Source organism: Podarcis filfolensis (assembly GCF_964270895.1).
Source record: "Podarcis filfolensis genome assembly, chromosome: 1".
Taxonomy (NCBI): domain Eukaryota; kingdom Metazoa; phylum Chordata; class Lepidosauria; order Squamata; family Lacertidae; genus Podarcis; species Podarcis filfolensis.
In genome coordinates, this window is record NC_139604.1 from 77,777,666 (window position 1) to 77,903,651 (window position 125,986).

Below are 125,986 nucleotides of genomic sequence, written 5' to 3' on the forward strand. Positions count from 1 at the left end.
AAAACACAGGTAAATTGTACACATTATGCGGGGTAAGGGTTTGGCTGCAGCCTTCTTTTACTGCAGCATGTATTTCTGCCCTAAAGCAAAACAATCAAGACTGACTGAAATACATAGGAAGTCTGATAAAATCCCCTAGGAACTAAACAGGTGAAAGTTTTGACACAATGGTTTTCAACTAGTGGTATACTGCAGCCTGATCGAAGATGGGTCACAACTACCACCATAAAAATACATGGCAAAATGTAAAGGAATGTGTCCTTTACATGTTTGGGCTAAAGGTGGGTCCCAGGTCTGAAAACATTGCAGACTACTGTTTTGACAACAGGCACTTGATTGATTTCAACATGACATTCGTTGGTTTATTGATTAAAAACAGCTTTGTTTTCATATTGCTTTTATGCCTGGCATTGCTGATCTCGAGTCACACAGTTTCATTTCTTTTTGGCTCAGGAAAATTGGTCTTTTGAACCACATGAAAGCACATTGAAAACTCCTCTGAAACAGGCAGCGACCTCCAACTGGCTTTTGGCAGAGAAGCCGCCTCCTGCTTCTGGCCATCTGACAACGCCACCCAAGCCTAATGAAATCTCTCCTGGAGACCCATGGACACCGACGGCTAACCTGAAAATGCTAATCAGCGCAGCTAGTCCTGAGATTAGAAATCGAGAACAGGAAAAAAGATTGTCAGACAGCAGAAATGAAATCCCTGAGGTAAAACATTTGTCTTCTTATCGCTATAAATATTATGGAGTGCTGTACTCAAAGCTTAAGTATGCACTTGAAAAGTAGCTCAGCTTTGGTTTGTTTCAGTATTTTGTGCTAGACCTCAAATCTGGAGTGTTAGTTATTTTTAGAGATTATAGTCTGTGCATAGCAGAAGCTTCAGGGCAACTCTATTATTTTGAGGCTCACCAGCTGTCACCAAGAAGGCACTTGGCATTGCGCATTGGCCAGAAATGCTGTTACTAAATCTGTCGAATCTTAATATTTTTCGTGTAAGGCGTTACCAATTGGTGTTTCTGCATTGTTTTCTTTCCGCAGGACCATTTGTCAGGAGACGAATATGAAAAATCTCAACCCAGCCGTAAAGAGAAAAGTCTAGGGTTGCTTTGTCACAAATTTTTAGCTCGCTATCCTAGTTATCCCGACATCTCTAAGAACAATGAAATTTGCCTTGATGAAGTAGCAGAAGAGCTTAGTAAGTTTGGGACTAAGATCCGGTGTTTATTACTGGAAAAAGCAAAACTCACTTCACGCTGTTCAAAATGATAAGCGATTGATTAGAGTCTTGGTAATTCTTATAAACAACTTTATAATGTGGTTCAGTATCCTTAATAATAGCTGTCAACATTTCCCTTTTTTAAGGGAAATTCCCTTATTCCGAATAGGATTCCTCGCAAGAAAAGGGAAAAGTTGACAGCTATGATCCTTATACTCTCACTGTAGCTGATACTAATAGGTTATTACATTAATAACTACAGTTTTTATTTATTTACTAAATTTATATACTGTCCTTCATCCAAAGATCAAAGGGCAGGTTTTATACTGTATTTTGACAAGACACATAACATGATACCCTCCCCACCCACCCCAAATACCCCCATCACATTTTAAAAGCCACAGATTGTTTAAGCAGCCCAAGGCCTGGGAGAAGGAAAATGTTTTTGCCTGGCACCTAAAGATATATAACGAAGGTGCCAGGCGAGCCTCCCTGGGGAAAGCATTCCACAACTGGGGAGCCACTGCAGAAAAGGCCCATTCTTGTGTTGCTTCCCTCTGGACCTCTCATGGAGAGGGCATATGGAGAAGGGCCTCAGATGATGAGTGCAAGGTCTGGGTTGGTTCATATTGAGAAAGGCGGCCCTTGAGGTATTGCGGTCCTGAGCCATTCAAGGCTTTATAGGTCAAACCAACAATTGGGCCTGGAAAGTTACAGATCAAAACCAACACTTTGAATTGGGCCTGGAAAGTAATTGGCAGTCAGTCCAGGGCTGGTGTTACATGCTCAAACCATCTTGCCCCAGTGGGCAACCTGGCCATTGAATTCTGCACCTACTGAAGTTTCCAAAGAGTCTTCAGAGGCAGCCCCATATATTGCAGTAATCTAACATAGAGGTTACAAGGGCATAGAAAACAGAAATTAGGCTATCCCTGCCCAGATATGGAGGCAGCTGGGCTGCCAGCTGAAGGTCATCATACAGGTCCTTACAGCAACCTTACAGCTCCTTACAGCAACCAGGAATTTGGAACGGGGCATGTTATAGCGAGGCAGACTATGTGGAAAGAGCACAGTCTTCAATTTTCCAGTCCTCCGGTTTTCACGGGGAAGGAAGATATAATCATGAGGGTCTACCCACCTTCCAGAATGTGACAGGATTAAAAAGCAGGTGGAAAATAAATTTTTAAAAATTGCCCTTCTTACAGATGTTGAACGCAGGCGCATCTATGACATAATGAATGTACTGGAAAGTCTTCACATGGTGAGCCGACTTGCCAAAAACAGGTATTCTTGGCATGGGTGTCATAATCTTAAGAAAACACTACAGATTTTGAAAAAAGTGGCTGAGGAGAACAACTATAGTCAGCAAGTTGAGCTGATTAAAAGAAGACAATATGAAGAAGAGCCTGAAGGGGATGACCAGAAGGTTCAGTTGATGGCAAAGCATGTTAGGCCAAATGACCATACAGACATCTGCTTTGTGGAACTTCCTGGGATGGAGTTTCGAGCAGGTACATCTTTGCTTTCTAATTTTGGCATGCCAGTATCTTCTACGATTTGAATTTGGTTGGTTCCAAATGCTTGCATCTGGGGCAATGTTTAATTAATTAGTTGGATTAATTTGTTTTTAACTCTCCTTATGATTGGCTTGTATAGTACCCTGACTGGGCAGCAAATCATTTTTTCTTTAGAAAGACAGCATATAAATCCTTTAAATAAACAAATGGAATCTGCATGGAAACATTTATTGGGGGGAGTGGGTGAACCCAAAGCCTAGGCGAGTTAGGAACAATGATTTCAAAGCTATCATGACTTGGATTATATTCTGCCATGGTTATCTCTCCGTACAGCTTCAGTAAACAGTCGTAAAGACAAGTCTTTACGGGTGATGAGTCAGAAATTTGTGATGCTGTTTCTTGTTTCAACCCCCCAAGTTGTGAATCTTGAAGTCGCTGCTAAAATTTTGATTGGTGAAGACCATGTTGAGTATTTGGATAAAAGCAAGTTTAAAAGTAAGTGGCAGAAATGGCTATTTACATATCTTCTCTATACTGTGCTTGGCCTAAGTGTCTTAATTTTTACGTATTTAAACACTTTTTCCTGTAGCCCATCAATACAAGACTAAAAATATGAAAAAATTAAGATAGCATACTGAGAATGTAGGTGTTTTGCAGCTTAGTCTGCCCTTAGTACAAATGTTCCCAGGTGGGTTTAGACATTAGCTCTTAATGGCCAGGTTTGGCCCAGTGGTGGCCCATGAAACTGATTTATTAGAATAAACTCAAATAATGTGTCCCCATGTTCCCTCCTCACTCCTCCCCTTTCCTCATCTTTGAAGATATCATGATTTCTTAAATTACAGTTTCCTATGATGTCCATACTGGGAGGCTGTGGTTTAAGAACCAGGGTATCTAACAAGCCAGGCACACAAAAGTAGGACTGAATGCACAAGCACACAACTTTTGGTTCAGTAAACTGGTTGATTGGACCGAGATAGTGACTCCTGAACCCGACCAGTATATGATGTTGGCTGCCTCATAATTTGTGGACAGGCTGTCATTTCTTAACTGGCTAGGCAAGTCATGAATGAGCCCAGCCTCCTCTACCTGCTCCTATCCTCCTGCACAGCCAGGAAAAATTTGGGAGCCTTCACTTCCACTCGGTTAACTGCAGTTTATTGTGTTATACAAACTGATAAGCTGTGCGTTATATCAACTATGGTTAGTTTGAAACAGAAATGTGTAACATTGGCAAATGGTCAGGGATACAGAGTTGTTCAACACTGGAGGGCCACAGGTTCCCCATCTCTTGTTTGAAACAAGCCAATGGCCTGCAGCGGTTTAACCATAGCTACAGTTCTGTGTTCAGATGAGACAGCAAACTGCAGCTAAGTTAAAGCTTGTGGATGTGGGAAAGATTACTCTTTTCTCATCCAGCCTCCATCTAACAAAGCAAGGTGTCTGTTGAGAATGTCCTTCAGTGGGGACACAGTTCTTTGGGCACCTACCAAATGTAATTTTCCACAGTTTCCTAAACCCCACCCTTTTGTCATCCACACAAGTTCATTTAAAAATATTGAGCATATGGCTTGACGAAGGGACCAAAAATTAACCAACCTATTTGTGTACTCCTGTCTTGTAGATCCTTGGAACATAAATGACCCTGTTGCTTTTGTTTTGTAAGTTTAAAGCACCATTTGGATGAATAGGAGAAGGCGGCTGATGTTTTCATAGTACTGAACCTCTGCTTAATGGTGATGTAGTAGTACTGCATTTTCATTAGTCTTTTTAACTTATTTCAGCTAAAATTCGAAGGCTGTATGATATTGCAAATGTTCTCAGTAGCCTTGAGCTCATCAGGAAGGTTCACATTACAGAAGAGAAGGGTCGCAAACCAGCATTTAAATGGACAGGACCAGATGTTTTTTCAGAGATTCTGGGTAGGTGGACTCTTACTTCTGTACTCTAGAATTGCAGGCAATTCCCTGTTTCCTTAGGGGTTTTGTTCCAGGTCAAAGCATGCATTGGCAGAATGTGCGTAAGTGTGCCCTGTTATGCTACTATTCCTCCCTCTTCCGGGGTCCAAAAGGACCTGCATGTTGGTGGTTACATGTCAGTGGTTGCATGTCAATTGGACTCACCTAAAATGGCCGCCGCCTGTAATTGTAATGGTGAAGCTTTCTTATCCACTGCTCCTTGCTGCTACCAACCAAAGAAGGCTTTTTGTGAAAGGCATTTTTCACTTATATGTAGATGTGATCGTTTCCCAAAAGTTCTGTCAAAACAAAGGCTTAATAACAATTTTGTGTGCGATTGATTTATAGCTGCACAGCCTGTATCTACACCCACTGCGACTGCTTCATCTCATCCTGCGGAAAGGAAGTCTTCCAAAGAGCATTGTTCCAAGAACCTATTCCCTACGAGAAGCAAGCAAGGCTTCATACGGCACCCATCTTTAATGAAATTGGCAAAGGGTGCACAAAGCAATCAGAGGAAAATTAGATCTGCTCCAAGCAGCCCCGTCAAGAAAAATGCAAGTACGTAGTTGAAATGTAAACTCTATTCAGTGTCATTCCGGAGATGCTATTGAAATGTTGAATGGTTCTGCTTAATGCCTTAGTGCAGAAAAACAAACAAACCCCAGTATATCTTGCAATCTCTGCTCCTGAGCAGCCTTACTAAGTTTGGCTAGACTTATACAAAGTGGAAGCTATGTGCTATACTCAGGTTGGAAAGACTAATGGGTAATGGTGTTAGGTGCAGTCACAGGTTCCATTTTGAAGCTTTGAAGTGTAGTAGGCTCTATCCATGGCATTTCCAGCTGATGGCTTTGAGTAGCAAGGCGCTGAAAAACCTTGAGTCCTTGGAGGTGCTGTGTCGGATCAAAATGCTCTTAATATGACAGCTTCATGTAATCCTATGTCCCACTGTGGCAATGGCTGTGTTGGTGGCCTAATCCAGGCCACAAGACTAACCGTATACAACACCTTAGGAGCAGTACCATAAGGTGTTGTCCTTCTAGTGATGGACTCTGGAAGGCCATGAATTGGTCATCCTCAAGCTATGCAAACAGTACGGTTTTAGTGAAATCTCTTTATTTATCTCTTCTCCCAAAGGTCAAATTCCACCAAGCTTTCCAAGCAAGATGGCTCAACTTGCAACAATATGCAAACAGCAGCTGGATGAACAGTCAAGGTATGTTCGTAAAAGAAGAGATGCGTACAAAGCCTGCCTATTGAAGGCAAAATTTCCCAGCTAGGTGAATCCTCCAGCAGCATATCACACTTACTAACACAACTCCTCAACAAAAGGACTAAAATTAACATATTTGGTGTAAGAAGAGCATGACTTAATGTTTGGCAGTGCTTTCTTTTCTAAATAAGCGGAGCCAATTCTACTGTATTGCTTTGGCGGAGCCATTTTGGATGCAAGGGTTTTAATGCTGTGGATTTCTTTTCTTAGGGATTTCAAGAAGAGAAAAATGAAATTGGAACATTCTACTTTGCCATCCCCTCTAGGTCTGCCACCCAAAACTCGTTTGAAGCCTAAACCATTCTTGTTACCTTCTCAGGCTGAGATCCTACCTCTGATCCACAACTCGGTACCTCCAGCAATGCTACCTCTCCATCCCAATGTGCCCTATGCATTATATCTGCACCCTTCCCAAACACAGCTAGTGACAGCATACAATCCAAGTTTCACGGTGCGGCCTGTCCACTGTGCTAATGTGGCTGGAAGTAAGTCTCCCACGGAGCCCAGTTCCCAAGTAGCCCCCGGTAAAATATTTATTGAAGACAGTGGCAGCAATGGAGAAGGAAGTGCTTCCTGTGCTAAAGGCCAGGACCTCTGGCTGGCGAAGGAACAAGAAGGTACAAAGGATGACGTGGTGCCTGAGAGACATTTTAAGAGACGTAGAATGGAGGGCAGTCCAATGAAAAAATGTGCAAGTGAAGAAGCGGCGCTGCATGATGTGCTACTGGTAAGCTGTATTAAAGTGAACACTCTTTCCAAATACTAAATGGGAGACTGAGGCATGAAATGCATGGGATAGGGCTCTCTAATTGGTCGCTGTGAAAAATCAATTCAATAGTTAAGGGTTCCTGTGAGTCATGTTCATGCACAGGGCCTACCTTTAGCAGTGGCAGTGGCAGATTTTTCAAATCTCAGCTGTGCCACAGGTAGCCACACTATCAGTAGAGCTCCCCTTCTGACTGCCTGACCTCCACTCTCTTTCTACATAAAGCCTTAGGAGCAGAGAAAGAAAACAGCTTAAGAAATATAGTAGTATTATTTTTTTAAAACAACAACAGCTGAAAAAGTTCTTGCCAACTCCCAAAGTGCCAAATTCATTTCCTCCTCCCCATTCATCCGTATTGCAAGCCTAATGTAGGGTTGCCATACATCCGGACATACCTGGAATACTGCAGTCAGAAGCAGTGTCCAGACATATTGGCAACCCATGTTGCCAGTGTTGTTTTTGGTGATTTCCCTTCAAAATAGCTCAAAAACTCCTTTTTTGCACTTTTGCCAAAAAAAGCTTAACCTTGGCAAAGCTAAGGAAAACCTAACAACTTTGGCCCAACAACTTTTGTGTCCGGATTTTCACTTTTTGAAATATGGCAACCCTAACCTTATGGAGGAGGCCATCTGCTCAGGCTCCCTTTTAACTTCCAGGTAGCTTTGCTTTTGTGGTATTGGAGCATCCAGTAACTCCCCATATAGAAGGACAGCAGTTACCCAGCCTCAGAAGAAGCTGTCTTGTGTTTTTGGATGAGTTACAGCTCTGGGCAGGGCTTCTTTTCAGCAGGAACTCACCAGAACTCAGTTCCAGAACCTCTCAGGTGGGTGCCGTTGCCATTCTAAGAGAACAAGGGAGACGTTTGTGGTGAGCACCTCTTTCTAGAAAAAGAGCACTGGCTCTGGGCCTGCCTCCTTCCAACTGGCAGGTATATTCAGAACTGCTGCCACACACACTAACATGATGTAGCATCTTCTGCTGGGTGGGGGCGCGTGGAAAGGTAATTCATACTTCTTTCACCCTTTACAGATAATGGGCTAAAGTATGCTTTGGGAATTTGTGCCCTAGATGCTGCAGAACAGTGGGACACATATTACAGAGTTAACCAAGTTTTGGAGCAAGCCTATTATTTTCTACCTGACAAATCAGTAATTGCAGATTATCGGTTGTTGCAAAAACTGCCCTCCTTAGCGGCTGGCTTGCTAAATGCAGAGCTCATGTGACCCATATATTGAGCTGCTCTTTTTTAATAAGAAGTTGATCCAAAGGTGTGTGTCCAGAAGTCTTCAGTCATTGAGATGGAACATTAGTGAGCACAAAGCGATATACAAGTAAATCACATTCCTCAGTTGAATGAATGCAGAAGGCATTAAGAGTGGAGGAAATCCTTTTTTAAAATTGGGGCATCTGCCCACAGAACCAGCTGCTGCATTAGGATTGTTTCCTATTTTCCTAGCCCTGATCAAATGTTCTGGAAACAATATCAAATGTATTTACTGTGTGCATTTTGATGATAAAGCAAAGTACTGTACTAGAGTATGCTTGTACTTCTCTCTTTTCCTTTTGCACTTTAGTCAGGTTCATCAGCTATTCCCTATTCCTTTTCCCACTCCTCCTTGAGTCTCTTGGACCAAGCTAGTCCTGCCTTTTCTGCTATTGATTAAATTTCATAACTTATTTTTACTTTCCCTCTGTCTTGTTACTTTTACTGATTTTAAGCTTGGGATTCTTCTGTATTATTGGTGCTTGGTGGCAGTAGCGAGGTTTTTTATACTAATTTTGTGGGTGGGGTGTTGGTGAGGGAGCAGGGGGTTGCTGTGGGCAGGATTGGCAAGTAATGTGAGGGGGTAGAAGACTCCTTAGTAACAAATAAGTGACAACATGACTAAAGAAAGATGAAATAGACCTCTGTTAGGAAGGGTTACATAAGGATGACACCATTTGGAGAGGTACATTTCACCAGCTTTGCTAAGGTAAAGAATATCTTGAATCTGACTAGTGTCTCGTGTGTGTAGAGATCTGGGAATTTCAATAGCCCCAACCAGTTGCTTTTTATAGTTATGTTTTCAAGGCACCGTGTTTCCCCATTTATTTATTTTTTACTCTGTACTGTATTCCTGTTTTTCTGAGTGATGACAGCCAGTTGCTTGTTTCAAAGAATCTGGTTTGATACAGATACTAAATTCTGGGAACTGGATATCTCTCGGTTGTGCTTTGAGCTGCTTTTCCAGGAGTGCAATACAGGGTGGGGAAAGTCCAGCCTCAACTTGGGAGAAGGGAAAAATAGGAATTGTGTTGGAGGATGGAGTTGACATGCAGAATGCGGGAGAAGAAGGAGAACAAGAAGGGAGAAGGCACCTTTAATATTACCCATTCAGAGATATGCTTTCTCTCTCTGTGTGTGTGTGTGTGTGTGTCTGTGTCTGTGTCTGTGTCTCTGCCTGACTGCCTATTCTGGATGGGGTTTCACTCACTCTGAAAGAATAAATTTGGGGCTGCTCCCCAATCCAACTTTGTCACTGGAAGCTTAGGTAGCCTCATTTGGGGAGGGGTACCTATTACCATGTACAGCCAATATGCCAATGACAGTGATTCTTGGACAGGAATAGTCTTGCCATAGTGAACCACGCCTTAGTAGCCTCAAGACTCAGTTATTGCAATGTGGTTTATGTAGGGCTGCACTTGGGCCTAGTCTGGAGGCTTCACCTGTTACAGAACACTCTGACTGTAGTGCCGTTGGGGAGAGACTATCACCAGCACATAACTCCAGTAGCACTGGCTGCCTGCATGCTCCGAGGCCAGGCTCCAGATTCTTGTTTTAACTTGCAAGGCCCTTAACAACTTGGCTCTCAAGGACCACCTGATTCATTATATCCCTGCCCAATCACTGAGGTCTGAAGGGGAGTCACTTGTTAGTGGTCTCCCATGGCTTGTATCCACCAGGAGCCGCACATTCAGCATTGTGGGCCCAATTGTATGGGACTCCCTTCCAGTTGAGGTCAAACAGTGCCTGCCCTTTGGTTGAACTTCCTTCACCTACTGAAATTTTTGTTTATTCCAAAAGGCATTTTAACTGAATTCTGATATTATACTTTTAACTGGTTTGTTGTTGCTGTACTGAGTTACTTGTAAACTGCTTAGAGACTATTGTAATTAAGTAGTATATAAATTGTTGAAATAAATAAATAATATCCATATGGGTATGTGTATCCCCCTCTAAATTAGCCTTTGGTTATTTTGCATTTCCCCCACCCCCCACCCCAGGGAGTATCTGCTGAGAGCAGAAAATCCCGATGTCCCATAGCTTCGCATCTTGACCAGGAAACCTTAACTTCATCAGCTGTGAAACAAAGTAAATCTGAAAAAACAGATCAACACTTGGAGGGTCAACCTAAGCAGCAGAGGCAAGGGGAATTTTTGGAACCCGACAGCGTCACCACAATGCAGGAGATGCCCGCAACATTTGCAATCGCTACACACAAGGTATACTTCCCCTTAAGCACATTTGCCCTATATCTTTGCTCTTCTGAAAGGAGCACTGAATGTCTTAAAGTAGGCATTTTATGCTCCATCTTTACAAAAAAAGAAAGAAAATTAGATCACATTCAGGACCAATGTAGTATCTTCAGCTTCAGCCCATGGACATTTTCCCCTCTTTCCTTTTATATTTTAATTAAGGACTGCTGCTGGAATTTACTTTATTGCATTTCAGACAGACCCTTGCTATTTGGACAAAGCACATGTTTTGTGCAATCCATGGGCAGAATTGTAGAATGCAATAATGGACATGTCATACTGCCCAGCAACACTGATAATATATCAGTAAGTTGCCCATATTAAAATTATCCTTTATAAGACTCCAGGATGAAAAGTAATGGTCTTTTAAAATATTTTATCATTTAAATTTTTTTTAAGAGATCAGAATGAAAAAGAATCATGCATTCTGCATGCTTGTAGAGCACAAACACATAGCTGCATTTTTCTTAAAAGTTGAATGTTGTATTTATCTCCACCCACCCCAAATATGTTTAATTTTCATCATTATTCAGGGATGCCTTTTGCTTCATATACATAAGGTCTTCATTTTTAATGTGGCGTGGAAAAAGAGGAAGAAGGAAAACATAGAAGTGTGGCATGAATTGAGCGTGAGGTGGTCCAAAACTGCATCGGTGTGGTGGTTGTTTACGATCTTTTCCCTGCTACAAAGTTATTATTATCCATTGCAATATTGAACAAGTGTAATATCAAACTTGGGTTCCAAAAATTGGGTTACAACTCTCATCTTAGCCAGCAAATGGTCCAGGATGATGGGAATTGTAGTCCAACCTCATCATTTGGAGATCCAATGTTGAAGAACCCCCCACCCACCCATGGGTAACAGTTGCTTTGCGGAGAGGGGTGGTTTTCCATCTTAGAAATGGCATGGCTAAGTTCTCTTAATGTTTTCCTTCAGTCCCAGTGGCTTCTTTAATTGTTAAGACATCAAGAGATCCAGTCATTGTTCTGCCATGTCATATCTATTTTGGCCCTTTCTTGTTTAGGAACAGTGCAGTACCTGGGCTAAATCTATGAAATTTGTGTTGATTATTGTTGTGAATATAAACAGTACATTTCCCCTTGTTCTTTAGACTTGGTTTCCTTCAGGATACCTTATACCTCTTCCTCACTGTACCAAGCTTGGTAATGAGACCATTTTTTCTAACAAGGAGAAAGCTGAGATGTGTGCAGCAGAACAGAAGTCTTATAGTTCTCCTATTGCTGGTGTGTATTCATTAACTCTGCCTCTAAAATATTCCAGACTTGTTTATATCTGATTACTCCTGTCAGCTATTGATGAAGGACTTTAGGTGGGAAATTTAACTACAATTTAACTACAGCTATTGCATGCCTGAGGCCTGTGCCCTCCTCATTCAGCTTTTGCAATGGTGGCTTGTCCCACATGGTTCCACTTTCTGTGATCTGAAGAAGATGGATTTAATCAGTTCAATACAGTATGTATTAACGGTTCTGAACTCATTTACAGAGGGCTTACAAAACCACAAATAAAAGCTAACATTTTTGTTATCCATTTAACAATTCATTAAATAAATGTTCTTATTGTCTCCTGTAATTCTCATTTCCTTCAAGCACTTCTTTTTGATTGTTTGTTTCATAAAATAGATAGGCCACTGGATTGTTTTTGTTTAAAAAAAAACACCTCAAAGCGGTGAGGTGAATAAAACGGTGAGGTCAAAGTGAATAAAACAATAAAATCATCAGTAACAATCCATAAAAAACAATGCAGTAAAATCAACAATAAACAATAAAATCAACAATAAAGGAAAAAACCAATTAAAACAAACATCCACATTCTACACATGTTCCATGTTCTGATCTTGAGGGGTGGTTGTTTTTTCAGTTATTGAATGTATTTAAATCAATGTTCTAGATGAGTCATTTTGTTGTTGCAGGACCTTTTCAAAGTTTCTTATAATGTGATAGTTTGTGCATTAATATTCTATGCCAAGGCTTAATTGCATTCATCTGAAGCCTGCTGTGACCAAGCTTCTGGTGTTTGGCTGGACTTGGTGTTCATGCCTGCCAAACATTGGCCTGTGCTCCTTGACGCAGAAGTATTGTCATTTGTGACAGTTTTTTCTTTCTTTCTCCTTCTCATAGGTGGTATTCCAGTGACGTCTGAATTTACTGCCGTTAATTTCCCTGCTTTTCATATAGCACCTGTGAACCTAAAGCTACCCGCATCTTCTGTAGCTACTGTCTCCGTGGTGAATGGCACTGCTGTGACTTCAGACCAGGCTGACTCGATCCAAGCCCCAAGCGCTTCAGTTATGAACTTTACACTACAACACTTGGGACTGATTCCAGCCAATCTACAAATGTCTGCAAATCAAGTACTTAGGTCTGGCCCAGTTTGTCAAGGAGCAGAACATGCTAGTTTGGTTTCAGAAAGTGTAGGCTTCAAACAGGAGAAAGCAATACAGAATGTTTTACCACCGTACGGTCATGAGTTAAATGGTAAATCAGTTTCAGCAGCTTCTTTACAGCAGGTAAGAGAGCTTTTAAATAATAGTCTGTTTCAAATAAGACTGATGGGTTATTAACACATATTCTTGCCAGAGTGTACAGTCGCTCATAAGCAATGGGGCATTTTACATGATTTGGTAACGGGAGCAAGCCAGCAGGAAACCACACCCAGCAATTTGGAGTTAACTTTATTAGCAACAATAGGATCTGAAAGACATGAACAGCTTTGGATACAGATGTCGGAAAAGTGGGTTTTCAGTAGCAATAAAATTTTCAGTATAATATGATGTTTTATCTTTGCATACCAGTGCTTGTAGAGATTTACTTGGTTAAAACTGTTAAAATGCAGACTCTGCTAAAAGAGCAGTACCATTGTATGAAAGGGCTAGAAAATTACAGAAGGGATGCCTAATATAACATTGTGAAATTGGCTGTTATATTGGCAACCCTCTCCGTATGTACAAATATTTACCAGTGGACCAAAAGCATTAATAGAGTATGCTGACACAGGATAATTAGTAAGACTTACCAACAGTGTCCTTTTCACCTGCTTCGTGTTTCCTTCTCTGTTGTTCCTGTTTCTTCTGCTTAGTTACAGTATTAGAAAGCCTCAAACAGGGTTCCAAAATACATTTTAGTTGTTTCAGTCTCATCACTTGCAAATAATTTAGTTTTCTCTTCCATTCAGGCCACTGTTCCTGTTACGTCCAGCATTCTGGATAATTGCCATGACTTCCAAGCATCATGCGAGTCAGCTGTAGTTCCTGAGTTTTGTTCATCCTTTCATGAATCAGATAGAATATCTCAAGCAACACTGGCAATTCCACAAAGAGAACATGGTGTTTCAACAGAAGATAAATTTTGAGTTGGTATAAAATATTGTTGAACTCTTCCCCCAAACAGATATGATTGAAACACTTATTTCTGGTATTATAAATGTGTACTCTGGAAATAATACTTGATCATAATGATGACTTCTTCATGCTTGAATATATATACATATATAAATATATATATATATAAGGACACACACCATTGTCTGTAAAAACACCACTTAAAGAAGCAATTTTTACAATTCCATTAAATGTCTGACTTCATAGTTGTGTGGAATAAGAAAGCTCTTGTTCGTTATTTGTATAGAAGCATACTAAATATGTACTGGCACATTGCAAGTACCAAGCATGTAATATATTGTATTTTTAAAAAAACTATTAGGGAGGCTCTTGTTACTTAAGTTTACATAACATTTTAATTTTGTGTGTTCTTTAATACTGTTGCAAAGTTTTAAAATCTTAATCACGTATGTGTAAATTTTAAGGTTTATTTAAGGGATTAATCAATTTCTTCAAATTAAATTTTGTGTCAGTTTTCTAACTTTTATACTTGTGGGTTGTTTCTTGGCATTGAAACAAAATGAACATGCACAGAAAGAGTGTGCAGAAAAACGTGCCATATGTATATCAGGAAAAGTATGGATAAGGATAAAATGCTGCATAATGCCTTAAAATGGACTGGAGTGCGTGAGGATTAGACCACAGGGTCCATTTCTCCAAGCTCTCCAACTGAGGTGGCCTCCCAACAGGTGCTGTCAATGGAGTCACAAAAGTGTCGCCAACCAATCCTTTCACCTGCTAAACATGGTTGTATTCATGCTTATAGGGGTCAGCAGAAAACCCCAAAATGATGTTCGGAGGATAGGACTGAGCCAGGCTAGGACCCACTGGATCTCAAACTGCCCTCAGTTTTCGTATGATGGCATTGTGTCCAATTACTGCCCTAGCCTGGAGTTGTCACAGTGATGAAGCCCGATCGTTCGTCCCCTACTTTCTGTCATGGCTGTAGATGCAGCAAAGTGTGTGTGTGTGTGTAAAAGCTTAAGATTGTGCCCCTAAATCTGACTAAAACCTTGCCAAGGTTCAAAATCATGCAACCTGGTATGTGGATGCCATTTGGAAATGCTGCCACCTGTCTGTTTGGGTTGTAGCCAGAACAACTTGGTTTTTACTAGCTTCTCGAGCACATAGCTCATGCCCTTTCCCCTCATCTGTTGAATGTTGTCTTAATATATAAATTGAGTAATAGATTGCATCTAATAAAAGCAAATGGAATCTATGGCACAGATGCAAGAAACTGAAATCTCTTCACCCCAACAGCTGAGATTTTTCTGTATAGAAAGATGTCATGTTTGAAATCACTTTGACCTAAGTACTTTTTACTATAATTTTATGCATACTATTAATAGTGTGAGCATATTACACCCCAATCCTAAAGTTAGTTATCTAGAAAAAGAAGCTGTATTGCTATTTGTAAATAAGTTTGTTTAGGGGCATTGCATCAGAGTTGATATAAAGCACTACAAAAATATGAATGGAAGTACTACAACGGGCCTTGTATCAAATCACATTTATTATCATTTTTCAGTATTTATACCATTAAACCAGAAAAAAACAAGCTAGATTTTGAAAAGAATAATTAATATCTGAACAAAATAGTGAGTCAAGGTGACAAAGGCCTGAGACAAAATCATAATCTTCCTGTACTTTATCACCCTGTACACTCAGTGTTCAATAAAATATTGGCTTATCAGTTTATTTTTTTGCAGTTTCTGCCGCTGATAGTTGAAAAACCTCACCATTCTTTCAGAATGAAAGAATGATCTCAGGCTAAAAGCAATCTCAAGCCTACTCTGATTTATACTTAGTTCTAAGGTCCTGGGACCTTAAGGGTAGGTAAGAAATTGAATTAATGATGACGATGAGGCAATAATTATGCCAACCAAATTAGCCATCTAACCTTATTGCCTTCCACCCTACAGATCATTAGTCTGTCAGATATTTTGTCTAGAGAGTCTCCACTGTTTTATTCATTTGAAAACTGCATTTTTATCTTGCCCTCTACTCACTTCTTAACTCATGCAGGTTCTCTTTTGATACATTTTTATATGAAGGAATGACTTAGAAGAATGAACTACTGTACACCAATTTATGTTTTGTATAGGAAAAAAATACAGTACTCTTCTGTTTGCTATTGAGCCACTGCAAGATCAAGGGTTCCTGGCTCTGCTTCTGAAATAATAACAGCTTCTCTAAAACTTGCTCTTTTGTTTCTTCTTTTTAATTTCTCTGGTTCAAGTTTACAACATGACAACCTTTCTGTTATTTCTTTCCTATTTGTATCTCTTAATACTATCAGTGATCTGCTTATCAGACTTGCTGTGCTTTTCCGCCAGCCAGTATGACCTGATTACCTCATTCACTTGCCTGCCTTGGGAAGTTCTCTTTGATCTTGGGTCTGACTTCATGTTCTTGATGTGCAGCTTTCAAACATTTGAAAGGTGTTTGTAGACTCTGCACATATTCCGTCAGTCCAAATAACTGCATCTTGCACTTCTAGTGATTGAAATAAAAATTGAAGCAGCTGCTGTGATTCATTTGATGAAAAACAAACCTGCATTTACACTTAGATTGAAATAAATAGAATCTATGGACAAAAAGAGACACTTGTGGTTCCTTTGAAGACTAAAAAAATTATTATAGCTTCCATACACGTGCTAGAGTGGCAAAATTGTAAACAAGCTTACAAGCTTAGCCCCTAGCAATTTTGCTATATCTAAAGCAAGTATATACTGACCCTGAGGTCAGTAAAAGAATCCTCCATTGGTAATTGGACTAAATCTAAATCTGCATTTTCGGAGAAACATCACCACATTTCTTCATAATGTTTTCTCCAAAGGGGCACTTTGGTCCCCTGACTCTGAATTCTAATTGACCAAATGTCCCTTGTGACCTCCCTGCCTCTTTGTGGCAGGAAACCTACAATGATATCCCTCATATCCACTCCATACATGCATTAACTAGCAATTAATGTTCCTTTCTCTCCAGCACTATCATTAATCTACCTCTGAACTAGAGCTAAAACTCTTGAGGAAATGTCTTTCCTATTACTAAGTAGTTCAGATTCCCAAATAGTTTAGCCTTACAGGTTTAACACTCACTTGGCCACTCTACATCTCTCTTCAAGCCTTCTCCAACCCCTGGATGCCTGCAGGAGCAAAACGTCTTCATTCTGGCTCAATCCCTTTATGTCTGCCTCCTCTACTACAGTATCTTCTTGTCTCTCGGCCATGATTGTTATTTTCTTTGAATTAGTCTGGACTCTTGTAAGCACAAGCCACTGTTATACTTTATTCTTCTTGTAATGTTGAACTAGAGTTAAAGGATTGTGAAGGTTTCATTCCACTTCTAAGCTTCTTCACAGTCCTCTCCTGGTTTCCTTACTTTTGCAATGCCTAACTGCCCACCAACATCTTTCAGGGTTCCAGGTCTCTGAAACTGTTTCCTTCCCTTTTTCTCTCTTGAAGTTTCAAGCCTTCACGTTTCTGACTTCACAACCATCTGACTAATTGATCTATTGTTAAACATGACCTATATACAGTTGTTGTTTTTACTAACCCACCCCCCTTTTACCCAAACAGGAGGAAAGGAAAATCTGGGTTAATTTTCTATTTCCCCTTAATTTCCAGATGCCTAGAATGAAACTTTGACCCTCCCTGTGCAAAATGTTGTAAGCAAACCATCACCTCTTAGATTTCTTACTCTTCTGTGAACAACTTCCTCTGAACTTTGGACTCTCCTAAGCAGGAGGTGCCCTTGAAGCAAAAAAGAAACCATTGAAACCAAGTAAAAACCCAGAACAAAATGTCTGAAAGCCCTGTTTCTTCACAAAAAGTGAACAGAGCATTCTGTAAGGCTTTGTCAGAAGAGCTGCGGCTTGACAAAGTAGCAATGAGTGCCAGCTCCATGGTTGATCCCTGACCAACTTGCTCGACTGTTACTGGCTTTAGGTTGTAGCAACGCAATTCTCATATTATTTTCTTTACGCAACTTAGTATTCATGTAAGGTATTTCCCTAATGACCATTCATCGTGGCTGTGGACACCGTCATATTGCTGCCTATATTGTTGAGCAGTGTTTCTGCCTTTAATTTTATTTTTAAAGATTCAATCATAATTGACCTCTCACCTAGCACATGCCCTGTGTGACACATTGATTTATTAAATTTCTTTATATCTAGGCAGCTGCACTTGGAAAGGGCATCTGGGTGTAATCGGAGGGCCCTGCATTGTTCTGCAACTTGCTCATAATTGGTGCTCAATCCAAGGCTTTGTCACAAGTTATTTTAAGCCACCTGATAGCAGTAGCATTGCTCACGTACTCTTTCTCCTGTGCCCCTTCACACGCACACACACACACACACACACTTCTTTCCCTTACCCTTTCCTAGCCAAAGCTTGTAACTACTTGGAAGTATTTAAAGACTTCCAGATCCTAGCTTAAGCTCTTCAAAAAGACACAGAAGACAAAGGGATACAACTCATCCTGGTAAGTTATGATGATAAAGTGTCAAAAGGCTCCAATTATGTTTAATGAGGAGCACATTGAGCATTTTCCTTTTCATTGAGAGAATGTTTTTCCTATATCTCATTTAATTTACAAGCCAAGGTAGTGCTCTGTATTTTAAGTTTGCGGGGGCATGATGCTTTATGTGAAGCCGACATGTTGATTATTAACATCTTTTTTTGGCTACTTCCAAACGTGTTGTGGTTCTCTGAATTTTTCTTCCAATAAATGAAAATCTATTTAGTACAGCACAACTAAAAATGTAATGCTGGCAAAAATTATGTTAAGAAGTGGCGGTTGGCATCTTGATATCCAAAAATTATGAATTATAGATTTTTAAAATACTCTTAGAAAGATGAACATTATGTGCTGTGCAGTGTCAGACCTCTGATACTGAATGAAACGTTTGCTGCTCCTGATACTAGCACTAGTAGTAATTTGGAAACAATTATAATTTACTAGTAGTAGTAGTAATTTGGAAACAATTATAATTTACGACAGCCAGATCTTCAGTTTTCATTATTAGATGGTGTTGTTTTAAACTGGAATCAGGCCTTAAGTTTCCTGATAGAGAACTGTGGGTGCACTAGGCATCTAATTATCTTAACCATCTTATGTCACAAGAAATAGTAATTCGGTTATTTTGCTCTAGCCGAAATCGTTTAAGAGTGAAGTTATATTTCTGTGTTTTTCTTCATAAAGAAATAAAGAAAATAGAAGTTTTTTGAAGACTATTTGTTCTTTAAAAGACTCTATGACAGTAGTGTTCCTAAGTCAATATTCCTTAAACTTGAAATCTTCAGTATCCAGTATCATCAAATGCATTCAACATTTATGTGAGAGAACAGGTTTAGTGTAATGCTCTTAGAAATGGCAGTATTGATAGTCCACAGCAGTTCTTCTATAGGTTTCCCAGTATTATGTTTTCTTTATAACTCATATCAGCTCAGATTATTTTGGGGTGGTTTTTTATGCTTTAAGTGAGAAAGAATCAAAGCAACTCCTTTTGGTAATATATCAACACAAAATCTGCTCCATATTCTTTTTGACATTTAGAGGGTCATTTTTATGAAGGAAGGATAGAACTTGATAAATCTTTCGCTATTCGAAATCCTTTGACTCAGTTGTGGTTTTGTCTAGCACCACTGAGAGAAACTCAGCACAACTTTTATTTTGGGGGTGAGGTTGCTATAGTAAGAAAACAACTCTCCTGGCAAGGACTGGGTCAAGAACAACTTGACAAATGTTGATGTGATGTTCTAATGTCAAGTTAGCATTTGATCATCCAAGAAAATATGACTCAGAGACATCAAGAAAGCGCCATGAGCAAAGCAGATACCCACCTACTAGATTCTGCGGTACATCTGAAACATGAGTTAATGAAGAGGACATTGTGCTTACTTTTTTGCCACCTGCCAAGCAGCTGTGATCATATCACCTCTCCATGCTCACAGAATATGGCCAAAGTACCAGTATTCATTTCCCCTTTTCTCTCTGAGCTTAATGACAGTCACCTAAGATAAAGTATCTAGACCAGGAGTAGTCAACCTTTTTATACCTACCACCCACTAATGCATCTTTCTTGATGGTAAAATTTCCTTACCTCAAACCAGTGCTTGATGGAAGGAGGATTCAGCTTGCGCGGTAGAACCCCCTACCACCCACCTAGCATCCTGAAACGCCCCCTAGTGGGCAGCAGGGACCAGGTTGACAACCCCTGAGCCAGACCCCTTTTCTCTCTTCCAGCCATTACCAAACCTAAGAGGTGATTGGTACTGTAAAAGCATGCAGCATGATGTGTGGTTCTGGATTAATTTCATTTTGACCTCTTAAATACAAAGGTTAGCATAACTAAATACATTGCCAGGTCCAGGTTTCAAGGAGCCTCTCTATACAAGATACTTTTACCAATCTCCTACTGAGCAAAGTTCCTCTGCTCAGGACCTTAACAGAGACACCTGCTAGATTGCTTTTACTATGTGAAATTCGTGCCTGGGCCCTACAACCAAGGTGAGGCAAATGATATTTCTATTAGGCCTTGCTTGCACCATACAATTAAAGCAGCATCACATCAGCTTAAACATTCAGACTTTCGGCATCTCCCAAAGAATCCTGGGAACTACAGTTAGTAAGAGCTGAGAGTTATTAGGAGGCATGTATTTCCCTCACAGAGCTACAATTTCCAGAGTTCTCCGGAAACAGGGATTGATCGTTAAGCCGCACTGAGAATTGCAGCTCTGTGAGGGGAATCGAGGTCTCCAAATGACTCTCAGCACACTTAACAAACTGCAGCTCTCATAGTTCTTTGTGGGAAGTCTTGACTGTTTAAAGAGGTATCGTACTGCTTTAAATGTATCCTGCAGATAGGGCCTCAAAGACATTCACCAACTGTGAGAAGGTGAAATAACAGTGAGGGAGGCAGCATGCCTTTGAATACCAGCTCCTGGGCATCACAAGTGGGGAGAGTGCAGATATGCTCATGCCCTGCTTGTGAGCTTCTCATAGGTTGGCTACTGTGAGAACAGGATGCTGGACTAGATGGGCCTTTTGCCTGGCCCAGCAAGGCCTTCTTAGGTTCTGAATGTGCCAGTGCTGCGAAACAACACTTCAGAGTTGGAGATTTGGCCTGCGTTGCTAGCAATAGCACAGGTGATCAGCATCGGCCAATAGATAAGCATGCATGCTATGTAACTCTTTGGAGCAGATCAGCTTCTTATTTTGAGCTTGTTAGCGCTGATAATTAGATAACTGTAATTAAGAATGTCAAACATCTGTTAAAGGTCCTGCCACAGCTTGAGTACAGTGATGCAGAGACCTCTCATGACTGCAACATGTTGAAGAATCTGGTAATCACAGCAGTAATGGAACAGTAGAAATTAGGGGCGTAGCCATGATTTTTGTTAGGGGGAAGCAGGCTTTTGTTACGGGGGGGGGTCCAGAACCTCAGATTTGTATTGATTTGGGGGAGCAGGTGCCCCCTGCCCTCCTTTGCTACGCCCATGGTAGAGATAGTGGCTGTTGAACCTACTCAAAAGAAGACTATTAGGAGTGATCAAGCTATCCAAAGACTGTCCAGACTTAAAGACATGTTTATGTCTAGTGCATTTATATAAGTACGCATTTTAGAAAGCGTGTGTAAGTCTGTGGTAAGCTTTCTAATGTTAGAAGTGTCACTCAAATTTATTTTTCGTTTTAATCTTAAAAAAAAAGAGGGAAAGGGGAAATGTAGTATAGTTGTTGTTTATTTATGAATAATTATTTATGAATACTCCTGCAGGACTGTAGTTTCCAGGAGAGAAACTGGAACTTTTCTGTAAGAGTTAGAAGAAGAAAATGGAAGCCAGGAAGTAGACCAGGGGGTTAAGAAGGAGCTGACAATTTCAGGACTATTACAACAGGCTACCCTGTGGCTCTCCCTTCATCATCAGCCATGCTGGCTGGGGCTGATGGGAGGTGGAGTCAAATAAGATTTGGAGGGCCACAGGTTAGCCACTCCTGTGGCACAGGAATAAGAGGTTAAAATAGGGTTGCCATATTTCAAAAGTGAAAATCTGGGCACAAAAGTTGTTGAGCATTGGGGGGGGGGGGGCAAAGTTGTTGGTCTTTTTTTGAAAATTCTCTCCCCCCCCCCCATGAAGTTTTTGCCTATTTTGGGGAAAACTTGCCAAAAAATCAGCACTGCTGATATGGGCTGCCATTCCTCTCGGATACTCTTTTGTACGGATGAATCCCAGCTGTGTCCGGGAAATTCCGGATGTATGACAACTCACTATTGAGAGAGATTTCATTGTTGGACAAACCTCAAAGAGACACAACAGAAGGAAACTGCTCCATTATCTTACTCTTTTCACTGCTTACCTGCTCAGAGAGGACAACTGAACAGGCAGTGAGATTGGCCCTGGGCTCTAGGATTATGCAAAGGAGAGGACCACTCTTCTCTGTTTATTTTCTCCACACCATGCATAATCCAATAAACCTCTGTAATGTGTCTTTCCTCCCCATTTCCCCCTAAACTATAAACCCCTAAATGTTTTAACCTCTCCTCATAGGTCATTTGCTCCAGCTACTTGATTATTTGGGCTTTTCCTTTTTTACTTCTTTTCCAATCCTACAATATCATTTTTGAGCCGATACACTTTCAAATGCTCTGCGCAGACGTGTGCATCGCTGTGCTGTAAAATCCAGCATGTGGGAATTCATTCTGCAGTCTGCCTTCATAACCAACCGTATCATATCAGAGACACGATGCCTGCGGGAAAGAATTCCTTTTAACTTCCGTCGCTGAGCAACACCACATAGCAAGCTGTGATAAAATAGCATCTGCTCAGGGGGGAATAAGTGAGAAGACTGAGCTAAAGAAAGGAAAGGAGCTCAGCTAGAAACATAAGGTGGAAGAGAATATAGCTGCCTACTAGATAGGGTAGGCAAAAGAGGATACTGCTGTACATAGGGTGGTTTGGATGTATAGCTGAAAATTTAGGAGGAAAAAATGGAATAGAAATGTGATTCATTGCACTATGGTGGGAAAGACTCTGACCAGCTGAGCTGTGTGGCTGCTCACTCTGCTGTCCAAGTGCTGTTGATGGGCAGATTCAAGGTCCCTTCACTCTCTTATTTTTAATCTTTAAAAATCTTTAAAATATGACGCACAGCCACACTTGGGTCCAAATGTAGCTCTCCAGACCTCTTTGTCAGGCCCAGGCCACACCAATTACTGGTTTTGCTTCCCACCCCAAGTGTTTTTGCCCGGCTGGACTTTGTCCTCAACCTCTGATAATGCCTCTTGCTTGCCTGGATGGAGGATAGAAAAGATAAAAATTGTATTTGTTATTACACTCACTTTTGCCTCTGACCCCACCCACCACTGCCAGGTGGTCCAGAAGAGAACTCAGCCCCCAGGCTGAAACTTTTCCCACCCCTGTTTTAAATCGATAGAGTTATCCTATACCATTACAATGGCATATTTCTCCTAGCAGTTTACTAGGGACTGGACTGCCAGGTATACCCTTATTCCTGATGAATAAACATGGTCAGGAGTACCCCCAATGTATCATTGCAAGAGTCAGTTCAAATGTTTTAGGAATACAACTCTATCTCCTCTCACTCCTCCTGGGCTGAGTACGTGTAGTTAGGCAACATTTCCTTTTCAAAGGCAGAATCCTTCATGTCCCCTTAATAGGCACAGCATATTCCCACTATAATGTGGCAGAGCCATTACTTTATTCTCAATGTGGAGATGAATCCAAAAAGTTCAGCAGCGCCTTAATCTCTGAGGCAATTGCATGCAAGTGGAGTAAAAGAGAAATACTTGGAAAGAACAAACTGCAGTTTGAGAAGGCAGGTGTGAACACATCACAGGCTTTGATGAAACGGTAATTGGAGCAGCAAGAGATGTCAGCTGTGTACCCGGTTCAGAACTGGAGGGGATTTCTGTACCATTAATAGCTGCACAGAAGGCAACATTTCTTGGAGTGCATCTTTTTTAAAAAAGGCAGAGCTGAAAGTTAAGTTCAGCTTAAAATGTCTGTGCAAAATTGGCAGGAAAATTTGGGGAGCTTTGCAAATTAAGCCCCTATCCTATATGAAGTTTACAACAGGTCACTGAGATTGTTGGCAGTGGGGTATTGTTGTTGTTAGATTTTCCTCAAGGGCCGACATTGTTGCCAAAATCCAGCATCGCCTGGCCTCTGCGTGTGCAGCTTTCTCCACATTGAAGTGCAGTATGTTTGAGGACTGGGACATTTGCAGGGAAACCAAAATGCTTGTTTACAAAGCTATTGTACGACCAACCTTATTGTATGCTTGTGAAACGTCGACTCCAACTCCTTGAAAGATTCAATCAACAGTATCTTCGAAAGTTGGGAATACACATCACTTGGGAATACTGGCAAACTAATGCCAGTGTACTGGAAAGATCACCAGGGTTGAAGCAATGATTCTTCAACATCAGCTTCATTGGACCGGTCATGTTGTACAGATGCCTGATTATTGTCTTCCAAAGCAACTACTCTATTCCGAACTTAGAAATGGAAAGCATAATGCTGGTGGTCAACAAAAGAGGCTTAAAGACTCTCTCAAGGCAAATCTAAAAAAATGTAGTATAAACACCAACAATTGGGGAACACTGGCCTGTGAGCGCTCCAATTGGAGAACAGTCTTTACCAAAGGTGTCATGGGCTTTGAAGATGCTCAAACTCAGGACGAGAGGGAGAAATGCGCTAAGAGGAAGGCACGCTTGGCAAACCCTCACCATGATCAACTCCCACCCAGAAGCCTATGTCCCCACTGTGGAAGGACATGTGGATCCAGAATTGGCCTCCACAGTCACTTACAGCCTCATTGTTAAAACCATGTTTATGGAAAACAATCTTACTTGGCTACAAATGATCGCCAAAGAAGAAGAAGATTGTTGTTGTTAGATTTTCCCACAGAAAGGTAAAATTCAGATTGGGGGGTGGGGGATATGGTCTGGCCTTTTGATGCCAGAAGGAGATTTGATGCAAGAGGAACACTGAATAAACACCCATCTGGAAGTCCCCAAAGTCTCAGGAAGGCATATCAGTTTCACAGTAGTGGTAGCAACCTCTGCTTGCCTTTCTTTTCTGCCGCTGCCACTAGAGGTGGTGGAGCTCCTCTGAGTGGTCACCCTCTAGGAGCCCACCATTGCTTCCCCCAGAATGCTCTAGAATAATGCCACATCATGACGTAGCTTCCTTCTAGGGGGCATTCTGAAGGGCTGCCGGAACGCTGACCACTACTAAAGAGAGAGGTATGAGAGAGCAAACTAGGTTACTAATATGTTCTCATTCTGACTCATTTGTATTTTGGTTTAAAGGTGTCATTGCAAACCAGTTGAAAGTTTCAAGGATGCCAAACTGGGGAGGTGGAGCCAAATGTGGTGCGTGTGACAAGACTGTCTACCATGCTGAAGAAATCCAGTGTAACGGCCGTAGTTTTCATAAGACGTGCTTCCATTGCAGTAAGTGGATCTCTGCTATTTTATTTCACCAGCAAATCCACAATGTACTACAGTAAGGTTACCAGATTTTTTTCAATGAATCTGGGAACACTTTTCAACTTCAATGGATTTTGTATGGGGACTGATTTGTAAATCCAGGGACTGTCCCTGGGAAATGGGGACATCTGGTAACCTTATACTACAGTTGATTGTGGCACTAATCCTACTCGTCTAAACTGAAAGGAATATGTGGGAAATGGAGGTTTATGGTGGAATAGTTATTATCTGAGGGGTAGAGGAGGTTGTCAACCTGGGAAGGTAGCCCATCTAGGACAAGGAAAACTCTAATCCTAACTCTCTGCTGCACAAATTCAGGGTGGAGCCCCAAAGATGGTTGGATGACACCTTGCATGCTTCCTTCCAGCAACACCTGCAGCCAAGCTGTGCCCAACATATTGCTCTGTATCCTTGGGACCACATCAGCTAGGTCGAGCGTGGGGTCTTGTTGCCTGGGCAGCCCAGAACCTCCATACACACTGCCCAGGCTTGTGCCCTGGGGAGGTCACGCTGGTGCTGCTAACACAGTGGTTTGACTGGAGGCACACACCACTGTCTCTTGGGACAGACGAATGCCGACAAGTTATGATCTTCAGTGAAGAACAGGGAAGAAAATACACTCAGTTTAACTCAACAACAACACCTTTATTATTTATATGGGTGGTGCTGTGGGTTAAACCACAGAGCCTAGGACTTGCCGATCAGAAGGTCGGCGGTTTGAATCTCCGTAACGGGGTGAGCTCCCATTGCTCGGTCCCTGCTCCTGCCAACCTAGCAGTTCAAAAGCACATCAAAGTGCAAGTAGATAAATAGGTACCGCTCCAGCAGGAAGGTAAACAGCATTTCCGTGTGCTGTTCTGGTTCGCCAGAAGCGGCTTAGTCATGCTGGCCACATGACCCGGAAGCTGTACGCCGGCTCCCTCGGCCAATAAAGCGAGATGAGTGCCGCAACCCCAGATTCGGTCACGACTGGACCTAATGGTCAGGGGTCCCTTTACCCTTTACCTTTTACATCTGACAGGGCTGCTCCAACTACTCTGGCTGACTCCCAACAAAATATTAAAAAACAATAAAAGCAGATGTTTCAAATCAAACAATACGAGCATCAGATAAAGTTAAGGGGGAAAGGACAAGGTTTAAAAAAGGAATTGCTTAGCAAGGCATGGACCGAGAAGGATTGATGGCTGGCAGACAGTAGCTTGTTTTCCTTACTGATTGTCCCTGATTGGTAAGACATTCTCCCCTAATGTTCAACCCTCATTTACTTTCCCGTAATTTAAACTGAGATCCATTGAAGATAGGATAAAGAGTGATGGTTTTAAAGTACAGGAAAGCTGAGTTCTGGTTAGACTTTAGAAAGGACTTCCTGCCTCTACAACCCTGATCAGTAATTATTTTTCTTGCTGGCTCTCTGAATGACAGACTGACAGTGAGTGGTGCAGGGCAGGTCTACCCACACTTTAAGTGGGCTATTCACAATTCAGTTTCTCTGTACATAGTTTCTGCCTCTTCTAGGGAGGCAGGCAGCACTCTGCCTCAGCAGGTGATGGCATTTCTCTTCCTGAAAGTATAAAAAAGGGGGGAAAGCCCAAAGATGTCCTCTACCAACAGTAAACCACATAAACTGATATCAAAATCCTGATTTATTGGAATGAACAGGAGCATTTGTGAAGCACATGCTACTATCATTAAAGACATTCTAATAGGTTGAAGATGTCAATATACCGTTTATGTTATTGGATACAAGTTTTCTGTTATAAAGTGCACGAATTCTGTCCATCTTGAGCTTCATGCCTTGTTGGCATAGTCAGCAGGTGAGTATTGCCAGAAATTGCAGATACTCTTTGTTTGAAGACTTTGATGTAAATCTAGGTTTATTGCTGTCAGTTGTGGGCTGAGGTCCCATACGTGCTTACTTGGAAATTAGTTCCATTGAAGTGAGCAGGATTTATTTCTGAGTGAACATGCCTTTACTTGCATTGTGAATGTGTAATATCTTCTAGCTGTGCTGCTGTTGGTATGGTTTGGGTTATACATGCTTTTGTATTGCTTTTTGAAACTTTGTTAGTTTTATATACAGAGGAACCTCGGTTTTCGAGCGTCTCGGAGGCCGAACAATTCGGAACCCGAATGCCAAAAACCTGGAAGTAATTGCTTCCGTTATTGAACACGCCTTGGAAGTCAAATGGCTTCCATGGCATGCTTTTCCATTTTCCCCATTGTACTTGCCAACCGCCATTGCTTTTCTATTTTCTCGGTCTTCTGGAATGGATTACATTTGAAAACCAAGATTCCACTGTATATGTATATGATCGTACGCTCATGCTGTACAATATGCTGGGTACATTATTCAAATACGGGGGCATAATTAATAAATTAATATATTGATTATGATAGCAATAATAATAACTTAAAGCAAAGCAACAAGAATCTCGATTCGCCTGGTAAAACACTAAAACCACACCAGTCCATAAAAGTAACAAAATCAGCTACAGCCAAAATTCAATCAGAGATTAAATTAAAAAATCATCAAAAACTAGAGAAGTAAAAGCAGCTCATAATGTGCCATCAAATGCACAATATCACCATCCTCTTCCTATTTCTATAGTATAATGCAGGCAGAAAAGTCCCCTTCCTCCATTAAAAAAAAATTAAATGCCCACTTATTATCTGCAGCCCTGTGACTGACTTGAAAGATACTCTTTCATGTGTGGCTTGCTATTTACTTACTTTGCTTCCCAGCTGACTTTTACTTAAAGCACATCTGTGGTGGACATGTGGCATGATCACAATTTGTAAGCCTAAAACTAATTCATGGCGGCTGTGCTGCCTCTGCCAGCAGATTGACGAATATCTCGGAGCTGTTTCAACAATAGCACTTCAAGGGCTTTGACTCCATCTGTTGCAGCAAACAGATACTCTGTCCCAGAGGGGCCAGAAATAGAAGCACTTTATCTGCATCACTCCCCTTACACACACAGACACAAAAAATCATTTTTTCACAGAGAAGAATGCAGAAAAGGGACAGATCAGCTTCACATAGTGCCAGAAATGTCTTGCTTTACTGGTCTTAATTTTAGGAAAACAATGTAATCCCCGGAGCTGAGAGCGATGAAACAATCATTGAGACGAGTGAGTGGTGAAAAACTCACTCTGAATTGGACCGGACACGGGTTAAAGCTCAATGTCGAGCCTACCAAGTGGCAATGGCGACAGCGAAGAGGACCTTCTTCATTGCCTCTATTGCATCTGCAGAAAACAGCAGCAGGAGACTCTTTCAGGTGGTTCGCAATCTATCAGAACCACCTTCATCACTGGGGCCTAGTAGGGATCCCAAGATCTCCTGCAATGCTTTTGCAAAGTTTTTTGCACATAAAGTCGCTCAGATTCGGAAGGCGGTAGACTTCGCCATGGAAGCAGGGCTGGGGTGAGAAAGTGCTAGAGTCCTGTTACATGGAATCAATTCCAATCTGTTACCTCTGAGGATGTGGACAGGCTGCTTGGACAAGTGACGTTTCCGAGCACAATTCAAAGTGTTGGTGCTGACCTTTAAAGCCCTAAACAGCCTCAGTCCTGTATACCTGAAGGAGCGTCTCCACCCCCATCATTCAGCCCGGACACTGAGATCCAGCGCCGAGGGCCTTCTGGCGGTTCCCTCATTGCGAGAAGTGAGGTTACAGGGAACAAGACAGAGGGCCTTCTTGGTAGTAGCGCCCGCCCTGTGGAACACCCTCCCGTCAGATGTCAAGGAAATAAGCAGCTATCCTATTTTTAAAAGACATCTGAAAGCAGGCCTGTTTAGGGAAGTTTTTAATATTTAATGCTGTATTGTTTTTAACACTCGATTGGGAGCTGCCCAGAGTGGCTGGGGAAACTCAGCCGGAGTATAAATAATAAATTATGATTATGATTATCATCATCATCATCATCTAAGAGTATATCTCATTGAACTCTGTAGGAATTTTGGTTTCTCTCTTTCCCCTACTCTCCTATTTCTTCACTATTTAGGACTGGATCCAAAATCCAGTGATATAAAATTAAATATCTCCAGTGACATTTCTTCCATTTTATACCACTCATTATATCAGGATGTTTTATGTCTGAAGAGAATATGGCATTTTCCACAACTGAAGCAAAGTATGAATAAGAATTGGAGCAGGTTACAATTCTGGTGATGGCTTTACAAAGTTCTGTTAATATGTGTAGAGGTAATAATCACTTTTAGAATCAGACAGCAATTACTTCCCAAAGTGGTGCTTAGATGTAATACACATTTATGAGACACAAGCAAGGCTTAATAAGACCAGACCTTAAAAAATATATGCAGCATTTATGAATATCCAAAGCACTTCACATAGATCTTCTTAGTAATCTTTACAACAGCCCTGTAAAGTAGGCCAGTCCTGTTACTCCTGTTGTGGAGAGGGCAGGACTGTATGTGGCTTGCCAGAAGCAACTTAAAGAGTTTGTGGCTGAGGAGAGATTTGAAACAAAGACCTCTACCATTTAGTATTTGCTCTCCTAACTTTTCCGGGCCATTTACCTGTAATTTTACTAACATCCCAGATGTGAGTAGCATATTTTGCCACTGATTTTTAAGTAGCTTTTAGTAGACCTTTAGGCTCCAGGAACCCTCTCCTGTCCAACTCCCCCAAACCTATAGCAAACTGTAGGTGCATATGTTTCAGTGCATTTGCTTCCTTTCCAGTGGCCTGCCGAAAAGCTCTGGACAGTACGACAGTAGCAGCTCACGAATCTGAAATCTACTGCAAAACTTGTTATGGGAGAAAATATGGCCCAAAAGGGATTGGCTTTGGACAAGGTGCAGGCTGCCTCAGCACAGACACTGGAGAGCATCTTGGGCTGGATCTACAGCAGTGAGTGGAATCCTTGGTTTTTAAAAAAATAGTAATTATGGCCTCTGTTGCATCAAGTCACTTCATTAGTTTCCATAACAACACACAGGGGAAGCTGTAGCGCAGACTTTTCTTCAATAGATCTAATAATTTTTATCCATTTTAATGATGTCCTGCCCCTGCAGAATATTACTTGAAAAAGATTTCCTATGCCAGTGGGCAATTACACTACAGAAAGAGCCCTTGCTTTACATATTGTCACAGTCTTTACTATTCACCGCAATTGTGACTCATTAAGTGCAGTACAATCAAAGGGATCGGTTCTCAGTACAATGATGAAATTATTTTCCTGCGTTGTACTGAGATGTTATTAATACTTGAATAGCCACAATGCAATCTGTATTGTCTAAGGAAGGCGGGCAGAAAAATGACTGTGGGTATTTTATATTGGGGGGTGGGGGCTGATTCATTTGGAGAATTCTATGTTCATAAAGACATGGAATGAAAGGTTACAATTGCAACACAGTAAGAATAAGAAAAGGAGCATTACAAGATGTGTGGTGGCATGAATATGTTAATTCCATAAAGATTTTCATCACTTGTAGAATCAGATTATTATTATTTCCCAAAGCTGTAACCTTAAGGAAACTTATTTGAAAATTGATAGGACTTACTTCCAAGTACAGTGGTACCTTGGTTTTTTAATGTCTCGGTTGACGAACATTTTGGTTTTCGAATGCCGTAAACCTGGAAGTACTGGTAAATGCTTTGGTTTTCGAACATGCCTCGGAAGTCGAACATGCCATGCAGCTTCTGCTGAGTGCAAGATCCTGAGGCCTAGCTATCGGCTTTTGAGTTTTCAGTTTTCAAATGTTTCAGAACTCAAACGGTCTTCGGGAATGGATTACGTTTGAAAACCGAGGTACCACTGCACATTACATCTCATGGAGGAGAGGGTTATTGAAGGGTAGTAGGCATGGCGGCGGCATGGTGGCACTGTGGGTTAAACCACAGAGCCTAGGACTTGCCGATCAGAAGGTTGGCAGTTCAAATCCCCGCGACGGGGTGAGCTCCCGTTGCTCGGTCCCTGCTCCTGCCAACCTAGCAGTTCGAAAGCACACCAGTGCAAGTAGATAAATAGGTACCGCTCCGGTGGGAAGGTAAACGGTGTTTCCGTGCGCTGCTCTGGTTCGCCAGAAGTGGCTTAGTCATGCTGGCCACATGACCCGGAAGCTGTACGCTGGCTCCCTCGGCCAATAAAGTGAGATGAGCGCCGCAACCCCAGAGTCGGTCACGACTGGACCTAATGGTCAGGGGTCCCTTTACCTTTACCTTAGGCATGGCAGCTACTTTCTGCCTCCACAGAATGCCCCCTCTTTTTGTATAAAGTATTTGTATTCTTGTGATTACTGTTTTGTTACGGATGCCACGACACATGTCTTCTGCTTGTAATGCTTAATTTAGCTGCTCCAAGATAAAAAGCTTAATGTGCACTGAACATTCTTGTCATCAGCTCACCAAAGCCAGCTCGTCCTTCCACTCCTACCAACCCTTCAAAGTTTGCCAAAAAATTTGGCGATGTTGATAAATGCCCTCGTTGTGGGAAGTCAGTGTATGCTGCAGAGAAGATAATGGGAGGAGGAAAGGTAAGAAATGAGCTAAGCAGGTAAAGTGCCATTGCATTATAGCAGAGGGGCAGCTGCCAAAATTGAAATTTTAATCAAAGAGAATGGAAAGCGCATGAGAGTGCTAACTGCTTGGTGTTGCTTCTGAAAAGACACATTTAGGGTTCACTTGTAAAGGCATGTTTCTGTTCTACATTTAATTCAAACAATCAACTTCCCTGTTGGAATAGCTAAATCCATAGACCAGATTAAAAGAAAACAAAATAAGCTGCATTTAAATTCCACATAGAAATAAAATGTTTTAAGACTTCACATAAAATCATATACAACATAATTTTACTAATTTTACTGCAACAGCTTTGCTTTTATTAAGGCAACTAAAAAATATTATTTAACAAATGTAAAAACCATTCTAAGCTGAAGCCATTGAAGGTGGGAGGTACAAGATAAAAATAGACTAAAACACAGCTCTAAAAACATCAAACTCTATAGCCATCTTCACAAATTCTTTTTAAAAAACACAATTAATATTCCACAAATGACTGGGTCAAACCCCAGGGAAAAACGTATTAAACAAAAATGTCTTCAGTAGGCATGCAAACATCATGACATGAATGCTCTTGTCTAATTTCAGCTGGTAATTGAGTTTATATCCTTAAAACTCAAGATTTCTACCATAGTTGCCTGAAATGGATTCTAAATGTATTTTCCTGAGGCTGCAGGGCTTGATTGCAGAAGACGCTAACTTCCCAATCAAATACCGATTAGCTTCTTGTAATAGAAAGCTTCATGTTTATTCCACTCCCCAATATTTCTGCTGCCCCACGGAAGGACACCAGTGCAATGGGGCTTTCCAGTCTCCCCGCACCTGCCACATGCCTCCTATTTGCTATGGGTCGGGGTTCTCTGAGAACCCCCAGAATGGTGAGTGGGGCGAGAAGAGGCGAGATCATTCTGTCAGGCAAGCAGAACTGCCTGTACTAACAGCATGTTTGTAAAAGCGTGATGTCAAATTCCTCCTATGTTCTGTATAGTGTTCTCCAATATCAGGAAATGGAAATTGGTACTTGGTGTGAATTTCTATTTACAGATGGAACTGGAGGACATTCTCTGGGTCAAATGATGTCTCCCTCTAATCGGGATAGGCAGGCCCTTCCAACTCTTTTGCCTCCTCTTCCAGGGAGAGGAATTGCCTTGCCCTCCAGTCCAAATTGTCAAAGGAGGAACAACTCACGTGTTGAAATTCCAGCATTGCAGGGGTTTGGACGAGATGTCTCTTGGGATCCTTACAACTCCCCAGTCCTATTATTCCTCAGCCCCCACAAAACAAAAATGCACAGGAACCATATAAAACATGGAAACTTAGAAAGTAGATCAACAATTGGATGGAACAAAACAAACGCAAGCACTAAACATGATATGTATGATGCAGGCAGAAGCCCTAAAACCCAGCCCACACCAGAGGTGGTCTCAAGAGGAAGGAGAGGTGGGCAGAATGTCCTCCAACACTTATTTGAAAAAATAAATTCGCTTTCCATTTATACCAGATGGGGTTGGAGGCCATTCTTTGAGTAGAATATAATAAAGCTGTGTCCATATAAATCCAGGAAGACTTTGTCTGACAAACAGCTAGGCTACCCTCTGGAGAACCTTCCTTCCAAAGGACAGATCATCTGAGGAAGATGAGTCAATCTTGGAATGTGTGTTGGGATTGCCAAGTGGCTGCTTGACAAATGTACAAGAGAGGAAAGCAGCCCAGTAGAGCACTGAGGTAACAGTCCCTTTCAGAGAATGGGGCATCATTTCTTTGGGTGTCCACCAACTCCATCTTGTAAATAAAGCTAACATCCAGTAATATAGCAAAGCAATTCACTATATTCTTGAAATCCTTTCCAAGATGGCGTTCCCACCTTTTTCTTTTGCTGTGCCTAGAGCAGGGCAGGAAGCCTTCCTCAAGTGGCAAAGGCAGGGAGTAGGTCAGGAGTTAGGGGGTGGTCCTGCCTCTGATGTCTTCCTCAAAAGTTTAACTTCCTGCCAGTGGTGAGATAGGCAGAGACAACCCATATCAAGGATCACATTTCCTTTCTACAGGAGAATAATAGATTCCATCGCTTCCAGTCAGTCTGGTAATAGATTTCCACCTGAGCTGTTGAAAATGTGAAATCTGGGGAGAGGTGTGTGGGTGTCTGTGTAAAGGGAGTTAATCTCTTTATTTACCAATGCAAAAATCTTGGAAAGGAAAACCTGCAATGTCTATGATTTCCTTAATACTCTTTTGCTTTCCGTTTCAGCCGTGGCACAAGACATGCTTCCGATGTGCTTTCTGTGGGAAGAGTCTAGAGTCTACAAATGTCACAGATAAAGATGGAGAGATTTACTGTAAAGGCAAGTGTAGTTGTCGTGCCTCAAACCTAATTCAGACAAATTAACGTGCCTCCCTTGAAGACTTGTGGAGTTACCAAAAAAGCTTGTTTTCAGAGTGAAACTCCGCTGCCACTTGGTTTTCTTAAAGGTCCTTAAAGAAAGAAGCTGCCTCTACTGCTCACATTTGGGCTGCAATAGCACTGAGTTTCTACCAGAAACTGGAAATATTATTAAACCAAAGGGGAGGGGGTCAGGATGGGAATGCTAGCTTTATGAATTTTAGGTGCAAATTTTCACAGGATCAAATTTGTCTTCTCAGGACTGGGCTAAACTAAACATGTGAGAAAACATATCGAGCTCCTCCCTCAAGTACGAGATACCCCCATGTCTTGACACCACACTATTCTGAATCTTCCCACCCCAACCTGCCAGTGATGCTGAGGCAAGGAAATGCAGGATACCCTCTTCCCCTGGCATCTTTCCTCTCCTTCTCACCCATGTGAAACTAGGCAAAGGGCCACTGATCTGTTAGTACAGTGGGGTTTTGCCTCCATCCCAATTGGCTCTTCAGGCTCAGAACCCCCAGAACAGCACACAGGCAGAGGGGAGGGGGATCATTCCATCTGGCAAGTGGAAAACTTGCAGTTTTTGTAGTGCTATACTGAATTCCTCCCAATCTCATTTAAATTACACATACTTTGGCTTAGTTACAATATGTTATTGGTTGTTCCAAAGGCTTCTTTTGGAGAAGCTGAGTTTCAGGGACGGCACTGAAGGAAGTATGGGATATGTGTTTTGTTGAGTGCCACATGAAAACAGCTCAAACTTTATGCCTTTCTTTCTTTTCCAGTTTGCTATGCAAAGAATTTTGGTCCTAAAGGAATTGGATTTGGTGGCCTCACTCAAGTTGAACAGGCTTAGACTTGTCCAAATAGTAACACATGAACAAGAACATATTAAGAATACTTTTTTCATCTGAAGAAGTACTCTCCTTTCTTCCACAAGTTTTGTAGAATGGTGCAGGAAAGCTTGTTGTGAGAGGTAGTGTAGGAAAACATTTACTTTCTTAACAGCTACTGTTTAATATCTTAATTTCTGGACTGTTCACAAATAATTTCAGAATTGCTACCTATTTTAAATAACAGGAGCACATAGGATACCACTATAAAGATTACTGGTTTTTACATCAATGTTAAAGAAACAGAACCTGATTCCTATTTTACATTCTGTTGCTTATAAGTGCCAAAATAGCACTTTTGAAGATGTGTTGTTGGTATGTCATGAAATAAAGATATTGGACTGTAAGCAGCCACAATAATAATGTTTTTAAAAAAGCACTGTTCCAGTTACTACCAAGTTCATTTATGAGGATTATCTCATATATATTTTTTCCAATTTGAACCTCTCAAAACCATGCCATCTCTCCTTGGGAAAAACTTGGGATGGTATTATCTCATCTCCAAACAGATAATACAAGGACAGCACTGAATGTAGAACCACTTGCATGTTGGCAGCCTGATTTGAAATAAAAATATGCCTTACAAGTGCAGGTGCTGAAAAAAAGTACGTTATATTTACCCCTTGGATTACAACTGATCATTTCTCAAATTCTTCTGAGTGTCTAACAGAGCCTGTAATGTAATTCCACAATCCTGACTCTGAACTCTACAACCCTTCTAAAAATGGACAGCACTTGTAATTTTAGCAACAGAAGCCCAGTTTGATGCCACCGTCTTTCATCAAGAAAAAAACCTGACAGGAATAAGAGTGAAAACAGTATTAAAATCAAATCATGGTCTGATTCCTTAAGTTGTAATACACCACATGCTGCTTTTAATGCCATGGTGTCTTCTAAAATGATACATTGTGTACTAGTGAAATAAGTCCATTACTTTACTATGTAGAACTCAGCTACAAGCAAGTCTATCACCGTAATTTCATTATTTCTACTATTACATTTATATTCTGCCTCTCCTCCAAGCTCAAGGAAGTGTAGCTGGTTCTTCCTACCCTATTTCAACTTCAACAACCACTGGAGGTATATTAGATTGGTTTTTACTGTATTCTGTTTTGAAAACTTTCAATAAAAAAATCAGTTATTTTTTTAAATAACAACAACAACAACCCTGGAGGTAGATAAGACATAGAAAGTGAAGGGCCAAAAGTCACTCATTGTGACTGAGTTTCAGAGGTAAATCCAGGTCACATCAGTTCTGACATTTTAACTGCTATTCTATACAAGATCTTATTTTTCACCGAGCCCTCAAATGTTGTGCTTGTATGGGAACTCATATCCAAAGCAAGAATTATACTTCAAGACCAACAAGCTTGGACTAATTCTATAATCTTAAACAATATATGTTCACTGATTATTAATTTTAACCTCCCATTCTTCAGTGTGACTTTTTTTTACTACAGTATGAAACTCAGGGTACACAGGACCCTTGCTGTGTGTCAAGTCCACCGAGACGTATGATTTGTAGTATTTAAGAGCTGCACACTCCTCTTAAACTTTAAGAAAGCTGAACCACAAACCTGTAGTGTAAAACAAGCCCTTCAAATGCCATGAGAATTTTGCAAACTTGTATTGGAGCTGCTGCTACCTGCTTATAAATGCATTAGCACAACTGAGAGAAGTATTTCAGCCATTATTCATCATTATTCAGTGTATCAGGGCCTTAGCCACGGTTATTATTTCATATATAAATGTTTTCCCTTGATTAGTTGAAAAGCCAGTAATTACACTTGTAAATACAAAAATTTTCTAATTTAATAAATGTGAGCATGAATATATTAAATCTAAACAGCCCTTATATACAGATTTACAGATCAAAGAGACAGTTCAAGTTACAAATCAGTTTTCATATACTAAAATATTTTGAAATTCAAAGCATCTCTCCCCACCCTTAATTATCAAGTGCAAATTTTAATGGACACGTAAGAACAACAATGGCTAGGATTTCCAGGCTGCTTTATAAAAAAGGCCTTTCATTAGCAATTTGAAAAGTGACATTTCACAGTTGTACTTACTTCCAACCTATTGGAAGATTTAATATATGAACTACAGTTGTCCCACTGCATTATCCACTTTGCTGCAGTTTGTTCACATAAAACAACCTTTCCCAAAATAACAGTGATACAAATATAGCAAAGGAAATTCCGAAATAAGTTGCAAACTGTAAAATGTATACCAAATATCCATATTTATTTCAGCTTCCAGCCGATTCCCAAGGACCGGATGTAGGTTATCTTCACACGGCGTGAACATTTCTATCCTTCAATGAATGAAACGTTAGCGTGTACTGCTTAGTCCAGTCAATGATGTTGGGCTTGAACATTCCAAAGCATCTACACTGGAAGAAGTCTGCTAGGTTCTGAAGGCAGCCATAGCTAGGAAGGGGAAGAGAACAACACAATGAGAGTGGAAATATTTTCCTTTGTTTTGCTAATAAACAAAGTGTTTAAACATTTATGATGGCAACAGGGAAATGTCCTGGAAGGAGAAGGCGACTGCTGAGCGGCACTCCTGTGAAGGGGCTGTTTGTGAGAACTAGTTTCTCAACATGCGGCTATAGTCATATATGCCCCATATAGAGATACTGGTTTGTATATACAGTATGGCACTTCCACACTGGCCTTTACATACTTCCAAGGTACTCAAAATGGACATAAGTAATGTATTTATAAGCTAAAAGAAATCAATCAGATTTAGCTATATGTAACAAACTTTTACAATGCAGAAACAACATTAAAACTAAACAGCATCCCCCATCTGTAAAAGGTTTCTGACAAGTTTTGGGACATCTTGGTAGGTTCTAATAAAGGCATTGGGCTCTTGTGGGTATCCATGAAAACAGATATTAGAAGAGCTATCAACTGTATCCAGGAAAGGAATGAAAGGCTTGTGGTCTATTTCAGTCTGCAAGTCCTTGCCATGGATGAAGGGATCCAGCTCAAGACTGAGATGTCTCTTCTTCTTTGGTGATCACTCATAGCCGAGTAATATTGTCTTCCATGAACACGTCTTAACAGTGAGTCCATAAGTGACTGTGAAGGCCAATTCTGGATCCACACTTCCTTCCACAGTAGGGACATAGGTTTCCAGGCAGGAGTTGATCATGGTGAGGGTTTACAAAACGTGCCTTCCTCTTAGCACGTTTCTCCCTTTGGTCCTGAGTTTGAGTGTCTTCAAAGTCCATGACACCTTTGGTAAAGGCTGTACATCCTTTAACATCCCAGTTTGAGGGGTGGTGGTGGAGGGAATGAATAACAGCTTTATTTCTCAAGGTCACTGAGAATGCTGCAAAGCAACATGGTTCTTATGCACCAAGGTTAGGTGGAGGTCCCCTCTATAACATGCGAGTGATGCAGACATGAAACAGAAACTCTCCCCGCAAGTCTTCCCTAATCTTGTGGTCTCTAGAAGTTGAAGGCTTGGGATGATGGGGCCAAAAGTTACTTACTTATATGGAGTTTTCCTGAGTGAAACAGGATGCTTTGAACGCTTACTCTGCTTCCAGAGGGCACTCCTCTCATGTGAGGTCAATCCAAGAAAGGTAATCTTGAAAGAAACAAACAAAAAATGGAAATTGCCTATTACATGCAATTCAGGAAGAAAACGGAAAGAAATGAAGCTCTACATGAAATGTCAGAGGTACCAAAAGATAGTATTTTATTGCATTTTAATGAAGCCATAAAAAACAGGGCCCCTTTCAGTTAAAAGCATGTTAACAGTGGAAAAACTGTGAGAGAGGTACTACTAACAATTAATGCTGGGTTCACCATCCCAACTATTGACAGAGGTCTCAATATAAAGCTGTTAGAACTGTGTGCTTGAATCACTTTCTGTGTAATGCTATTAATTATTCAGCAACTTATTATTGGGCACAAGATACCAAGTCAAGAACAGTATCAATCTTAACTAAATTCTGTAAGCAGGCATTCTTACTTAAAATCATGTATTTTTCCCCTGTGCAGTTTTAATAGCTCAACTAGAAACACATTTCCAATCATTGCCCCATATGCACAGTTCAAAATAGTCAAAATCAGGAGAAGAGAAGGGTAGATCTCAGACTGATGCCAGAAATAATTGCCAGTGGGAGGCGGGGGCTACAGAATCCTCTCCTCCTTAGGTTGAATGTGCTCATGAAGTTCAGCACATTCCGCTTGATCACAGCTTAAGGAAAATGAGCTAAGATGACCAGTATATGTATTTGTTGCTAATACATTTTTCCATGCTCGTTCCTTGGCTGAAAATGAGCGCACAAGTGGCTACTTATGCAGCCAAGCTGGCATCCTTGATTTGTAATGACACAAAAATAAAGAAGAGGAAAAGGTGACTTAATGCTCCCAGACAGCTATCTTCAAAGGTCATAAAGGGTTTAACATGGAACAATGATGCACAGCTGAGCTGCCCAACAGTTTTCAGTTCAGCACTAGCCACTCCACTGGGCAGGATCAATTATTCATACTATATTTTTAGAAACTGGCAACAGGACTATTTTTCTCTCAAGTCCTTCCATCCGAACATAACATTCTCAACAAGCATTTGCCGCACGTGAACCTTAAACTAACAGCCCAGCTTTAAAGGTCTAGTTTACTTGCTGCAGTTTGCGATCCTGCAGCTAGAGCAAGATCCCAAATCTGGAAGTAGGGCAATTAAGAGCAAACTGGGCATGCTACACACCAGGGCAGGGGATGACTGAAAATGAGAGCAACTCTGTTGTACAATCACATTAAGTGGAGGACTTGTGCAATATTGGCTGCTGGTGTGCTGGGATTAGAGTTGGAACCAGTCCCATCTCTGGCACTGGGACACCAGTTTGTCTCTTGTGCCAGTGCTGAAGCTACTATCCAATCCTCTGAGCTGCTGCATTTCCATAATAACTTAGATTACTGGATCATCATTCTATCTATATCCAAACTTCAGAGGTGAGTGTGGATCTTTATGTAGCCAAAACACACAAGAAGGGTATCAGCAGGCCTGGAGGAACTCCAAGGCCTGGAGAAGTACAAAAAAGTCTTTTTGGGGGGAGAAATGGACAGGGAACGGAGCCCTCCAAAACAGCCCAATGAGAATTTCAGTAGCCACGGAATTGTTTTGGAGGGAAACCAGAATGAAATATCATGAAGGAAGGTGTGGATGACTAACAGAAGAGAAGCACTCTGCACTAACATTTTGTTGCAGATGTACTGATTCACAGATACACTCTTGATTGGCACCTACTGGTTTGAGATGTGGTTAGATATTAGTGTATTTTTGGTCTTTGTGGAAGCTGCCCAGAGTGGCTGGGGAAACCCAGCCAGATGGGCGGGGTACAAATAATAAATTATTATTATATATTATCATTATTAGATCTACACACAAAACTGAGGTTCAGTATTGAGATATTAATTATAGGGATGCAAGGGTAGGTTGCTGAAGAAGTATTACAACTGAAAAACCTTTAGGACTAAACCTTAGATAAAATCAAACAGTACCTGATAGAGCTGAAGGATTAGCAACAACATAGCCCATGACGTGTGAAAAGATATTAGTGTGAAAATGTACAACACCCATGGAGAACAAGACACAATCTGCGTGAAGGAAGTCCATGCTCCATCTTCCCAGTATGTTGTTGTGCAGTGTTCTGACCAATCTAGGACAAGGAATTTTTATTTTCAGTTTTTAAAAAAAGGTTGCTTGAGAACAGATGATGGTGAGCTACCCACAAGATCCAATCTGTACATTTACTACAAAAGTATTGTTCACATATTTAACAACCCACAGGAATAGCTGAATGTAAAGATAAATAGGGAGTGCCGTTCTCTCAGTGCGGCCAGGGTCAAAGATCTATTTGTAGCAGAACTCTTTGAATTGAAAATTAAAGCTTTAGGGAGAGATATTGCTCAACGTGCACAAGCTTCCCTAACAAAAGGTAACCTCCATTTGTTCCATTGCCATTTACATAATATTTTGTGTGTGTATGTCAGAAGCTATGCATTTTGCAAGTAGAATTGTTCACATGGTAATTTCTCCTGATCTCAACTTTACATATTCCAGATTAGGACTCCAGAGTTTTTTTTTTAAAAAAAACATTTTTAGCTGGAACATGAGACAGTGGAATTTTCTAAAGTGCTACTCAATACAGGGCTAGGTATCAATATGTAGCAGTTTGTGGCAAACTAATTAGTGAAATAAGTGTAGGGAATACATACACAGAATTGTTCCGTACAGTGCCCAGATATTCACCATTGTCAGGAAAGCGAGAAACAGGACAAAATAAGAATGGTTGCCAACACCTAGATTAGAAAAGTTAGTAAGGATTTGTTTATACCACAGCCACAAGGCAATTCTTCCACACCGTATCCCCAGTCATCAAAAAATGCACCCAAGTAATTCACGGAAGCAAAACTAGTTCAGGGAAATTAATAACTAAAGTTCTACATGTTTTCTGCTGTAAGAATTCAGGAGTTGGCCATTTGAGATCCCACCCAAATCATGGTAGTGTTAACAGAACAGAAATGTGCATGTTTACTCTGAAAAGCTCAGTAAGGCTGACTTTTATATGTATAGGATTTCAGCCCAAAACTACATAAAATGTATCTTAAGTACTTCAAGCCAAGCTTTTTAACAATACTCAAACTGTGCAATGTGCATATGAAACTACTCTTACATTCTAACTGGTTGCGGTTCCCTGTGCAGCTTGTCAACATCCCATCACATAGCACTCAACTACTAAAGTTTCTCTACATGATGTATTAAGAGCTCTGCTTTGAAGTCTCCAAAAACATTCCTGGCACTAACAACGGACTTCTAGTTCTGCTAAAATAAGCTCACCTATGCATCGTCCAATCCAAATGCAATGCTGGTCATATCTAGCTACACATGAGTTGCAAGTGTGGCAATGCATGGATCTCAACGGTTTTTTCACCTTGGGAAGAATGCAGGGGAAAGTAATTAACTCATGATTCAGACAATATATTCACAGATGTCCTGATTAGCTTTAAATCTTCATCCTTGTTTACTTACAAAACCACACAAAACCCAACAATATGAGCCACCACTTTGGGTGGCCAAGATCATGGCTTGGCTGGATTCAGAGAAGCCTGTGTGCACATGCTTTAGTGCTTCCACGTATGAATGGGAGGCGGGAAGGAAGGAAGTTCCCATTCATGTAACATAAAGGATACCATTCTGAAGACACCCACTACCTTTGGGGAAAGGGTTTTAAATCTGAATGCAGGCCAAGGCCAACAAGCAGGCTGCAAGAGCTGTTTGTTGCCACTGATGGACCACTTTTGTTGGCATTCCTATCAGGTCTTGTAACCCCTAATTCACGAGCTGTTAAGACAGCAGAGCAGCTTGCAGGATTGGGCTGCAAAAAATATCACTTATTATATACAGTGGTACCTCGGGTTACAGACACTTCAGGTTACAGACTCCGCTAACCCAGAAACAGTACCTCGGGTTAAGAACTTTGCTTCAGGATGAGAAAAGAAATTGTGTTCTGGCGGTGTGGCGGCAGGAGGCCCCATTAGCTAAAGTGGTGCTTCAGGTTAAGAACAGTTTCAGGTTAAGAATGGACCGCCGGAACGAATTAAGTACTTAACCCGAGGTACCACTGTATACCAAATTAAAGATATATCTGTGGAATTAAAAATAAATAAATCAATACTAGAACAAAGCATGACTTACAAGACACGATGTGCAAAAGGTTCTGAAATCCAAGGAGCCAGATTCTCCAAGATTAATAATATTCTGAAAGACAGATATTTTTCAATCATTTTATCTATCGTTTTTGTGAATCCTCATAATGGCATCATCATTGAGAGATCCTACATTCACCTTTATATACTTCTGTAAGCCCATTTTGGGTGCTGGGAGTAGGATTTTCATTCCTTTCAAGGCAGCCATGACATCCCAATCTAAAGCAGTTTATCTTTGCCTGATTAGTATCAGAAGCTTCTCCACACCCCTTCCTGGATTCTTTCAGCTTTAAATGACCAGAGCCTTAAAGGTTTACAGTATCTTAGTGCTGTGTGTGTGTGTAACAAAAGAGTGGAAGGATGTTGCTGGCAAAGAAGTATAATGCTGGAGCAGTGTTTCTGAAACTGGGAAGTATTCCCTACATTATTATGGCCCTGGAGAGTCCTTTTACTTGTCCTTGTATATCTGACACAAGTTCCTATTTTCTTGAAGTGCTGACAGGTTTCCTTGCTATAGTCTCACAATTTCCCCAAGTTGCTATCACTGGTGGGGAATATTTACATTACGAGGAAAGTGCTAAGTAAAGTATCTCCAAAATGCATTGTTCTCAGGTGACAAATGTATAAAAAATATAATGTATTATAGGAAATCATGGCATACATTTGATGCAAGCAAAAAATACCTTTTTATTCTCTTCTTCTGTAGTCTTAATGAATCCAGGATCAGTTCTGATAGTTTTGTATAAATAATAGAAAAGACCCACGATACCAAGAAAGAAGGGAAGCCGAGAAATCGTGCCTGAAAAATGTAAGCTCCAGTTAAGGAATATGTCTAAGAAGGTGCTGGATTAGATGAGCCTTTGTTATGACCTAAGAAAGCTCTTTTTATGCTTCCCAAATTCATGTATTGCTGCATATTAAGCATCCCTCTCCAAGGACTCAGCTAGACTGGTAAAGAAAAAGCCATTTATATGCATTGTATAAGCAATATAAGTGCCTGGCGTGCTCTGGTCCATGGGGTCACGAAGAGTCGGACACGACTAAGCGACAACAACATCATAAGCAATATAACATTGTGCCACCAGATGGCGATGTGGAGTCCCATTTTTCTCTACTTGTTTTCCGTTTAAATTTACAATGCTTTAAACTGAAACGCTTCTTTGATGTGCCTAGATCCAGCCCAAGCTACGCTTCAAAGTTGAATGGATGCCTTAATGCCTGCAAAGCATGCTACAATAACAATATTTACAAAATTGTTGTAAATAAACCACAACATCATAACACTGAAGCAGCAGTAGCGCCACTACTATAAAGTATCTTTATTAGAAGCCAAGCAAATATATGCATGCATTTTAGCTGGAACATGCCCAAGCAGTTCACAGGAATTAATCCAGATAATTGTATTAATGAGATCTCATTAGAAACCATGCAAAAAGAAAATACCACTTGAGAGATGAAGTAATTAACATTGAAATGCTATCTAGTACTAGAACAGATTAAAGATGGCTTAAAACAGTAATTATTGTTGCTGCCGAATCTGTTATCCCTTTTCATAAAAAAACAAAGCCCCATGTGCAGAAGCTAAGCAAAATAGAGGGCTGAAAATACAATATATGAATATCAGAATCATGTCACTCGCACAATGCAGCCATGTGAATTAGCAATTCTATGCGAAATACAGCAGCTGCGAGCGAGAACATACTGTTGTAAGGACAAACTTAAAGGCAATGTGGAGACAGAGATGTTTGTTATGCTGCTACCTAGCTGTTGTCTACCAAAACATGGCTAATCTTTTGTACCGTTAGCACAGTATATCAACACATCAGGCCGCTTGCACCATTCTCTCACTGAGTTTTGGTAATGCTTTGTTGGTATTCACCCAAACCCAGTAGGAATAAATTACTTGTATTTTATCTACCCTACATATAGGGGGAAAGGATGCTGCTGAGGAGGTGATCCAGACTGTATTCCAGTTAAAGACAAGGGAAAACTACTGGATTTATTGCCAGTATCTGCTTTCCTTTCCTTTGACGGCATAGCAAGACATCAGTGTTGTCAGAGGCCAACAGCCCTGACAGATGGGCGGTGGTACATGTTGCAGAAACATGACTCTTCCTTGATAAGAAAAAGCCCACCTATTGCCCCAAGCTGTCAGTACATTGAAAACTGTATTTTGTTTCCACCTCAACAAATGTCTTATAGCAGCTTCCTATAAAATATTAAAAGTCAGAATTTCTTAAGATTTCTACAGAATGAAAGCATTTTAATATCTGAAAGAACAAGACCAGTGTTTCTTCTATGCAATAAAACACAAAGGATATCAGGCAGGAACAAGATGAAACAGGTCCAAGATATCCAGAAGACGGAACCAAGCAAGAATGCTAATGGGAAATATTGTAGTTTGTAGACTCCTACAAACTGCCTGAAAAGGAAATTTGAAAAACATTTCCATGAAGTATACAACATTTAAACATTCAAAATAACATCTGACATACAAACATTCAAAATAATATTTTAAAAACTTCAGCAAATTTATTTTTCAGGTTATGCATAAAAAATATTTTTGTGTGTTTGAAAGGGTTACAACAAACCACAGTTCTGAGTTTATATGTAACATAGAACTGCAGTTTGTTCTAAAATGAATTAGAAGCTTTCAATATTTCCTTCTTCCATGAAGGCAGGGGATGGAGAGTCCCAAAGCTCATGCATGCTTATCTACAAGGTGGGAAACCATGGTTTCCTGTGATGTCTCAACTGAGCCTTCCTAAATCCCCCACCCCAAAACAAAGAAAGAAAGAAAGACACACACACACACACACACACACACACACACACACACAGAGAGAGAGAGAGAGAGAGAGAGAGAGAGACTTAAAATACACTGTTTACGCTGATGTAGATTTGAATTATGTTCCAAGGCTGCTTCACACATTACTATTTTTTTCTACACAATAGAAGTTTTCAAAACATATGTAATCACTTGTAAGCAGACCTACAGACATGACACGCCTTGCACATCCACCCGGTGCACACATTGTGGGAAGTTGCAGTCAATTACTGTTGCATGTAGCCAATCAATGACACATTTTTCACTATGGAAGTAATTTCTATGTAAGAAAGCCATAATGTGTCCATCAGAACTTTTTTCCTTTGGATTCTATTCAGTGCCATCTCTCCATCCAATACTCCAAGTGCCACAATTAATATAATAATAATAATAATAATAATAATAATAATAATAATAATAATAATAATAATTTATTATTTGTACCCCATCTGGGCGGCTTCCAACAAAGATGAAAAATACACTAAAATGTCACATATTCTTCTGAATGTCAGGTAGTTGTTTATCACTTTGACATCTGATGGGAGGGCGTTCCACAGGGCGGGCACCACTACCGAGAAGGCCCTCTGCCTGGTTCCCTGTAACTTGGCCTCTCGCAGTGAGGGAACCCCCAGAAGGCCCTCGGAGCTGGACCTCAGTGTCCGGGCAGAACGATGGGGGAGGAGACGCCCCTTCAGATATACCGGACCGAGGCCGTTTAGGGCTTTAAAGGTCAGCACCAACACTTTGAATTGTGCTCGGAAACATACTGGGAGCCAATGTAGGTCTTATTGAAAGACTACCATCTTATTGATGAAAGAGGGCAATGCTTGTTGTGGCTCATAGTTTAGGAGGTGAGCATCTTAACCAGGCCATGTGTTCCTTGTTGATCTTCTAGGAACACAAAGCACAACTCTTTGCAATGTAGAAATAACCACAAGGAAGCTAGGGGCACCTACCTTGCAATCAGGGACATGATAACAAATATGAAGACTAGCAAGCTTCCTTTCAACAGCCACGAATCTGAATTTAAGTCCGCTACATATCCTATAGCCCATATCAACGCCAACGATGACACTAGCAAGAGTAAGAACTACAATAAAAAGAAATAGTATCAGTTTCATAATAACATGGTATGGAGGGAACAACAATGTGAAAGTTGGAAAACAGATCAGAAGAAACTGATGCTGAAGAATGGGAAGGGGAGAGAAAAATCGTATCTCACAACTCAGAAATGCTTGAAGTTGCCTTGCTTATCAGCTAGAAAGTAGAGCCTGTCTGGCATCACTCAGGTACACCCAATGCTTCCCAGGGGGTACTCAGGGGTACTCAGTACCAACACCTCTGTATGTTGTTGCAAGTGTGGCACTTGCTGTAACAACTTCATGGTGAGTACCATCACCTATTTTTCTAGGGGGGAAAGCACTGTGTACATCTTTTCACTTGACTTCTGCCTCTCTCGATCAGGAGCAAGATCCCAGAAGTACAATTTCCCTCTTCCCCAGCCAGATAACAATCATTTAAAGTTTTTTTTTTAATTGTGCAAAATATTGAAGCTCAAGAGATGCATTAAAAAAAAAACCCAACAACTTTACGATTAGAGAACCATAGCCAAGTATTTGGCACAAGCGAGTGTTTAAATAAGTATGTGATTGTACGCCCACTACCTCGTTTGTCTCTTTGACCTTAATACTCACTTACAGTTTCAAGGTTCAGACCCTAAGAGGACTCTTGTGGCTGTCAAAGAATGGGAGACTTTGCCTTATTTGACTTTCTCCATGACAGAGCAACTGTGTTAGAAAAGCATATCAGGAGCAATTTTCTCTTCCTTTAAATTTAAAGGAAACATCCAATGGTCTGAACCAACAACCCTGAATTCCTTGAGTCTGCTGGTTGTCCATTTTCTTTCTACCAACAATACACAAGATCTTACTTTTCCTAAACCCATCACAAGGTTCCTCTCCCAGCTACATGTTCTCTTTGCTTTCATAAACCTTTTGCCTCCACCACTCATTCTTTGAGGTTGACTCAGCCAGCAAATTCTATCAAGTCCTGGTTCAGTTCCAGCCTAAGCGGTAAGTGGGAATCTGCAAGCATTCCTAACTCAAATGGGTTTTCTTTAAAAGTGCACTGCTGCATGCCAAGATGTGTATCACTATACAATACCTCATACTTTCCCAGAATCCTCAGAAACCTGGAATTTTTTCTGGCTCTCAGTTTCTCTTCTTCACAAAGCAGATGAACAAGTAAGCGATTTTTGGTTTGATGAGCAAGGTCAAGCGGCCTCTCGCCCTTCAAATAAAAAGTTTTAAAGTTCTTTAAAAACCAAGTAAGAGGAAGAAAAGCTCAAAAAGGTTATGCAAGCAAGAACATAGCACAACATCTTCTTATTTCAGGCCTAATTGTTAGCAACCCTGCAGGTTCAGGGAATGCCTCTGTGGCCATACGTGAGCTCGTGGCACCATGTTGGCAACCTTAGTTCTAAAGAAGCTTGACAAAACAAACCCTTAAGTTTACCTTGTAAGAATAGAAACTTACAAAAATGTTTAAAAGTTAAAGGGTGCAAGGAGATTAGCTTTGTGCAAATGAATCCAATTATGAGAAATAAGTGAACTATTGTAACACCAGCACTACAAATAGATGGGTTTTTTAATAGCAGTCCTCTCTATATGTCATGCAGTCCTAGCTCCAAACAAAGTTAAAATTAAGTAGTGCTAAAATCCCAAGAGATATACCAGGATACTCAAACGGGATAATGCTTTTAAGTATTCTGCAAAACAATAGGAACACAGATTAAATGCCTTATCATGTATTGTAATGCTACACTCAATTGCCTTGAGATCTACCATATTATACTTTGGTTTATGTGTACGGTTGAATTACTGTCAAAATCTCGTATTTATTCAGCTACCCTATTTAAAACCACAATTCACATACAACTGTGCTGGCTAGGGAAATGGGGTTTGTAGTGCAAAAACATCTGGAGGGCCCCAGGTTGTCAAAGGCTGTCATAAAGAGAACAGGTGTTTTCAGAGACCAGGTGTTACCTGTTCTAATAATAAGCTATTTCTCTCCCCGCACTCCACAAAAGATGACCACTTATCCTATTTACAAAAGTTTCCTCAAATTGATTTCCCTCACGAATAATTATGAAGCTACACTACTCCATTTTTTCGAACAGAACAGCCATACAGGTGAATGTGGTGTTTTCCTCTACAAGTATTTATTAAAGTAATAATAGTAATATTAACAGCTGGTATCCAAAGGACCATATCCAACACAGCAGCTCCACTCATGCAAGGGACTTCCCTGCATGCCACTGAACTGCCTCTCCTTTCCGCTCATTTTCTACACGCCCTCAAAATAAGCTCCTAAGGGTTGGGGGACCCTCTGGAGCAGGAGGGGAGCATGGGAGAAGGAGAAGAAATGGAAGTCCCACTGTGCCCATGGAATCCTGCTGGTGTAGTGTTGAATACAACCAGAGAGATGTGCACAAGGGCTTGGGCATGATCCATGGAATTGACATTTTCATGCCATATCACAGACTACCATGCCATATCACAACCAACTTTTGAAGGCACCAACGGATTCAAAAGTGGTTATCCACATGGCATGGAGAGTGAAGAAACACAAGCCCCAAGCCCTCTTGGGTGCACAGCCATGAAGTCCTTTGGATCTCACCCAACATTTCTTCTGCATTCTAAACACTACAAAGTACTTTACAATACATGATTGCAGTAATCTTTACAACCCTGTAATGTAAAGTTTTTATTATCCCCATACTGTAGATAGGCACTGAAGCAGGGAGATAAAGCCATTTTGTGAGTTTAAGATGAACCAGGGACTTCCTGACTCACACTCCAAGCCACAATGCTATAGCAAATAAATAGTTCAACATGATTCTTTTTCTTTTATTTCTTGTGAGCTGCCCAGGTAATCAATGTTGTTGGATGGCTTATATAAATACAGTTAGAAACAACGTTGTTTTTAACATTCAATTGGAAGCCGCCCTGAGTGGCTGGGGAAACTCAGCCAGATGGGCGGGGTATAAATAATAAATTATTATTATTATAATAACAACAACGGTGCTAACCATGCTTATGTACAGGTGAGGCATCTAGATGCACATATATAGAACTTCTGACCACCATGGGGAGTAATATTATCTGTCATTTCAGGAAACAGAATGGAGCAGAACAGAACAGCAAAACTCTTGTGGCTAGCATTGCTCTTTGCTTTGAAACAGAAATAAATACATTTTTGCTTTTGATGGAAAAAGACTGCAGCCCTGAAGCTGTGCTTTGAAAACTGTATTGTGATTTTAATAGCCAGGAGGCTCTTTATTGATGAAAACACATACCTTGATATTTTTGATGTCCAGACTCGAGCCAGCTTCTAGCAACACATCTACAGCACTAACATTTCCTGATACAACAGCCCAGTGCAATGCAGTGTTTTTCTCTATGTTGTCTACAGCTTTGAGGGAAGGATTAAACTTTAACAGAAAACGAGTAGGTTCCGTCCTAAATGAAAATATATACAAGTCAGCAAAGAGAAAACACACATCACCTTTAAAACGTATATATTTTGATAATTTATTTTATTAAACACTTTATTTCTTTATTATTATTATTTATTAAAACTTTATTTATTAACTCTGGTATGCTGTTGTTGTTGTTGTTTAGTCGTTTAGTCGTGTCCGACTCTTCGTGACCCCATGGACCAGAGCACGCCAGGCACTTCTGTCTTCCACTGCCTCCCACAGTTTGGTCAAACTCATGCTGGTAGCTTCAAGAACACTATCCAACCATCTTGTCCTCTGTCGTCCCCTTCTCCTTGTGCCCTCCATCTTTCCCAACATCAGGGTCTTTTCCAGGGAGTCTTCTCTTCTCATGAGGTGGCCAAAGTATTGGAGTCTCAGCTTCAGGATCTGTCCTTCCAGTGAGCACTCAGGGCTGATTTCCTTCAGAATGGATAGGTTTGATCTTCTTGCAGTCCATGGAACTCTCAAGAGTCTCCTCCAGCACCATAATTCAAAAGCATCAATTCTTCGACGATCAGCCTTCTTTATGGTCCAGCTCTCACTTCCATACATCACTACTGGGAAAACCATAGCTTTTACTATACGGACCTTTGTTGGCAAGGTGATGTCTCTACTTTTTAAGATGCTGTCTAGGTTGGTCATTGCTTTCCTCCCAAGAAAGTATGCTGTTACCCAGGAATAAATTCTAGAGGTGTACTCATGTTAACCTGTTACTGCAAACAGAAGAATGTGGTACGTTTAAGATTTAAAAAGTCTTAATAAATTTAGCATATTCAATCTGTTAATCTTTAAAGTACCACAGGACTCTTTTTTGAGTCACTTCAGAATAAGGACATCTAAACATCTGAAGTAAAATATTCAGCGCAGGACATAGAAGATTCATGACTGCAATCATTTTTCTGTGTTTTTGACAGAGGAAAACATTTCAAGAGCAGAGAAGGGGTATCGTTGAGCTGGACAGGATGCATAGTGAATAGATATACATGTTTGCCTATTTAAAGAAGAATTTGTACATGGTAGAAAAAGTTATAAGCAGCTTACGAGAAATAGCAAAATTACAGAAAGTAGAAGAGACAGAAATACTTAGGATTATGATATTATCTGCAAAAAGGCTTCGCCTGCAGTAGAGAAATAAGTGTCCAACATGGATGTATTGATTTCATGACAGTTACACTTATGGGAACTCATCATATTTTCCATTATAAAATAAACTCTGAACAATTGCTTTGGTAATGAATATGTCACTTGGTATTTCTTCATGAAATATTTGAGCTGTTTTGAAATAATACAGGTTAAATGCTGCAATCCTATGCATACTTATTCAGGAGAGGTCTCAGTGAAATCAGTGCAACTCACTTCAAAATAAACATTTTACGATTATACAGCACCTTAATTACAATCATTACTTACCCAATTACTTTGTGCGCTGACAGCATAAGAGGTGTTTGTCCATTGTGATCAGTTGTATCTATGCTCTAAAAATGAAAAGATATTACCATTTCAGGAAATGAAAGCCTAAGCTAGATGTACAAACAGAGCCATAAATTGACAATCCTGCATCAAATTAAATTAAGCTACTTATTTCATTGAACATTTACAGCTGAATAACATTTTTGTATGGCCCACAGGCCCTGCCTTTCTTACTCTGGTATATATGATATGTATCAATTGTTCTCATGAACTGGGAGTTCTAGAACTGGTACCACTAAAAAGCAGCACAGCACACTCTGGCAACTTTATTTTCTAGAAATATACACACCAAATCAGAGACATTAATAGGAAAAAGTGATATATCTGAATGGCTTACCTTCAAATGTCATTTTTTGTTAGACTATTAAGTATTACAGCATGAAGTATTAAATAATAAATTATATTAAATGAAAATAAGATGTGCTAGGCAGAAGCAGTTTGGTGCATCTAAAAAACCACTAATATTACTAGGAGGATTTTTCAGCCCTGCCCCTAGCTGGCAATTCTTTAAAACAAATTCACCAGTGGTTCAAGATGCTACTTCAGCAGCTGCATTTTGCAATGTTATCAGTGATGAAAATGGGAAGAAACTGATATGTATGGGATCTGAGGAAAAAAACATGCATTTTAATGCACTTTTTAAACCGACTAAGTATGATAGTATGAATTGGGCTGACAGATCAAGAAATCTTCAAATTGACATGTTAAGCACTGAAACAAAGGCTAAGAGGTTGAGAAGCAGTACCAGAGTCTTCTGGTTATCAAGCTAGAATAACAGCAGTTTGTGCAGTTGGATCTCTAAATGAAACTGGAAAATTAAATAGACTCATCCAAAAGGCTGTTGCAAAAGGAAGTAAACATCTGTGGCAGGATGTAGTGATTTACTTTTATTTGTGCAGCTATGAAATGGGATTTCATAATAGTACCACTATTAGGATCCAAGTCATCAATAAGGTTTCATCTCATAATAGCACCCACACAAAGGAAGTGCCCGGGGTAATATTAAGTTTATCATACTAAGAACATACCTGACCCTTTGATATGAGGTAAGCTATGACGGGCATGTGCTGAAAAAGCACAGCTAAATGCAAGCTGCTATATCCTTCACCATCAATTAGAGTTGGGTCTGCTCCACATTTTAACAACAGTATGACCATAGACAAATGCCCTTGTCTGGAAAGAGACAGAAGTGTTTAGTTTTAGAACACTACCTGGTATAGAAAATATAATGCATTATTTCTTATGGAAAAGAGAAACGCTGATACTGCCAACTGCCGGCTTTAAAACTGTAATTTGGAATTACAATTATTAGCACAAAAATTACTGATAGCAGCCACACTATTAGTCACTAGCAAATGGAAGAAGAGAGATAGTCCTGTTGCTAAGTGACTGTGTGAGGTACAGTAACGGATGAAGCACTGATCGGATTAGAATAAGAAACAAAGATGGAAAATTGAGCTGTATTCACCTAACCAGCCCCATCAGCAGGAGCCCTGCAAAAGGATTTCCACTTGTACAATGTGACTTTTTCACCCTGTCCTGTGCCCCCCGGAAACTGGCGTGGAGGCATCAGGAGAACCCCCAGAACAACATGCCCCTAGGGTAGGAGAGCAGGAATGGTTTCATCTGGCAAGCACTGCAGCTCCCAGATGGAATGGTTGTGCTATGTTGAATTCTACCCACAGAATTTATTTATTTATGGAATTTTTGAATGGACACATTAGCAATAATTTGGTTTCAAATGAGAACGTCAATTCTGTGAGCTTGGCTATCTTCCCATTTTTCTAGGTGTATATAGTGGTGTAGAAGTGTTTGACTAGTACATAGTAAACCAGGTGAAAAATCACATTTATTCATGTAGCTTACCTTGGGCCAGTCCACCAGCTCACAGCCTAACCTAATAGGGCCCAATCGCACTGGCTGCCAATTAGTTTCTGGGCCCTATGCAAAGTGCTGTTTTTGACTTATAAACCCTTAAATGGCTCGGGACCACAATACCTCAAGGACTGCCTCTCCCCATATGAACCAACCTGGAGATTCGGAGGGTGCCAACATGAGAATGGACCTTTTCTGAGGTGGTTCTTTGTTTGTAGAATACTCTTCCCAGGAAGGCTTCCCTGGCGCCTTCATTACATATCTTTAGGTGTCAGGTAAAAATGTTTCTCTTCAATCAGACCTTTGGTGATTAACTTTCTATGGCCTTTTAAATTTTTTTTTTTGGGGGGGCGCTATTGGTGTTTTTCTTCTAACAGATTTTGTGTTCTCATTGTGTATTTTTATGTTGTGAACCGCCCTGTGATCTTCAGATGAAGACTGGCATTAAAAATAAATAAATAATGCAATAAATAAATATTGTGCTTGTTTAGAAAACTGTATTAAAATCCTGAAATTGAATGAACCATTAAACCTGGGCAACAACTTTGCCTTCTGTTTGTGTTTCTTGTTTTTATGGTCAGCTGACTTTTTGCCAACAACTGAGGTGAAAGAAAAAAATAGAGAAACAAATGAGATGAGAGAGAAACAAATTAGTAGTTATATAAAATTAGTAGTTATGTATGGGTCAGGGGAGATAACAAGAGAGTGAAAACTACACCTTTCTAGCAACATAATTTTCACAAAACCAAAACTATGTTTCCCTCTTGCATACACTCAAGAAGTCTAAAGCATGATTCGCTCTTCATTAATTCCATACCTAACAGCCCAGTGAAGTGGAGTGGAATTTAAATCACCTCCTAGTTGATCCACCACTGCACCTTTGGAAATAAAGAACCTGTGGTAACAAACAAACAAAACGACAATGCATAAATAAAACAGAATGCTTGTTCTAAAAGTGGATCGTTCACTGAACATTTGCCCACAGTAGATTTTAGAAATAAAATTATTCAAGAATTAGCAATACAGTCTTATAAAAAACAGAAATTTAAACACGGTCAAAATGATGACTTTTTCTCCAGTCACCCAAAATGCATTTTGAAAAATAACCATTCAGTGGTTATCGTGGCAGTTTTAATAGCTAGAAGTATACTACTTCGGGTGTGAGAAGGAACAAGTTCTTGCAAATATTTTAATACACATCTGAGATACTAACATAAATGGCACTCTGTGCTGTTGTTGGGGAACAACAGCAGAGAGCGCTATTGCCCTTAAGACCTGCTTGTGGGCTTCCCATAGGACCTGGCTGGACATTCTGGGAAACAGAAGGCTTGACTAGATTAAGCCACTGGTCTCCTTAAACTTGGAAGGAGTGACAAAATCCTTTCCTGGCCTTAATTGCAAGGTTGTTCTCCCAAATGAACCGGCACAAACACTAAGTTGCTATCAGAGTCCCTGTTCCATGTACATTGACCCTCAAAGATGCAGCAGACAGGGAAAAGGGTCGGGAGATTTCCTGTAATGGCAGTAAGAGTCAGAAATAGCCTCCCAAGAAAGGTCAGCATGGGCTCATCTTTAGATAGGCATTTTTATTACAATAGGCCTTTGGGTCCTTTTGTCGATGTATTTTGAGCGTTTGGTTCTTAATCTGCTTTGGTTGGTTGTTATTAGAGTTAGTTTATGCCTAGTTTTCCATTATTATATGACGCAGCAAAGTACAAACGTATAAAAACAAAAACATATGCTTGTAAAAAGACATGTGGCTAATTTACAAATATCATGGTATTGTTTGGCATTCTGCGTACTCAAAGGCGGCATCTGGAAGAAGAAACACCAGTCAGGCAGGCTAAAAGATTTTGCACTGCTTTTACTGGTTAGCTGATCTTAAAATATAATAGTATGTTGTCTTTGCCCTGACTGAACTGGGACTGCTCTGAACGTTCAAAATGATGCTAACTGATAACCTCCATCACAAGGCATTTCACAAAAAGTTTTGAAAATTTTAATGAGCCATATTTTCTATGAAGTAGTTTAGTGGAAGGAAGAACACATAGGCTTGATCCAAGAATAATCAGTGGAAGAAAAATAACTGAATAATGCACTAGCCCTTACACAAGAGTTTACAGGTGGCTTTCTGCAGTGCAGTGTCACAATATATCAGGGGTTGTATTAAAGTATAAGAAACAGTGTCTTGATTATGAAGGTTTCTCCTAGCAGTCAGATTCTTGCCTTGTGCAGAATATCAACTTAAAAATCTGACTCATGCAAATGGCTATTTGGATTCCACCCACAATTCAAAGTAAGGCAAATAACAAAACTGCAGTTACTGAAAACTAACATTTTTTATATTATCTGTAACCATTATATCAATTATATTTGATCTTAAGACTCAGAAGCCTCACAAAGGTCACACTAACAAATGTGAATAGTAATAAAATGAAGTTTCACAGGCATAACTAATGCACAATATGGACAGGTATTTCTAAAACTAAGCAACATATTTTATTTATTTAAGGTGTTTGTAGGCCACTTAATCATTAGAATTTATTAGCATTCTAATATAATATTCAATTAGATAATTAGCACATTACAAAGAAAAAAACCAAACAATTTTTTTATCTGTTTCATTTATATACAGTCCAAAGTCCTTACACATGCAATCACTGACAAAACTTACTTTACAAGATCAAGCCGATTATTGATTGCTGCCCAGTGAAGAAGAGTAACATTTTCTTTGTCTGGCTGTCTTACATCATACCCTGCTTCTACCAATTCCTGACACCGATCCAACAGGCCATATCTGAAATCAGAGTAAGATAAATTTGAATGGCAAAGAGTTATAGCTTTACTCTAAGTCATCATTATGTCTAAATCTGACAGTAAGAGTGGACAATACAATATATTACACGCACCAACACAGAGTCTCTGGAATGCAACTTTTATTCCAGGAAAGCAATCTAGCAGGGGAGGGGAAAACTTTCCTATGAGAAACAAATCATTTTTGAGCAACAGGGAGAGAAATAGCTAGGCTAACACACACACACACACACACACACACACACACACACACACATTACATATTTAAATGCTGGTTACTAGTACCTTGCTCACTTATACAACATACTGTAGCTGAAATTCAATGCATTACTTTATAACACGTGAATTATTCAAGAAACTTACTGAGTTGCTTTGACAATATCAAAATTACTGTAGTCCTCTGCAAAAGGAAGCACATCTTGTTCTTTTGGTAGATCTTTTTCTTCATACATGTTAGACCAGCTATGTCCATGATGGCCAAGGGGACCGTGGCTATGATTTTTACACTGTTAATGAACAATTAACATATTTCATAAGAAATATTTTACCCGAAAACATTGTATTCTTAAGAGAGGCTGTTGCTTACTTGCAATTTACAATATGTATTCCTGTTATAAACCATCCGCCATATGCAAAAAAACAAAAAAAAGTAATGGGAGCATTTAATCCAAGCCTCTGAGTAATTTGCATTCCTACCCATGTGTGAACGTGATGGGAATTAGGGCAAAAATAAATAAACAACAATGAGGGAGCACATAATCCCACATCCCAGTTCATGGTCAAACATATCAACTTATGCATCTACAGTGGTACCTCGTGTTAAGTACTTAATTCGTCCCAGAGGTCTGTTATTAACCTGAAACTGTTCTTAACCTGAAGCACCACTTTAGCTTATGGGGCCTTCCGGTGCCGCTGCACCGCCAGAGCACGATTTCTGTTCTCATCCTGAAGCAAAGTTCTTAACCCGAGGTACTATTTCTGGGTTAGCGGAGTCTGTAACCTCAAGCATACGTAACCTGAAGCGTATGTAACCCGAGGTACCACTGTATACAAAAGTACACATGAACCTGTGTCTTATCCTATTATCCTGTGTCTCTTCCTATTACACAGAGCTAAGCAGAGCTTGTCTTATATGGAATGAAGGTGGCCACTAGTGAATCAGGCAGAACGCAGTGCAGGCTTAAAATGTGGGGGGGGGGGGGAAGCTTGAATGCAAATGACTGAGGTTTGAACTAACACAAGGAGTGAGAGACAACTGGACTAAGGAACTGAAAAGGGCCTAAGGAAATGAAATAGGAATTGGTTGGTTGGCATCCCTTCTGTCTTGGATGAATGAAACACTATTAATGAGTGTCCCAAGGAAGGAAGACAACAGAGAAACAAGTTTAGGCACACGTGTACAGTCACAGCTGAGAACAGTTTCTAACAGCAATTAAAAAAGGGGCAGGGTGACCAAAGGTAGGCAAGCCTTTGCTGAGAGCCTCTGAGCCAAAGGCTGATTTCACCTTCTTAGTATTTTTTAAGAGCTTCCTTTTGGATTAGCCCTAGCTTCTGCTTCCTAATTAAGCTGAAGAAACAAATATGACTGAAAACCAAGATGGGGAAAGGAGGCAATAAGGAATTTAGATAGGCTGGAAAACACATTGCTCCCTAGTATGAATATTTATGGAAATTTTTGACCTATTAATGAAGGAATGTATCATAATCAGTTTCAGATGATATTTTAAATGTTATCTTCATACCATAATGACAGATTCATAGAATGTGAATATTAATCATTACATATAAATATTAGTACTTTCACTACAATATATTTAGGAATGTTATATGTATATGTACACACACACTTAAAAGTCTTCTTTTAAAAGTAATAGGAAAGTGACTGGAAGGCGTAGGCTCTAAAATAAAGGGTGATCTCATTGACGACAGAGATGGATGGATGAGCCATTTAATGACAGGAAGTAAAAGCAAGGATTACAATACAATTTCCCTCCAGAAACTTGCAGGTGACAAAGAGTCTCTGGCTAATCAGAATTCAGATCAGAAAAGCTGGAGATGTTTCCCAAGGAATGTACATTGACATCAGTTGAAGATGCTTGCTGGTGGGAAGTTTCCCAAAATTAGTCAACGCATAAACATCCAAGCAATCTAGAGCATTGCCATACAGGTTCCTAGAACAACATGGATACACCAAGGAGAATAGCAGTATTTGCGAAAGCTTCCTCCCTGAAGTTGCTAAGCGAGCACCCTGCAAGGGGTGTAGGATGTTGGGGTAGCTGCTAATCGGTGCAGCTCTGCTCATGCACCTTTTCCACTTATGATCTTTTCTACTGAGTAGGGCTGGTGTGTCTCAGCAGAGCACCTCTCCCCATATCAATAAGAATCTTTGATCAGGATCATTTAACAACAGATCATCATCTTCCTTTATATGGCATCTCACATTCATTTCTGGTTATATGCCTCATCCATGTTCTCTCCATCGTTCTCTGTTGTCTGAATCCTGCATCCACGTAAGCCCTGCTCCTAGTTTTGTATTGTCCACACACAGATCAGTTAAGCTGAACACTCTTTATTTGAGGATGGGGACAAATGTCTGTAAATGCATCACCTTTCGTGGAGGAGGGTGATTTCAGCTCTTGTTACCAAAAGGAGGCTTGAGTCAGGTCCGCCCATAGTTGAGCGGAGGAGAGTGAGGAAACTGGGATGTTCTTCCCATCAGCCCAATACTGCCATACCAGCCAAGATCCTTTCAGCCCCACCCCCATAAAACACTTGAGAGGCTGCCCCTCCAAAGTTGATAGGCATTGCCATTCAAGTGGTGCCACATATTGTGATCGATCATGTGGGGCGGGGCTTACATGCACCCCCCCCCGGCATATATATATATGGTTTTTTTATTTATTTATATATATATATATATATATATATATATATATATATATATATATAAAAAAACACCTCTTCACACACTGTGAAAGGATAGCAACCGCGGGCTGTCCTATACCGGCTGCTGCCTCGGCTCCCAACCAACCTCGCCATGGGATCAAATGGAGGATCCTCCATGCCTTCCCACTGGGGTTTTGCTTCTGATCGTTGGGCGGTGGGAAGGAGCAGGATCCGCCCCCTCGGGAAACAACTCCCCACCCTACCCCCGTGCTTTCCTTTCCTCTTCTTCTTTGGAAGGGCACAAGGCGGCGGGGGGGGGGGAGGAGGAGGGCCAAGAGACGCCATCTCCTCCTCCTACTCGCTTTCTTCCGGCCTTACTGCTCCGCTTCGGCCTCTGCCTCCCGGCCCTCGCTTAGCAACCCCTCCAGCCTCCCCCCCCCCACCGGCTAGCGGCCTCCATTTCTGCCCGCCCCCCCCCTTCCGCGACCCCGGTGCTCACCGCACGCCCTCCGCAGCCTCCGCCGCCGCCCTCCATGCCAGGCCGCCAAGACCAGGCCCAGCCCCGCTCGCCTGACTAGAGCCGCTTCTTGGCGCCGCTTCCTGGTTACCGACGCGCACCTTCCCCACCGCTCTGGCCCAGGAGGAGGAGCTGCTGCTGCTGCTGCTGCAGGAGACGGAAGAGCGGCGGGCCTCCCTGGCTGCCCCGGCCCCTGGCGGCGGGGAGGCAGTCTGCAAGGCTCCTGAGGGGGAAAAGCGCCTCTGCCTCCGCTCCCCAGTTGTATCGCACGCGAGTTAAAGCCGCCACGTTGCGTTCCTACACTCGCGCTTACCTGAGAGGAGGCCCCATGGTACACGGGTCTTCATCCTGTGCATACGGTTGTGTTGTGTGGGTAAGGGGGCTAGGGGTGGATGGATCGGTGTGTGCACATATAGACACGGAGGACAGAGCTCATGCAGTGACATGTCCTCTTATTCCTGTTCTCATTTGCTCCTGGCTAACGCAGCTCAAAGGCTGCAACGCTGCACGCCGTCTTTGGGAGGAGAAAGCCCCCTGGAGCAGCCTGAAAATAACAATATATTACTTATACCCCGCTCATCCGGCTGTGTTTCCCCAGCCTGAGTCCGTCTGTTAGCCGAGAAGCAAGAGCTTATCGTGGGGCAGCTCTTACTTCCTGAGTAAAACAAGGCAACTAGTTGGTCTGAAAGTTCCACTGAAAGCAATGGGGGGGCTTCCGTTTTGACTAATTTGTTCCTTTTCATTTCGGCTGTAGAGCTGAAAGGGAAATTTTAAAACCTAGCTGCTATGGCTGCAATTCTGTGCCTAACCCTGCAGGGTGCAATGGGAATACCCTGCCTTCTTAGTAATCATGTATATAAGAAGGTCAGATCAGCATACGTGATTTTCTCTAAACAACAATCCGGTGAGGTTGATGAGTTGAGAAAGAAACTGAATGAGCATTAGAACCCAGGTCTTCCAGATCAAAATTAAAAAGTCTTCATGGCTGAAGCCCCTCTGGCTTCTTTATGTATGGAACTGAGCTATAAAGATGTTGGCAGATGTTGTTCAGATCAAGATAAAACAGAGCAAGTATTCAAAAGGTGGGGAAGATGCACCTCGTAACATTGTAGTTTTAGAAAATTAAGTTGATATTATTATTATTTATTAAATTTGTATACCACCCTCCAAAGATCATAGGGCAGGTCACAACATAAAAATACAAATGGAAACATTAAATACATAATAAACAAAAGTAAAATAAACCAGTAATTAGCACCACAACCAATAGTAGGAATAGCCAACCTGATGCCCTCCAATTAATGGACTACAACTCTCAGCAGCCCCAGCTACCAGTTATGGATGATGGGTGTTGTAGTATGACAACATCTCGTGAGCGCCACCAGCTGCACCTGCAATACTGTGAATAACGCATGGTACATTTGTGTGCTTCAAAGCATGCGGCATGAAAAATCTGGTTTCCACATCATTCACCATGTAAGACCTTGTGTAAGATACTGCACAATGCCTTGCTTCTACCTATACAAGCAAACTATTGGATTTGCATTCTCTGTGCTTACATAAACTTACTGGCACTAAATTCAGAAAAGTCCATGCGTACAGGGAAGAGGCCTTATGCTTGTGGAATCCAACCCAGTATCCCAACACAAATCAGTTGAATGTGCTTGGGGCTTAGACTATTCATGAATCACAGGGAAGTGTATTTATAACAATAAAGATATTCTGTTCTGGAAAAGATAACATTTTGGAAGATCAAGGTGATCCTTTTATTTAAAAACATGCTTGATTTCTACATAGCAGACCGATAGTTTCCCATCTGTCCATCTGTCAGTGGACTTGGTGAGCCACTGTTGTTATTATGCTATGTACATACGTGAAAATTATGCTTCCCTAATTACGAAAAATATATTCTTGCATGTGAAAAATGTGGTAAGCAAGCAAATAAAGCAACTTTAATTCTGTGGCACTATATCTGGGTGGGAGCAGATTTAAAAAGACAGGACAGAAGAAAACACTCCACTTTATTTTTACATTATGTCACTTAATGCATGAATGGGAAGAATACTCTGCCTTCTTTCTTCACCTTTGAATTTGATTTTGTGAAGACACTATTCCAGCACTGTTTTCACAGTAAACAGAAAGCATTAAAGCCATCTAGGGCCAGGCAAGGGAGTTTTGCATTTAACTATAGGGTAAAGCCTTGATGTCCATCACCAGCTAGTCTTCCTCACCCTAACATTAAGCTGTATACTCAAGAGGTGTTACTGGAAAGACTGCATATGAAGTTTAGGCTAGGTGGTTCCTTGTCAAACAGGAACTTAGTTCTCAAAGTGGTAAACTATCTGCATCTAGTATGCAATTTTGAAAAAGGTAGGCAGAAGTGTTGCTATTCCCACTTAAAATATATGCATTCCCATAAGAGGGTGAACTTGTATGCAGAAAACATCTATGATAATTAGTGAGGGCAGTATTCCAACACATTTCTAGAATGTGATTTTTATCACAATTAACAGAACTGATAAGAGACCTTCTACCAACCCAGCTGTCATGTTTTAGAATCATGTCCCTTCGTTATCCAGTATGCATTTAGAGCTTAACTACTGCTCCAGAATCTCTGATGTAGTTACAATAAGCCTATCTGAAGACCAGATATCAAATGATATTGTAACTGGATCTCTGTTCATTTATAGCTGACCTGAACAATCAAACTCCGATTGAAGCTATCAAGAATCGCCACTCTTCAAACCACAGGGGAATGAATAGAAGTTTTAAAGGGCCAGTCATGTGCGTGTGGGTTGTGTCCCAGAGTGAAGTAACATTGTAGATTCAGTTACAACCAAAGGCATGTTCACACACAAATGTGCCAAGTGTAGATGGACGCATGGATGTGCATTCAATCCCTCCCCCTAGCATCCTTGTGGCCAGCACACAAGCAAACCTTGTCCCCAAAGTTCTCACGAGCATCTTGCCCACCACCCCATTCTGGACCTCCCTTGTGTTGCCCAATGGAAGTCTGCAGGTGGCTTCTACTTCTGTGATGTTGAACATGTGAAGTTGAGAAGAAACATCTTCCATCATGTGCAGTTAGTTAGGCACTTTCAAGCAGATGCACGACCTTCCTCACACAACATGAGGACAGGTAGGACAGGCAGGGGAAAGATCCATGAGGACACTGGTGGCAGGGCTTGTGTGTGTATTCCTGTCCCTGTACACACTTTGGAATCTGTGTGTGTCCAAGGTGTCAATCTGAATGCACCTCAAGATTCAACTTTTTAATCTGAAGCTTTGTTGGTCAAGGACAGGGAACTTTTAAAAAACAAAACAAAATCCACACTTTTAAAAAAGTTAGATCATTTTAGTGGCACAATGACCTTAACAGATATTAGAATCGTGTCTCATCAGGTGCGCTAAAAAGGTGTTGCTTTTTAGATCCTCAAAACTTGCTGCACTGAAAAGATAACTATTCATAAACCTTTTGAAGTCGAGAAATCGAGCATTTAAAAGAGCCCAGGAATTAGCCGGTAAGGTACTGCGTCAGTATACTTCTTCCAATCGTTGCCATACTTGCTGGAGCATCGGTGTTCATCCCGGATGCAACGGTGAACCAGAAGAATGGTCATATAAATTATGTAGAAGTAAGGCAGAATGTGTTCAAAACCACAACATAGACAGTATGCCAGGGAGCCCATCAAGTCGCCTGTATAGTTAAAATGGCGTGCCACTCTCCAGAAGCCGGATGTCAACAACTTGCTGTGGTGTTTGATCCCATCCGCTGACGTATAGGAGCATTCAATGTACTTGGGCTTCCTGCCCCAGATTTTACAGTTGCCATCTGTACGACGAAAGAGATCTTTCTGATGATTGGTCATTCTAAAGATATAGTAGCCCACTAAACCAAATAGTAGAATCCCAATTGCACTGCTTGTAGCCAGATGGACAGGGTGGTAGACCAAGTATAATCCCTAAAGAAGGAGAGAGAAACATACCCCATAAGCAAACGTTTATACAGAATTGGTACCTGTCTGCTTTCGTTAGAGGAGCCCATACTAGAGAATGAAGCTGTTGCCTGCCGGGGGGGGGGGGGTGCTCTTATGATGAATACTCTATAACACAGATAGATAAGCCACAGATGACCCTGCAGTCACTCGCTTTGTTATAATGAGAGCCAATATGGTGTAGTGTTCAGACTGCTGGATGAGGACTGGGGAGATCTGGGTTCAAATCTTCACTCAGTCATCAACTCTCTGGGTGAGTTTGGATCAATCACTACCTCTCAGCAAAATCTTCCTCACAGGGTTGCTGCAAGGATAAAATGGGGTGGAAGGAGACCACTTGTATCCTGCTTCTGAGGGGGGAAAAAGGGGCAGGATATAAATGTATTTGCTTTGGGATGTCAGGAGCCACAGCATGTGTCCAAAGCAGTCAATAAAATTGAACAGGACCTTTACTGTAGCAGCTAATAATGCCACTGTTGTTACTACTGTTTCTAGGGATTAATGAATTTCACATCATGAACATGAAAATACCTGCAGTGTATAGAGATAAGGAAGCCAAACAGTGTCTCCCCAGCCCAGGTACCATCCAAAATGATCGTGACAGATGTCCATCGTTTTCAAATACCAGGCTTCATTCCAGAAAAAATCCAAAACGTATATACCCTGAAAAAGAACACAACAGAGATCACTAGGGCATAGATGGACAACTGTGAAATCCTTCCTTGAAAATTTAAATGCTTAAATCGCTAGATTTTGGCAGTATAGTCACATCAGGCTTCTTTTGATTGCTTCTGCTGAGCCTCATCTTACAAATTTTCTCTTATTTGAGATGGGATAAAAGTTTTTGACAAAAATGCAGTTCTAGGCACTTTACACTTCAGAGAATCAAACTTCCAATATTTGAAAGTATAGCTAGCCCCTAAACTTGATGGGCACACACATGCACACTTATGTGAGCCATAATACTTTACCACACTAAGATCAGAACTCATTAACTTATACTGATTATGGGCTACAAGTTTTAGCCTGAAGGCACATGAGGTCACCACTTTGCTGAAGTAAAGCAGATCTTGTTCTGTTCAGCACCTGGACTGGGAATCACATGTACGCTACCTTGAGTTCCATGATGGAAGAAAGTTGGGATATAAATGTAAGCAGGAGCAAGGGGATGAAGCTAGATATATGGAGCACCTATTAGATCCTAAATTCCATCAGTTTATATATTCAGAGCATTAAGATTCACTTGGCATTTAACAAGGTCTTGGCTTACCTGGAGGACATTGACAAGTATCATTGAGTTAGTTACTTGTCCATATAATTCTTGTTGTTTCGCTGCATAAGAGAGGTTGATCAGAGTCCATGCTACAATGCCTGGGCGGCCATTGAAGAACAGTTTGAAATCAAACCACTTTCCTAAACGAGGATTAAATTCAATCCCCATCATGAAGTCGTAGAAGAAGTTACCAGTGAATTTGCTAAAATTGTTTAAAACAAAAACAAAAAATTGAAAAGATAAATCTAAAATCATTTTCAAAACATGATATTGAGAAAATTCTTTTAAAAGGCACATAATTACAGTGGTAAAAGGTAAAGGTAAAGGGGCCCTGACCATTAGGTCCAGTCATGACCGACTCTGGGGTTGCGGCGCTCATCTCGCTTTATTGGCCAAGGGAGCCGGCGTACAGCTTCCGGGTCATGTGGCCAGCATGACTAAGCAGCTTCTGGCAAACCAGAGCAGCGCACGGAAACGCCGTTTACCTTCCCACCAGAGCGGTACTTATTTATCTATTTGCACTTTGACGTGCTTTCGAACTGCTAGGTTGGCAGGAGCAGGGACCTAGCAACGGGAGCTCACCCCATTGCGGGGATTCGAACCACGACCTTCTGATCGGCAAGTCCTAGGCTCTGTGGTTCAACCCACAGCGCCACCTGCGTCCCTTAATTACAGTGGTACCTCACATTAAGTACTTAATTCGTTCTGGAGGTCCATTCTTAACCTGAAACTGTTCTTAACCTGAAGCACTACTTTAGCTAATGGGGCCTCCCGCTGTCGCCGGAGCACGATTTCTGTTCTCATCCTGAAGCAAAATTCTTAACCCGAGTTACGATTTCTGGGTTAGCGGAGTCTGTAACCTGAAGCGTATGTAACCCGAGGTACCACTGTACTTACTGACTAGTCTAATGAGTTTACATGGTTGTATGCTATAACAGACAAATATTAGATTCCTGCATCTAGGATGCCAAGTGGGAAAGCAAAAGTAGGGCACTACTGGATTTGTTTTATTTATCAGAATGAAAAATGCTCATCAAATGTGCAAACACCATAGATGTAGTAATATATGCAATGCCAACATACCGATCTTCTGCATTAGTGGGGAAATAGTAGGCTTTTATCATTACAAATATGGAAATGGCATAGCCCAGGATATTTGCACACCACAAGAGAGGAATCCAGTTGTCAAAAATGATGGTGGGCGAGAACCAGTGGAAGTGGTAAGTGTTTGCAAACCAGAGTATGTGCGTGATAAGCCAGGCTTGAAATCCATTGACCTCATATTTGAGTACTGCGCCTGAAAGGGAAGAGAATTGCATGTTCCAGTTTAGTGATGGCACTTGACAAAGAGGTAGGGAAGTCAGTGTGATATCCAGTGGTTGTGAACTTTGCAGTTCTGTACCCTGTTTTCATAAAGTGATGCAAGTCTTCATAGCGTAGAGTTTTGGAGTGAGGAGGAACCAGCTCATCCTACCCAGTCTATTTGTTTGTATTTGCTTTGAATGTAGTGGAACATTTTAAAAATCACCCACTATCCCAACCCATTCCAATAGTACAACATGGGCAACTGTGTACCCAGATGTATTTGTAGACTGTCCTTTCGCAAGAGTTCTCAGAATGGTGAACGCTTGACAATATAACGCTAAATAAAGCATTAGCCATAAAACCTATTTTCTGTAAAATTGAGTATCAACTACTATTAGCCAGGATAGCCAAATGGAACCTCCATGTTTAACAAACACATAAAGAAACAGGAATCCTGTGGTTCTCATGTCCTGCTTGTGAACTTCCTGGAAGCATGTACCTGGCTGTTTTTGCAAACAGGATGCTGGATTGGATATATCCAGCAGAGATGTTCTTAGGTTACATTCCTTGTCTGTGATATGCATTGGTTTAGTTATCAATCCTTAATTTGACATTAGGATGCTCTCGGAAATTCAGCCAATCTTAGGATGACCTTGATGAAGAGAAAATGTTTCCCAAGTGATGTCCTGTTAGCTTTGTGGAATGTTACTCGCATTTTTACCAGGGACCTTGTAATTGAGCTTTTGACACAGACCTCAAACCCACAGGCTGAATGTGGTCCTTTGGTCTCTGCACCTGCCCCTTGGGACACCCTAGACCACAATCCTTCCTGTCTGGAGCATGTCTTTGAACTATGATACTGCCTCTTGCTTGCCTGGATGTAGGATGTATGCAAACAGAGGGTGTGTTTGTGTAGCAACATCACATTTTTGTGTGGTTGGAATGTAGCCTTCTGCACAAAGGTAAGCAACACCTATTGCTCCAACCACATTTTGCCTAGGACCCCACCCACGTTTTGCTTCTGGCCCTACCCATCGCTGGCATGTGGCCTCTTGAAGGTTGCCCTTGAGGTAATGTAGACCTTGGGCTCCCTGCCTCTGCTTTAGCACTTCGTACTTTTTCGTAGTCAAACTTCCTGGGATCATTTGGCATTGAGCTGGAGGCATGTTGCATGTGAATCACTTTTGCAAAGTCAAAAAGGTTTCTACAGTACAATGCAGCATGCCTAAGCATGTATACACTTCACTGTAGAATTTTATTTATTTATTGCATTCATATCCCAACTTTCCTGCAAGGAGCTCAAGGTGATAGACATGGTTCTTTGCCTCCCCCCTTTATCCTTACAACTCCTCTAACCAATACCCCATACTGACTTCATACAACCCTCCGAGGGGCAAAATCTAAGCATCTGAAAGACACAGATCCCACATTCTAAGAATTCCTTTGGGGTTTAGTTGTAAACAATGCCTTTTCTCCTGCATCACAAAAGCAACAAGCTTATAGGCTTGAGTTTGCCTTTTTAGGTCTCTGCACATGGATTTCTTGGTGATGCTAAAAAGCTTTGTGAAGAAAAAGTATTGGCAAAAATGAGCTTACCAGCGGGTGTGACAGCCCCTTCTTGCACTCCTCCTCGAAAATAAGGAAGAAATTTGTGACAAAAGTCAGGAAGCATGTACAAAAATACCTGTAACAAAAATTAATTTGTGAGAAGCATCTTAGACTCAAAGAATTGTAGAGTCAGAAGGGACCATGAGGGTCATCTAGTCAACCCCCCTACAATGCAGGAATCTTTGTTATAAAAACGTTAAATGATTTCTGAACTGTCAGGTAGTTATGAAGGATGGGTAATTTTGGCTTGTGTTCTCAATGCTCTTGTTTCTGACAGTTGTTTTTTTCCTTCCAAATCCCATCTTGATAATTTCTACTCCCTGCAGTTTCAGGCATTATTCTACATTATCTACATTTCTTCTCCCTGTATAAATTCTTATGTACCTACAGTCTTTCTAATGACTCAGTAATTGTATTTGGTGTGTGTATGTATGTAGAACATGAGTGGGAGGACAGAGTACTGGAAACAGCAATACAAATGAAAAAGGGTCAGCAGTAGAAATATCACACACGGGTCCAGAAAGCCAGGGGTCTTAACAGCTGGTGCAAATCGGGTGGTGACAGAATGCTGAATCCCAGAGTCTTGGGTTGTTGTCAATAGCATTCACAGGATAATAATGGACAGTCTATATTCCCTAGTTTCATGTGTGAGCTTTGATTCTACCAATAAAATACTGTTTTGTAATCAGAAAAGCTCAGTTTTGATCACATACCTGAGACTGCCTTACTTATGCCCTATTGGATTCCAACAGAGAAGCCTCAAGGCACATACCTGGAAGATTACCCAAGAAGCATAGAGGGTCGCAGCTTTCCAAGTCAATGGTGGTGTCTTGTGCCAGATATCCAAGAGACTGGCTTTCCCCGTGACCAAGTCAATGGCTGGCTTAGTTAGAGAACAACTGTACTGATCGCATGCCATTATGAAATAATATACAATGAAGGGTGCAAATAGGAGTAGAAAGATGACACACGCCAAGGAATACCCGTCGACTTTCCTGAAACGTAAGAGACACAAGAAACCAAATAGTTGCAAGATGCTGCTGCTTTGATTATGGCCTGATTTAGACACAGAGATAAATAATTTGTTTATTGTGCAGTGCTCGGGGTCTCAAGGATGACAGTAGAATTTGCAAAACCAACCAGCCTACACACACCCTTCTTCCTGCCATATCAACTTATTTCACCTAGGCTCACTTCCAGCATTTGCATCCTCTGAAAAGCCATAGCAAGGGACACATTTCAAGGAGGTAAGTGACATATTTGGGGGAAGGTTCAGCATCCCACATCTATTTTCTCTTTACTTCTAGAAATGGGCCTGCTGCCACCATGTTTATTTTGGCATTGATCTCAGATCTGTGACTCCAAATAACCCTACTAGGGGTACCTTTCTGTTTCTTGTTCATAAACATCTGCATATTACTGTTAGAATATTCCGTTCCACCTTAAGGGACAGGCATGAGACTGTTGTGTGTCACATGTCCGTTTACAGTCCAGCACAGCTTGCTGGGAACTTCCGTTTGCGTATAGCTTTTGTTTTGCTGTCTTGCTTTGGACATGAAGGGGAGAAGACATGTTTTCCTTTCGTCCTGATGTATGCTGGATAAACTGCTTGTAAATATGCTCAACACAGCCTCTCCATGCCACTTCTGCTGTACAGCGTTTTACTCTGCTGAGTGTGTGTGCCCAGCTTCTGAAGGCTTCTGAAGCTAGGGTCACAGTTTCATGCTGATCCAAGGACTGGAGATCGCCTGGCACACTGGCTGGTGGGCTGGGGCCAGCTGGGGGCTTGTCAATTGCCCACGATTCCTTGGCTGCATCCCAACAATTACCACATGTAATCAATGAACCTAACTTAGCACAAGACACCTCCCTCACCTTCCTGCTCGGGATCCAACTCATATGATAACCCCTCTGACACAGGCCTAGGTAACCTAAGGCCACATGCAGCCCTCAGTGTAAGGTCCAAAAGCCCTCTGCAAGCAATGAGTTCAGGGCTCTGGAAAGAGGAATCTGCTTCTCTCCCCACAATCCTCCTGCATGCGGAGAAAGAGAGAGATGGGGGTGTCCCTGCTCTGCCCTCCCATTCTGGCCCTGGTCACTGCTGGCATATTAACACTCCCCCCCTGAGCAATAATCCCTGAGGGAATGTGTCCCCCACATACAAAAAGGTTGCCCATCCATGTTCTAAAAACTTCCAGGACAGGAAGATCAATAATCTGTTGAATGCCTTAATCATGAGGATTGCATTGATACATAAAAATCCAACACTGCCTCAAGTGCGGCAACTTCTGAAAATTTTAATTGTATTCTCAGGTTCCAGACTGTCTCAAACTATACCAGTTAGAGAGGATGTCTCCCGGCAGGTTTCCAAAAGAGGCTTTTGAGTCGATTTTTTGATTTCTGTGGTACACAGATAACTTTGATACACATAAAATAATGCATCTAAAAGGAAATGAAGACATTAATCTGAAGTGGAGCCGTAATTTGTTCTGGAGAATGGGGTGGACCTACATCACCTCTAAAACACAGCCTTCCAGGCTTATGATCTGACACTTCTTCATGTTGCAGTACTGGAAGCAATTTTTATATAGCACCTAAAACTATGTTAGGGCAGGATTCTCTTACCAGGCCCTCCCCCATTGTCCTTGAGAGGTCGCAGCTCCATTCATTACGGATTTACTTTTTCCTCCTTCAGAAAACTGTGTTTGCCGAGAGGCAGCCATTGGAACCTACAGGGAGAGACGATAGGAAATTCATAAACAGTTGAGTGCAAAACTATAACAACTTCTTATGCTTGACTATGGGCAAATCAGAGTTTGCTATCTTATTTGCAGGGGGAAATAATAGCATTTGTCTACAAAGCATGAATTTTGTGTTATATCAATACAACATAAATAAGCCACCAGAGTTCCCAAGCATTGGATTTTTTTGCAGGCCTTTTCCTGGCACTTCCCACAACATTAGGTGCTGGCAATCTTAAAGCTGGGGAGGGGTGGGTCTCCCAAAGGCTAGCAAAGTCCTTTGCAAGTCTCCTGCTCCTTCTTTAAAATCACAGCAAGTTCAGGCTTAAGACTTCTCTCCCCCTTCAGCCAGAAGTGAAAGGGGTTTTGACAGGTGGGGGCCCCCTGATCAGGATCTGGTCCATGAAGCCTAACAAGTTCTGCACCCCTGGGCTAGGCTCTCCTCATGCCCATATGGAATTTCTTAAGAGACACGTCTATGAGAATATCCTACACACACTGCCATGTTTAGGATTCAGAGAAGGCTGAGTAGAGTTCTGCTTGCACTACAGGCCTTCCCCACATACTGAAGCCCTCAGAACGCCCTGAAAATCTCCAACATTGTGCAGGACGGGATGTGGAGAGCTGTGGAGGGTGGGGGAGAGGAACTGGCAAAATTTGGCCAACATGAAAGAGACCAGAAGAACACAGCAGCAAGCTGCAGGGGATCTCTCAGACGAGGCACAGCTTCCTGCATTTATTTGTGTGCTAGAGATCATAAACGTGGAACCAAAATGGATAGGGTCAGACCCAAGCAGCAGCCTGGAGAGTCCCTGCAGTACTTCTGCCACTAATCGTTTTGGAAGCCCTGGGCCTAGCCCACAGCTGTTTTGCTAAGGCCTACTATATCCACTCCAGTTGGAGAACAGCCTTTACCAAAGATGTCATGGGCTTTAAAGACACTCGAACTCAGGATGCAAGGGAGAAACGTGCTAAGAGGAAGGCACGCTTGGCAAATCCACACCGTGATCGACTCCCGCCCAGAAACCAATGTCCCCACTGGGGAAGGACGTGTGGATCCAGAATTGGCCTCCACAGTCACTTACAGACTCATTGTTAATACCGTGTCTATGGAAGACAATCTTACTCGGCTACGATCGCCAAAGAAGACGACGATTACATCCACTGCTGTCATTCCAAACAGCTTTTACAATACTCAGGATTAGGCCACTATGTTTGCATTGTTCTGGCTCACTGCTGCATCACACAGTTTTGACAGCTACAAAATGCAAGGCTCCCTTTGCTTTTAACAAAATCAGTGACCTTTTAACAAAAAGGTCCTCACATACAAATGCAGAAAACAAAGCTCTAAAGTACAGATAAACAAGCCCAAGCTTGTACTACACTGTACCATTGTATACTACATATTTCCAAGTCTGATATTTAATGGTTTATTGAGGCTGTCATTACTAAACAAACCTTAACCTGCCCAACAAAATATAGTTCTGAGCAGTGCTATTTTTCTAGAAAAAGATGCTGGAACTCACCATGAACAATTCTGTGCAGTCTTTGCTCTTAAAAAAGACTTCCACATATGAAAGTGAAAATACTAGGTTTCCACCAGTGTGGTACAGTGATTGGAGTGTCAGACTATGACCTGGGAGACCAGGGTTCGAATCTCCACTCAGTTAAGACACTCATTGGGTGATCTTGAGCAAGTCACCGCCTCTCAGCCTCACAGGATTGTGGTGAATAAAGGGGGGGGGGGACCATGTACACCACCTTGACTATCTTGGAGAAAAAGATGGGATATGTATGCAAATAATAACAATAAATTTACCCAAGCAAGCTCCAAGGAAATAAGAATACCCTACAGTTTCCCACTAGGCCAACTGCTACAAACCAAAATGGATTATGCACACATAACAGGCTTCCATCTTCAAATCAGCCTTCCTCCATCTGTGGCTTGTTGGCTACAGCTGATAGTAGTTAAAGGAAAATTTCAAAGAAAATAATGGTGCACACAGGTTTGTAGACACTTTTTGTCCTTACTTCTTCTTTTCTTTACGTATTCCTTAAGCCAAAGCAAGACAACAGCTTATGAATTAAAAGTTAACCCAACTGACCAAAAACATCCTTACAAAAAGAGGTCTTAATGCCAAAACTGAATGCAGTTAATAACGAGTGGTACAAAAAAAGCTTCCTGAAAGGTGCATAAAAATGAAAAGAAAAAAAAAGCCCTTAAAACCTCCATCTTATAACAAACTGTTTTCAGGTGAATTTTTAAATACTGAATTCAACCTTCTCTCGTGTTTTTTTCCTCGTGTATGAAGAGTTTAGACTTTAGTATCTTAAATTATCTAGGACTGCTAACTTCAAGAGGGTAACTTTATTACCCCCTTTATTGGCGAACAATGAGCTTCTCTCCCAAAGGCCACCTTTTCACAATTATTTTGGATCTCATTGATTGGACTCCTGTGCATATATTAATTGCGACGTCATTGAGGTGATCAGCTTCACTCTAAACTACTGTTTTGAGATCAGGTGGTCTCCGAGCAAAATGAACCCAGCCTGGTCATTTTTAAAATAATATAGGATAGGTGATGTGGTGCTAGTCTTCCCAGGTTCCAAAGCTTCAGTTACCACAGGCACAACATTACCTTGCTGGGATGGTACACAGTGTGTTAAAACCAGGGCTCCAAAATCTGCACTGGCTCCCAATTGTTTACAGGGAAGATTGGGTTTTAATCTACAAAACTCTTCATAATTAAGAATCAACACACCTCTAAAACCACACCCTTTATTCTGAAACATCCAGCACCATCATAAACTGAGTGTGTTCTTAATATCATCTATGTTGCATGTTTTGAACAGCAAGGCATTCAGTACGCTCTTCCCACGAAGGTCTGTCAAACCCTGGCTCTGAAAGCTGTCTAACAGGTCCATCTAGCACTTCCCGGACCTTACTCAGGAACACAGGATGATTTTGCCTGACTAGAATGTGCTCTTCAACAACAATAATCCCTCTTGCTTGCCTGGATGAATACCTGTGAATGTGTAGACGCGCCAGCTTTTGTACGGCTGGAATGAGTCACTGTAAAAAGTAGGAGACACATCTGTTGCTCTTGCCCTGTTTCATATCTGGATTCATCTGACACAAGCCTCAGGCTAAAAAAGGTTCCCACGTCTACTATAAAACTTGCAGTTGCAAGAGCTAATAGAATAATAATTTATTATTTATATGCTCCCCATCTGACTGGGCTGCCCCAGAAAGTGTCAGGGAATCTTCATTATAACTGGGATATATAAGATCAATATATAAGGTTATATCATATACAGGGTTATGTAAGTTCCAGCCCAAGGGAAGGACGTGAGCCAAAATTTTTAAAATGGCCCTCTTCCATAACACCCTCAAAAAGTGTCTGGTTGTTTTTATTTATTAATTAAATATATTATCCAATTAATATAAACACTACATGTGCTATATGAACTCCAAATGATAATACAAATATCAGCAAAGAATATCATACAATGTAACACATCCTGTTATAGAAACCTTTCAAGATTCCTACTGTATCTTAATACAAAACCAATCTAATATTCTTAAATAAATATATGAATTATCTCAAAAAATCTCATTATTGAAAGTGATGGGACACTTCAGTGTGATAATTAACTAACATTATTTCCCCTCCATTTTTGTTTGAGAAGGCCAACATCCCATCTAGTCTAGCATCCGGTTCTTACAGTGGCTGAACAGTGGCCTGTAGGAAACCAGCAAGCCGGTTTGGAGCACAAGAACCCACTCTCCTCCTGTGGTTTCCAGTACAGTACAGTGGTACCTCGGGTTAAGAAATTAATTCGTTCTGGATGTCCATTCTTAACCTGAAACTGTTCTTAACCTGAAGCACCACTTTAGCTAATGGGGCCTCCTGCTGCTGTTGCTCCGCCGGAGTACAATTTCTGTTCTCATCCTGAAGCAAAGTTCTTAACCTGAGGTACTATTTCTGGGTTAGTGGAGTCTGTAACCTGAAGCGCCTGTAACCTGAGGTACCACTGTACAGTGGGACCTCAGTTTTCGAACATAATCTGTTCCGGAAGTCCGTTCCGACTTCCGAAATGTTCGAAAACTGAAGATCAAAGGGCTGTCTGCAAAGTGAATGGAGAAAATTGAGAAATGCGCCTTGGAAGCCATTCGACTTCCGAGGCGTGCTCGAAAACGGAAGCATTCACTTCCAGGTTTTCGGCGTTCAGCTTCCGAAACGTTTGGCAGCCGAGATGTTTGAAAACTGAGGTTCCATTGTACTTTGTTTCTTTCTGTCTGCAGTAGCTGTTCTGAAATGCAAGGGCAACAGGTGCCTTATGCATGTTTTTAATAAAATTTATACACTGCTTGACTGTAAAAACAAAACTCCATCAAAGTTCTCCATTTAATAGAATCATAGAGTTAGAAGGGACCCTGAGAATCATCTAGTCCATTGCTGAATATGCAGCTAGATTGAACCTGCAACCTTGATGTTTAGCAGCACCACACCCTAACCAACTGAGCTATCTAGTGTGACCCATTTAAACAAGTCTAAAAATATAAGCAACAGTGCCTGCTCTTCACTTCCTCTTTCTTTGTCCATTTTTTAAGGTTACAAAACAAATGATGCAAGATCAAACATGGAAATGCATGCTTCCGCTTGGTACACTATTTACAGAGTAGAAACAACCCTGTCCAGATAGTTATGTTTTGTAAACTGCCAAACTAATTATTAGTCAGCAAAGAAGTTGTGAAATATTAAAACTTTTTGACTAATAAATATTTAGCCTCTACATAATGTTTAGCAGTGTTTGAAGTCAAGAGAGAGTGACTTGCATGAAACTACCCCAAATAATTCATTGCTATAGCAAATACAGGGACTTTCTGGCTCACAGCTGACTGCTACTAGTTTGAGGTCTGCTTCAACAATATTTGCACACATTTTCAATCTCAGCTTCCTCTAGACTTGCTCTGGAGTCATTCTACACATTTTACAGAATAAAGTGTTAGAATTCTGGTTGAATTCTGTATCACTTCAGATACAGGTACTTGTCCATGCTCTAGAGCAGAGGGGGTTCAATCTGGGTGTGAGGCAATTTCCTTCAAACCATGTTCAGTCACTGACATCACTCCTGATGCTGATTGGTGGGCAGGAGTGAAATCCTGCATTGGCTGCATATTCCTGCAATCTTCCCACCAGGGGCACAAGGCAAAGCAGCAGGATTGAACTCCCTGCTAATTCCAATGACAGTAGTACACGTCTAGCGTCCGCCTCGTCGAGTGCCCATTCCGTCAAATGTCTGTGGCAAACCCGGAAGTACCGGAACGGGTTACTTCCGGGTTTGGCGTGCGTGCGCAGACGCAGCGCTTTGTCCAGCGTCCTTTTCTGCCAGCGACCGGGGCTCCGGAACGGATCGTGGTTGCAAAACAAGGTACTTCTGTAATAGAGGGTGTTAAGCAAGGATGTATACTGGCACCCTTCCTATTTAATTACTATATAAATACAGTGGTACCTCGGGTTACACATGCTTCAGGTTACAGATGTTTCAGGTTACAGACTCCACTAACCCAGAAATACAGTGGTACCTCACGTTACATACGCTTCAGGTTACAGACTCCGCTAACCCAGAAATAGTACCTCAGGTTAAGAACTTTGCTTCAGGATGAGAACAGAAATTGTGCTCTGGCGGCAGAAGGAGGCCGCATTAGCTAAAGTGGTGCCACAAAGCCACTGATGGGATACCTGCCAAAGTCTTCAAAGTGGATGGAAATGAACTTGCACAACTTCACAAGCTCATAAAAAAAATCTGGGAGAGGAGATCCCAGCAGACTTAAGAGACGCCAAAATGATCAATCTCTTAAAAAAAGGTGACAGAACGGATTGCGGAAACTATTGAGGCATCTCTTTATTAGCTGTGGCTGACAAAATTATTGCAAGGATCTTAGCAAACCGTCTCTTAAAAATATCTGAGGTGACCGTTCCTAAATCCCAAAATGGTTTTTGACCTTCTAGGGGGACAGTGGACATGATTTTCACCTCTCAATAGCTTCAAGAAAAATGCAGAGAGCAAAACCAGCCTTTTTATATGGCTTTTATTGACCTGACTAAGACCTTCGACACTGTAAATCATAAAGCCCTGTGGAATGACCTTCTGAAAATCAGCTGCCCAGATAAATTTGTGAACACGCTTCGGCTCCTCCATGATAATATGATGGCAACAATCACAGATAACAATGGCTCTCAAAGTGAACCATTCACATTGAGATCAGGTGTTAAACAGGGTTGCATTATTGCCCCAACTCTATTCATTATTTTCATTGCCATGATCCTACACTTTGTCAAAGGCAAACTCCCCTCGGGAGTAGAAAACATATATTAAACAGATGGAAAGCTCTTTTATCTGAGCAGGCTGAAAGCAAATAGTAAGGTTACTGTACCTTTCGTCCTAGAGCTTCAGTATGCTGATGACAACGTAGTGTGTGCACACTCAGAAGATGACCTCCAAACCATCCTAAATATGTTCGCAGAAGCTTACGAAAAGTTTGACCTATCACTCAACATCCAAAAAACCAAAGTGCTGCACCAAAAAGCACAAAACAACCCACCTGCAGCACCACAAATCCAACTCAGTGGTGTAACGTTGGAAAATGTTGATCACTTTTCCTACCTGGGCAGTAATCTTTCCATAAGGGTCAACACTGATGCCAAAATCCAGCATCGCCTGAGCTCTGTGAGTGCAGCTTTCTCCCGATTGATGTGCAGAGTGTTTGAGGACCAGGACATTCGCAGGGAAACCAAAATGCTTTTTTACAAAGCTATTGTATTACCAACCTTACTGTACGCTTCTGAAATGTGGACCATTTATAAATGCCATCTCCAACTCCTCAAAAGATTCCATCAATGGTGTCTTTGAAATTTTTTACACATCACTTGGGAATACAGGCAAACTAATGCCAGTGTACTGGAAAGATCACCAGTGTCGAAGCAATGATTCTTCAACATCAGCTTCATTGGACTGGTCATGTTGTGCGGATGCCTGATTATCGTCTTCCAAAGCAACTACTCTATTCCAAACTTACAAACGGAAAGCATAATGTTGGTGGTCAACAAAAGAGGCTTAAAGACTCTCTCAAGGCAAATCTAAAAAAATGTAGTATAAACCGACAATTGGGAAACACTGGCATGTGAGCGCTCCAATTGAAGAACAGCCTTTACCAAATGTGTCATGGGCTTTGAAGATGCTCAAACTCAGGAGCTCAGAAAGGGAGAAACGCGCTAAGAGGAAGGCACACTTGGCAAACCCTTACCATGATCAACTCCTGCCCAGAAACCCATGTCCCCACTGTGGAAGGGCATGTGGATCCAGAATTGGCCTCCACAGTCACCTAAGGACTCATTGTTAAAACTGTGTTTATGGAAGACAATCTTACTCAGCTACAAGTGATCACCAAAGAAGAAGAATCACAATTAACAGAGGTGTTAAGCAAGGATGTATACTGGCACCCTTCCTATTTAATTACTATATAAATAATCTCATCCCTGATATGGAATCCTCCTCCTTTTCTGCCCCCACCCTTGGGAATCGTAAATTGTCAATTCTGCTCTACACCAATGATTTAGTTTTGTTATCTCAGAATAAAATTGGAGTTAGGAGGGTGCTGGTTAAATTGGACAGCTGTGTAAAAAAGAACATCTAAAAATTAACTATGATAAAACCAAGGTCACTGTATTTGGCAAGAGGACTACCAAGTCCAGGTGGACTCTAGATTGTTGCATGCTTGAGCCAGTACCCAGATTTAAATATCTAGGATTACTTATTGATGGAAAGTCATAATGGAAACACCATCTGGAAGCAATTAAGCTAATATTTGGTCACTACTGGGCAGCTATATAGGTTCTTCCATTCAAAGGGTGGGCAGTTAATAAACCCAGATATTAAGATCACTGTCTTTAAAATCATTGCCCAAATGCTCTACTGGGTTGAGATTTTGGGAATTGGTGTTAGATCTGAAATAGAGGTCCTACAAAATAAACTTATGAGGCTGATTTTTGGGGCTTCCTGGCAGAACACCAGCAGTCCGCCACAGAACTGAGTTGGGCCTTCCCGCACTAGCAGCCAGAATTGATCTAGCTTATCTGAGATGCTGGCACAGGCTAAATGCCTTTGAGGATCATACCCTTACTAAACTCTGCTGGTTAGAGCAACTAAGGATAGAGGGCTGGGCACGAAAGTGCCAAGATAATCTTCAAATTGAGAACTACTTAGTCCTTAGCCCAAGTGACCTGTAGATGGATACAACTACAAGTTGCCAGAGTCACCAATACTGCAGCAATCAATAGCCTCCTGCTTTCCTAATCCCAACAAGAAGTAGCTAACTACGGTACTTCCATTTCAACATCTTTCTGTACTCTCTCTTAAGGCAATGCTTGCCTCAGGAGGAGGCAAAACCTTTCTAAGTGGCAGCTACCAATGCTCCTGAATTTTAGTGTACAATCCAACACACAAGCAATCTCCCTGGATAAAGCAGATTACCTGTTGCTCCTCTCCCAAATCATCTTTATCCTCATATAGATAGTAAAAAAGAAAACTGATGACCCATCTCTACTTCTGTCCAACAACCAATTCCATCTGCTGTATCAGCAAGCATCTGGGCCCCTGCACACACACCATGTGTGGACAAAACTAAACTAGATTTTTATATTGCTATCTGACCTAATTCACTTGCACCAGAATTAAACCAAGAAAATCTTGTGTCTATGATAGGCAGAAAATCCACAGGCACAATATTTTCTTCTCTAGATCTGAGTATCTGCTGAATGCTTGACTACTGCTTAATTCCTAAAAGCTCAGGTACCATAGAAGAAAGAAACTGGCAACTTAGTACAGTTGTATCAAAAGTAGGTTGTTTTTACAGATGTAGATTATGTTTTTACTTGTGTGGTTTGAACAGTTCAAAAGGTGAGCTCAGACCAGCCCTGAGTGTAAAGAAAAGGAAACACCCAACTGCATAAACCAATGTATTGTTACTAAACTGGAGCATTGTTACTTAATGGAGCAAGTATTAATGCACATGGCAAAAAATATTTTAAATCTAATCTTGTCAAAGCATGAATACAGTACACCATACCATCAGTAGTGTAAAAAAGTAATTTATTGCTAAACTCTAGGTAGCATTATTATATAGAAGAATATAGGAACAGTGGCCAGTGATCTGCCATCATTGAAAAACAAATTATGAGATTGCCTACCTCTAATGTACAATTGTTAGGAACGTCTCATTTTCTTTTTGTCCAATCTTTAACATACAGTGGAGAATGCCAACCTTGGAGTTTTATCTGAGCCTCAGGGCTTCCAGCACAGATATATTCTCAAGGACACACATTTATTACACAAAGTACTTTTTATTGGCTTTTACAATCCCTTCTCCTTAGTGTGAGCAGCATGAGTGTGACCTTTCCTACTGTTATGCTCCTAGGTCACTCTCAAGACAAAAATGATACATAATTCAGGGGTCAGAAACCTTTTTCAGCTGTGGGCTGGTCCACCGTCCCTCAGGCCATGTGGTGGACCGGACTAGATTTTGAAAAGAAAAAAAAGAACAAATTCCCATGCCCCACAAATAACCCAGAGATGCATTTTAAATAAAAGCACACATTCCACTCATGTAAAAACACGCTGATTCTCAGACCATCCGCGGGCCAGACTGAGAAGGCGATTGGGCCGCATCCGGCCCCAGGGTCTTAGGTTGCCTACCCCTGCCCTAAAATTACCCATTCTCTCTCCCCTTCTCCTCCACAAGGAGCATCCAAGATTAAGAAAGAGCCACTGTTCAAAAGACACCTTCCTCCTTGGGGACCTTTACTTGTACTGATGTAAATGAATAGGTAAGAGTCAATGCTGCTGACATTCTACTTCAAAACGTGCCCCAAATCCAGTAAGTTGCAGACCAGGGACTCGCAGAGAAAAGTCCCACTAATATATATATCCCCAAACACTCTACCTATCTCAAGGAAATCTTGTTCACTTATTGGGAGGGGAGAAGAGAGTAAGTTTCCATTTAGTTAGTTTTCTTTCAATACACCTTGAGGGAATTACTGTTGCATAATGGGAGGATTTCGTTCCCACACTTCTTCCAAAGAGTTTAGTACATTTACCGAATTCACCTTTATCTGTACAACAACCCTGGGAGCAGGAGTCCAAGGATGCTTGGTGAAATTTAACTACAGGGTGGATTCTTGAACCAGAGTCATGGTCCAAAACTTGCTTGAGACTAAGCTAAGTATAACAATAGCTTTTTTCGCCTGCCTCAGAAGCTGCCCCTCAAGCAGAATGTCGCCCTGCCTCCCCTCCCAGGGCTACAATGGTGAACATGTTAGAGGTCTGTTTCATCCACAAGGACGTTAAGCAATCTGCACGACATGCAGGCTTATCTCGATGCACAGGTCATCAACCAGTCAGATGCTGAACACTTCGAACTCCGTTCCAAAGAAGGTAGAAAAAAGGGGGGCTCTGTTTAGTTATACCAATCTGTTATGTACTCTGGCTTGGCAAACATACAAGGTCTTTCTTTTCCTTAAAGAGCAGTCGGCATTATTGCTTCAACTATACAATCCTCCCCCCACCCCCTCAACAACACTACATTGGCAGGATGCAAAGTTAAGAAAATAAAATGGAATTCAAGCCATTGCAGCCTAGAGATAAAACTGGCCACCGTTAACAGGAGCCTAAAACGACCCCCTTCATGCCTAGTGCCAGTGTTAAAACGGAGGGACGTTATAGGAAATATATTCAATTTCCGTTTTCTTTTATAACTAAAGCTTATGAAACCTGTTGTCCGCTCTTTTTAACTCCCAACAACCGCGACGTGCAACCTTCTCATCGCCGGAAAACCACCCAAGGCGGGCGCCGCTTTATTAATAGCATGCAAAGCTATTTATTTTCTGCTTGCTTCCTTACCGAGACCTCGATTCACTCCACTATCCCATTTCGCTTCGGGTTCCAGAAACCGATTCCCCCCACTTACCTGCGCCGCTGCTGTGCAGCCGCCCGCGAACAACGGACGCTTTTGTTCGCTCCAGCGCCGAGGGCTCGAGCTTCACTCTTCCCCTGCCGCCTCCTTCACCCTCCTATCTTTGCCACGCCCCCTCAAAATAGCACCCTGCACCCATCGCCCAATCACCTGCCGGGTTTGTTCAGCATCATCCCGTGCTTCACCGCTGGATTGGTGCATCTGCCTCAAGCCATCAGCTGAGCCGATGCCAGTCACCATGGCAGCAGCCGCCTGATGAATATTGCGAAGCGGAGGAAGAAACGCTTTGTTGATAAAGAGCGCGCGCGCCCGAGCAGCTTGGCCGTGGTGTGCATAAAAACGAATGTGGGAAATCCAACGGAAGCCTCCTTGCACGTGTTGCAAATCACTAAGAAAAACATGCTTCTTGGTGTGGCATTTTCTAGGAATGATAAAAAGGCTTGCAATCTCGAAAAGTTTCAGGAAAGGGGTAGCTGAAATGGTCACGGGACAGGAGAAATTCCCTTAGGAGGAAAAAAGGTTGCAGTATCTGGCGCTTAAAAGAAAAGTAGGGCGCCGGAAACAGATAAGACAGGACACGAAAGGTGAACAGGCTTCTTTGAAACTATTAGCACACGAGAACGTCTGATGAAGCTGAATGTTGGACGATTCGGGGAAGACCAAATAAAGTATTATTTGTTTGAAGATCACAGGGCAGTTCACAACATAAATGAGCAACATGAGGACACAAATTACTGTACATTAAGGTTATCAGATTTTTTTCAATGAATCCGGGGACACTTTTCAACTTCAGTAGGAATGATAGGATTTTGTGTGGGGACTGATTTGTAAATCCAAGGACAGTCCCCAGGAAATGGGGATATCTGATAACCTTACTGTACATACCACCCCCACCAACAAGCTAATAACCTCCTTCCCAGACAAAGCACATCTTTCTGCAATGCACAGCTAAACCTCAGAATTCTCTCCCACAATATGTGGTGGCAATCAGCTCGAATGGCTTTCTAAGTAAGTTAGACAAATGCATGGGGAGAACAATGGCTGTATATTACAGTGGTACCTCAGGTTAAGTACTTAATTCATTCCGGAGGTCTGTACTTAACCTGAAACTGTTCTTAACCTGAAGCACCACTTTAGCTAATGGGGCCTCCTGCTGCTGCCGCGCCGCCAGAGCACGATTTCTGTTCTCATCCTGAAGCAAAGTTCTTAACCTGAAGCACTATTTCTGGGTTAGCGGAGTCTGTAACCTGAAGCTTATGTAACCCGAGGTACCACTGTACCTCCAAGATGAGAGGCAGCATGGGTGTAGCCATGGGGGACAGGGAGGGGCAGTTGCCTCCCCAAATCAATGTCAATAAAAATACATAGCTAACTGAGGTTCTCCCCCCCCCCCGCAAAGGCCTACACCCCACTAACAAAAATCCTGGCTACACCCATGAGAGGCGGTATAATTGCTGTGATTCACAAGTTGGGCTGCTGAGCTCATGTTAACTGGGTCTTTTCCCCTTACATGGGCTCTATAGTTATAACTGCTACATCACAAACATAAATTCAACAGGTTAATTTTTGCTCTTTCCTTGTCTTTCAGTGTGAGACGGCATAACGCCAGCTCTGGAAGCAGCTGTTCTACATCTATAGAAGAAAATATGGGGGAGATGAGCATAACAGTCTGGGGGATTTGGGCTAAGGTTAACTTGAGTCATGGTCATCCCAAAACTGCTGTCAGTCACAAGAAAAAAAGGCCACATAAAATGGGGGATTCTTAGTAAAGGAGAAAATATCTGACTATTTTTGCACTATCAAAGCAGCCCCAGAACATATAAATTAGAGAACATTGCTTTTAGTCAGATTAGTCTCCTTTTAAGAACTACCAAGGAACATCCATGCAGGAGAAAAAGTTGCACAGGGAGCAAGCCTCAGTGGACACAGTGGTAATTACTTCCATGTAAAAGTAGGATTGCACTGTTTTAATATTGTGTTTTAGTGCTGTAAACCTGCCTTGGGACCTTAGGATGAAGAGCAGGTAATTTAGAATAATAACAGCCCTCCAGGGGAATGCAGCTATGTTATATTATGTTTTCCATATTTCAGATACAGGCTGTGGTTGTTAAACGCCTTACAACTTTATACTAATGGCTTTATAATTGTGGCTTGCTCACTCTTGATTGGTGAAATTGTTTTCCGAGACCAAGACAGATGAACGCCAACCAACCATGATGCAACATAGACACTACTAAAACAACTACACAGGATATGCAGATATTTCAAGCGCACTCATTTTGCTAAGTGCATTTAATTAAACCGAAATCTCGCACAATCATGCTTAAAACAGTACAGATGCCGAAAGAGACCCGGGGGGGGGGGGGGAAGCCAAAACAAAACCCTAGACCTGAAATCGCAGCAAAAAAGCCAGTCTGGTTTAAATGGCTCCCTCCATCAACCCCGTAAACGCTCTCTCCACCCCGACCCACCAATCTAGCGCTCTACAGGATACAGACGCGAGTTCAGCTGAACATAAAGACTCCGTTCATTTATTTACACGGGAACCGCATTACCGTTCTCGACCATTTCTGGCCGTGCGGGGAGAAAACTGAAATACCAAAGGAAGCCGGGTGGGGGGGCGCGAACGCGTTACTAATGGCGTCGCGTCGCTCTACCCTCTCTCATCTCCGTGGTGAGAGCCCTATGCTTGGCGCTGGGATAACGAGAGTGGGAGGTTTAGTTCCATTTTCGAATCCCTTCCTACCTCTATGATTTATCCCGGAAGTGCCCCGCGGGGCTTATGTGTGGATTCTCTCGCTCGGCCCCCCCCCCCCCGGAAGCGAAAGGGTCCGCTTTTGCTCTGAGCTGGGGCTGTCGCTGTGTGTTATTTACAGCCGACCTACTGTCGCCAAAGGGCTCCCGGGAGAAGCGAAGCCTCAGGCACCGAAGCACCATGGGCAGGAAGGTGACTGTGGCCACCTGCGCCTTAAATCAATGGGCGCTGGATTTTGATGGCAACCTGGAAAGGATATTGAGAAGTAAGGCAAAGCAAAGAACGCTGGTGTTTCTTTGGTGCGGGGAGGGGGGGGCGCGCGTGTGTGTGTGCATATATATGCATGCAGTGATTCTTCAACTTCATTGGACTGGTCATGTGCGGATGCCTGATTATCGTCTCCCAAAGCAACTCTATTCCAAACTTAAAAATGGAAAGCGTAATGCTGGTGGTCAACAAAAGAGGTTCAAAGACTGTCTCAAGGCAAATTTTAAACACTGTAGTATAAACACCAACAATTGGGAAACACGAGCCTGCGAGTGCTCCAATTGGAGAACAGCCTTTACCAAAGGTGTAACTCTGCAATGAATACCTTCCAACTCTGCAATGAATACCTAACTCTATGAAAGGCCGGCACTTCTCTTTACTCTGTGGTTGTGGTGGAGTTAGCTTGCCCTGTGCCCCACAGCAGCACAACAATAAATTATGCAAGTGGTAATAAATTATAATAAATTATGCAATGAGATGAAATAACAAATGCAATGAAATAATAAATTATGCAATGAGATGTTTCAGACACAGGTGCTCTTGTTCAGGGTGCCATGCAGATTTTCCCCTTCCAGGATTCTATTTCTTTTCTCTTTTTTCAATTATATTTTATTAAGTTTCAACATATTTAGTATATACAATCAAAACACATTTTCATCTTTTCTCCCACCCCGTTTTCCATGGAGTTGTTGTTTCTCTCCCTTCTTCTGCACCCTATCTTCTATCTATTAAATCATAATCACAATATAATAATGAATTACTTCTGTTGCTTATAGATCAAATCCTGCTCAGGACTTAACAGGCTTCTTTGTTGCACTGCTTACAGTGCTCTGTAAGGCATGAAGCTGGTATGAGTCTCCAATAGCTGAGATTAAGATCCGTGATTTAATTTCCGTCTCTTTAAATGCCAGAGAGATGGGATACCTAGTGATGATTCTTCATCATGTTGTCGAATTGGGCCCTGCATATTTGATTGGCTCAGCTGGATTTTTTTTAAAATTGAAACACTGCTGTTTTTTGTTTGCAAACTCCAGTTATGGCAGAATTGGTTAGCGTTTGTTTCCCCACAAGGTGGAGGGTGACTGACATCAGGTGGACCACAGAGGCAGGACTACTGTGATCTCCAGCTGGCTAGCCCAGCACAGACTGGTTCAAGTGGCAATTCTAAGCAGTTCTGTTTTTCTAGAAAAAGAGATGCCAGAACTCACCATGGACGCCTCCCTTGTTCTCTTATAACAGCAATGGCACCCACCTGAGAGGTGCTGGAACTGAGTTCCAGCGAGTTCCGGCTGAAAAAAGCCCTGGTTCCAAGGATAATGTTGCTGGAAAGCAACAGCAGGAAAAGGCTGTTGTGTAACAGGAAAAGGCTGTTGTGGTCAAGTTCTGTTTGTAGGCTTCTTGCAGGCATTTGGTTGGTGACTGGGGAACAGGATGCTGGACTAGCTAATCCTTCAGTCTGAATCAAAAAGGACATTTCTTATAATTTGTAAAGCTTGTATGTTCTGTGTAAGCTGTAAGAGAGCTCTGTGCATAGTTATTGCTCTGTGATAGCCATTTCATGCACCTGTGTTCTCCACTGATTGCAGTTAAAACAGTTCTGTGAATCTGAGTTGTACATAGGGCAGTAAGTACCCCATTGGAAAAAGAAAATATTCTGTACCAAGAAAAACTGATGCTGATGACAATTTGCATGTAGCACGTCCTCTCAGTTATTGAATCCTTGATAGTCTCTGGTTTTTGAGATTTCAAAATGGAGTGCTCACGTATGGAGTGCTCCCATAAGGGCTGGGAATTTGCTTTAAAAAACCCGAGATTCTGAGGAGGCTGTATTGAGGCATCACATGCTGCCATTTTTTGTGCTCTACTGAGTCGTATCATTCATGTTGCTATACTTGAAGATGTAGGATTCTTCCCTTCCATGAGATTGCCAAAGATTAATAATTATAATTTGATATTCTAGGTATTGAAATTGCTAAACAGAAGGGAGCAAGATACCGGCTTGGGCCAGAACTTGAAATTTGGTGAGAATTGCTTAACCATTTCATATATTTTATTACCCTGCTGAAAAGACAGGTAGTCCTTTTGCAGGGAAAAAGAGAAATATGATTTTTCTAATCCTCCATAACCTTGGGGAGTAAGGATATCAAGTATGTTAGAAATATGTCAAAGTAAATGTAACTGAAATGTTTCTGTACATAGCTATAGCTATTGTAATCATACTTAAGTAAAATATTATTTTGCATTGCTTCTGAAAATTGTTCAGATACAGTGCTGTGCAAACTTAGCAGGGGTGGCATCCAGAGCAGTCGACTAGTTACCAGAATCACACTCCACCCTCTTGTTCCTGTCTTTAGATGGGAGAAGGGAAAGCCAGTTTTCATCTGCTCACCTCTTCAGACAGGTGATCAGCACTTTTAAAGGTGACAGTGTTAACACACACTGCCATGCTTACTGGTTTTTGAGTTGGGGTATGTAATGTTTGAAACATTTATCCTTAAAAGATTAATTGTCCTCAACACTTCTCTTCTACCTTCTGAAATAATGTGCAAACTTGTTTCTGTCCATTTGTGGAGCAAAGGGGGGGTTGTAGTTGGAGGGGAAAGAGAGCCATCTCATTCATGCCAATAGCATAACCTGTAGCAGATTTGATCATGGACAGCAGAAGGATGGAATAGAGATTTTAATACAAAAAGGAAATAATTCTGTATCCTACATACTTATTTCTTTAATGTCAATTACCACTGGAGTAATATAAATGTAGTTAATAATATACTCTTGGTTCAAGTGGTTGCTTCACATTAATTGGTACAATTAATGTACAATTGCCTATAATGAAGGGGTTCTACTTTAGGTAATTTCTCTTGCGAAAGCTCATAATTTCCTTCTTGGTATGAAAATAATGTGTTTGTCGATATGATTCTTGTTTTCATGCAGTGGATATGGCTGCTCTGATCATTACTATGAGTCTGATACACTTCTACATTCATTTCAAGTTCTGGCCAAACTTTTGGAATCTCCTGTTACTCAAGACATAATCTGTGATGTTGGAATGTAAGTTACCTTGTAATTACAATGTGTGTACATTAGCTTGAGATCCATGGTTTGTTTATTTATTGGCTTTATACCCCATCCTTCCTCCGGAAGGAGCCCAGGGTAGCAAACACATCTACATTTTGTTTTTAAAAAAGGATTCTAAAACAGGAAAAACATTCTAACAACAGTTTCAGTTAAAAATACCTAAAAACAGTTACAATATGCTAGTACTAACCCTTTGAATTGGGCCTGGTAGCTCATTGGCAGCCAGGGGATTGCTTTCAGGATCAGTGACAGATGTTCCCATTGGGCTGCCTCAATTACCAAACTAGCAGCCACATTTTGTACTAGTTGCAGCCTCTGCACCATCTTCAAATGCAGCCCCACATAGAATGCATTACAGTAGTCCAAACAGAACACTAGAGCGTGGACAGCTGAGGTCAGGCTGCCCTGGTCCAGGAATGACTGTAGCTAGTGACCCAGCCAAAGCTGAGCATATGCTCTGCTCGTCACAAATGTGTACTCTATGTGTAGCGTTCCTAGCCACATGCATGTCCTGTTTTGCTATGCAGCACAACCTCTCAATTATTTTCTGTGACCTCATTTCCTCCATGCTATTCTGTGAACAGAAAAAGAAGTAATAATGTATTGGGAGCAGAACTTCTTCATAACTGGTCTGGAGTTAGGGGTGAGCAGTGAAATGACCAGGTTTGCTGATAATACCAGATTCTTTAGGGTAGAGATAGAGTAAAAAGGGGTTGTGTGGAGCTGTACAAAGATCTCTCCAAACTCTGTGAATGGGTGTTAAAATGTCAAATGTGGTTCACTGTAAGCAAAGGATGCACGTAGGGGCTAAAGAACAACAACCCTCAATTGTTCTGACTTCACACATGCCCTAACGGGTTGGTAACATTGCAGAAGCAAAATATTGGGGTTGTGGTAGATAGCTCAGTGAAAATGTTGACATGGTTTGCTGCCCCTGTGGGGGGAAAAACAAACAAATTATGTGGTAGCCATCATTACTAAAGGGATTGGGACTGAAACTAGCAACTTGATTATGCTTTTATATGAAAGTATGATATTGTGGCCAATTTTATCCCAGTGGGTGATGAAATCATTGCCTTGAAAGCGTGTGGGTCTTGTAGAGAAGGAAGCTAAGGACAATTTTGACTTGTTATTATTAACTCTTAACAACATAGCAGTACATGATGCTATTTTCATTTCATTCATACTTTTGCAAGCACATGGAGGGGGCAGCCCTTGCACGACTAGTCTTGATTAAAAGGGGGGAGTCCTGGCAGTATACTTCATCTTTTTTAACCTGGTTCTGTTCTTCACTGGATGCAGGCTTCTCATAGCTCTTTAGACTTTTTTATTTTTCATGACCTTGTTTCCACATTCCATTCTCTTTTTGCAGCTGTTTCCTTCAAAGTACACACTGTTCTTATCTTCTGGTCTTCCTGTTCCGGCTGGTTTTTTGACAACTCCAGCAGTTTTTGGTAGTACTAGACTTCTAACCCCTTTAGCCTTGTTAAAGGGGAAAAATACATGTTCACTCATCTGTGTCGTATTTCATTCCATTATTTCATACGTTTGTTTCATAACAATATGACCCTCATTTGAAGTACTGGGTTGTATTCAATGTAGTGCTGAGGGTATGGTTCTGTCAGTGCAAGGATTTTCCTTCCGTGGCTGAACCTTCCCCTCTCCTCTTGCCGCACATCCTCTAAATCTGTTCCAGCGGTTCCCCCAACCCTTCAGAGTGGATTTAGGGAGGGGGAGGTGGAATTCCCACCACGTTGGTAGGAATCCTTGTGCTGGCTTCCCCTAGTGCAGTTAGTTAAATATGGCCCATTGTGTACACTTCTGGTCAGTATACTTCAGCAGAGATGTTGTAGAGCTGGAAACGGTGCAGAACAGGATAGCCAAAATGATGAAGGGACTGGAGCAACTCCCTTATGAGAAAAGGTGAAGCCATTTGGGTTTTTTAAAAGGTTTTTTTTTTTTTTAAAAAAAAAGGTAAAACGATCAACAGAGATTCCTCTTCTCCAGTACTGAGCACATTTGTACAAGCTCAGTCATATATAAATGAAGTGGTATCTGCAGAAGGCTAGAATCTAGTTTTGACTTGCCTAGATGATGGGCATGCAATGGGGACGCCTGCAGCACTGAATTGGCTGTTTCTGGCAAGGTGGGGTTATAATAGGAAGCGTGACAACAGTGAGAAATATTTCTGGTGCGTGCTAGAACTGAGACGTTTTGAGTGCATCAGAGACTATGTGTGTGAAAGATACTCAAAATTCCATTATTTTGTTCAGATCCTCTCATATACCGTATTTTTCGCTCGATAACACGCACCCGACCATAACACGCATGTAGTTTTTAGAGGAGGAAAACAAGGAAAAAAAATATTCTACATGAAACAGTGGATGTATGATTTTTGTGGTTCATGCTGTGGCCACAGACATGTGATCTGATGGTGAGTTTGGGGTAGCCCAATGCAAAAATCCTGAGGATCCATGTGGATCCATGTTTGTCACCACATTTTTGCACCACTGCGGCCCCAGGCAACAGTGGGTGCGTGATTTTTTTGGTGCAAACTGTAGCCATGGACATGCTATGTGATCTGATGGTGAATTTGGGGTGACCCAGTGCAAAAATCCTGAGGATCCATGTGGATCTGTGCTTTGTAACCACGTTTTAAGTGGGGAGGGAAGGAAAAGCACTCAAGGGACAAGGAGCACGCGTGGAGCAAGCTCTGCTTCTCTCCCTCCTCCTCCCCCCCTTCACGAGCTGAAAAACTTTGCTGGAGGGGCAGAGAGCCTGCTTGCTTTAAAGGAGCCTACCGTACAGGAGCCGCTTACACTCGTGTAAACGGCTCCCCTGCTTGCTTTAAAGGAGCCAACCGGACAGGAGCCGCTTACACTCGTGTAAGCGGCTCCCCTCCCGCTTTGCTCCTTTAAAGAAGCAGGCACTCTGTCCCTCTTTCCTCCCCATTCAGCGGCTCTTCTCCCGCTAGAAACCACGGAGGAGGGGAGCGGAGGGAAGCATTCGCTCCATAACACGCACAGACATTTCCCCTTACTTTCTAGGAGGAAAAAAACGCGTGTAATGGAGCGAAAACTACAGTACATATATATGTGAATGTCATCTATAGTAAGGAATCTCTTGTTTACACTGATTTTTATTATTTCTGCAGGCCTGTTATGCACCGAAATGTTCGCTACAATTGCAGAGTGATCTTCTTAAACAAGTACGTGACTGCTTTCCAATCAAAGTACTCTTCCTCTCATTTTTAGAATGTGCCTCTCTGGGATACTCTGTGTGCTTGTGTTTAGGTGTAGATTTAATCCCCATTTTTTAAGTGGAGAAACTAATGCTTAGGCCTAAGTATATGTTTGATTGTTCTCTGTTGAAATAAGCAGATTTCAAAATCCTTAACTTTGGCTGGGTTGCAGTAAAAGAACATTTCTCAAGGGCCTTGTTTTCATTTTGTTGCACTGCATGTCCTCATGGTAGCTTTATTTGTTTTATTCAAGGAAAATACTTCTGATACGACCAAAGATGGCGCTGGCAAATACAGGAAACTACCGGGAGATGCGATGGTTCACTCCTTGGAGTAGATCACGGCAAGTTCCTATACTTCATAGTGATAACCATTCTAGAGAATTGGGTTGCTCCTTGATGTATATCATTCCAAACCTCTGTTAGAATATCTTTCAGGAGGCTTTGTTGTGTGGCTTGTCTGAAACATTTTTTAAAAAATCATTGCCAGAACTGCATCCATGCTGACATTGCATCCTGGTATAATACTTTGTCATGAGCACCATGTGGCATGCTAGCCATGCATGGCAACCCTCCAAGGCTGTGTTTGTCCTTTGCATGAGACTGCAAAGCCAGGAGGGCTGTCCTCTCAGGCTGTAAAGCTGCCCTTGGGGCTCCCCCTGAAACTGACACAGAAGCTCCAGCGGGTGCAGAATGCCGCAGCAAGATTCCTTATGGGGTCCCTGCCACGGGATCACATTCACCCGGTGCTATACCAGCTGCACTGGCTCCCGGTGGAGTACAGGATCAGGTTTAAGGTGCTGGTTTTAACCTTTAAAGCCCTACACGGCCTAGGGCCCTCGTACCTACGGGACTGCCTCTTCTGGTATGCCCCACGGAGGACCTTATGGTCTGCTAACAACAACACCTTGAAGATCCTGGGCCCTAGGGAAATTAGACTGGCCTCGACTAGAGCCAGGGCCTTTTTGGCCGTGGCCCCGGCCTGGTGGAACGCTTTCCCACAAGAGACCAGGGCCCTGCAGGATTTGACATCTTTCCGCAGGGCCTGCAAGACGGAGCTGTTCCGCCAGGCCTTTGGGCAGGATGCAGTTTGACTTACTTACCTTTGTATAAAACAAGCCCAAAGGAGGCCCCCAACCTGCTCACAGGTCCTTGTATGATCAGTGGAAACAGTTGGTCCTGGCAAGTATTAGCAACTCTCAATTCCACCCTGATATTTGCCACCTGCCCAGATTTTTAACTTGTCTGAATTAATTTTAAGATGGATTTTAATTAATTGATTTCTGTTTTTATGCTTATTGTGTTGTTTTTATGATGTTAGCCGCTCTGAGCTCAGCCTCAGCTGGGGAGGGCGGGATACAAATAAAATTTTATTATTAATATAATATAATTATTATTAAAGTTGCATTTGACTTTTAAAATTATTATTATTTGTTGAATTTGCATACCACCCTATACCCATAGATCTCAGGCTTGGTAGGTTGCAAGTTGTGCAGGCCTCGTTTATGAAAAGCTTCTGCTTTAACTTGATTTTATTTTTTTTATTTTTTTGGTCGCAGAATTTTAGCTGAAGAGGTTTGGCAGTGTGTTAAAATTTAGTATATTGAAAAGTGTGTTTAAGTGCTTATTTGTCGCATAATTTCCCCCCATACCCCTCCTTTAGGCACGTGGAAGAGTATTTTCCTCCCAGGATGATACAAGAGATAACAGTTCAGGTACAATGCTTTGATACATATGGGGGATAGCAGTATAATAATAATAAAATCCACCACCTTTGACTGTCAACCATGGCTGGATCTAGTCACGTCAAAGAAGCGATTCAATTAAACGCATTGTAAACTTCATACAGGGAAGTTCTGTTGGCGAAAAATGGGACTCCACAGCGCCATCTGGTGTTATAATCTTTACAAATGTTGCCGAGTCCCAAGGTTTAGATACTAGCGGTTTGATGTTACAGGTGCTAACTGGTGATTTTTGTTCTCCTTTCCATGTTCTTATATTTGGAATATAAATAAATTCAAAAACTAAAATTGATTGAAAACTCATGTATTATTACTGTTAATGGGACATGCATAGCCTTGCACTTCGAATTTTCCTGATTAAATGTTACCTCAGTATTTATACACTGTATTCTCTTGCCAAAAAGGCAGTTTCTGCAGTGTACAAATTTAAAATGAAAGCTCATGTAAAACAAGCCATAGGATGTTTTGGAGACCATGGACACATTTGCAAATCAGGTGAATTGTTGTGGGTGCCACACCATATCCTATTCTTCTGGCTAGATTCTGCAGGAAGAGGGGACCCTGAGGCTAACAGCGAAGGCCTCTGTGGTTGTCATGTTGGCAACTCTCATTTAATTCCATTAGCCTTAATACAATGGTTATGTTAGCATAGCCCTTAACCATAGCTGTTGCTCATCCGGATTCACTTTCAAACCAGGGTTTGAAGCAAGTTTAAAATATCTGATTTAAACTAAAACCTTGCTTAATATTAAAAGTTAACACTGGACTGATTGGAGAGAAGGGCAGGAGACCCTGTGAGGAGGAATTGTGAAACCCCATAGTCCACTTGTGATACCTTTTTCCCTGGTTAAGGGATCAGAAACATGCCTTTCAGAAGTGCAGTTTCCAGAGCTTAATTTCCTGACATGTTTTGTAGCTGAGAGCTACTGTGCCCAATATTACATCTTGTGACTTGGATTATAATTGGCCATCCCTGTGTTATGGTACAGTATGTTCCAACTAAAAAAATATAAATGATGTAAACACTAGTTTCATAACCTTTTTGAGAGGTGTTTTTATTAGGGTGTTGTGAGTCAAATTGCATATGATAAATGCCTTTATCACAGCTTTAGATGGATAATTTTGTATGTTGGTCAATCACTGGGTCGTGGATTCTTTTTTCCTATTCCAATGGCCCATCCTCACTCCTTGCTTGTCTTAGGAAAGTGTCCCATTTGGTGATGCAGTTCTGGCAACTTTAGATACCTGCATAGGAAGTGAAATCTGTGAAGAACTGTGGACACCAGTCAGGTAAGAGGTGAATTAAGGTTTGGAGAGGATTCCCAAAACTGCTAAAATAAATCAAATCCAAATCAATTTTGCAGTAAACATTGAAGACCCCTTCACCCCTCTTCTCTCTCTGGAACATTCTAGAGAACAAGTCAGGTTAATCAATAAGATGGCAATATGGAGAACTTCAGCTTTCATTGTACAGTGGTGCCTCGCAAGACGAAATTAATTCGTACCGCAAGTTTTTTCTTCTTGCGAGTTTTTCGTCTTGCGAAGCATGGTTTCCCATAGGAATGCATTGAAAATCAATTAATGCGTTCCTATGGAGACCGCTTGCCAGGCTGGCGGTGCGGAGAAGGGCTTTTCTCCCCACCGCAAGCCTTCAGGACAGGTCCGGGAACAGAGGGGAAGGCGCGCAGCGCTTCTCCTCTGTTCCTGGGGCTTGCGGTGGGAGGAGGGTTTTTCCTCCCCACCGCCAACATTCAGAACAGCATTCTGAATGTTGGCGGTGGGAAGGAAAACCCTCCTCCCACCGCAAGTCTTCAGGACAGCCATCCGAAGGCTGGCGCGGGGAGGAGGTCTCTCCGCCCCACCGCCAGCCTTCGGAGCAGCCTTCCGAAGGCTGCCGGTGGGGCGGAGAGACCTCCTCCCGCCGCCAGCCTTCGGAGCAGCCTTCCAAAGGCTGCCGGTGGGGCGGAGAGACCTCCTCCCACCGCCAGCCTTCGGAGCAGCCTTCCAAAGGCTGGCGGCGGGAGGAGGTCTCTATGCCCCACCGCCAGCCTTCGGAGGAGGTCCGAGGACAGTGGGGAAGACGCGCTGCGCTTCCCCGCTGTCCTGGAGATTTCCCTATGGGCTTTCGTCTTGCGAAGGAAGCCCATAGGGAAATTCGTCTTGCGAAGCGCATCGAAAAACGGAAAACCCTTTCGTCTGTCGGGTTTTTCGTCTTGCGAGGCGTTCGTCTTGCGGGGCACCACTGTAGATAGTTCTGTATCCACAAATGTCCTTAAATTGTTTATTGCTTGTTTTATACACTGAATACAGTGGTACCTCGGTTTTTGAACTTAATCCGTTCCAGAAGTCCGTTCTTAAACCAAAGCCGTTCTTAAACCGAGGCGCTCTTTCCCTAATGAGGCCTCCCGCCGCCGGTGCCCTTCCACCGTTCAGATTCCATTCTTAGACTGAGGTAAAGTTCGCAAACCAGGACACTACCTCTGGTTTTGCGGAGTTCATAAACCAAATAGTTCGTAAACAGGGCTGTTCTTAAACCGATGTACCACTGTATTTAGTAATTGCATGTGGGGGCGGGGGCGGTTGAGCTTTTCTAATTTGAGGAAATAAATGTTCATATCCAAAGTCACTGATCATAAATATCAAACTTAAACCATAATAATAGAAAGAATGATGGTAGTACCTATAACTGGTAGTACCTATAACTCTGTATGCATAAAAAGAAATCTGATAACAAGCATCAGTAAATCATTAAATCAGAGGGTATCTATGATTCATGTAGCTTGAGGTGCTCATAGACTATGCCCATGTTTTTACCAGAGCTTCAGTTTACATTTCATATTTGCACAATAGTTTTTCTTAATTACTTTATAAGGTAAGCATGGGCTTGGCATTCGTAAATTGACTTTTCTAAAGTCAATATATGGAGCTCAGTCATCCATAAACATTTGATTCAGTGTAAAGCAGGCATAGGCAAACTCCTGCCCTCCAGATGTTTAGGACTACAATTCCCATCATCCCTGACCACTGGTCCTGTTAGCTAGGGGTGGTGGGAATTGTAGTCCCAAACATCTGGAGGGCCGGAGTTTGCCTAAACCTGGTGTAAAGCTACAAGGCATGTGGGACGTTGCACACTGGCTGCAGTGTTCTAGTTTGGTGGCACTATCTCATACATTGGACTCGGCGAGAGGCACTCTTACCAAAGAGTGGGCAACACTCACATAGATGAGGGTTTCCAAATGACGACTTCATCCGCCTTGCTGCGTACTCTACTCATGCAGTAAAGCTGTAAGTGGCATTTTCTGTATGGGTATATAAGTTGTATCTGAACATCTGTTCCCTAGAAGAGCACTTTGGTGGCAGCGAAACTGCATTTTCCATGCAGTCAAACAGCAAGCTGTTGCTGCGCTAAATTTTGATCCAGTAGCACAATGCAAATTTTGGATCGCACACAGCTGCAAGCTTTTCATTTAATTTATGGTTCCTCAATTTCATAGTCCTCACATTGAAATGGGAATTGATGGAGTGGAGATCTTCACAAATTCTTCAGCGAGTCACCATGTATTGCGAAAAGCTAATACCCGAGTGGAATTGGTAAATTTTGCAACAGCTAAGGTAGGTCAAATATCCCCACATTTTACCTGATTTTTTATTAAATGGTGTGTGTGACTTTGATATCTAATCAATATAATTCAAGGTGGCAAATGTAGTGTTGCCCAAAAGTCTCTGTTCCCAGAGTCAGACTTCCTTGGGGCCAGCAAGGCTGCTTCATCATCTGTCTTCATAATCTGTAAAGCGTAGTCATGTTGAATTATCCTTTATAACCTGGGACTTGATTTTAGTGCTTGTGAAAAGAAAGAAACCCTGGCCATGGTAGTTACCTTTAAGCCAGCGATGGCCAAACTTGGCCCTCCAGCTGTTTTGGGACTACAACTCCCATCATCCCTAGGACCAGTGGTCAGGGATGATGGGAATTGTAGTCCCAAAACAGCTGGAGGGCCAAGTTTGGCCATCACTGCTTTAAGCAGATGATCAGTTTTTGGAACCCTGACAAGGAAACACAGGATAAATTTCCACAAAAAACTGATTACTTAATATCTTCCTTCAGTGTGGATTCTCTTGTAAACTGAGATACTCTGCAGTGGCCAGAAGTTATTTTTCTGATCGCAGCAATTTGGCAAAGTTTCCCTCTTGATCATGGAAATGAGCTATAGTTCTTTGAAAAGTATCTGTATTTGATGTCTGGCTCCCACAACCCTCCCGACTTCTTTACATAATTCTGTAACCAGGAGCAGATTGTGTGGGGAGAAGTAAGTGGCTGAGTTGTGTGGGTGAAAGCAAAATACTAGGCATTTTCGCTTTCATATTTGCAGAGCTGGTATTGTGAAAGAACTTCCCACTGCTTGTTAACTTGGGTTGGCACGGGTGGCCCCAGTTGTTTGTAAGGACTTGTTGAGAACGGCCTTGCCTTTACGCTGATGCTCCTATTAAACATATTGGAGCTAGACTACTAGACAAGGCAGGACTCCCTTAAAGACAGTCTGAAGATGCTAGTGTAGAATGCAGCCACTGACAGGCACTTCTGTGCAATTTCATAGAACATCTACTTTGTGCAATATGCGCTAGCTGCCTCTTTGTTACCAGGCCCAGTTCAGGGTGTTGACTCTTAATGCATAGAGCTCTGAATGACTCCAGGCCTAGGTATCTGACAGAGCACTTCTCCCCATATCAGCCACCCCAAGCTCCGAGATATGGGACAGGGACTCCTGCTTGTGGTCTCATCAGTACATTTAGCTTGCTGTGCAGGGATCTTAGAGTAGGTCGTTCTTTGTAGTAGTGCGCCAGCTGCAGAGCTCCGTGCCCTGGAGGCATAGGTGGCCACAACACTGATAGAGATTGTAAAACTTGGTGAAGACTTGCTTGTCTTCTCTAGCTTCTGGAGTTGTGGTTAGATTGTTTTGAGCATGCCTTGAGTCTGCCTGGTATTATACCACTGGTGTGTGTGTGTGTGTGGCTTTGTTATTGATCAGGCATAGGCAAACTCTGGCCCTCCAGATGTTTGGGACTACAATTCCCATCATCCCTAGCTAACAGGACCAGTGGTCAGAGATGATGAGAATTGTAGTCCCAAACATCTGGAGGGCCGGAGTTTGCCTATGCCTGTTGTTGATGCTTTAATGTTGATGTTTTAATTGTGTTCTGTGAATTTTTAATAATATGGCTTTGTTTGCTGTTATGGAAATTACTTTGAGGGCACTTGTTGATGAAGCATTCTGTTGACGGACAAAAGTGTGGCTTCCCATAAGTTGCTCACAGCAGCTCTCTAAAAGTAGAATGAAAAGCATTTTTTTTGCTATGTTATTTAAAAGGTTAATATTATTGTGGCAGTTAGTGACATATGGGCTGAAGTGTCTTTTTAATAATATATGTGTGCATGCTTTTTTAGAATGGTGGGATATATGTCATGGCTAACCAGAAAGGCTGTGATGGCGATCGTCTGTATTATGATGGCTGTGCTATGATCTCTATGAATGGAGACACTGTTGCTCAAGGACTTCAGTTTTCTCTGGATGATGTGGTAATGCATTCATTTATTCATTAAATTGTAATGTACTAATGTATCATAAAAATATCTCACAGTGGTTTACATCAGTATAAAACAAAACAAAGCAATAAAATAATAAAGAAACAAGTTAATAACAAACATCAGTTGTGGAAGATGTACTGTACTCTTAATTGCCTGCATAGGCCTGGTGGACTACAAAAGTTTTCAGTAGGTGTTTAAATGCTGGCACAGAAGGTGCCCACTTCTCAGAATTGTGCTTGAGAGTGCTGCAAAATACTCTTAAAAGGACACTCCTGTGTGTTAGTGTGGGTGCATAATGGGAGCTTTATTTACTACATTCAAAGTAAAAGTATGTTAGAAATTCTTATGCCTTTAGTTTAAATGAGAAAACACATCAAAATAGGTTCTGTAAACTCAGTACCTTATTACAGGTTGATATCGCTGTCATTTTTTAGGAAGTGTTGACGGCCACACTGGACTTGGAAGATGTCAGAAGTTACAGGGCGGAAATATCCTCTCGAAACTTAGCAGTAAGAATTCCTTATATGTAATTCCCCTCCCCACAAGGTGTTTGTTAGGTTAGAAACTACAGCCAATGTGAGCTAAAACTGAAGCATCCAGACAAATACTGTATTCCAGAACATAAGAAAACAGCCTTCTTTTCTACAGGTAAAATGCCTCTCGTTTTCTGAACCTTCTCTTTTTCCGTTTTAATTGAGCAGGGAAGCAGAGTGACTCCTTACCATAGAATAAAAGTAAATTTTGCCCTTTCATGTTTTGATGACGTATGTACACCTGTGAACGAGCCAATCCAGTGGAGGTATCATAGTCCTGAGGAAGAGATCAGGTAGGCAAAATTAGGAAGAAGCCTGTCTCCTTGTATAACATCTCCCTGTCTGATGCAAACAGAGCAGAGTTGGACCGCACCACTCCACTTTTTCCCTCCATGATCAGTCCCATAAGCCTTAGTTTGTACTCCTGGGCTCCCCAACCCCCTTTACTAGATCAGCCACGTGTCTTTAGAGCAGGGAAAGATATCATTAATTATCCTTATCGGAGATTTAAAAATGAGATATTGATCTTCTGAACAAAGTGTTCTACAAAGTGTGCTCATTTTCAAGGCTGATATTTCTGCAAGCTTCCCTCCAAGGTTGATAGCTTAGTAAACAGATTTGGAGCAGTCTGGAACTTAATAGCAAGCAACATTTCCATTCTCCATAACTGAACACTGTTGAGCTTCAGCCTTCTGCTAAGTGGACATTGATTCTCTGTGGTGAAATGTGATGAACAATGACAAAATTCTTCTTACAGACTTTTTTCCAACCTTCATTTTTGTACAGTCTACCTTCTAATTCCATTTTTCTATTATTATTTTTAATGCCTTAAATATTCTTATGGAAAGTGAAAATTATGTACTACAATATAGCCTTCCCTCACCCTTTCCCATTGTGTTCAAAAGTTCTAAAAATTAAAATGAACAGGCACATCAATACTAGACACATTTAAATGGAATTTATTTCAGAGGAATTGACTTCCTGAAATAAAATACAGATAGTTCTGTAGGATAGATTAAGGATTTGGTTGAATAATTGGGAATATAGTGGGTGTACCTGAAGGAGCATCTCCACCTCCATCATTAAACCCGAACACTGAAGTCCTCCTCTCAGGGCCTTCTGGCAGTTCCCTCACTGCGAGAAGTGAGGTTACAGGGAACCAGGCAGAAGGCCTTCTTGGTAGTGGCGCCTGCCCTGTGGAACGCCCTCCCACCAGATGTTAAGGAAATAAACAACTATCTGACTTTTAGGCATCCCTGTATCAGGAAATTTTTAATGTCTGAAGTTTTACAATTTTTAATATATGCTGTAAGCTGCCCAGAGTGGCTGGGAAAACCCAGCTAGTTGGGTGGGGTATTATTATTATTATTACTACTATTATCATTATTATTTATTTATCATATCAGACTAAGACTGGGAAGTCCAGGTTCAAATCCCTACTCCTCAACCATGGAGGTCAGTGGGTGACCTTGACCCAGCATAATCTACCCTGTGAGGACAAAATTGTTTATTTGTGTACACACATGTGTGTGAGAGAACCATGTATGTTTCCCTGAGCTCCTTTGGTAGGATACAAATAAAATAAAAATAAAAATAAAATAAGCATCTTGCAGGCCTCTTTTTCCATGATTTTAGCACTAGGGTATGGATAGGATGCAATCATTTCTCAGTTCTGAAAAAGGAACAGTTCCCCCAGCCCATCTCACTAAGTGTTGGTATATCTGTTGAAAGAGCAAATCTGTGGTTTATATCTAAATGTGCCCTTCATAACTGATATGAAATGCCTGGATTCATTTCAGTCTGAATTCATGTCTCTGTCACGACACTGAAACTGCCTTGGGCACCCAGGTTGAAGACATTTGTTGATGGAGTGTGACTGCTCATTCTCCTACTCCTCTTCATGGTTCTCGATACCATTGACCAGTTTAAGTAACTTGCTCTGTAACCCTGTGACACCTACCTGGAAATAAGTCACATTGATTTTTGAGTAAATATGCACAGGGTTGTGCTGTCAGTTTTGTGTGTGTGTGTGTGTGTGTGTGTGTGTGTGTGTGTGCGCACGCGCAATGTAAATAGAGACCATGAAATTCAAAATAAAATATAGGGGCTGCCAAGGTGCAGTCCCAGGGGAAGCGCCAATGATTTTGTGAGAATATGCCTTCTTTCCTCAGTCATCTTGAAACAGGTGCTCTTTTGCTTTCAGCCTTGGCCCTGCATGTTGGCTTTGGGACTATTTGCGGCGCAGTAAACAGGTAAAGACTTCTACTCCCTCATTCAACTAAATTAGCCATCCCCAGTCTTATGCCCTTCAAAAAAATTGGACTACAACTCATCATCCCTGACTATTAGCTGTGCTGACATGAACTGATCAGAGTTCAGAGTTCAAAATATCTCGGGGGCACCGGGTTGGGGAAGGCTGATTTTTTTTATTTAAAGAGGTTTAATGGAGAGTCTGCATGGATTTTGAGATGAAGATACTTTTAACTTAGAATTGCAGGTTGCCCATTCTTGTTTCTTTCTGAAATAGGTAGCAAAACTGGTATTTATGGAGTGTTTTTTACTGTTTAAAGATGTTTTGACTTAATTTGATCTGCTTGATTTCCCCCCATTCATAGTATTCCACAGCCCCTAATGTCTTAAAGTTAAGGAGACAGTTGGGGAAAATCAGTAAAGATAAGCTTGGTGAATTGCCTTGGAAGCAGGACATAGTTTTGCTTGCCATGAATAGGGATTTGCTGTGCTGACACACTTCTTTTATTTTTTTAAATTATATTCACATGCAGGCAGCTTTATTATATAATTAAAGTAAAGGTAAAGGTACCCCTGCCTGTACGGGCCAGTCTTGACAGACTCTAGGGTTGTGCGCTCATCTCACTCTAGAGGCCGGGAGCCGGTGCCGTCCGCAGACACTTCCGGGTCACGTGGCCAGTGTGACATTGCTGCTCTGGCGAGCCTGCACCAGCGCAGCTCACGGAACGCCGTTTACCTTCCCGCTATAAAGCGGTACCTATTTATCTACTTGCACTTAAGGGTGCTTTCGAACTGCTAGGTGGGCAGGAGCTGGGACTGAACGACGGGAGCTCACCCCGCCGCGGGGATTCGAACCGCCGACCATACGATCAGCAAGTCCTAGGCACTGTGGTTTTACCCACAGCGCCACCCGCGTCCCTTTTATTATATAATTACTCTATCTTAAAAATCAGTGAAGTGCCCTTTGTCCAAAAATGGATTTCAGGGCAGTGCACACTTTTTTAAAAAGCACCCAATTATAAAAAAACAAACCAACAACAAAATTTAAGAGGAATAAAACCACTTAACCGGACAAAAATAAAATTTTTAATGCCTGGGTAAGTAAAAAGGTTTTAATCCGGTGCCGGAAAGAATACATTGTTGATGCCATGCATATCTGCCTCAGGAGGGCATTACACCCTATGTGTTGCCACCATAGACAAAGCCATCTCTCTTGCATATACGTGATGTACTTTTCCTAAAGATGGAACACAGAGAAGGACCACCTTGGACTATCATAGTGCATAGACAAATTGTTGTGGGAGAAGGTGCCTCTTCTGATACTTGGGGCCTGAGTTGGTATGGGTTTCTAAAGGAAAGCACTAGTACCTTGAATTGCCTGATAATGAATATGGAGTCCATGGGTGGTATTCTGCTAAATCATTGTGCCAGTTTCCCACCCCTACTTCAGAACCACATGTTCAGTACACTCCATGTTCACTACATTTCTGGTAATATGTCTGCTTCCAAGTAAATCAGCCAGAAACAAAACAAAAGGCCTATAGTGCTATTCTACCCATATCTACTTAGAAGTAAGTTTTATTAGGATTAGGATTGCAGCCTTACAGTATAAGAGACGTGATACATAAGGGAAAAGGAATGAGGAAGGCATTCCGGTACCAACTGTTTCATACCGTTCACAAACGTATTGGATATTTTTGTTATCTTCTGTGTACCTCACCTTGAGGTGGTTGCTTAGAAGGTGAATGATAAATTGATTATGATGATGATAGTCATTATGCAACAATATTATTATCCGGAAGGATCACAGCAGAAATAAATTCTGAGAAGGGTAGAGTCAAATGGGAGTTGTTCTCAGCCAAATGACGGAAGGGGCCTTGTTTTGTCACCTCTCCCCTTGCACTTACCAAAAGCATATGAGAAAAGGTATGCATTTTAATTCTGATCTGAGAAGGGAGACTTGGGACCACAGCTGGCCAGAAGTGAATAAGATTAGGGTGGATATATAGTTTGTGCAACGGTGGGCTGAATAGTCAGATACATGGTTGCCAACAATGTTCTGTTTTCTTTCTTTCCCCACTCTGTTGCAATTCGTTAAGGGAGGATTTCTTTTGCCACTTAGTGGTGGCGTGGACAGTTCTTCTGCAGCCTGCGTTGTGTACTCCATGTGTCTTCAGGTTTGTCATGCAGTGCAGAATGGAAGTAAGTGCACATGAATAGCTGTGATGACTGGAGGTTAGCTATAGATCAGAGATGTGATCCTCTGGATGTTGTTAGACTCCAGAATTCATGAGCCCTGGCCAGCATAGCTAGTGAGGGATGATGGGAGTTGTAGTCCACCAACATCTGGAGGGCCACAGCTTCCCCATCCCTGCTGTAGATGCTGGGGATGCTTCTACAAAGAATTTGTTTTCAAGCTTTCCAGGAACTCTTTCCAGTTCCGATCAGCTTGCTGAATGTATGAAGCTGACTTAGATTGAGTCAGACCACTCGTCTGTCTAGGTCAGTAGTATTGTCAACACTGACAGACAGCCAATCTTCAGGGTCTTGGGCAAAGAGAGGACTTTCTCAGAGGATGCTAAGAATACTCTGCATGAAAATCATGTGCTTTGCTATTGAGCTGCAACCTTTCTGAGCAGCTGGCCCAGAACCTGTGCATGTTACAGAGGATCATGTGGCTTATCTTAGGTCACACACACACAGCTCATTTAGAGCATATGGCAAGCACTGAGAGTGTACTCTTAATATTCCCCTGAAGTTGTACGTTGCAGAGTAAGTTCAGTAGTCTGAGCATGTTGTCTTTCAGAGAAGGTATTCCCGCGTTAGTGGTCTTCTTACTGAGATGCTCCTGAGGAGCTTTCAAGAAACCTCAGCGTTCTAAGCAGAACAGTTTTGAAAATGTCTTTCAAAGTATGTCTTGCACTTAGAGTCTATGCTTTAGATAAAGGTGGGATCTGTTTTACAGAGCGGGAATTAGAATCCAAGACTCTGGAACAAGAGTGAGTCAATATCTTTAATTTGGCCTAGCCCCTTTGTAGTGTTCAAAATAATGGAAACAATTCTTTCTGATCTTTTGAGTCACACAGTGTGTTATGCTGTAATCAGCACAGCTTAGAATCATACTCCCAAATTGCTTAAGACTGCAATCTTAAAACATACTCAACTAAGGAAGTAGGTCTTGTTGAACACAGTGGGATTTATATCCAAATAAACATGCATAGGATTGTGTTGTTGGTGTGTTAGAACCGAAAGCAAATTGAGCTCCTTTATTGAACCAAGGCTGTTTACCTGATTTCTCTCAGGTTTAATTTCTTTATTTTATTTATAGATTTTCAGTTATACGCTCTTATCATTTTACATTCTTGTTCAATAATTCTTTTGGACTCCCTACCCAGCATCCCATGACAGTTCTTTGTACATCTTAATTAGCTGCATATACAGTAATACCCCCACCTGATTTTCAGCCTTGTCACCCTCAGGTTTAATTTCATATCACTTACATTGTTTGGAACAAATGTAATCACATTTAAGAAGTTCTATTCTGCTACCAAGGAGTGGTAAAGAGTCCAAACTTTTCCAAAAAACGGGAGAAATGCTTACTTCAAACAACTTTCTCCAAAGTATGCCTTTTCATCTTTAAATTAAATATTTGCTCCTCAGTTTAAAGTAAGCTTACCAGCATCAGTAAACTGTATTCAGAATACTTACCAACACAGAATTATGTTACTTTATGAAATGATGCAACTGCTTTTAGTTCTGATACACTCAGTTCATCTCTCATTTCCCGCCTCCCTCCTTTCTTACCGTCTTCAGATCAGAGTGTGCTGGATGATGTGCGCAAAATAGTAAATGATGAGGCCTACACACCAAAGGAGCCTCAGGAACTTTGTGGACGTGTCTTAACAACCTGCTACATGGCTAGTGAAAACTCCTCTCAGGAAACATGCAATAGAGCCAAATGTTTGGCTGAAGAGATAGGCAGGTATATGAACGATAAATGCTTGATAAACTGTAGGTTGTGATTAAAAACCTTAATTCAGATCTAGCAGTACCATTAGACATTCTAGCAGTACCATTACATTCAGATACGCATCTGCATTAGCTACTAGCCATGTTGCGTATGCAACAGTTGCTGGAAATCACAGGAGGGAAGAGCCAACCCTTGTATGGGTATGGGATTTTCTCCACGTGAAGATAGTTGCCCCTACGTTAGCTGTCTCCCGGCATTAGTCAAGATGCATTTGTTTCTTCAGACCTCCGCAAATCATTGATGTAAAGTCAAAGATGTTGCTAGATTATTTCTGGCTTTTATTTTCATCTTCTGGCTTGTATTTTTTATGTATTGTTGGTTTTTCAGTATTTTATTTTATTTTGTCGGTGTATTTTAGAAATTCAAGTCACTTTGAGGTTGGTTACTGGACTGCCTCAAATACTTAGTAAGTGTAAATAGTAAGAACTGGGCAGGGGGGGGGGAGCACATTAACTTTTGTAAAGGTCGGCAAGGCTAGAGAACTTGGTAGTTTAATCAGAAATCTAAAATGTCTTCTGTGACATTCAGTTCTAACTTGTCTATCTTCAGTGAGTTAAACACCTGACAAACTTTGGCTTGGTTCCTGAGCTAAGTTAATTTAAGGAAGTTCATGAAATGAAAGTTTATTGTTGCCTTCTCCCCTACAGCTGTTGCCTGACCCCCTAAAGTCTCTCTGGAGGTTTGGGGGGGTTGTCTTGAAGATTGTAGAAGGAGGGGAGGGTATTGTTATGGGAGATGGGGATGGAAAGTGTTCATTCTGTGAACTTCAATAAGCCATCTTGGGACCAAGCCTAGTTTTGCACAGGAATCTCTTCCCCCAGAAGCCTCTGGGGGGAACATTGTTTGCCAGGCTTTTAGTGATTCTTAGGGGCCTCTGCAGGTTAGATGAGGAGCCAGGAAGCTTTCCTTCTATGAACTTCCTTAGGTTAACTTATATTTGGCTCCAAGCCTTTAATAATTGTTAGACAGTAAAGTATGTTAAAGCAAACTTATGAATTTTGTCTTGTTGAGGTAGAGAATGCTTTTCTTTGGTGGTAAGTATTTGTTTCTTCTCTCAGTTATCATATAAACATAAACATAGATGGAGCTGTGAAGGCTGTTTGGAGCATTTTCAATGCTGTAACAGGACGATTGCCCCAGTATAAAGTACATGGAGGAAGTGCCACAGAAAATATGGCCCTACAAAATGTGCAGGTAATTTTATCTATATTTATTTTTTCCTGCTGATTTACTGGGGACTTGGTGATTCTTCTGACTATGGTAGACTTAGCTGCTGAAGTCAGATTTCTCTCGCTTTAGACGGACACCATAGAATTTCTCTTTCTTGCAGTTTTAGTTCTCTTTCTTCGCTAGCAACATCTATTGCCTACTGTCCTTAGGAAGAGGAGTTGGCTCTTTTGCACTTCTTACAATACAGAGTAATTTACTAAACATTCCAATAACTTACCTTGCTCCCACTTAACTTTGTTATGTCAGGAACCTCAGGCCTGGGAGCTGAATATGGCCTTTTAGGCCTCTCTGCCTTGAGACTCTCCCCAGGCCACACATCCTCCTTAGGCATGTCCTTGTGAGTTTTTGCCTGCCTGGAATGTGTCCCTGAACTCTGATAGTGCCTCTTGCTTGCTTGGATAGAGGATAGAAAGGGGTGCATGAATTTCTGCGTAAGCACCAGCCTACTGATATTCATTGCTCCACCCACTTTGGCCTCTGCCCACCACAGGCATGTGGCCCCCAGAAGGTTCCCCAGAAGGAAATGTGCCCACAGGCTTTATGTAATTCATACTGTTCTTAATATCCTCTTGCTGAGACTGATCGACCTGCCACAACCTGCCACTTGAGAATTCCTTCTTCCTTAAAACCTGGTTTTCTATATTTGACTTCTAGGCCAGGATAAGAATGGTACTTGCCTACCTGTTTGCGCAGCTATGCCTATGGAGTCGCGGAATGCCAGGTGGACTGCTAGTACTTGGAACATCTAATGTGGATGAAAGGTATGCATCTTAGGGGTGAGGAATGAAGCTCTCTAAATAACTTCAGTAGATATCTAAAATGCTGGTAGAGACAAAAATATCATTGATGGGTTTGGGTTTTGTTACAAAACAGAGTGCTAATCTAAAAAAAACACACAAAAAACGTGTCCAGTTTTCTTCTGTATTCCAGTTTGGTGCCTTAGCAATCATTTAGTTTACCTGCTCAGCATTTTGGTTTTCTACAATCAGCTTGTGGGTTTTGTTTCTGCTTTCTCATTATCTTTTGTTCCACTTTCATTAACATCGGTTAAACAGTTACTGAAAATATATACATAACCATTTAATTGGATATAGGAAGTGGATTGAGAAAGTTGTGTGTGTAGTTCACACCTTTTACTTTCTCAATATGTTTGCTTAATATGTCAGATTAAAAATGGATGGCAAACTGTACTGAACAAGTAGAGTCCAGTAATTCAGTTATGTAATATCTGTCAACTATTACTCACCATGACGGCACAAGATCCAGCAGTTCAGGGCTGACCGAAAGTGGGAAGTGGGTCATTCCAGGAATACTAAGGTTTCTCATGTTTTGTCTGAAGCAACTAATAGTAGATTCTCCTTCTGTGGAAATTTCAAAGAAAGGAGTTGTTCAGACAGTCATGGTCGTGAATTTCAGTGACTCTACTCTGGATAAACATTAGTTGAACACAACCACTAAAATGTTTATACTTTTGCATGACAATGTGTAAGAATCTGGACCTTTTTCTCTCATTTCCTTTCTGGATTAAATGCAGAGTAAAAATACTTGTGTTCTGTCTGTCAGCCTTCGTGGATATTTCACAAAGTATGACTGTTCCAGTGCCGATATCAACCCTATTGGTGGAATTAGGAAGACAGACTTGATCAGCTTTATCCAGTATTGCATCGATAATTTTCACCTAACGTCGCTCAGAAGGTAAGACGTGCGGTGATGAAGATTAGGCTTTCCTTTAAACTGGACTACACTCTTGACACCACAAACTCTTCTATGATAGTTGCATGTTAGTATGATTGAAGTCTGACCCCAATTAGGACTTTTGACTAAATTTCAATCCGTTTTTGAATGCCAGCAAGAAACAGTATTGCTTACCCTAAAGAACGATTGTATTTGACAGCTTACTTGACCAATGGGAAATAGTTTCCTGAGGCCAACTGTATTCCATCATCTTGACATTGATTGACAATTTATGTATGCTTGCCATTCAGTAGAAACAAAACCACAAAGGAGATAATAGTGGGAGCTGCATGTGACAGACACCCACACTTAAAATAGGTGCTGGGTAATATGTTTTATTGGAAAAATCCCTCTGTGTATTCCAACAGCAGACATTTTCATGTAACTCAGAGGACCTAAGTAAGATTGGGGCACCTTTACAACAAAACTAGAACTTTATTTGTTTACACTTGAAGGGGGGGTTATAGCTTAGTGGTTACCTTTGAAAGGCACAGCACTTTGTTTCAAACCAACAGTCTTTACAGAAGATTTAAGACCTTCCTTGACTTCACACTTAAACCTGTCCTTGGAAAGTCATATCTCCCCCTTGATAATTGTTCTGGGGAAAGGGAAACACAGTGAGTCCTTGATGTAAGTAAGCTTCCCCCTTGCAAGAAGAGCTAATTCTTCAAAGGATACAAAAAAACTAATCCGACTGGATTCTTTTTCTTTTTCAGTGTTGTGTCTGCACCCCCAACAGCAGAGTTGGAGCCCCTGATAAAAGGAGAGGTCACTCAATTAGATGAGGTAAAGGACAGCAACTACAAAAACCCCTTGGAAGCCTGATGTGTAGCTGCTGTTTGTTTGTTTGATTGATTGATTAATGTTCCTGATTACTCTACATTATGTGTTGGTTTTGTGACTCAGGCAGCACAAACAAATCAATGCAAATGTGCAAACATCACTTTTTTCCCTTCAATTATTTCTCCAGCAAACCAATAAGGCATTTCAATTATAATATGTTGTATTGGACATGATGTCAGTGAGGGAAGCTTCTGCGCAGCCGAGAAGTCTTGGTCTGACAGCTCTGAGTTAGTTTGTGGCAGCTGTGAAAAAGGGAAATTCCATGCTCTGGATCAATAAAAAAGGAGTTGAAAAGAAAACTGCCAACATCACAGTGTCGTCATGCAAATTTACACCACAACTCTTTCAGGAATACAATGTACAATTCTGGTCGCCTCACCTCAAAAAGGATATTGTAGGGTTGGAAAAAGTTCGGGAAAAGGCAACCAAAATGATCAAATGGATAGACCGTCTCCCCTATGAGGGGAAGTTGCAGAATTGGGGGATTTTTAGTTAGAGAAAAGGTGAGCAAGAGGTGACGTGATAAGAAAATTAGGCATGCTATGGAGAAAGTGGTTTTCTCCCTCAGAAACTCGTTGACATCCAGTGAAGCCAAATGTTGGCTGGATGGGAATAATTCTTTCTGCTTTGCTAGTTTTTTTAAAATTGAAAAGAGTTGCTTCTATATGTGAAGGAGCATTCAAATTGCTTTTTATTCTGCTGTGTATAAAGAATAGTCTCTTTTCCTAGCCTCAGAACGATAACAGGGCTACATGTACCATGAGTCTGATTCGGTTGATGGATGCTCCTTAGGAACTCACGGTTTTTATCTTAATCCATGTGATTTCAGGAAGACATGGGGATGACGTATGCTGAACTCTCTGTATATGGCAAACTAAGGAAAATAGCCAAGTCTGGACCGTACACTATGTTTTACAAGCTAATCACAATGTGGAAAGATATTTGCACCCCAAGAGAGGTAATGAGAACCCTTGTCCCATGTTGGGAGGTGAGATTTGGGAGTTGGGATGCTGCGGAGATGAGTGACATGATATTTTGCAGGCAGGGTGCTAATGTTGGGCATGGTGTTCAAAGGCTGCAGCAATGAAATTGTCAGCTGCAAGAAAAGCTTAATGGCAGAAGGACTTGAGGTTGTTGTTTTCTTTTCTTTTGAGTGTAGAGGAGGAAGAGAATTTCATTTGGTCTGTATTTTTAAGCAAATGCAGGAATTAATTCTCACCTCCCAGACTAATACATTGATTAGAATACAATTATTTTTCAGATGTTGTATTTTTCCAAATTCTATGATACCGTTCTAAGCTCAAACATACCACAATGCATTTAAAAATGCATATTTTATGATGAAATGTATTTTAAAATGTGTATGTTGAGATAAAATACATATTTAAAGTTGCATTTTATTGCATATTTAAATACATTCTTTGTAAAAAAAATTTAAATAGCAGATTATTATGGAAACAGAATAGAACTGATATATAAATATATATGTGAAATTGACACAGGCTGGAAATGGACTGATGTGTCCATTCCTATTGAGTGCTATATATATTCAGAAGAAAGGAGGTTGATGAGTATTTGGAGGAAGACAATTTTATCAATGAATTGGCCCAAGATTGATGCAATATGGGAAGTTGGAGACTTTCTCTTTTTCTGTGTGTGCCAGACAGAATTTGGCCACCATTTTGGACAGAGTCCATTTTTTATGCACATGTCATTGGCAGGTCCTTCAGCACAGATACTGAGGCTTAAGAACTTTATAGATTGTTAAAATTTGACCAAGAATATATAAGGTGAAATCAATTCAACCCTGAGAGATGCAGTGGCATAATTCAGACGTCTTGCCAAGTCAGGATTGAGGAAGCTTGGAATCAGTACGTTCTGATACATATTCTGATGTGTATTCTCATTCTCTTGCTGAATCTAGTATGCTATACTAAAAAGATCTGTCTTTTAAGAGCCCTTTTCTCATCGGGCATTCTGATTGCGGTTGTGAAGCACCTTCAGGTTGTTTTATTCTGAAATGTTGTGTGTTGTACACCAGGTGGCGTCCAAGGTTAAGCATTTCTTCCGAATGTATTCTATCAATCGACACAAAATGACAATTCTCACGCCATCCTACCATGCTGCAGACTATAGCCCTGATGACAACCGATTTGATCTGAGGCCCTTTCTTTATAATACCGCCTGGTCCTGGCAATTCAGGTGCATAGATGAACAGGTAAGTGGGAGCCTGTTCTTTATTTAATGTCAGAGCCCAAGTGACCCTCCAGATGTCACTTCCATTGGCCCCTAGGCCGTAGCTAGGGATGATGGGAGTTGTAGCTCAACAACATCTGGAGGGGGGAAAGGGTTTCCATAGTTGTTGACGTCATGATGATGCATAATATACTCCGTATATGTATAATGGAAGTGTGGTTAGTAATCTACATCTCCAGTAGAGAAAAAACAATGGCCATTGTTGTTGTTTAGTTGTTTAGTAGTGTCCGACTCTTTGTGACCCCATGGACGAGAGCACGCCAGGCACTCCTGTCTTCCACTGCCTCCCGCAGTTTGGTCAAGCTCATGTTGGTAGCTTTGAGAACACTGTCCAACCATCTTGTCCTCTGTCGTCCCCTTCTCCTTGTGCCCTCAATCTTTCCCAACATCAGGGTCTTTCCCAGGGAGTCTTCTCTTCTCATGAGGTGGCCAGAGTAGTGATCCATGAAGGGGGATGGCCATTAAAGGAGCTAAAATATTCTATAGAAATGGATGTCAAAATATTGAAGTAGTTATGTGTTATGGAGACCCTTATAAGCAAGCAGAAGTTCATTTAATGTACAAGCTATTCTTTTGTGCATCTATAGGCACCCTTTCTCTTGAGGTTGGTCAGCATGGCAGACGTTACCATCAAATTTCATAGCCAAGCAGGGATTGGAATCTGGGTTTCTTGGCTCCATACACAACAGTTTAGCCCAGAGGTGGAAAACCTGTGGCCCTCTAGCTCCCATCAGCTCCAGACAGCATGGCCAGGGATAAAAAGAAAGAAAGGGGGGGGTGGGTCTGTAGTCCAGATTCCTCACTGTTCAAGCCTACACTAGTAATGGAATTTGTTTACAACCATCTAGCTTTCGGAGCAAAGGTTGATGTCTGTGGATGTCAAAACTACCTCTTTTAAGGGGTCCCAAACCCATTTCCTAACTTGCTTTTCTTTTGTGGGGACCATTGGGTGAGGAAGCTTCTGAGCCATTGTCCATCCCCTCCAGTACAGGCAGAATGGATAGCTTTATGTAGCCTTCAATTTTGGGTACATGAGTGGGGAGAAGACATGTGTCTTGCAAAACTTAGGCTCCCTCCTGAATTTACCTGTAATGAATGTGGTGGGCATTCATGGCCATGCTCCCTCTTTGCCTCTGTCTTTTGCAATACTATTTCTCACACCTGGGTAAATGTGAGCTTACCCCAGCCAAGGCCTTGATTTAAATAATAATAATAAGCGTTTGTGGGGCTTGAACTGGCTTTCTTGCCCAAAGTAAGGTTCATTAGGTTCGTAGCTGAAGTCCTGCTTTGCAGCAGCATTCAGCCTGGTCAGTGGAGTTTTAGAACTGGACATGGTTCTGTTCCAAGACAAGGTACTGGAAGGTATGGAAAAGATCAAGCAGGCATCATAATTATGACTTGCTTGTGGTCTTCAGTCACAGCCGTAACATTATTTTAATGTATTTTCTTTTGCTGGACAGAGGAATGTTAACACCTTCACATTTTCCCTGCCAAAGATTTTTACACCTTGGTTGCCTTTAATAGTATGTTTATGCATGCAATAAAATGCTAATTCCCACCTCCCTGAAATGCCAGACATGCTGTAATAGTATCTGACTTCCTGGAAACGCAAGATAAAAGATGCCATGTGGTCCCTGCTTCTTTTCTTTCTTTCTTTTAAGCGTTGTATTGTTTTTCCATCATTTTTTCCACAACGTAGACCTGACCCAGTCTTATTGAAGTCAAAAGGGGGGGGGGAACCTTACTAGCTTCAGTGAGAGCTCGTTTGGATGTTATTGCGGGGTCATATTTTTAAAATCTTTCTGTGCCTGTAATAATTTATGGGCATGATTAATCGGGGCTTAAGTATCTAATTACCCGGTATATTGGTGTAGTCATTAGCCTTTGCCAGATGCCTAGGCAATATTGCCAGGTCTTGCAGCCTTATGTGGAGCTTGGACTGCGCACAAGTGTTATGCTGGCAGCCGGATTGCTCAGCTTAAGCAGTTTGAATTGTCAGGAAGGATGACATTCCTAATATCTCATGTATTCAGGAGGCTAGAATTATAGAGTAGGAAGGGATCCCAAAGGTCATCTAGTCCAGCCCCCTGCAATGCAAAAATCTCAGCTAAAGCATCCATGACAGAACACCAGAATGATTTGTGTTGCAGGCCCAGGATCCCTCTTCCCATTCCCTGCCCCACTCACTCACTCAGCTAGTTTCTGGGGCTAAAGCTAAAGCCACATCCCATGCATTTGCAGACCCCTGCAACTCTTGGCATTTCCCTTTTCACTCCCGGCTACTTCCTTGCCAGTGTCCCTTTGAAGGCCACAACTGGCACAGAGTTGAATTGTTGGTGTGAGCGAGGTGCACTTTTTCACACCAAAGCATTTCTGGGCCTCTCTCGTGGTCCTTGGGATGCCGTAGAAGGACTGCTGTGCTCTCTCCCCATCAGAGCCATGGAGGGACTTTAAGGGATGTAACTCTGCTGGGCAGGAGAGAGGGAGACACCCTGGTACAGCAATTTCAATTGCAGCTGCTCAGATCCTGAATGCTAGTCTATTTCCTACCACTAGTGTATGAGCACCAGTTATGGGTCGCCACTACAGCCCTATGAAATGTTGAAAGGGAAGTACCCATTTAGTGTGGAAACTGTGGCTCATTGGAAACATGCTCATCATGATGAGGGGGCATGTATAGTGACCATTATGGGAGTTGGAGAGGAGAAAGGTGTTTTCTTTTAATTATTATTATTATTATTATTATTATTATTATTATTATTATTAATACCCTGCCCACCTGACTGCTTTTCCCCAGCCACTCTGGGCGGCTCCCAATAGAATATTAAAAACACCATAAAATATCAAACATTAAAACTTCCCTAAACAGGGCTGCCTTCAGATGTCTTTTAAAAGTAAGATTGCCTCGACATCTGCTGGGAGGGTGTTCCACAGGTTGGGCGCCACTACCAAGAAGGCCTTCTGCCTGGTTCCCTGTAACCTCACTTCTTGCAGGGAGGGAACCACCAGAAGGCCCTCGGAGATGGACCTCAGTGTCCGGGCTGAACGATGGGTGTGGAGATGCTCCTTCAGGTATACAGGGCCAAGGCCGTTTAGGGCTTTAAAGCACCAACACTTTGAATTGTGCTTGGAAATGCACTGGGAGCCAATGTAGGTCTTTCAGGACCAGTGTTATATGGTTTTTTAGTGTCCCTTGGTGAGAACAGACAGGGCAGAGCTTGTGCGATATGAGTTAAGCTATTTTCATGCAAGAGGAATTGCCACAGCCTGCTATGGCAAACAACCTGGGGTGCTTGCTTGCCTTCTCTACCAGTAGTTCTGCTCACAAGGAAGCACCCCAGTCTGCCATTTGGAACAGCGTATTGGGTGCATTGACTCACAAAATCATTTCTGTGCTTCTCAATTTGTTTCCCTGCTGCTTGGAATACTGGTTGTGATATTTTACCCACAAGCAGATCTGTTTGTTGGGAGATATTCCAGGTTCCCTGCTTTAAACTGAAGGTTGAGATATGTTTGTCTTCCAAGCAAAGTGTGTTAGGTGACAAGCTTTCAGGAGACAATGTAGAGAAGTCATGGGCTGGAAGGGCTAAGAACCCCACCTGCTGATTCTGTTCCACTTTTTCTTGGAAGAAAAAGCCACAAGGGTTGGGGAGTTGCAGTTATTTGTGCATAACGTATAGTTCATCTCTTAATTGGAGTTTTGTCCTGCCTGGATCTTGATGAAAGGTTAAATGGTTGCTTGAATTTCTGATTTACAGGTTTCAAAAGTAGAATCCAAGGAAGTGAACTCCAAGCTTGAAGAAGTGGCTTGATTCCTCTCACTCTTGTTGATATTATGAAGATCAGAAGTTCTGCAGGTTCCCTGAATTATTATCATTAGTATTTTTGATTATGTTACTGATTTATGTTATTGTAATATCAACAGTAGTAAACAATTCAAACTGAACACATAAAGTATGATTGTGATTATAAAATTGTTCCAGTTACACAGTTTAGTATGTTTTCCTTGGTTTCTGATTGTCTCTTTATGAAGGACATTTTAGTCCTTGTTTTGAATCATCCCTCTCCACAGTTTGACATGAGACAGTCTCAGCTGTTTTTTTAAATCAATAGCTTTTTTTTTATTTTAGAAAAATCAACAATCACCAAAAATAAATTGAACTAAATGTTTAAACAGAAAAGAAGAAAAAGTACTGACGCAGAATAAAATTGCAGAATTGAATAGGTATATTTTCTAAGAAATTGCTCTTGCTGTCATGAACCTGTGAGATTATAGAAGCGCCAAGTTTACAAATTCTAAAGTTGGTCAGATTCTTCACTATAATCAGTAACATGTGCAGAATTAAGACCAACAAAGTAATAATTCAGTTGCACTTTTTGTATACATTAAAGATTTAAGATGGATCAACAACATCTTGGATGACTGTTCCAAAACTTTGGTTACTTACGGGTCATATAATATGATTTGGCCATTTAAGTTGCCTGGATTTATTGCAGTGTTCTGGCTGGGGTGGCAACTTTTAGAACACGAGTAGTAGCTGTGTCTGAGGTTTTGGATGAAACATAAAATGTTCAATACTTGGAAACCATTGGAATATATGGAAATAATTAATATGACCAACACCAGTCATAGCAACTCAATCTTTAGTTTGGGAAAATATTTGCTCCTCTAATGAACAGTCTGCATATGATTTTTCTCTTTTAACTTGTTGAACTGAAATCATAAAATTTTACAGTCACTGGCACATGTGGACGTGAAAAATGATTTTTTTTTCATTTTACTGTGCAATAAATTCACATTTTAATGAATCTAATTGGCTCTGTTTTTATTTTTCATATTTTTTGTTATTTACATAGGTTTAACTGCTCTGGTCTGGTGGCTAGGACAGCAAATAGAGGCCCTGATTAAGCCTGGTAGTGGAGTATGTGATTAACTTTAAACACGGATATAATCCTGCTGACGTCAGAATGGCCTAAACAGGGACTTCTGGGTTCTTTGCTTGGCACTTTTGATATTTAATAATTTAGTTAAACATTAAAACCCTTGAGAGCTTGCCCTTGCATTGCATTTTTGCATTGCTACCTAGGGTAGTTCCCTCCATTTTTATGTTACAGTGCTTATCTCTGATGAATTGTATGTAGTAGTTAGAGACTAGCATATGTTATTGCCTTTGAGTGACAGGTCTGGTGGCTTGATTTGGCCCCCGGGTGCTTCATTCTGGCACAGCCACATCTCTCTTCCCCACCTACTCTAACCATCTGCCTACCTATTCTGTCCCTTAGCTTTTCATTTCCACTAAAAATTGGTTCAACCCAGACTCACGTCTGTAAGAACTAGGCTTTAGAACACCATATAGCGTGCAAGAAAACATCATATGCTTTGGAGACAAAAGGAAAGTCTCTCCACAGTGGGTATGAATTCGGTTCATGGCCTTATTTGTGAATGAACACAAGGGACTGTAGACTGGACAACCAGATTCTGAAGAAAAACAATTTGTTACTGGACTTTTCCAGAGAATTTATGTAGAAGGTTTTGCTTACCAATAGGCTTGGGGGCAGGGGGAATCCGGTAAGAGTCTTTATGCTTAAGTAAACTTTTCTGTTGGCAGAATATGGTTGTGCAAGTCTCCCCACACACAGGAAACGGGGCAAGAGTGTGGAACAACTGAAGATTTAGAAAAGAGCCAAGTTCTCACAGTAGGAGTGGGGACCTTGGAGACTCGAAAAGCATTTCAAAACCCACGGAGAGATCATGGTATAGAGTTTGTCTGTTTGTTCATAATATGTACATAAACAGGAAAGAGATGATGAATAACAAAGCTCCCATTTAAACTAAACTTTAGTTTAAATTAAATCTTTTCAGGGTTGCCCATTCTCGGCCTGAATGGTCTTCTTGTCCCTTGTAGAATTGTGTAGAAACCAATCTGTGGCTTCTAAACCATCCCGCTCTATACTTGCGTATTTGCCACACTTCTAAAAAAAAAGACAGTGGAGATACTTTGACAGGAGGAGACAGGTTTGGAATGTCTGAAAAGCTTTGTGGTTCCCGTACCCGTAATATTCTCCCTCCCGTGCTTTAAGTAACTCCACATATGAGTTGGCCCAGAAGTTGGCCCATTAAAATGCTGCAGGCCTTATTGGGATGGCTTTCAAACAGCTTCTCCCCAGGGTCACACTTAATGTTGTGAGTGACATTGGTCCATGCGCGTATTAGGCCAACACATGAGAAGGGCTTTTTCAAATTCTTGGGGACTGATGTTACAGAGGTGTAACAGGGCTTTAAATGCCAGACGCAGATTTTAGCAACCACTGTGCACAGCCTGTAATGCTCAGATTGGTCCTTGCTTTTCACCTGCACACCTACTCCACATGTCTACATCCCCATGTTGATTGCGTTTACACTGACACCTCTGCAGTCAGCCAGGCACCCTTGTATGTGGGACCTGCAGGTACCTCATGTAATTGGCACACATACCTGGCAAGGACTTTTGTCTCTGCTTCTTCCATATTTAATGCCTAGAGAGCTGGGATATGGAAGCAGTCATTCATATTCATTTGCTTTTTGGTCTTCATCAAATAAAAAACTTGTCAAAAATGTTTAAGAGGTGATGTGCCAGAACTATGAAGGGGGGAAAAATGAAATGGGTCTTTTATGTTTAAGAATAGCCCAGATGTGTGAAATGTTTGCTTCAGGAGACTGTGACCAAGTGTTCCCACCAAAATTTCCACAGTCACTTACACAGACTGTAAGTCATAAGGTGGTCATGTGACACCATTGTTTGGCTATGCTGTCTTCCTGGAATTGACCTCATTACATTTTTTAAAAATACGTTGCATTGTGAGACACTTATGATTCATATAAAGCTAGATTCTTCTGAAAGTTCCATAAGTCTCTCCTCTTGGCTCTCCCTCGCTGTTTTTAGCTTACTTGCACTAAGGTTCACAGTATCATCTGTGTCTTGCAAGTGTGTGGCCAAAATTATAGGAAAAGGGGAATGAAATAGTCTCTCTTGATTTTTTTTTAGGGGCCTGGAGGCCAGCTAATTTTTAACGAGGGCTATATTTTTTAGCTGAATAAGGGTAGAATAGCCAGCAATGTTGGCCCATATGTATGAGCTGAGACATAGGCAAAAAGCTCATTAACCCTCTTTCCCTCCCATTGTGAACAGAAACAGAGTCACTGACTTCGTTTACTTCAGTGCCTCACTGCCATTTTCTTATGTCTTGGCATGAGCAAAATAGTTTTTGGCTGAACTAAAAATAATAAGCCTTGTGGCAACTTGGAAGGCTGTTTTGGTTTGCACATCTCATGTTTGTTGACTGGAAAAATAGCCTTTTGGGTAAAGAGATTCCTTTATCTGTTCCTGCAGTGGTCGGAGAAAGGATTTAAGTGCCTTCTGCCTTTGTCTCTGCTTAGGAGGTAGTGGCTTGTGTACATAATGGGGGCATGGGATTAGGTAGGAGCTGTGCAGAGGGTGAGAGAGAGAACTTGGAGAGGGGCTGGATCTAGGTCTTAATTTATCAGCTAGTGAACACTGAAACAAGCACATTTTCCCTTAATGTGGCACCTGTGCTAGCCGTGATCTGGTGTGAACACCGCACTTTTCCATCCTCATGAAATAGCTGATACAGTCTCACTGCAAGTGTTTGCGTATTTTAGATTAGGGTGATGTATGCTGCAGTGCTAAGGGTGGCGCTGTGGGTAAAACCTCAGTGCCCAGAGCTTGCCGATCGCATGGTCGGCGGTTCGAATCCCCGCGGCGGGGTGAGCTCCCGTCTTTCGGTCCCAGCTCCTGCCCACCTAGCAGTTCGAAAGCACCCTTAAGTGCAAGTAGATAAATAGGTACCGCTTTATAGCGGGAAGGTAAACGGCGTTTCCGTGTGCTGCGCTGGTGCTGGCTCGCCAGAGCAGCTTCGTCACGCTGGCCACGTGACCTGGAAGTGTCTCTGGACAGCGCTGGCCCCCGGCCTCTTAAGTGAGATGGGCGCACAACCCTAGAGTCGGACATGACTGGCCCGTACGGGCAGGGGTACCTTTACCTTTTATGCTGCAGTGCTAGATTATAAGAGTTCAAAGCCCTCGTGAAATGGCAAACCACACTTTTGGGGGAGGGGGCAATGTGTTTGAGAGATATGGTTGCTGAACAGAAATAGTGAGAGATCCTGAGAGGCTTAAAAAATGTATTCTGTGATAAACATCATAAGAATAATCTTATGCCTTCTGGAAGAAAAGGATAAGAACATAAGAAGAGCTTGCTGGGTCAGGCCAATGACTCATCTAATTTAGCATTCCAGACCCTCCAAGTGTCCCTATTTTCCAAGGACACCCCTAATTTAGAATAGCCGTCCCGGTTTCTGATTCAAACCCGGAATATCCCCCTTTTCCTTAGGATGTCCCTATTTTCATTGCATAAATGTTGGAGGGTATGGAGTTATCCGACCCCTGAGCTGTCTGAAGGCAATCCTGTATCGAGAAGGGTTTTTTTTTAATGTTTAATGTTTCGTTATGTTTTTATATGTGTTGGAAGCTGCCTAGAGTGGCTGTGGCAACCCAGTAAGACGTGTGGGGTATATATAGTAAAATTATCATTTTGGAATGGGATGAACCTATTTTCATCAGAGAAATGTTGGCGGGTATGGCATTCTGTCCTCACAGTGGTTGACCAGATGGCTGAGGGAAACCAGATTGTGGTTTCCAGCAAATGGTATTCACAAGCATTGCATAGCCATCATGGGTGGTAGCCATTTATAGCCCTGACCTCCATGAATTTGTATAATCCTCTTTTAAAGCTATCCAGTGCCTCCTGTGGGAGGGAGTTCCATAGTTAAACTATGCGCTGTGTGAGGAATTGTCTAATGAGGACCAGAGCAATGCGTACCGGAATTTATATCTTGCAGGTACCCATAGCTGTGATACTGTTACCCACAGATCTAGTGGTCACACAAAAGGACCACTATCAATGAAATCCTGTGCGTTTCTCTTCAAAAGTGCCATAGACTTGATTCTGGTAAGTGTGTATAGTATGGGCCACACAATACATTTTGAATCACTCCCACTAGTGTCTGGTTCTTTGCAGCAGCAGCAGCCTATTTGCATGCAGCAGTTTGCAGTGTAGATGGAAGGATTCTGTCCCAGACCATAAGTGAAAGAGAGTTTCTTTTGGTGGTGTAGGCAAAATCTCCTGCCTAATCCGTCTCCTGAATGGCTTGCTGTGTGGAAAGAGTGGCTGAGCTGCGGGAGGGCAACAATATCCATGTGGTGAGTCCTTATGTGCACTTGGCTCTTACTTTAATTCTAATTGTTTTCAGACACAAAGGATTAGGAATGAGTAAATAAGATTTTACTTATCCCCTTTGAAGGGTCAGCAATTAAGAACCAGCCTCTGAACCTGATCTTTTTTTTTTTTAATGATCCTGCAGCTTGAGAGCTGCTTTGTGTAACTAGAGGCTTGCAAAAGTGAAAAAGCATGGGGCTTAAGGTTACCTGCTACTAAAGAAGGCTTTTCCTGAAGTATGGTCCAGTCATTGTATGGGAAGTGCCATACCAAGGACCACCTGAAGTCTTGTGCCAGCCTTGGGGCTGGCAAACCTGTGGCCCTCCAGAAGTTGCTAAACTGCAACTCCCATCATCCCTGACTCCTGGCCATGCTGGCTGGAGGAGATGGGAATTGGAGATCAACAACACAGGGCCACAGGTTCCCCACCTGACTTAGATAGTCTCTCTGTGTGTGTCTCCCTTTTTTGTTCTCTTGCAAAGAAGAAGAATTCAGAGACAGAAGTTTAGTGCTTTGTTAATGTCCTCACTGTGTGTCTTCAAGATAAAGAAGGAACATAAAGTTCTCCTGATAATCTATTTTTGGGCAGTCCAATTAGTTGCTTGCTACTGCTTTTGTACTAGAGAGCGGTTTATCCTTCCTATCAGCTAAGGCGATACCTGGTCTGTTCTCCTGGTCAGATGAGGCAATAATTGTTTAACAAAGGTGCTTTTTTTCAGTCAACAAATGTATTTTATGAGGATGGCCCAATAAAGATACATGCAAAGCTGTTAAGTCTTTAAAATACCACAAGACTTTGTTGGCTTTGCTGCAGCAGATTACCATAACTTGGCTGCCGTGCTGGGAGATACGCACAATCACTTTTAAAGGACGTGGTTTTTCACAAACCTCCCAACACCTGCTTCTGTCAACCACACCCAAGCAGTGTTAGAAACCCCACTGTTTCTTCCTTTGCTGAAAATTAATGTCACATTACACATGCCAAATCATCAAATATAATGTCGGTCTCTTTAAGCCCATTTTGACTTAAAAATGCATATGTAACAATCCCTCATCCCATTTCTTTTATTCCTCCTCCTTTTAGGGCTAATATTAGCCTGTTTCTAGCACACATATATATATTTACCGTACTTCTTGAGATGGTAGACTTTAAAAAAGGTGGAGGCGGAGAAGCTGAATTTACATAATGGCTCTCATACATGCATCACAAATTATTCAGTGGTACCTTGATTCCCAAACTTAATCCATTTCGGAAGTCTGCTCCAAAACCAAAGTGTTCCAAACCCAAGGCGCGCTTTCCCAAAGGAAGTAATGCAAAATGGATTAATCTGTTCCAGACTTTTAAAAACAACTCCTAAAACAGCAATTTAACATTAATTTTACTATCTAACAAGACCATTCATCCATAAAATTAAAGCAATAATCAATATACTGTACTATAAAAAATAAGACAGTATTGTAGATGGTAGAAATTAAAATTTATTTATTTTCTTACGTGCAATGATGATAGTCATTGTTTGGATGGAGGGCTTTTATCCATTTCCGCAGTTGTACAATCAATCAATCAATCAATCATTAGCTGAACTGGGTTCCACACTGTCACAAAAACAAGTCACGAAAACAGAGTCACAAGCACAGTCACAAGTCAGTCCCATAAAACGAAGAACAAGTCACAGTCAAAATACCGAAAAAGCCGCACAAACAAAAATGCAAGAAAATAATAATAGCAAAAACAAAAGCTCCAAATATCACCTCCGTGTTGAGTGGGTGCTCGGGACTCAACAGGAAGCCTCTGATTAGCAGTGTGGGACTCAATTTACAAACAGAACACACTCAACAGGAAGCGGAACATGTTCAGCTTCCAAGGCAAACTTCACAAACCAGAACACCTACGGTACTTCCGGGTTTGCAGCCTTCTATTTCCAAGTTGTTCATAAACTAAGCTGTTCTAAAACCGAGGTACCACTGTAATGGTGTGTGCCAAACAAAGCTCAAGTGAGACTTTTGCTCCCTTCCTTTCATTCCCCTATGCAATAACCAGTGGCGTAGCGTGGGTTGTCAGCACCCGGGGCAAGGCAAGTAATTTGCGCCCCCTAACCCGTGGATTTGCCCTAACCCCCAGATGTTGCGCCCGGTGCGGCCGGCCCCCCCTGCACCCCCCACGCTACGCCACTGGCAATAACATCTCCTGAGTTACAAATTGGGTGGTTGTGTGGCATTAGACTACAATGGTATTAGGCTACAATGTGTTTGAGAAAAGCCCCACAAATCGTGTTTTCAGAATGGTGCCGTACTTGAGTTAAACACCAAACATCCTGCAGATCATCTGGTTACCAAAATGTAAAAAAAAAGCCAAGATCTAGTTTACATCAGAAAAGCTGTTCCTTAACATATCAAATAATTAAATATTAAATAACCTGCGTTCCCCAAAGTTACAAGAAGTTTCAGGGTTGACACTACTTGGTAGTGTCTTTGTAATATTTATTTTTAAATGTACAAGCTGCGCATATTTGAAGCAAACAGGTACTCCAGCAGCTGACAGCACAGCCACTAAATCTTGCATCAGATTCTGACTTCACCAAACTCCAAGCCCTCTTTACCTCTTGTGATTGCTTCAAAACCGTACTCTGTTCCCTCTCAGTAACTGAACATTGTTATCTTTCAAAGTCAGATTACATTCTAAACCCCAACTATCAAGAGAACCGCTTCTCATTGATGAAATCTTGACTGGTTATCAGGCCACCAGTGTAAGAGTATTTTTACTCTTGTGTGGGTTAAAAAAAATAAATTATTACCTAATCTGACCTGTAGCTGAACTCTTCCTCAGTAACTTCTCATTATAACTTATTTCATAATGAACGAAGAAAACTCCACTACTAACTACCACAATATAACCCATGTCCAGCAGTAAACTTTTTTTTAACTCCTAATTATTGTGTAAGTTATCATGGGAACAATGATGTCATCATTTATAAACCAATAGCCAAACTATGATTATTGCATGGAATAAAATCACTATAGGCCTAATTACTAATGGGATTTTGGCTATTATATAAGAAAAAAATGAATTTAAAATGCCAGAAAGGAAAACCTAAGAGTTTTTCACCATGTACAGGCTTAAACTTACTCAAATTTTATTACAGTGGGAAGAAATACTAGCCTGACACATTTGAAATTAATGGTCCTTATTTGTTTCAGTGAATGGGTCCATTTTGCTTTTCTGTTAGATCAGATTTAAATAAGAAAAATCATTTATAGTTACTTAAACTAATTTGGATCTCAATGATAACAGATGTCTAGAAAGCAAAATGAGGCTTTCCTAGTTTGATATTAAAATATTGTTAGCTAAAGGTCACACAAGATCTCAGTGAAGTTCTGAAATGCAAGGTTGTTGTTTTTTTTACTTTGGCAACATAGGAATTAAGATATAGTACTAGATTGTTTAGCCATTCACAATTATTTTTTAAAATCCTACCTCTTGGGAGCATTATTATTTAAAATTTGTGGTAACGTGTGCTTTACCATTTTTGTTCCACTAATTTTCAAAAGACCCCTGCAAAATGGATCATGTTTCCAATTTTCTAGATGAACAAGAGGCAAAGAGCTCATCACTCTGCTCCAACCAGGTGCTTAATACTAATTTTATAATGAAGCTATTCATTTTTCTTATTGCAAAAGTTGTTTTCCAATTCCTTTTAAATTATTTAATATTACAGTTCCATTCTTTTCAAAGTTGCATTTCTTATGGAATCAGCATTCTACTTAGATGAGGGATAAGCTGTTTAAGACAGAGGGTTGTATCCAAATAGCCTTACTCTGAGTTGGCTCATTAAATTAATTGATATGACTAAATAAGGCCCCTTAATTTCAATTTCATTGTGTCTGCACTGAGTAGGGCTTATTTGGATACAACCCAGAGCCAACATTTTCTATGCAAGGGTGATGGATATAGACATAGTAGCATTTTCACTTTGAGTTATGCATCAAAGAGGTGTGCCAGGTTTTCTGTCATGGTAATTTACTGATAGACAGTGGGAAACAGTATGGTGAAAAGAAAAATGGGATAGTAGAGTTTGAACCAGTTGAAAATAAAGTATGAACATAAATCATTCAGAAATATTACCTTGCAAATTATCATTGGTTCCTGACACTTCAAAAATATAGTTTCAGTAGTGGGAACACACACAGATCATCAAAATACTCCAGGTTGGACTCTTTTGTCTGAGTTAGTTTGACCACCTTTATTAACATACTAAAAACATGGAAATGTGTGACAGATTGTGTGGTTTGATGCTCATTTGTTTGTGGGCACCATGATGCTGGTTATGGAAGTAAAAATTTGTTCTATTTTGTTTCTACTGTGGCCATATAACATTTTGATGTTTTTTTTCTTGTATTTGTGTTTTATACACCTTTTGCCTGATCTATGCATTAAACCAATTTTTTATCTTTTTGTTGCTGACTTCTATGGCTTGGAGAATTTGTTCTACTTATGCTGGCTGGATACCCTTGTTAGGAGGTAACTGCATAGTAACGCTTTACAATGTTGCCCAGCGTAAGCAACAGCAACAAAAAAAGGCTGGCATATAGAATTGTATCAGTGGACATAGGATAAAAATCTGAATGAGATCATCTTTATTTGGATGAGTTCACCTTCGTGAATGGAATGCTTTTATTATCCTAAAAGCTTAGGCAACGAAAATGCTGGCAGCTGAACAAACCTGAAAAGCTGAACATGGAAAAACTACCCACTGATTCACTGGCAGCCAAAAATGATCCATTTTGAAAGAAGGAAGCTTTCAAATTAATTAAAATCCTATATAATAATGTTGAACAAAACCACTTTCCTTGCAAGGACAAGTGTGATCAGTGAGAAATGATTGCCAGGGCTCCCGTACCTTTGACAGGAAATTTCAACAGAAATATACTGGGCCGAGCATTCTCAAGAAAACAGCAGCAAAAGGGATAATGGAATGGATGTGGAATTTAAAGTACCGGTAATTCATTCTGCCATAGCCTTAGAGAGTTTGGTAAAGTTTCCTTCTGGGAAACCACCACAATTTAATGCCCACTAAGGGTGACATGTGCAAAAATGAAATGCATTGTTACTAAAATTAAATTAATGGAAAAGTTACTAACTGACATGACCTTCAGTAATAAATCAGCAGCAAACTTCTCCAGTTACACATACGTAAATGACATCCAGTGCGTGTTTGGAGCGCATCTTCCCCTGAAGAACCCTCCCAGAGCTACCATTTCCAACACCCCTAAACCAACCAGTTCTCAGGGGTCTTCGGGGGGAAGTTATGCGCTTGAAATTCATGGTGTAGATCTGCTCAGAGACACAACTAATGAGCACATAACTCGTCTCTGTTCACTCCCATTTAGTATACAGTTGCTCCTCTAGCAGCGCAATCCTATGCATGCTTGCTCAGAGTAGTAAGTCCTAGAGGGTTCAGTGGGGCTTACTTACTCCCAAGAAAGCGCTCCTAGAACTGCAATCCCAGACACATGCACAAAGGGGTAAGTCCCAATGAACACAGTGGGATTTACTACTGCAGACAGGATTGGGA

General features: G+C 41.4%; 5 protein-coding genes across 7 annotated transcripts in view; 3 read left to right on the forward strand and 2 right to left on the reverse strand.

Annotated features, from left to right (window-relative positions):
- E2F8 (E2F transcription factor 8) overlaps nt 1–14,143 on the forward strand; it is a 16,899-nt gene extending 2,756 nt beyond the window's left edge. Inside the window, exons 3-14 of one of the 2 annotated variants that reach the window (XM_083576428.1) lie at nt 454–714; nt 1,045–1,201; nt 2,428–2,733; nt 3,073–3,234; nt 4,524–4,661; nt 5,046–5,258; nt 5,838–5,916; nt 6,184–6,700; nt 10,004–10,222; nt 11,368–11,500; nt 12,398–12,786; nt 13,452–14,143. In XM_083576428.1, the coding sequence (XP_083432554.1) occupies nt 454–714; nt 1,045–1,201; nt 2,428–2,733; nt 3,073–3,234; nt 4,524–4,661; nt 5,046–5,258; nt 5,838–5,916; nt 6,184–6,700; nt 10,004–10,222; nt 11,368–11,500; nt 12,398–12,786; nt 13,452–13,628 (2,751 nt within the window). In that variant the 3' untranslated portion in view covers nt 13,629–14,143. The remainder of the gene's footprint in view (nt 1–453; nt 715–1,044; nt 1,202–2,427; nt 2,734–3,072; nt 3,235–4,523; nt 4,662–5,045; nt 5,259–5,837; nt 5,917–6,183; nt 6,701–10,003; nt 10,223–11,367; nt 11,501–12,397; nt 12,787–13,451) is intronic. The other variant, XM_083576429.1, reaches the window with a different exon arrangement.
- Nucleotides 14,144–18,031: 3,888 nt separating this feature from the next.
- CSRP3 (cysteine and glycine rich protein 3) lies at nt 18,032–35,327 on the forward strand. The gene is made up of 6 exons (XM_083600279.1): nt 18,032–18,144; nt 24,998–25,141; nt 29,886–30,054; nt 31,547–31,679; nt 33,950–34,043; nt 34,873–35,327. The coding sequence occupies exons 2-6, from the start codon at nt 25,030–25,032 to the stop codon at nt 34,941–34,943; spliced, it is 579 nt and encodes a 192-aa protein (XP_083456405.1). The 5' UTR covers nt 18,032–18,144; nt 24,998–25,029; the 3' UTR covers nt 34,944–35,327.
- Nucleotides 35,328–36,774: 1,447 nt separating this feature from the next.
- On the reverse strand, nt 36,775–60,203 carry ZDHHC13 (zDHHC palmitoyltransferase 13). 2 transcript variants are annotated; one of them, XM_083598786.1, is made up of 17 exons: nt 59,622–60,203; nt 56,600–56,742; nt 56,097–56,219; nt 54,240–54,317; nt 52,576–52,720; nt 51,488–51,552; nt 49,895–50,057; nt 47,701–47,826; nt 46,494–46,627; nt 45,030–45,132; nt 43,394–43,516; nt 42,700–42,762; nt 41,842–41,935; nt 41,220–41,303; nt 40,503–40,660; nt 38,486–38,583; nt 36,775–37,412 (listed from the first exon to the last, which is right to left on the reverse strand). In XM_083598786.1, exons 1-17 carry the CDS (start codon nt 59,655–59,657, stop codon nt 37,274–37,276), a joined length of 1,875 nt encoding a protein of 624 aa, XP_083454912.1. In that variant the 5' UTR covers nt 59,658–60,203; the 3' UTR covers nt 36,775–37,273. The 2 variants fall into 2 exon arrangements, with proteins under 2 accessions (XP_083454912.1, XP_083454913.1); XM_083598787.1 differs by having other exon boundaries at nt 43,394–43,509; nt 45,023–45,132.
- A 567-nt stretch (nt 60,204–60,770) lies between these two features.
- On the reverse strand, nt 60,771–81,701 carry DHCR7 (7-dehydrocholesterol reductase). Its single transcript, XM_083599255.1, has 8 exons — nt 81,591–81,701; nt 70,446–70,549; nt 68,593–68,815; nt 67,809–67,896; nt 65,991–66,204; nt 64,905–65,109; nt 64,166–64,297; nt 60,771–63,601 (listed from the first exon to the last, which is right to left on the reverse strand). Exons 2-8 carry the CDS (start codon nt 70,541–70,543, stop codon nt 63,137–63,139), a joined length of 1,425 nt encoding a protein of 474 aa, XP_083455381.1. The 5' UTR covers nt 70,544–70,549; nt 81,591–81,701; the 3' UTR covers nt 60,771–63,136.
- Nucleotides 81,702–84,300: 2,599 nt separating this feature from the next.
- Nucleotides 84,301–115,947, forward strand: NADSYN1 (NAD synthetase 1). Its single transcript, XM_083598507.1, has 21 exons — nt 84,301–84,616; nt 86,579–86,639; nt 87,553–87,669; nt 90,851–90,904; nt 91,191–91,280; nt 92,600–92,651; nt 93,880–93,968; nt 96,173–96,290; nt 98,122–98,253; nt 98,697–98,771; nt 98,964–99,088; nt 100,999–101,047; nt 103,145–103,247; nt 104,859–105,027; nt 106,134–106,269; nt 106,960–107,066; nt 107,869–108,000; nt 108,756–108,825; nt 109,712–109,840; nt 110,924–111,100; nt 114,897–115,947. Exons 1-21 carry the CDS (start codon nt 84,379–84,381, stop codon nt 114,948–114,950), a joined length of 2,277 nt encoding a protein of 758 aa, XP_083454633.1. The 5' UTR covers nt 84,301–84,378; the 3' UTR covers nt 114,951–115,947.
- Nucleotides 115,948–125,986: the final 10,039 nt, after the last annotated feature.

What these genes read in the sequence shown, in the direction of transcription:
- CSRP3 (XM_083600279.1), top strand. Translation starts at nt 25,030, where the DNA reads ATGCCAAACTGGGGAGGTGGAGCCAAATGTGGTGCGTGTGACAAGACT. An exon ending in CTTGGGCTGGATCTACAGCA is followed by an intron (nt 30,055 to 31,546) that starts GTGAGTGGAATC and finishes TCTTGTCATCAG; the next exon opens with CTCACCAAAGCCAGCTCGTC. An exon ending in TGGAGAGATTTACTGTAAAG is followed by an intron (nt 34,044 to 34,872) that starts GCAAGTGTAGTT and finishes TTTCTTTTCCAG; the next exon opens with TTTGCTATGCAAAGAATTTT.
- ZDHHC13 (XM_083598786.1), bottom strand. Translation starts at nt 59,657, where the DNA reads ATGGAGGGCGGCGGCGGAGGCTGCGGAGGGCGTGCG. An exon ending in CCACTTCACTGGGCTGTTAG is followed by an intron (nt 52,721 to 54,239) that starts GTATGGAATTAA and finishes GTCTCTTTCCAG; the next exon opens with ACAAGGGCATTTGTCTATGG. An exon ending in CAGAAGAAGAGAATAAAAAG is followed by an intron (nt 42,763 to 43,393) that starts GTATTTTTTGCT and finishes TCTGTCTTTCAG; the next exon opens with AATATTATTAATCTTGGAGA.
- DHCR7 (XM_083599255.1), bottom strand. Translation starts at nt 70,543, where the DNA reads ATGGCTGCCTCTCGGCAAACACAGTTTTCTGAAGGAGGAAAAAGTAAA. An exon ending in CTTCTTGGGTAATCTTCCAG is followed by an intron (nt 67,897 to 68,592) that starts GTATGTGCCTTG and finishes TTTTTGTTACAG; the next exon opens with GTATTTTTGTACATGCTTCC. An exon ending in AGGGGCTGTCACACCCGCTG is followed by an intron (nt 66,205 to 67,808) that starts GTAAGCTCATTT and finishes CTTCCCTTTCAG; the next exon opens with GCGCAGTACTCAAATATGAG.
- NADSYN1 (XM_083598507.1), top strand. Translation starts at nt 84,379, where the DNA reads ATGTGTGGATTCTCTCGCTCGGCCCCCCCCCCCCCGGAAGCGAAAGGG. An exon ending in TACAAGAGATAACAGTTCAG is followed by an intron (nt 92,652 to 93,879) that starts GTACAATGCTTT and finishes TGCTTGTCTTAG; the next exon opens with GAAAGTGTCCCATTTGGTGA. An exon ending in TAAATTTTGCAACAGCTAAG is followed by an intron (nt 96,291 to 98,121) that starts GTAGGTCAAATA and finishes ATGCTTTTTTAG; the next exon opens with AATGGTGGGATATATGTCAT.